This window comes from Oenanthe melanoleuca, chromosome Z, assembly GCF_029582105.1.
Source record: "Oenanthe melanoleuca isolate GR-GAL-2019-014 chromosome Z, OMel1.0, whole genome shotgun sequence".
NCBI classification, from domain to species: domain Eukaryota; kingdom Metazoa; phylum Chordata; class Aves; order Passeriformes; family Muscicapidae; genus Oenanthe; species Oenanthe melanoleuca.
Window position 1 is genome coordinate 30,149,296 of NC_079362.1, and position 122,703 is coordinate 30,271,998.

Here is a 122,703-nt window from a genome sequence, read left to right on the forward strand (position 1 = left end):
ATGCAGCTCTCACTGCAGCTGCACCCTGACTACTTGCACTGAATGTATTTCTCAACATGATTCAGGCTCAAACTGTACACCATTCCACTGGGAACAAGCTGGACACTGATAAACTCTCCGTGGCACTCAGTATGGGGGTGATGTAAAATATGTCCTCTAGGATGACCTCAGCTCTGATACTGTTCTTTAATATTGACGTCATGATATTGATCTTGGCCAGCTTGTAAGTAACAGCCTGTTTCTGCCAACAGCCAGGCCAATCTGCTTTCCCCCTGCCAAGAGAAATAATAGGAGGTCCCACTCCTATTGCACTGCCGCGAGGATGAGGATGCAGTCCTGTGTGTCGGGTGCTGTTCCGAGCAACACCCGTTCTCTTCCGGGCCCAGGCTTCACTGGCAGCACCTCTGGACGCCTCCGAAGCCTGAGCAAGCGCTCGGGCTGCGAGCACGTGGTGCAGTGACGGCCGGCATAAGGTACGTCACTGCCCACACCCTGCTGCCCATGTCACAATGCCCGTCTTTCCGATGATTCTGTCCGCAGCAGATCTGGCCTTGACCTCGGCACCACCACTCACAAAGCTCCCTCTCCTCCTCCTACATCCAGGGGAAGGGGCTGGCCGAGGAAAGCAGCGGCTCTTTGCGGGGAGGAAGGGAAAGCCGCCTGCCCGCCGCCCGGCTGGCCATCCTCTCGTCCGTCCTCCCTCCGTCCCTCCCTCCCTCCGTCCCTCCCTTCCCGCCTCCCGCTCGGGCGGCTGGCGGCCATCCCGCCGCTGCTCCGGCCTTGGGGCGCGGGGCGGAGCCCGCCCGCCACCGCCCCTTCCCTCTGCCTGCGCCCGGCGGCCCCTGACGGCGAGCGGCGATCTGTGTGCTCCTCGCTTCCCCGGTGAGTGCGGGCCCCCGCCGCCCCGCTTCTCCCCCGCCCGGCGCCGGCCGCTCGGGTGCCTCGGAGCCGCTTCCCGGCCGCGGCGTTCCCGTTCCCGGAGGCGGCGGGGGAAGGTGGCGGGGTGGAGGGGCGCCCCTCGGGGCACAGCCGGGACGGGTGCGGGCCCGGGCGGAGGGCGGAGATTGGCGGCGAGCAGGGCCCGGCGGCAGGACGGGGGATCCTGCCGTCTCCCGGCCCCGCTGTGGGGGCTGGAAGGGTCGTTGGGTGCTGCGGAGGGAAGGCTGCTCTGGCGGAGCCCCTGCGAGACACCATCTCGTAGCAGCGGCGGCGGCTGCAGCGGCGGCTCCGGGGCCTGGCCGGCGAAATCGGGTTCCTCCAACACCCGGCTTGGGGGCGGCTCACAGCGGGTACAGGGGGCGGCTTTTGCCGAGCGGAGAAAGAGGAATAGGTTTAGCTCGGGAAGAGCGGGTGTGGAAGTTGTGCTGCCCTGTTCTCATGTAGGTGAAGCTTTAACATTTATTTTCCTCCTGGAACTACTCGAGTCTTGTCTATTGGTATTTCAGTTGTATCTAAATAGTAGAAGATAATGCAAAGTATACATATCAAGCACACAGCAACTCCTCTGTGTTGCAAAAAACCTCAGTAGGTCTTTAAGTGGGACGGGGAAAGGATGGAAGAAAATAATTTGAAGGTGTTGCCTATGAAGTGTCAGGTTTTAATAATTTTGGGTGACAAAATAATCTGTTTCATGTTCGTGACAGAGACAGCAGGTGCAGGTGTTCTGTAACAGTCCTGGAGGTCATAGCACAGATGCAGGTATTTGTCCTCTAATTTAACTTGACTTAGGACTGTGGCTGTGGATATGCCCAGTTTCAGTAACTGGATCAGGTATATATTTGGATTGGTCCCTGTTTATGTTCCGTGTGTTTCCATGTTTCATAACATCACCACAGTTCCCATTTATTTTTTAACTGGAGTTTGTACTTTGATATCTAGTTTCCACCTCGAAAGCTAGTGAAGGTGGGGGGAGGGGGACAAAGGGGAAGATGGTGAGGTCTGGACTTTAATATTTTTTAGTATCAGCAGGAAACTTGGTCTAAAACAGAGGATTCTCTCTCCAAACAACTGGAATTGAATTAATATCTCTGAGCACTCAGTGCTGTTGCTATTGTTCAGACTGGCTTTATCAATCCACAAAACCGAAGTAAAGGAAGACCACCCTAGAGAAATATTAACACTGGAATGTTTATTTAATAATGCTTTGCTTAAAAGCAATTGTACTTCATCAGAATGTCCTAATGAACTTCTGGGGATTGTTACTGCTTCAAAGAAAGTAAGAGGAGTGTAATGGACATAGAATAGGAAGTACAGCTGAGTCTTGTGCCTTCCAAGATCTGTCGTGTATGTGAGGAGTTATTAGGAAAATTATCAATACTTAACTCATCTCAGACTTTGTAAGATAGAGGAGGTTCCTGGAGAAGCTTTCCACATCAAAAGAAGTCTGATCACTTAGCAGGGCTTTACAGAGTATGTCATGCAAACTATTGCTGAATTGAAAAGAGCAGGGCTTTCAAACTGGAGATTTTTGTCATACCACCTTTGTAATTTAGCACCTTTCTTTCTCTCTCGTTGTCTTTGGCTGGAGGATGATACACTCCAACTTTGATACTATTTGGTGAAGTTTTCGTAGTAATGGTGGAAGAGCCAAAATAATAAATGCAGAAAATTAAAGAAGAGATAAACATTTGAATAGTGAGAAATGGAGCAAATCTCTTTTGTTAGTATTGTCCAGCATAGACTCTCACTGTAGGATTGTAAGTGAGAGTGAAAGCTGGAAATTTGCTCCCTTCTTGGAGTAACAATCTATTTAAGCTAAGTGGAAAGATGTGAATTGAAGAATGGTCCTTTTGTGTGTCCCTTTGAAATATAGAGAAGGTAGAGAGGAGTCTTAATTGTGTGAAAACAGATAATTTTTTTTTCAGGGTTTTTGCCTTAGGGATTGATTAATTCAGAAGATTTCCTCTAGGTATTTGGCACTTCCTTGAAAGAACTAGGACATCTACAGCTGTAGGGTCAGGACTTCAGATTCTTGTGAAAGAAGGTGTTAATTTTGGTTGTTTGGGGTTTTTTTTTGCCTACCTTTTCTGTTATGAAAAACTTGATTTTTAAATGTTTAGTGAAATTTAATTTACCTCCCCAGGGAGCTTGGCCAGTAAACTCTGCTAACAGATAATTTGAGTTTGTGAAATTGTACCAGTCACACACTTGTTCACCTTACAGACTGAAGCTGTGGGTTGGAAAGCTGGATTCATCTACAGAAATAGTTGACTAGCTGCTGAGATTGCAGGTAGCAGCTTTTGGTGTGAGAAAATTATCTTTATTTCCAGACCATAAATTCAGAATTTGTCTTGAAATGGTGTAAAAAGTTAGGACCTCACAGCATCAGATTATTTCACAACAGAAGTAATCCTCTCATCAGTTCTTCATCCTGAAAGGAATCCTTCCACCTACATATCTTTGGTAGCTTGGAAACAGTTCAGATTTCAAATTTCAGAAAAGGAGTTTTCAAGGTGCAGAGAGAGCAGTTTATAGAGCTGGCATAATGGCATGAGTATAGAGCTGATTCACAATGCTCTCATTTTGTTTGCCTTTCCCATGCACCTCTGCTGCGTTTCTTCACCCTTCACGGGAGTCTTTTGAAACTAGCAGACCAATACTGAGATGCCTTTTAATCCTGCCTTTTAAAATGCAACCAAAATTTCAGACCAAATCTTTGTACACATGCTCTGTATTCCACACTTATTGCAGCACTTCCATGTTGGTTTTCTGTTTTTTCTAACTAACACTAAAAGCTAGTCCTTTGTTAAAACTGGTCCAAGCTGCATACTTGTTAATGAACAGTCTAAGAGTACTAGCATAGGGTAAAAAAGTACCAAGTTTGTACAGAGGTAGGAAGTAGGTTAAAGTTCAGAGTTGCTCTTTCAGGAGGTGGGAAAGAAATTTCAACACTTCATTTTTCAATGTTTGGTAGTCCCCAGATAAGCTTCCTTTTATTCTCGGGTGTAACGCTGCTCATTTTCCTGTAGCAAAAAAGGAAAATTAGTCTCTGCTTTTATCTGGGACACTCAGTGGTGAGTGTGCTGACAAAGCATTCCCTTAACACTTACACCGGCTTAATTATGATCTGGATTTTGTTAAGACTAGATTGCATTTCAGAGGCTGTCTGAGAGCACGTGGAGAGCACAATACCTATGTGTGCTTGCCTGGGTTACCAAAGGTTGGTGATATCTGTATGAGAGAGGTGTTTTGACTGTCCCTCTAAGCTGGAAGTGCACAATAACCTGTGTTGAGGTGAGGGAGGTGGTAGTGTTTGGCTTTCTGGAGGGGTGACTTGAAGGAGGTCAATATCTGCATTTTGGAATTGGGCATGCATTTAAACTTCCAGCTCTCTTGGAGCTGGAGTTACTTAAAGAGCTCAATGTTTGATTTCACAAACTTGGTCTCTGACCTAAACTTTCAGTTCCAGTATGTGTGATACAACCTTGCTAGCAAAGTGAAATGGTCAGAATACTTATCACAGCCTATGAAATACACAGATTGTGGGAATATGCAATTAGCAACCTATTCAGTGTATTGTAAGTTTAGCACTTTATGGGTCTGAGTAAGTATTTTAGCATTGCAGTCAAAAGTTTCAGGCAGCAGGAGAAAGCAGGAACATCTGCAATCCAAAGCTCTGTCTGTTCGAGTGCTCCTCTTGGACAATAAAGTTGAAAGGGGATCCCTGAAACTTTGACTAGAGATTGTTTAAGAAACCCTCCTTTTTGTATTAGTGCATTTTTTCCAGTGTGTAATACTGATATAGTTTATACCGGCGGAACAGTTGCTCAGTCATCGAATTGTTAAAGGACATCTCTTTAAGGATTTGTTTGTAATGACAGACTTTTCTGTGCAAGGAAGAAACACAAAGATTCTTTCTCTAGTCTCTCTAACCACTAAATTCTCCCCACTGTCCCTTAGCAGCAATGCAGCAGTGTATATTTGTTACATAGTGGCCTTATCTGCCACAGGTAGAGTAAGTGTTGAATAATAAGAGCTTCTCTAAATCAAAAGGAGAAACCTGTGTTATTGCAACAGTAATTGGACTCATCTGTTCTTTGTACATCCAGAAGTAATTATGGCATTTTATATTTTTATAAAACAAGACTATGCTTGTTCTACTTCGGGTGTTGAAGTCTATCCGAATGCTGGGGGCATGTGTGGGCTTGAGGTTTTTTTTGCTTATGGTTTGTTTGGTTGTGTTTTTGCCATTTTTTGTTGGGTTGGTGGGGTTTTTTTGTTGTGTTGTCATGTGCCTGGTCATCTCTATCTGTCTATCAATTTACCAGTGTAGCACAAACATTTTTCTTAGACAACTTGATTATTTAAACTAAAAATAATTCCTGTCATACGAATTAGGATTTTCTTTCTAAACTGACTTGAATTATGGATGAATTTACTAAGCGAAGTTTTACTGCTGATATCTGACTGATACTAAAGAGGTTGCCTTTCCATATCAAAAATGCAGACTTTTTGCCAACATGCTTAACATGGATATTCTCCCTCCTTGGTTTTCATGCAAAGTAGGCATGCACAGAACATGATGCAATTCCAATATGATGGAAAATACATGCCAGACCTGCTTAGAGATCTTTATTTATGGCCATGCCATCTATAACTTAAGTAAACTGGAATTAGTCATCAGCTTTTTTAATCGAGACCTGCTTCTGAGTAGAATGAGAAGAGCTGTGTAAGTTTTAGAGGCTCAGGGGATATGAGCAATAGCCCTTAATTAAAGAGGTGCTGTTCAGCTATATGTAACTGCTAGTACAAAGTGCATGCTCAATGTTGTGATGAAGAATTTATAACTCATTAGCCTGCTGCTCTGCTGCAGCTCCACTTTTGTTTTTAAAGTTGCTTGCTTTTGTTCTTTGGAGGTGGTTGTTGCAAACTTGGCAGCTGAGTACAGATGAGTATAGTGGCAGTCATCTGAGTGGACAAAACCAAGGAGAATAGCTTGTGGGTGTAGGAGTGATAATTGGAACAGAAGGTGGTAAGATCAGATTCAGTATGGATAAAAAATGTTGCATTTTTCAAGCAAGGCCATGGATGTTGCCTATGTCCTGCCTTATCACCAGGCAAGGACTTTTACCGTCCTGCTAGTTTGACCTCATTTTTTCCCAGTTTTTAGTTGGAATTTCTCACAGAAGCATCATATTTTGTCATGTTTCTTCACAAATTTCCTGCAAGTTCTAGCAAATCTGAGCCTTCCCCTTTTTCTTGATGACTGATAACATTGTGTCTTTGCTTTGCCTGAGTGTAATATTTTTTTAGCATTTCTAGAGTCTGGTAAAATGTTCAAATTAAACTGTGTTTTTCTGAGTGTGTGCTTCCCAGCAATGACCAGGAATTTACCCACATTTCAGGAAAAAGAGCATTTACTACTTTAAATCTGTTTTAGTTAAGATACGAGATGTTTCGTTTTATGAAGAGATGTCTAAAATTAACCTCTTGTCATTAATAACATAGACACCCTTTCATAACTGGAAAGGCAGCAACTAAGAAACCAAAGATGGAAAAAAAAAGCAATTGTGGAAACATGTTTCTCCAAGTGAGATTAAATATATGTCTGTACCAATATGCTGAATAACCATGGCTCTTCTGTTCCTACTTTATGGCCTGAAGCTTAGACAGAAGTTTTCTCATCCAGAGCCTTTTTTCCTTTCTGCAGGTCAAACAGTCTGTGTTTTTAGTTTGTCATCAGGTAGTTCTGTAATAAATTATTACTAATTATGAGGTTTTTGTAAACGTTTATGTTATGTAGTACAGAAAGAACATGGTTTACAGTCAGCATGTATGTAGAAAACTACTCTGTGTGCTATAGTTTTCTCTATTTCTGGATGGTGGGAGATGAGTGGGATGCTCTGATATCCCTAAAAACCCCAGAACAATGCATGTTGTTGATTGTATGGATCGAGTTACAGTCCATGAGTGTAAGTGCAGCTGTGCTTTTTAAAAATAATCTCTTTTTTTCCTGTGATGTGGGATTGTTGCTTTTACTCTGACTGTGTTCAGTTTCACCTTTAACTCTAAAGAGAGTAGAATAGTATGTTATAAAGTGATGTCTAGAACAATTTTCAGACATTTTCTCAAGTGTAGCAAGAGGCTAAATACAGTTTTCCCATTTCTATGATCTTCATGAGATAATTTCTGCAAGTGCAAAATTACCGGATATATTATGATGTTTTCTCAATTCCATTAATTTCAGTAAAATTTATTTGTTGTCATTGTTCCAAGTTACACAGCTGCTTTTAAAGGGATCTGAAGTAGAGTCAAGGAGTAATTATCAATCGAGAATATGCTTTAAACTGAACGAAATCCTTTTCCAATCAGTGTTGTTGTGATGTGACTAGTACTGTGTTTGTGTTAGACACTCAGGAAGGTACAATAGCTGAAGATTTGAAAGCACACATACAACATATGTTGAAGTCTCCCGTGAATGTTTTGTATTTTTTTTTTTTTAATATTTTAAGTTACTTACCAAATTTCTTTTATGGAGATCCAAATGAGACTTTAATATGCTTTGAATGTATCTGATGTAGTTGATTAACAAATAAGAAAAGACAAGAAAAGAGGATGGACAGACACCATTTTTTCTTCTGTCCACTTGGACTTGTGATGTTTCTCCATCATGATCATCAGAGGCTGTGTCCTTCAGGACACCATAGAGACCCCCCCCCCCAGACAGTACAGCCAGCAGGTATCTTTGCAATGATCTTTTGGTGCTGCTGAACTTCTGAGGTCTCATGGTAAAAGCTGAGTTTGCTGGGACATTCAATACAGATGAAGTGAGGAGTATTGTACTAAGATTTTGTTTGTTTAAAAGCTTTTTTAGAGTATCACAGTGTAAAACTTGTGTTTCCAGAGAAATTTGAATTGTTCTGTGTCATATATGGGGATACAAACAGGAAGAGACAGCTGTTGTGGCCAAGGGTTCATTTCTTAAAGGGCATTTGCAAAAAACCGCTTCATTTTTTTATATTTGGAAAGTTTTGGCCTTATCCAAATAAATTTGCCCCTCCTGGTATTCATGCTTACAATCTTTCTGCACTTCTGCTTCTCCAAGGGAGAGAGAAAAAACAGAAATCAGATTTTCTGTGGTGAGCTGATGCAGTCTTGGTGAGTTGAGGTGTATTCTAACAAGAGATTGAGTATGGTAGCACAGTAATAAGCTACTGCATTCATGTAATAAGGTGAGTGGAAAACAATATTGATTAGGGAGTTCAGATTCAAAGATGATCAGCATAAGTGTGGGCCAAATTGTGGCTATTCTCAGAATTTTAATAATAGTCAGCAAGGAAGGGCTAAAATAAGGCTGTTGTTTGTCTCGTACACTTCATACAAGTCGTGCAATCCTTTAATGAGGTTTCCAGTACCCTGAGGTTAGCTCTGTTGGTCAGAGCACGGCGCTAGTAATGCCAAGGTTGTGGATTAGAACACCATATGGGTCATTCACTTGGACATGGTGGCCCTTTGTGTCCCTTCCAACTCACAATATTCTGTGAGTCTGTGTCAGTAGTGAGATGCTCCGTTTTACATCCTATTCTGCATTTTCAGGTTTGAATAATCCTCTTTTTTTTTAATGTAACCGCCGCATAAACAGTTTTAAGATAGTTGGGCAGAAGATCAAGTGTTTGTTTTGGTATGTCTGAGCAGGTATTGATGTGGTCATGCGCTGGCCACGGTCAGTGTGACCCTACCTGCTGCACCAGTACCAGGCAGACATATATCTGCTCTCCCATGTTTGCATATTTACATTTCAGTGCCCGGAAAACATGAATAAATATTCTGTGCTGCAATCACAAGTTAACCTGTATCAAGTTAATAAAAAAGTTAAACCTGTATCTATTGCAAGGATGAGTTTAAAAGTTTTGGTATACTCAGTTTGAAGAGTATTGCCCTCAGACTTCTTTTTGGCAAATCACTAGTTTAGAGCTCTGTGCTGTGGCCACTTGATTTATAATGTACTGTGTGGAAATAATAGTTGGTATGACTGAGGCTTCCCTGGCTCTGTGAAATTTGCTACAGCAATGCTGCTGGCTGGTATTTTTACTAGAGATTTTTGCTCTTTTCAGGTATTTCTGAATGGCTTCCAGGTTTGTAACAGTGTTGCTTGCATCAGTATGACCAGGCAGATGAAAAGAACTTGTGATTAGGCCTTGGTCAGTCGACAGTTTGGCTTATTTGTGTAAGTCACTGATGAGAGGAGATTTATACTGGAGTATCTGTGAACTATCTGTATACTGTGAATTAAAAAACCTCTGTTCAGGTAAGAGGGTGGTGTTTGGTAAAGTAATGTTAACATGTAGATAATGTGTTCATAACATCTTGAACTTGCCAAGACATGGACTTGGATGGAAAACATTGAGCTGCAGTTTATACTTTGATTAGAGAATGTGAACTAAGTACAGTGGTCATATCAAATCGATGATCTGCTTTATCTGTCAGGGGATATCCGAATATTTTCTACCTACAGCTACTCTTAGACTTTCTCATGAGAAATTGATATGCATAAAATAAATTTCTCATAGTGAAACGCAAAAAAGTGAATCTTAACAAGAGGGTAGCTGGCAAGAAGAGGGAGGAAGAAATTAATTTTGATCATGCTCAGTTATAGAAGCACAGGGTTTGCTTAGTGGAAAACTAGTAGTTCATGCTGTTTAAAGATCATGACACCAAAAACTTTAGGGGTTTGTATACTGGGTGAGTATCTGCAAAGCTGGGAAAAGGAGTTTCAGATAATAACTTGTCAATTGAAATGTGAGAGGTGATACATTGAGGTTGTGTGTGTGTTTACAGTCTGTTCATTTGCCAGTCTTCCAGCTTCCCTGGCTATTCAGCTTTTTATCTAGAAACATCCACTGTTTTCTTTGAAAGAATTCTGGAAATTTTTTTTCCTCTTATGTTATCTTGCTGCTTTACACACTGGACATTCTTTTGTTACCATTTCTGCTTTTTCTCCTTGGTTGGATTTTAAATAGGTTAATTTTGAATTTTGAAAATACCAGAATACTTTAAAAATCCCCCGTAAATGTGTTCCTCATAGTAGTATTTCCTGAACATTCCGTTAAACCTGCAGATGAGATAAATAAATTAATTATTTGGCCTTGGTTTGTCTGTTTTTAACAAATACTGGAATTTGGGCATCCTTTTCCACTGGTCTCCAAGGCTTGCTATGTGTATCTCCTGCCTTGTTGTGAATTTTCTTTATTGAAAAACTGGGACAAGAGAAGATAATTTTACTTGAATGAACACAGGAACAGTACTCTGAGAAAACAACAACAGATCTGAAAATCAGGCCTGTGATTATCTCTCTTCTAAAAAATTTTAATCGTGACTGGGAATATTGCCAGGCACTGCAAGTGAATTGTTCTCACTGTTAAATTGTTAGCTTGATCCTTGGCTGTGCTGGCCTAAGCCAATGTTTCCAGAAGAGTTCAGGTCTTCAGTATGCCCCAGGAAGTGTTCCATTAATAGTTTGCATATGGTTAATATTTTCTGGACATTTAGAGATATTTCTGTAGTGAATTTGGGCCCCCTTCTGCTAGTTTGCCTTGGTATGGGGAATATCTCGGGATCCTTTAAGTTCTGTTTGTGAACCTAAAAGTCCTAGGTCCCAGAGGAATGCTTTATCCAGCAAACTATTAAGCCACAAATAACCAGTAAATCAGTAAGCAACAACAGCAATAAAAAGAATCTATCTCAAACTAAAATGATGTTTACAAGAGAGCCTATGTAAATTTTCTTTTTGGTGGTGACCCTAAAAATCTTTCTGAAATTAGGTGGGTTCTTTTTTGTCTCCGATAGCATTTGTAATCTTAGTCTTTAATACTTTCTGTCTCTATTTTCTGGTTTTGTTTAATTGTTTTGAATTTTGAATGCAAATGTCTGTCTGTTTAGCTTTAGATCAATGCCACTTCTGTTGGTTTTAGCTGTGATACAGTTAATTTTGTCCCTAATAGCTAGTACAGAGCTGTGTTTCTGGTTTGTGCTAGATGTAGGGTTGATAACACAGAGATGCTTTAGATCCTGCTGAGCTGGGCTTACACAGAGCTGAGGCCTTTGCTGCTCCTCACCCACCCCACCTGCAAGGAGGTTGGGCTGTGCAGGGAGCTGGGAGGGTCCACAGCTGGGACAGCTGACCCAAGTGGTATCCCACAGCATATGGCATCATGCTCAGCATATGGAGCTGTGAGGACAAAGAGGGAGATGTTAAGGGTTATGGCGTTTGTCTTCCCAAGTCACCATGAGGCCCTGCTGTTCTGGAGATGGCTGAACACCTGCCTACCTGTGAAAGAGGTGTTTTGCAGGTCTAGCTTTTGCTTTATCTATCAAACCATCTCTGTCTCAACCCATGAATTTTTTCAGTTTTCCTGCTCTGATTCTCTTCCCACCAGAAAGGAGTGATGGAGTTGGCTGTCGGTGCTTAATTGCTGCCTGGGATTAAACCACAGCACACTGAAGAAATGGGACTATGTTGTCATGGTGGTTTGTGAATCACAGAGTCACAAATTACTCTCAAGAAACAGCATAAAGAAGAGAATAAGGAGGGTGTTGAATTTCCAGAGAGGGGCAACAAAGATGGTTAAGGGTCTGGAGCACGGTTCTGTGAGGATTGGCTGAGGGAGCTGAGGTTGTTTATCCTGGAGAAAAGGAGGCTCAGGGATAACCTGATAAGGTCCACAACTCCCTGAAAGTAGAGTGTAGCCAAGTGGGGTCAGTTTCTTCTCCCAAGCAGGTAGAGACAGGATGAAACATGTTCTCAAGCTGCACCAGGGGAGGTTTATATTTGGTACTAGTAAAAATTTATTCCAGTTTTTGGAATAGGCTGCCCAGGTAAGTGATGGATTTATCATCAAAAGGTGTGTGGAGGTGCACTTGAAGGCATGGTTTAGTGGTGGATACGGTGGGACTCAGTTAACAGTTGGACTCAATGATCTTAGAGGTTGTTTCCAGCTTTTAAAATTCTTTGATTCTACACCATGTGGTGTATCCATATTTTTCACAATACTCCTATCTTCCTTCAGACCTTTTATCTCTAAGGATGTATTACAAGTAGGTTTGTGGTGGAAGGGAATGACTGACAGTACCTTTTTCTATGGTACGGGCCTTTGTGTGTAGGATAGATACATAGTAGGCTGTGGGATATGTACTTTGCATGCAGGACAGATGTCATGAAAATATTGTTGATTTTTCTTTTGTTTTAGGGACACTAACAGTCTTCAACAACCATGAGCAACCCTTTTGTACGGATTGTGGAGCCCCTGGACCCAAAACAGCCTCTGAAGAAATTCTTTAATCTGAGCAAATTGGAAGATGTGAGATACGGTATGTTGACAACATAAGAGGAGCGTTTTGTTAATACTCATGAACAGAACCTGAACAGACTTTGCCACATTGGATGATACTTGTTCTCTGGTGAGAACTATGAATTCAAAACACAAATCTTGAAAAATTTAATTCTTGAAGCTTAGAACGTCAGAAATATTGGGAAGATCACAGTAGTATTTTTTCAGCATACTGTGCACACAGCAGTCTAGTTTTTCCTGAGTGGGTGAGGTGAGCTAGGCAAGACTTAAGAGCACAAGTTTTCTTATACTGCTAAAGGCTGGAAGGGATCTAACACTGATATGTATGACTGAACCAATCAGAAAGATTTTTCAGCCTTGAAAACAGTAGGGACTAGAGAATTCTTTCTGAGGAGGCTTTCTCCTTAGATCCTCTGACATTTCCCAAATCTTTCAGTGGTATTGGTAAAAACCTTAGTTTCTATGCTATTGACTTGGAAAGTGAGTATCTACAGATTGGAGTTGACTATGGTGGGTGTTTGGTGTTTCAAAAGGAAACAGGTGATTAAGGAGAATTCAGGGAACAAGAGGAGGAATATTTTCTCTGAATGTTGGCAATGCATATCCGTTGCAGGCTCTGATAAGTGAGCAGTCAATTAATGTCAGTCTTGGTGGGTGGAAAGCAAGAGAAGAATAGACAAAGAAGACAATTAAGGAATAGACAAATATGCATATAATATCACCAGTTGACACGTTCCAGGATTCTGAGGGTAATAACCTCCAGATTCTTCAAAGAAAAAAGGATGCAATCCTCACTATCCAGCATAAAAAGGGAATATCTCAGCAGGTAAAGGGCAGGAGGAGACTCTAAAAGAATCCAAAACAACAACAGCAACAATAACTCCCAAAACTCCCAACTGTACAAAACCCCCAAGACAAAAACCCCAACAGCAACCAACCCAAATTGTTTTGATTTGCTCTGTCCCGAATAAAAGATGAAGATTTTTTTTGTAATAGCACTAATGAGGTCTCACTGTGATTAAGTGACTTTTATGTCTTGGGGCCCAGCCCTATGTAGAAAGTTGGAACAAACTTCTCAAAAGATTTTGAAATCAAACAACTATTATTAAAGTGGACCAGAGGAGGAAGGCCTATTCCTTATAGTAAAAAAAAAACTATGAGGACTGGTCCAATACTATTTTGTATTGCCTTTAAATATTTCTAATTTAAAGTAAAAGAAGATTAATAGATGCACAGTCTGACTTTCATTCAGTTTCATCTTCCATCTCTTGAGACTAAAAGACTGCATAAACCATTAAAGCTGTGCATTCTAGCACAGCAGGTAGAAAACTATGCTTTTCCTGGTCCATTTATATGTCTGTGTTCAGTGACAAGAGTGAGAGCAGACTGCAGAAAAACAAGGTGAGCACAGCATGCTTTTGGGTTAGCTGTGCTATGGAGGGTGGAAAAGTTCCTCAAAAAAGATGTCTACTGTGTCACGGGAGCTGAGATAATAAACCCGCTGAAAGCATCAAGTGGAACATGTCATTTAGTACTGACCTCCTGGCAAAGCTGGAGGCTGGAAAAGGGGTTTGGATAAAGCTTTGTGAGAATATGGCAACCTGTCTGCCCCAGGCATGGACCTTTGGGCTTGCTGGTATATGCCCTAAGGTAAAAACTGAATTTGTTTCTTTCCTCTTACCCATGCAGCTCGCCTGCCATTTTCCATTCGAGTCCTCCTGGAAGCAGCTATCCGTAACTGTGATGAATTCCTAGTGAAGAAAGGAGATGTTGAGAATATTCTCAACTGGAAAGTGATGCAACACAAGAATGTTGAAGTGCCATTTAAGCCTGCAAGAGTTATTCTGCAAGACTTCACGTGAGTCTGATGCTCTCCAAAGCAAGAAAAAGGGGCTTTTGAGTGTTCAGCAATGCTCACTTGGGGTGGAGGGGTGAGCTGAGGGGAAGAATAGCAGTGAGATATTTGGAAAAGCCTTTTTCAACTTTCCTGGGTGTCATGCTACAGACAACACATGAAGAGGCAAACACTCAGAATAGGAGCATTAAAAGAAACTCTTCTGAGATGGAGAAGTAAATATCTTTACAAAACTTCAAAACAGGGGAAGAAAATGGGATTTATAAATTGTATCCCATTGAGGAAGTTTGTGTTTGAAAAATTGTTCTTTGAAGAGGTGGTATTGTCTATTCCCTCTCTTGGTCACTGTTATTTTTTGTTTGTTTTTTTGTTTGTTTATTTGTTTTGGTTTTTTTTTTTGTTTTTGTTTTGTTTTGTTTTTGTTTGTTTGTTTTTGTTCCCCAGGGGCTGTTGCTTTCAGTTTTTCTACCTATTTGAGTTCTGATTTATAACGCACATCATTACTTAGTCTTCTAAATCAGTATTATTATATTTTTAAAGACTTCTCTGTTGTTGAAAAAATGAGCGTATTATTTTTCCCAGAAATGCAAATTGAGATTCCTACATAATGGTCTCTGAAAACTGGGCCTTGTTATTGTAGTGAGTCCCCAGCTGTCAGAAGTAATCATATAATAGTGCCTGTTCAATGTGGAAAGTCAATTTTCAGGTGAAACAATAGCATCTAATTGTTCTCGTACAGCATCTGACTTGGAAGTATACTCACTGTTCTTTGTATCTTTGTCCTCTGTCTGTATAAAATATTTTATAATTTAAATCCATGGTAAATTCAGTGCAGCTACGCTGCCAGTTGATTTTCTTCCTCAACAGTGAAGTGTCTTAGCTGTCATGCCCTCTGTTTTGCATTTTCATAGAGGTTGTCAAAGTGTTTCAGACCCAGTAAAGCTCACATTTAAAGACATAAAAAAAAATTGGCAAAACTTCAAATGAAAGAAGTGCTGATTTCCCAACTGTTTTTCATCCACTAGCTGTTGTTAATGTTTTGAAAAACTGGAGCAGAGAGGAAGCTGAACTTTCAAGCAAATATTGTTCCTTCCCTTTCTGCTCTTCTTTCTTGTCCTCTACTCCTGCTGAGCTTTAAAAATGTGCCTGTAAGTCTGCAGAGCAACTACATTCCTGAAAAATGAGCTCTTGGACAGGCCTCTGAGGTCCTCTTGAAAAAGACAGATTTGGCAACTTTCCAAAAGCCATACAAGAATTACATTCAGGTTGTTCTCTTTATAAGACAGTAGAAGGATATCATGTCAGTTCCATATCAATTGCATAAAATTTGTAAGTTGGCAAAATAACTCTTCTGCTACTTTCCTCCTACCCCCCTCCCTCAAATTTCCCTAGGTAACAGAATTTCCTATTTTTCTTAAAAAAACTTATCCCAGTATAAGTCAAACTGCTGAACAACATCAATTAATTGTGTCCAGGTTAGATAATGTGGATCCTTTTTCTTGTTTATATTTTGGTAATTATTAAGGATTTTCAGGGTAAAATTCGGTAGGAACTAAAAAGCTTTTTCCTCCTCTTGTTGCATAATAGCTTCCTTATGGTCAGATTTGAAAACATAAACCCTTATTGCTTTGGGCTGCTGTTACAGAAATGTAGTTTTTTCAGTGGGTTGCTCATTGATGCCAGATCTTTATGAGCACAACAGAGAACTCTTTTTGTTTTAGCAGTCAGCAAAATCAGATAGGCAAGTATGTAAGAGGGTTTTCCAAGCTGGTTGAAGGTATCATCGTAGAACATACCTCAGTAGAAGACTGAGCATGTGTGTTCAGAGAAGGATCAGAAGCTGTGTTAAAAGAAATATTGAAAAGATCTCTTAGATAGGTCAAGTGCTGAAATGCCAGAAGTTCTGGTTACTACTTATTATTTGCTTGCATTGAAAATGGAGGAGTGCAGTTTGCTTTGTATGTGACAGTGCTTTGTATCTCAAGTTTTTGGTGGGTTGTTTTTTTTTTCCCTCTTATCCAAATTGTTTCACCATGCCCATTTTGTTTCTCTTGTAGTGGGGTGCCTGCTGTGGTTGACTTTGCTGCAATGCGTGATGCTGTGAAGAAACTTGGTGGGGATCCTGAAAAAATCAATCCCATCTGTCCTGCTGATCTTGTGATAGATCACTCCATCCAGGTTGATTTCAACAGGCAGTAAGAATAAAAAAAAAATCACTCTTTACTTCTTCATGGTAGTACATAAACTGAATCCAGTTACTGTTTATCAAGGTAGTTCTACTGGTGATACTGTTAGCATTTGTACTACAACATTCCAGACATTAAGAAATTTTAAAGTTAGACTGTTGTATCAGCTGCAGTGAGTTAGGGGGAGAATTTTCTCTATCTGAGGTGCATCTCTAATCAGCAAAAGCCTCTACTAAATGTTGATGGAAACAGACTCATTCCAGGCCTGTGTTTATTGTACTTCTCTTTAATAGTGCTGCATTATTATTAATCGCTCAGAAATGGCTTTTATCCCCCCACATGCACTTTTTTTAATCCCATAAGGATTTTTAGAAAGGACAAATGAGAATATTTCCTTTCTTCCTCACTTCTCTAAGAATAGAGGTGATCTACACCAGGCTCAACTCTGAAGAACTGTCTTCTGCTTCAGTGCCTCCAAGCAGAAGAGCATGAGACACTGCTTACTGTGGCCCCTATGAGTCCTGAAGGAAACATAAGACTATTCAGTCCTCAGCATGCTAAGGATACAAAAATGCAAAGACTCACTAGGATTCATTAAACCCACAGTGAAATACAAGACCTCTGTATAGATGTCTTTCTACCCTTCAATAAAAATTGTGCATAAATATGGGCCTACTGAACTTTCAAATAGATCCTGCAATCACATTTTATGGTGGTTTCCTTCCATCTTCTTGAAGTTTTTAGATATGCAGTTACTAATTGTTATTTTTTATCACAGCTGTTTTATTTCTGTTAGGCCCATTAACATATTTAAGAAAATAGAGATTCTTCTCTCATATAGGCAGCTTTGGCCAGATTTATACTTCAGTTCTTTCAAACTCTGTAGACCTAAATTAGGCAGCTGATTAAAATAAATAATGTGTTCATGCTGTCTGCTTTTGAGCCACAGAGGCTTCAGACAGCGCTGTATCATAATGGCAACCTTTTTAAATAAAGTTGCAGGACAGTTGTGTTCCAGTTTCCTTTACTGCCTTGCTGATTGCTTCTGATTTAGGTGTTGGAAATGTCACATCTTGCTAACATGTAATGTTGCCTTTCTCAGGCTACAGCATTTAGGCCTGCCAACTTCAGATTAGTACTCACATCTGAAGCAGAGTTCAGGCATTATCTCTTAAGATTTCTTAAATCGTTTTCATTGGTTGCCTGTAGTGATATTAAAATCATGCAATGGGTCAACATTCACATTAGTTAATAAATCTTCTTTTCTTTCAACCTTCAAGTTTATTTGACTAGATATAAAATTCTGGTGGTACTTTTGGTTATGACACCTGATTACTTTCACTTGCAGGCCAGACAGCTTGCAAAAAAATCAGGACCTGGAATTTGAAAGGAACAAAGAAAGATTTGAATTTTTAAAGGTACTGACAAAAATAATCTTACTTGCATGGAGAAAAGTTCAGTAAATGAAAGCTCTTCTTCATGTTGAAGGTTTTTTTCACTCTTAATTTCTTTTGTTTCAGTGGGGCTCTCAAGCCTTTAAAAACTTCAGGATTATTCCACCAGGCTCTGGGATCATCCACCAGGTGAACCTGGAGTACTTGGCAAGAGTGGTGATGGATCAGGATGGCTACTACTATCCAGACAGTGTGGTGGGCACTGACTCACACACCACCATGATCGATGGCTTGGGAGTGCTTGGCTGGGGTATGTACAGCAGTGTATCATGAGCAGTCTCTTGGCTCAGGGAGCTGTGTTTTGGGCTCTGGTGAGTTGACCCAGGCTGACGGATCACTCCCACCCAGTCACTTCCTCACTCCTCCTGTTAGCACAATGGGGAAAGAGAATTTTTGGTCCAAATGCAAGATTAAACTAATGGGTAGTGACAAAGACAGTTTAAGTGAAGAGGGGTGAGTGCAGAGAAAGGAAATTAAAGAAGTGTTGCAAAGACAGTCACCAGGTCCTATCAGCACACCAAAGCTAAGCCAGTCCCTGGACAATGGCTACTTCAGAAAGCCCACCTCCCCAGTTGGTGCTGAGCCTGATGTTTTATGGCATGGAATATCTCATTGTTCAGCTCTGTTCAGCTGTCCTGGCTATGCCTCTCCCAATATTTTCCCCACCCCAGCTTACTTGCTTAGGGGCAGGATGAGAAACAAAATGCGTTGATACTGTGTAAGCACTCCTTAGCAATAGCTGAAACTTAGGTGTGCTATCAACACCAATTTGGTAACAAATTTAAAACATGGCACTATATGGGCCGCTGTGAAGAAAAGTGATCTCTGTGCCAGCTAGACACAGTTACATAGCCTAACCCCAAATGCAAGTAACCTGATAAGGTCTCTTACAGTGTTATATAAGACTTTGTAACTAAGCTCCCCTTTCTGATAACTGCCTCACATGATTATTACTACACGTTTTTGGCTTTGTCTGTTTCTTTTTTCTTCATATATTCTTTGCTATTCTGCATTTAAATCACAAGGAAGTAGATAAGGAAAAAATTATTAAATAAAAGAACAGAATTGAAGTATCACTGACCATCCAATTTTTCTTGTGTCACTTGGCTACTTAAAGAGTGTTGGATTATCCAAAAAGTACTGCAAATACTAATCTATTAGGTGGAAGGTGCTGAAAATTAAATCTGAGTGACTTAAATATGCTTGGAGAGAACATTATGTAAAGCAGAACTGTGATGCCCAGTTCTCTGCATAATATTTTTTACAAGAATAGGTATAAATAATTTATTTTTCCTTGTAGTGGTGAATTGAAGTGCTTGAATTATTGAATAAATAGGTAACTACAGAGTGGGAGTATTTGTAGTCATCCCACAGAGTAGCGAAGACTTCAGCTGAGCCTTTATTTTCCTGTGATATGGTGCTCTATTGAATAGGTGCTCTATTGAAACAACTGTTATACAAATATGGAACACATTGTGTTTTTAAAGAGTATTTGCTGATTTTCCATGAATGTGCTTGTGAAATTCTGGAGCACCACATGTGATAGGACTTTCTGTTTTTAATAACTCACCTATACGACTGCAGCAATATTGGTTGAGTGAGACTTTCTGAATCAAGGGTAAAAGAATTCCTGGCTTAGAATACAAAGGTAAACAAGTTCAATGTATCTAAAGCATGACATCTTTGGGATTAGACAGATTTCTTACTCTATATGCATGGACCCTTCATTTAGATGAAGCTGTAGCACTAAAAACTGCTTGGAAAAGTGACTCAGCCTCAATTTTTTTCCAGAATATGAAAAGTATGGCTGGATACAGTCTATACAGTACATGCTCAAAATGCATACTCTTGGATCCAACATTTTTCCCCAGAGGCTGGTGATGCTGAACTTGGTTCATGACTTTCAGTGGTAGTCAATCAGTGATGTCAATTTACTTGACTGTTTAAAAATTATTCAACACTCAGTGAAAGGAGCCGCATGATTTGATCTGTGACAGCATTATCTTTTAAATTATGAGAGGTATATCATTTTGAATAAAAGAAATTAAAAATTAGTTCTTAGACTAAGTGGGAAAAAGGATTGGAGTAGTGATTGGCATTCATAAGGCAGTTTTTTCTGGCTCAGTATTCATTAAGCTAAACAAAAGGTAGAAGTAGATTTTAGAGGAGACGATAAATATACGAGGGACTTTCTACAGGCAAAAAGTTATAAAACTGCTTAATGGTTTGGCTGCTTAATGCCAAATTGCTAGATAGTACATATCATGGCTTTGTTAGGTTTTGTATGACTATGACATCTTGATATGTTACCTTAATAAATTAGCAGTATTAAGTAGTAGCTGGAATTCGAATACTGAAGGTGTGCTTATGCAAAGATTCCCACCTACACATTCCCAAACCCTATTGAAACATAGTGGACATAAGGGAAGATATTCGTCTTAACAAGTACCTTTTCTGTTAGCTTTCCTTCGTAGTATTTCTTTCTTTCAAAATGACTTCTGAGTTTTCATTTGGTGACCAACAATCATGGTCTGCATATGTTTCACTCACAGCACATCATGTTCAGTGCTATGCCAGTGGTTCTTGGTTTGTTGTCTTGCATGTTTAAGATATTAAATAAAACTTTTGCATCTGTTATTATAAAAGCCAAGCATCCTTAGAGTATGTTACTTATATTCACCTAATATCACATCTAATGGCTTAGGAACAAGGATGAAAATATGAAACAAAATGAAATTAAAAAGCCCAGCCTTGCAGAAACAGCAGCAAGATGAGGTGCGCCTCCTAGCAGACTCAGGCTGTGTGCTTTCTCTCCCCTTTCACACCTTAGATGGAATACTCATCAGGCAGTTGACTGCAGGTGTTTATCTCTGACATGTTAGTATTCTTCTGAATAGCCGCATTGTATCCTTTTGTGTGCAGGCGTGGGTGGCATTGAAGCAGAAGCAGTGATGTTGGGACAGCCAATCAGCATGGTCCTTCCTGAGGTGGTTGGCTACAAGCTGGTAGGAAACCCTCAGCAGCTGGTAACATCCACTGACATTGTGCTCACCATTACCAAGGTAAATTACCAAGATTCGATATTTTTCCACTACTGCTGAGAGTTAAACACATTCTGTAGGACAGAACAACTGTACAGAATGCTTAAGAGCTCTGTGTGCACGTCCAGGTAGTAATTTTGAACTTTTAAAAAGCTTTATCACTGTCTTTGGATTGGAATCAGCTCATTAAGGACAATTTTCTAGGCAAATCTGTTTCCCAAAAACCGCACAAAATAATGTTGAGATAGTTTGGAATTCAGTAATGTTTTGAAGCAACAGCGCTTTTTCCTCTGCCTCAAAAAAATCCTGATGACTTGTTTTTGAAGTCACCGCTTAAATTAAGGCAATATAAAAGCTGGAAACCAAACAGTAACCGCAGTCTGATTTCTTTCATGTGCAGGTGTTTGACTCATGTCATATATTCATAATATGTTTACTCGCTCTGTGCATTGTCACTGAATTAAGAGCATTACTGGGTCAGTATTAGTGTTGTTGGAAGTCAGAAATCTGGTACAGAAGCTCATCACGGTATGCTGTCTACAGAGATACCTTCAGATGAGGAAAACCAACTTTTTTCATTATTTTATTCAGATGTTTTGTGTTCAGTGTGACTCGTGTACTTGTGCAGTTGGATCTCCCTGTTTTTCCGTTTTCCTGGGTTTGATGTCTGAAGACTCCCTACACAGATCCTCTCCTCTTAGAACATCATGTTGAGAAAAATGCATTTGTAAGAAAATCTAGTTTAAATGAAAGGAAAAGCAAGTTTTAGAAGAAATATTGTCCTATGTCGTACCTTGTTTATTGAAACTTTGCATCTCTGTGTCCTCATCTTCCTTATTTAGTTAAACAAAAGCTTCCTGGTTTCCTGCTGTAGAAATTTTCACAAGAAATTTCTCTGAGTCAAAAGCTGGATTTCATAACAGACATGCTCATGTCATTTGACACATAACAGTGATACAGGCACTGTATTTTTATAACAGCATCTTCGTCAAATTGGAGTCGTGGGTAAATTTGTGGAGTTTTTCGGTCCTGGTGTTGCCCATCTGTCCATTGCCGACCGAGCCACCATTGCCAATATGTGTCCAGAGTATGGAGCAACAGCTGCCTATTTCCCAGTGGATGATATTAGCATTGGGTACCTGATACAAACTGGTGAGTATAAGAGACCACAAGTTAAGGGGACCTGAAAGGACTCCAGGTCTATATGACATTAGCAGTGGGATTAAATCAGGTGAAGCCTTCTGAGTTTCAGTTCATTTTTTAAATTTATACTTGCTTATTGAGGCTGGTACTTGCACTTAGTTTGTATGTTTAAGGAGAGCTGAGTGTTAGACTTTTAGCAGCCTGCCAAAAATCTGAATTTAGATTGTCCAGATGACAGAAATAAGAACCTAAGATTTTGTTCTGCAAAATCCACTAAGTCTACTGAATTGGTTTGTTTTTAGTGGACCTCTAATATTTCTCATGAAAGGGTACTGTAGTGCTATTGACAGCATGCCTGTTATGCACTTTTTCTTATTCTGTCAGTTGGTGGTTCCTCCGTTTCACTTGCATTTTGATTTTGCTGTATCTGGCTTTCATTTTAGGCCGTGACAAAGAGAAGGTTATGTACACAAAAAGGTATCTTGAGGCTGTGGGAATGCTAAGAGATTTCCAGAATTCCTCTCAGGATCCGGACTTCACACAGGTTAGAAATTACTCTGTCTTTTGGCTACTTGCTTTATGCTCTGTCCTCTTCTGTTATAACAATTGTCTGCTTTTAACAGAAACTAAGGAATAGTCGAAGGATTTCTTGTCCTTTGGTTTGGTCTGCACAGCTGTCTTATTTTAGGGCCCAGTAGAATGAGTCAGCTGGCTCTTCAGGTGTGAATGCTTGGATATAGGTATAGATTGGCTCTCAACCCACCTCTAGCTGCAGTTTGCTAACTTGCAAACTGCTAGTCTACAGTTTGTTCTATGGAGCTTTGAGAAGTCCTTCCAGACTGAAGGACAATCTGAAGTGATGGAGATAATGTGGCTGTTATGTGTAAGCCTTGTTTGCAGTTTTACTCTTTCTTTGTTCAGTCAGTTATTTTACTGTGTGAATCAGGAGCCTTAGAATTCCTGTGTGGTAACCACAGAGCACACAAGTAATTTTCTGTGCAAGAAAATTAAGACCTTACTCTGTGTCCAGAAAACTCAAAAATATCCCTGGTTTTCTCTACTGTAAAATTTTTCATTGTAACTTGTTTCGGTATGCATGATTATTCAAAAATCTTAGTAGATTTGAAAGGATGTAGCACATTATTAAAGCAAAGTTGGAAAATGGGTGAGGAATAGATGAATAGTCTGCTTTTGATTTGTAGTCTGCTTTTGGTTTTTATCAGTACCAATATTTCTTCACATCATTTTTTAACCTGCTTCTAGCATGTGAAAAGACAAATTAAGAAATAACTTATAATGCTTAGATGCTTTATTTACATTGGGTTTTTTAGTAACTTTAGTACTTTTGATAGCCATAGCATTGAGCTGGCAGCATCTAAAATTAGAAGTGTTCCTTTTCTTCTGGTTTTCCCATTCTCATGTGTCTTCAATAATTTCTGCAAATAATGGTGTGCAGACTTAGCATTGATTCAACAGCAGAGGTAAGCATATCTGTGGCTTACCTGGCTACAACCTACCAGGCAGTGCCCAGCCACTCTCTGTTTATCTTACTTGAACAGGTTGTTGAGTTGGATCTCCATACTGTTGTACCTTGCTGCAGTGGACCAAAAAGACCTCAGGACAAAGTTGCTGTGTCAGATATGAAGCAGGACTTTGAGACTTGTCTGGGAGCAAAGGTAAGAACTGGGAACATTTGGGCAAACAAACTAATGCGTGCTTCTAAAAGCTATCTGGTGTACAGGAACTATGCTCTGGGGTTGTGTGTTGTTTGTTTGCCTGGTGAAAAATAAATGAGGATATTTGACTGCAAAGTTGACAGAAGCAATAGGTAGTTTAAAACTGGGGTGTTACTTCTCTTGCATGAAAGTGTCCTATTGGAGTGGTATTTCTTTCTGATCTTCGGCCTAAGATGGTTTTGACATAGAGATTTCTGAACTCTGCCACAATGGGGGGTTGTTAATTTAGGGGACAAAATACCTACTGCACTGAGTTCTGAGGTAACTACCCAGTTCTTCAGCTCTCCAAGCTGGTTATGCCCTGAATTCACAATGTAGTTTTGCACTAAGTATTGAGTCTGTTCAGCAGAGCAGAACATATGCATATGTCTCTGTGGCTCTTGATGTTGGTGGTAAAGACAGAAAACAATGACTGCATTCTGCACCATCCAATCAAAAATTGGATGAAAAAAGAGCTAAATTTATATTTTAATGAATATTCCTGGATACCTAAGTTTTCTACATCAGTTTGAATCCTTACCTGATGCAGTAACGATCCTTGTTAAAGGCATTACAGAACTCTAGTGATGTAAATCAAGAAACTTGATAAGTCTTAATTTGTTACATTTTTCAAACTCTGTTAGGTGATCTTATGCTTTCAGATCTCTAAACGTAATTTTTCGTGGCATGAACTGTACCTTCTTGCTCTTTGTTTTTTTTCCAACTACCAGACCTTTGCATTTCAAACCAGCTCCTGATATACATTCAAGCTTTTTGATAATCCTGGCTTAAAAATCTCATGTTAGGCTAAAATCTCAGGACTAGATTGTGTACTAGGACTAAGTGTGATAAGGAACCTATAACATACGTGCGTGAAAAGCATCTGAGAAATCCGAAGAAGGATATGTTCATGCAGGCAGAAAATACAAATCTGTTTTGCTGCAAAGACTGGCTGTTTTACCAGTAAACAGAGAGGAGGAGAAACTCCAGGAAAAATCTTTTTTGTTCCCCATTTTGATTAACCAGAGATGCAAACCTTCACCATTAGGCCTAAGGATTGACTAGCAGATGCTTCTCATTGGTGAAAAAACAGCCCATACTAATGTTCAGTCAAAATGTTTGTTAACCACTCCTTTTGATTCTTATTTTCTCCTCCTACAGCAAGGATTCAAGGGATTCCAAATTGCCCCAGACCGACACAACAACATAGTCAAATTTAATTTTGAGGGCCATGACTTCGAGCTTGCTCATGGTTCAGTGGTGATTGCTGCCATTACAAGCTGTACAAACACCAGTAACCCCTCAGTCATGTTGGGTGCAGGTAAGCTGATTTGCCTAATGTGCAGTGTTTTCTTCTGTGGCTCTGGATATGTGTCCTAAAGACAGCAACACTGATGTAATTCAATGTGTACAGTACTGGTTTTGTCATTTGGAGTGCTAAAACTGAGCTTAGTTTCTAAGGGTAGCAGAAGGACTTGTGGAAGTGGTAGCTAGAAATGTAGGTTAACCAAAATGTATTCTTTCCTGCTCTGTCTTTTCTACAAGGCAAGCTGGAACTTAATTAACCAACACTTTTGACACTTTTCCAAATGCGCAGAAGCTGGTATATAGAGCTAAGAAGAGGCTTTTGAAAGTCAAAGCCAGAAGAGAGACAGTGAAGAATAGTCTTTTAGGGCAAGTCTGAAGGTGCTCTGATCTGTCAGCAGAGTGAAAAACACGCATTTAGCTAGAGGTTGTTCTCTTAAGTTGTTACAAGAGTCTGGGGGCATGGTAAGTGTGAGTAGAGAAAGCAAATTACATTCTCAGGGATTGCCAGCTTTCAGAGCCTTTTCATTTGCATCTTAACTGCATCCAAGATGATGCCAGAGGTGAGCTTGGTATGCACCACTACAGAACAGATAGTCTTACTTGATTGTGTAAAATTTCAGGTCAGGAGATTGTTCGTTTTTAACATGACCAGTCTGGGCAGAAAATTTGTCATTCCTAATGTATGCTTCTGGCAACAAAATAGGAATGAAGAGTGTCAGCTCAAAGAGTTCAGTCTATACTGGACAAGTTTGGCCCAGTTTCCTAGGTGCTTGGCTGCATGTTTACATATTTCTTTCTCTCCTCTGCAAACATATACATAGATGGTATCTGTCACTGTAGGATCATCGCTACATAAAGGCTTAGTAGTCTGTCCGACTGTTCATGAAATGCAGACTTTATTCCTACAAAGGTCAGAATGGATATCCAACAGGCAATACAAAGACCCTTCACCAGAGACAATTACTTCTTGGTTAAAGAAATATAATTTGTCTTTGTTCCTGTCAACACTTATCACCTGTTTTTAAACTAGCATCTGTCTTTGCATACTTTACATCTGAGAGCAGTTCATCCCCCTCCCAGCTCAAAGGTCTTTTAAATTCTAGCAACAGGTTCAAAGTCCATCTAAACTAAGATGTGGGGCAAAAGGAAGGCAGAGGAGAGGCCTGCTTGTTTTCTTATCTCTTTGAGAGGAGCAGAATTTAACAAGGTGTCCCAATCCACTTACCTTTAACAGGACAGACAAAGCAGCATACCTCTTTCCTCAGGTCCATTCTGCATTATCACAGAAACAGAGCTGTATTTCTTTCTTCCAAGGATCAAGAAGTAGGTTTTCTCCAGGCAGACTCTGTTTGCCTTGTCTATTTCCTTAGTTCTAGGTGGGTATATCCCTCAGTTGTGCCTGTTAAGTATCATGTTCTCTAGTTTGTTTGGCTCCTGGGCTAATGACATGCATTTTTAACCTTCTCTGAGGCAGTAGGGATACTGATCTTTCAACTGTCTTGGCTTAATAGCTCTATGGGTTTAAAGTGTAGAACACTCTGCAGATAAAAATAAAGTTGGTACTTTGAGTGCAGTCACTATGAAATGCACAGCACCATGAAGAATGTGTTCCTAAGGCTCTTGGTGTATATGCTCAGATTTAGTGGCTACTCTCATCTTTGCCACCTTTATGTATAGCAGCATTTATGTTTTGACCTTGACAAGGAAGGAAGAAGTAATTCTGCCAATCTCTGATAATGTTTGGTAAACAGCAGTGTTGAGAACCTCTGAGATACCCACAAAAAACACAACAATTTGGCTTTCAGGATGACGTTTCAAATGAAAGTAAATAAACATACAGTGTTTCCAAGTAAGTAACCAGGCTAAAATAATCCAGGCTATGAACATTTGTTTGGAACTACTGTTATATATCCTGTGCATTAAGCAGGGACTGTGTGTCTGTGGGGCTAGTGAGTGTGTGCTGTAGGAACTTTGGCAGCCTAATCTGCCTTTACAAAGCTGTTGGATTAAGGTTGCTCAGAGGAGCTAAAGTTCTGGCATTTCCTTGCCATCTTTGAGAGTTTGACTGCGCTGTCTTTTCCAAACTGGTATGAGCAGCAAGACAGAAGCCAATGCTTTCAAACAGGCTGTCAAACTCTCAGTTCCTAGGATAACCTAGGATTTGTTCATGGGCTCATTTGCAGAAGTATCCAAGAGGTCCAGTTTCTGCACATTGCTCTAGTAGCTAAGGAACCTCAGCGATTTCAGGAATAGGACTGATTCTCTAAGTTCATGTGTGTAGGCCATTTCACACAACACTTAAAAGTGTCATGGTCCAGGACATGTCTAACAGAGCTGTTAGACAGCTGGCTAGGACTAAACAGTTTGATGACATCTTCATGTGGGAGATCATGGTGCATCAAAGTACAGCTCATGTCTGTTTCCATATCTAAATGAATGTCATGTGTGAGGGGGAAAATGCAGTAAGAGAATATGAAGTTTTGCATAATTTGCCTATCTGCTGCTTCTTTTATGTTCATCGTGGAAAAGAACTGGAGAGAACTAGTTTTCTGAACATTCATCTGTGTATGGTCAATTAATTTCAAAGGAAGGAGTTCAGGGTAAATGTGTGTCTAGTAACACATTGCACTGAAATATGTCTATGCATATTACAAATCCAGGAGTGGTAAAACAGCACTTGTGCAACAAGCTGTGGATTGTGAGAAGACTTGTTTGTGGCGAGGGCCAGCATTGGCTCTCATAGCCTTCTGCTCCTGAGGGCAGCAAGTCCTATGCTGGCAGTTCTTTCTTCTCTGAGTTACTGGCCCACAGTAAGTGGGAACTTAGCAGTTTTTCATTGCATTTTTCGTGAGATATTTGTCTTACAAATAGCACTCTGAATTTTGAATGTCTACTTGCGGCCCCAGTGAGTGCATCTTTCTGAATGCAACTTCTTCCATCAACTTTCTAGTTGTGGAACAGAAATTGCAGACTAGATCTACAGTTCAACAGAGCGCTTGTCCTCTAGCTAGTTATCATGAAATTGGTGCTGTTGGCTCAAAATTGTACCATTTTGTTGCTGGTACCTTTTCTGTTTCCATTTATTTAATGGTACTTCTCTTAACATGCTTATCCACCAAACTGTCTCACTTCCAGGAAAATCTGCAACTATCATCTGTATTTTTCAGGACTGCTTGCTAAGAAAGCTGTTGAAGCTGGTTTGACAGTGAAGCCATACATTAAAACTAGCCTGTCCCCAGGAAGTGGTGTCGTCACTTACTATCTGAGGGAGAGTGGAGTTATGCCTTACCTTTCTCAACTAGGGTAGGAGTGCTTTTCTTACTGTTGTACTATGTCTGCTTAACTAAAAGCATTGTCAGCAAGTGATACAATAGAATAACAATTTCTCTGTACAGCTTAAAAGATATTGCAGGTACCTTATGGTGCGATCTTGCGTGAGTGAACACATTGCTGCTGGGCTGGCTGGCTTTGTACCAGAGCTGAAGGCCTGCTGTAACTTCTTGAAGACTTATGTTCTTAAGCAGGAGAATTTTCAAGACTAATTGTTTTGAAACTCTGTAAATCACACTATATTGTCATTTCTCTTGCTTTCCATGCACACATTTCCCATTCTGTGTGCATGGATAGTCCCTGCAATGGTAAAAACAGAGCATTTCAAAAATGCTGTTCTCAGCAGCATTTATTTTGTTAAAGAAGTACTTCTCCTGAAAGTAACAGTTGCCAACTGCTGAATGGTTAAATGTCCTTCTCCAAGGTAGCTTTTTGTTCACTATTATTTTTGTGCTTTGTATAGGTTTGACGTGGTGGGTTATGGCTGTATGACATGTATTGGCAATAGTGGACCCCTACCAGAGTCTGTTGTTGAGGCCATTACACAGGTATGCAATTTTTCCTGGCCAGCTCATTTATGTAAGCTGTTCTCTGCTGTGTGCTGTTCTAAGCTGCATTATACAGTCTGTTGACTCTTCTCAGCTCTGTGCAAAGTAAATTCAGTCTGTATTGCCTTTCCTTTGGGGAATGTTTTGGGGTTGTTCAGAAGGAGACCGTTCTGTGACTGGTCATTGTTGTTGCAGTAAGGCTCTGCAGACTTGCTGTGTGTGTGGATTCTGCAAGCACCTGACATATCTTTGTCTCAAACTCCATCTTACAGGGAGACCTTGTGGCAGTGGGCGTGTTGTCTGGCAATAGGAATTTTGAAGGGCGTGTCCATCCCAACACCCGTGCTAACTACTTGGCCTCCCCGCCGCTGGTGATAGCCTATGCAATTGCAGGGACCATCCGGATCGACTTTGAGAAAGAGCCCTTAGGTAAGACGGTGTTAGGGTGCTCCTTTTCACAGCACTAAACTATTTGGAATTAAGCACTTCGGAAACATTCGTCCTAGGGAAGTGCTTTAAAGTATTGAGTACCTCTGGGAGACAAATTATACAATTCTGAAGAGTCAGAGCAACAAGGAGTCAGTATGATGGAGAAAGAATAATGCTCAGGCTTGACTTCCCCCTAATTGCACTGGGTCATATTTTTGGTTATATCTGGGTGATAGTCATTCAAGAGCCAGCCTGAGTTAGTAGATTTCTTAGCGCAGATGACCTTCAAATATGCTTTCCAACATAAATGGTTCTATAAATTATTCCAGAAGGTCATTGAAAGTCACAAAAGGAGGGTTATGTATAGATATTACCAACTTTGTGACACACTTTTCTGTCAGACTCTTGTAAGTGAAATGAAGCGTGTCTTGTAAGTGTTACAAGGAACACATAGCCAGAGAATACAGTGGTAAACTTTTCTTTCTTCGTAATGAAAAATTTATGCCATACAATTGACAATACCATTTTATGCAGGAATAAATGCTTCGGGGAAGAAGATTTTCCTGAAAGATATCTGGCCAACAAGAAATGAGATTCAGGCTGTTGAGCGTCAATTTGTTATTCCTGGGATGTTCAAGGAGGTCTATGAAAAAATAGAGGTGAATTAATACTCTTGGCAGTAGTTTGATTGATGTACTATGCTATTCTGAAGATATTAAATAAGATGATCATGATAATAAAATGAAACTTTTTCATCTCTAGGTTTTGCTTTTGTTCTGACAGATGAGATAATTCTGAATAATTAATTTATTTTTTCAGACAGTCATGTTTTGAAAACTGCTCTTTACAATATTTTTAATGTAGCATGTAGATGATGTGATTTCAACAGCCATCCCCAGCTGATACTAGAAGGTGGAATATTCCAGCTTCACAGATGTTTAATTTTTTTTCAGCTGATATAAAATTAATTTTACATTAACTTATAGGAATGGTGTCATAAAAAAGACATTACTTGCTAATGTCTTCCTGCAAATTTTTCTCAAGTGTTGAAACAAAATATTCATATGGTTTTTATGTTAGGGAAGTTTCTTAAGATTACTTACAAATACAATAGAGAATTATAAAGTGTTACATAATGTGTACATAATACAGGTTATTCTCAGAAAATAGTGAGGATTTTCCTAAATCTTTTAATAGAAAGAATTATTTTAAAAACACCTCCAACATAATGTTGATTGTTACGTCCATTTTCCAAAGTACTCTTAAGAAGCAATGAGGCTCTTGCTAAAGTCAAATTTGTAATTCTGCCTGGATTTTGAAGTAATTTATGTTGCTTCTGAAAACTTAGGAATCAATGAAAGGATTTTGTGTTTTTCAGACGGTAAACAAAGCTTGGAATGCTTTAGATGCTCCTTCAGATAAACTCTATACTTGGAATCCCAAATCTACTTATATCAAGTCTCCTCCTTTCTTTGATGGTCTGGTACGTATGTGCTTTCCCTTTGAATCAAGCCAAAGTGTGCAGTGATCTTGACTCATATTGAAGGTGAAGCAAAGCTACTTCAAGGGGCCTGAGAGGATTCATAAAAGCCTATTGAGGTCTTGGTTCTTAAATGTTAGAATTGCAGTATTGTGTTCATTTTAATACAAAGGCATGGGTGAAACTCAAAACTGTAAGGATTCCCTTTCACTTCAGGGCTCTTGAAAATTCTCCTTTTTCTTTTAAGTTGAAATACTTCTAAATAGTCACAAAGCAAATTAAATGCACTGTTCTGCCTGCATGCATGTTGCACCAAATAGTTCGGGGTTTGGTTCGCTAATTCAGTGTCATTTAGAAGTAAATGGAGATCTTAATGCATGCACATGTCTAGGAAACCTCGATTTTCATGCGTGTATCACAGAAAGCCCTGTATGGGTTTTTTTGTCTCCTCTATTTTCTTCATGCATGAACCTGCTGGCAGACAGCCAGGGCATCATATTTGTTCAAAAACATATACATTTTTAATAGTGTTAGGCTTTTTCTTTCTTATAAATTGTACAAAAAGGGAGACTTTATTTTGCAATTTGCACTTTTTTGAGAAAGGTAAAGGAATTATTTTTCATACGTTAATTGTTTTGTTTGTATTTATGATCGTTTAGACTTTGGCTCTTCAGACCCCAAAAACAATAGAAGATGCTTATGTCCTGTTGAGTTTTGGGGATTCTGTGACAACTGACCACATATCTCCAGCTGGGAACATAGCCAGAAATAGTCCTGCAGCCCGTTATTTGACCAGCAGAGGGTAAGCACTGCTTCTTGTTCTTGTCATACACTGGGAAGAGAAAACAAACCACAACTATTACACCATGGTACAGGCACACATACCTTCTGTCCACGTACACTTGTATACCTTTACAGCTGCTTGGACAACATAAAAATTAAGAAAGAAAAGTATTTCTCTTTCTGCTGCTTCAGCAGCTCTCACTAAGCTCACTATAGAGCTAAAGACCTTTTTATGTAAATAGGGAAAGAAGATGACTTGCTGCAAAAACTAGCCTATACATTTATTCTTAAATAAGAGAATCAAGGTTTGTCCCCTATCAAAGCAAAATGACCATTTTTGTTAGTGCCAAAAATTGATTTTATATTCATTTCTTCTAGCATGTGCAACTATTTCACATTCTGGGCTCTTAAGCACTACAGAACATCTAGAGATTTAGGTTTCAGTGCAGCTGCAATAACTGGTGAATCTACTGTGATGAGAGTCCAAACTCCTGTAAAATGTTCATATTTTTCTATGGCCAGTCTGTCAGTTTAGTAGTTAGGGCTCAGCTTAAGGCAAGACTAGGACTTACCAAGTTGACCTATTCAGACTTCACAGGTAATATAACGCTTTTATTCTCTATTTTAGCTCCTCTTACAACTTCAGTGGTGTTTTGAGCTGCAGCACTGACATAAAATAAAAAAGTCGTAATTCGCTAGACCTAATAATTTTGGAAAGAGAATGGATTTAAACTGTGTGATATACTGAAGACCAAATACTGTGGACTCTCTTGACCCCCAGCTGTCAGTTACTTGGAAATCTGAATAGTCCTACAAGCATTACAAAACAGATGTTGTATATCATAGCTGCAGTTTGGATGTAGTCCAATGGAAACAGTCTAATTTTCTGTCACATTCCAGTGCATGTTTTGTTTGCTGGTTAGGCTGGAGTGTCCCCTCATTCTCATATTTCTATTTGCAAGTGAAATTTTTCTTCTGTAGTTCTAACTTGCAGCAGAGATTCTTGCTGCCTTTTAGATATTTAGCACAGTGTTCTGCCTTTGTTCTAGATGTTACAGTAGTATAAATAATGAGGATATTCAGGCACCAACTGTTAAGAAAAAATTGTGTTGCATCTGCTGACTTAATGTGAATTATATCCTTGCATCACTGTCAGATACTATTTCTAGGGCAGGAGTTTATGGAAGCTGCTTTTTCTGACCAAATCGTAGGTATTTGTAAATTACTTTTCTTTTCCTTCAAAACCTATCAAAGGAGAAGTATTGGCAAACTGGATGCTAGTGCCAAGGTCGGAACTACATACATACCTGCCTCAGAAACACCAGTTTATTACTTTCTTTTTTTAGAGCAGAGTGCTTTTAGTCTAAAATCAACATGGTTTCCTTTCTTCTTTTCCTTAATAGCTTGACTCCTAGAGAGTTCAATTCTTATGGCTCCCGCAGAGGGAATGATGCTGTCATGGCCAGAGGGACATTTGCAAACATTCGCTTGGTCAACAAGTTTATTGATAAACAAGGGCCTCAGACAATCCATTTTCCTTCTGGAGAAACTGTAAGTACACATACAGCTCTAAACTGTGGCTCACTGACAACAGAGTGGATTAGTGCTGGCCTTACTTCTTAGCAGGTTAGGCAATTTACTTCAGTACCTTTTAAGTAAAGCTAATTGGGAGAGCAGGAACTGACTCAGGAAAGCAGTTGCATGTTCCTATGCAATGTGGTGCTTTCAGGCATATCAGTGCAGAGTGTAACCACTGTAAAAGCACAACAGGAAGGTGCAGGGGATTTTTTGGGAGTGAGATCAGACTCGAAGTGCTGTATGGTCAATTTCCTTAAAGTGTTGCTTAGTTGAAGTTGTGGGTTTCAATTGTTTATTGTTTACCTTTTTTCCCCTCCTTTCTTTGGAACTGTGTTTCCACTCACAAAAAGGTTTACAAAATGTTTGGCTTTTTTATTCCAGCTGGACGTGTTTGATGCTGCAGAAAGATATAAGCAGGCTGGTCATCCTCTGATTGTGCTGGCTGGGAAGGAATATGGTGCAGGAAGTTCCAGAGACTGGGCTGCTAAAGGACCATTCCTCTTGGTGAGTGGCTACAGTAAACTAGGAGGACAGTATTAACAGTGCATTAATTTGTCAGTAAGACTAGCTTATGACCAAATCCTGGGTGGCTCATTCTCACTTTTGGTAGCAAGAGCTATTTTGAAATCTCAGCTGTCTCCAAGAGCCACAGTAGAGCTGCAAAAGCTATTTAATATTAATAGGTCTTGTCCAAACTGAAGGCTTTTCATCTAGAAATCCACACTAGAAAGGCCAGTTTCTTTACTTCCACTTTCCATAACCCCATAAACCACAGGTCTGCTTTCAGCAGCATCCTTAAGCTCATTTAGCAGGGAAACTAGAAAGTGTAAGGGAAGAGTACCAGTGAAAACTAAATTAAACATGGCTTCACCATGGAAGCTAAATAGAATTCCACAGTGAAATACCTGTTTCTTTCTTTGTCTGTTCAGTCTTACACTGTTTACAGCAAGAACTCTGATCCATGTTTTCTTGCGTTATTAGGAGTTTCAAGAGTTGGTGTTTAAGTTCATCTAGGTTTTTGGAGTCTCTTTCTGGCAAAGTGTTTTTGTGTTAAATGTATTAACATGTAAAAATTTCAAAATTAATTAAACTGCATGCTGGTGCTTTTAGGAGGGCAGCACTGAATTAGGAAGGATTATGGAAATGATTAGTGGTGCTCTGAATAAGACATGTTAAAATAAATGCAGGATTCCTGAGAAAACACATTACTTCTTTGAGTCAGGCTTCTTTTAAAGAGATATGAAAGTTAATGTACACTCAAGTCATCCTGGACAATTTGCTGTCAGATGGACTTGCTGACTCTACCAGTAGCTGGTAAAGGAAATGGAAGGGACCAATTTTCTTCTCATGAATACAGAAAGACTGTTCTGACCTATGAAATAACTCAACTTGTTGTGTGTTTCCTAGGGTGTCAAGGCTGTGCTTGCTGAAAGCTATGAGAGAATTCATCGAAGCAACCTAGTAGGAATGGGAGTGATTCCTCTGCAGTATTTACCTGGAGAGGATGCAGGAACTTTAGGACTCACTGGACGGGAGCGTTACACTATTATCATTCCTGAAAAACTAAAACCACAGATGAATGTCCAGATTAAGGTGAGAGACACCTAAGAGATTTTCTGAATCACTGTGATTTTATTCAAAATTAATTGCCTCTTCAAAACATATGCTGACTGTCATATGGCAGTCAAATTCATTTAAAATAGGGAGAAGACTTGAGATGGTGAAGGAGATTAAAACAGTTATTCTAATAGGGATTAAACTGAAGGAGATAGAATTAGGTTAGATACAAGGAACTACTGCCCAGAGAAGCTGTGGATTTCTTCTCCCTGGAAGGGTTCACGTTCAGGGTGGACAAGGCTTTAAGCAACTTTCTCTAGTGGAATGCTCCCTGCCCATGGCAATGGGGGTTTGAACTAGGTGATCCTTTCAGCCCAAACGATTCTATGATTTACTATGACAGGATATAAAAGCAGGATGCTCAAACTGTTTTAATTAACACAAAGCCATCCTGTATTTTGGACCAGTCATTTAAAGTCCACTATAAATTTCTCAGTTATGAAAGAAGCAGTAAATGCAATGAGACTTCATACTGTTGGTTAATAAAACCTCTTTCCTCTCAGGCAGGAAAGGCTTGTATGTATAGAAGTACTGGTGCCTGTTCACTTTAGCTTTCTATCACAATTTTTTAAGATAGCAAAAACTATCCTAGTAGACCTTATTTTACTATGATGTCAAGTGAAATGTGCAAGGTTCTGCTGCTTGAATGACTTTCTTTGTCCTAACAGCTGGACACTGGGAAAACCTTCCATGCCATCATGAGATTTGACACTGATGTGGAGCTCACTTACTTCCACAATGGCGGCATTCTGAACTACATGATCCGGAAAATGGCATCCTAATAAAAAAAAAATTAAGCAAAAAGGTCCAGGTACAAGCCTGCTTCCTCTGAGCACAATGAAACCATAGTAATCATGCATTTCAAAGTGTGAACCATAAAGTGAACAATTTTTTTTCCCATGGATTGTATTAGAAGGCTTGTTTACAGTGATGAATTTTTCTGTGTACCAGGAAACTGGACACACCCATATAAAATAAACAGCATTTATTAACTGCTTTGTATGGCAGTTGGCTTGACTTACCTTAGAATACAGTGCAAAAGTCTGACAGCATTAAAATACTGCTGGCATCTGTAGAACCATTGAAGATCACGTACTGATTTCATGTATTTGGTCCACTTAGTTTGACTCTGAAGTTAAGTTCTATGCTCATATCAGTGATCTAGAAATTAACTGACAATATAAAAAAATTATTCCTTCCTGATTACCTGACACTGACTTGCTTTCTTCTTCAGTTCAACAAATCTGAATCTAATATTGAAATTATTTAGCTGTTTATTAATTTTAAAAAATGTGAACTCTGTTTAAAATCTAAGCCTTTGCAGAAAGGTGAACTTTTTGGGGATATTTCTAATAGATAAAATTAAATTTATTTTTAAAAAGTTTGGTGGTTCTGTCATTTTATTCTTAGTATTGGATTCTGCTTACACTCTTCCCTGTAGGAACACAGACTTACAGAATCATACGAGAATCACGATTTCCATGTTTTAATTCTGGTTTATTTGACAAGTTTGCATGAGATAGAATGAAGACACATACTGTGACACACTGGCAGTCTTCTGTAACCTAACAGAATAGTGGTGTGATACAATTCCCTGTTTTGTGCCCTCAAGAAGACAATCTCCACACTTTCAAGATCCTCGTCAGCAATTTCTGTGTCACTCAGCAACCCCTAATTAAATTCATGCACTCAGTGCAGTCAGTGACTGCCCAATCAATAATGCCATGAGAATGTATTTACAGGGATAACAAACTACTCCTACTCAGAGATAAACAAGGTTATAATACTAATTCTTGCCCTTAACTGTATTTACAGCAACTGCTGCAACAATTAACATAGTGGAGAAATTACTTCAAAGTAATTTCTTAATGTATTTTGCAGTCAGGTCTGGCTATTTCTGGATAAAAAGCAACTATTAAAATATTTATGAAAGAAGAGACTTCAGTGATTGCATTGTACCTGAAGCAGGCTATTGCTTGACTGTGACAGAGCACCTCTAGTAAATCCTTCAGAGGCCCACCATGATGTTGCAGGGTCTGAAGTGTCTCTCATGAGGAGAAGCTGAGATCCAGGACTATTTCGTCCAGTGAAGGCTCAGGGATATCTCTGCTGTTTGTGTACTAATATCTGAATGGAGGGCACAAAAATATGCAGCCAGGCTCTTTTTAGTGGTGCTTAATGACAGAGCAAGCAGTGGGCACAAACAGTGAGAAGCACAGGATGTTCCCTGTGAACAACAGGAAACACTTTTTCATTCTGAGGGACCAAGCACTGATGGGAGGGGATTGCCAAGAGGGGTTTTGGTGTCTCTGTCCTTGGAGATGTTCAGATGCTGTCAGGACATTTAGACATTGTCCTGGGCAATCCCTTTGGTCACAAGATGACATTTAGTGGTCCCTCCCAACCATAGCTGTTCTGTGATTCTGTGAACAGAGATTTGTTAATATGGTAGTAATCTTAGTAAGAAATATGCAATTTCAGCTTCAATTAAAAAAAAAAAATAATCAGATATTCTCAAAGGCCAAATAGGGTGTTGGTGTACTTCCCCACCCTCCCATCTCCACTGTGTACTGAAGGAAAGGCTTCTCGTATCATGCTGAAGTCTTATTAATGTGTTACTCCATCAACCTTTAGTATTCCTTTAGTTGCTGAATTGCAAAGTTGTTTCAGTCTAAAATCCTTGCGTTCTAAGAACAGGAAAATACCAAAACTTTTTAAGTTCAACTTCCCAGTAGTTACCACTATAAACTGGAATTTTGACTGATTATTTTTTATGCCAAGAGTCCCAAAGCAGATGATCCTTTCACTGTTTTAGGAACAGTGCAATGCTAAACCAGCCTTTTTTAAAAGTATTTTGTTTCTAGTATTTTTGGAGGGGAGGCATTATCTAAACATAAATCATCTTTATTAATTGTTCTGTTTCCTTTTAGGTAAAAACTAAGTACAGAGGAAGTTACTGTAGGACTGAGATTCAAGCTTCCTGTACAGTATATACCGCTTTCACAGTAAAAGCCATGGACTGGGCTGAAACATGAAGCAGTGCTTACAAAGTTCTTTTGCATTTAATGCCACACAACACTTTACAAGAACATCACAAGACTCACTGAGTAGGATTTAGGCAGTTTAAATTAATTTTTGAACTCATAAATTCAGGTTCATTTTTTTTAATTCTTAAATTAGGATTTGGGGGGCAGGAGGGGGAATTGTGCTTTCTTTTTTTTTTTTTTTAATTAATTCTGGTGTTTTGTAACATAATTCTTGCATGTACATACCTCACTACATTGTCAAATACACAAAGTGAACTTAAAATGCATTGGTTTTGGTTCCAGAAATACTGAATACTAGGCTCATTGAAGATGTGTAGAATCAGCAGGTGCTTTAAAATGTACAAGTACATTTCATAACTCTGTAGGAGTTTCTGTTTTTTTCCCAGAGAAGTCTGGGATCTAGGTAAAAAGGACAAATTTGAACACACTAATGCCTAGACTTTGTAAGAATGCTCAACCAGCTCTGACAGGAAGCTTACAGTATATCCAGTGTCTTGAGAGATTTTAGGTGTCAGTCCAGGTAAGTGCTAATCCCCATCAAAACTGAACCTTCCCCATGATTCAGGGCACTGTCTTGTCCCTTTTAGGGCTTGTTCAGTTCAGCAACACAGGAGGGTGCCCATTCTGCAACCTGAGCAACAGCAGCTTGATCAAGATGCAATGATATAAAAAAGTGCTATCATTTTAATCACAAGAATGAATCCCCAAGAGGGCTTTGCCCTACTGAATTTCTTACTGTTGCAGAAGCATTTCCTATTAAAGATAGATTTAAGAAATGTACTATCTTCCTTACAGAAAAGTTACTGGACATTTTTCTTTCAATTTTATACATCTAGGTCTAGAAGGTTAAAAGTAACTTTATAAAAAGTTTCTAAAGTAGCTAGAGTAGCACGTGAAGTGCTAGTAAGCCATGCTGTTCACAACAATGTGCAATCCAACAACACATTAGTAGTATGTAAGAAGATGCTGATTTGCAACTCAACTCTTGAAGGTGTAGCCTGCCATCTAAAGTTGGGTGTTTAGTTAGTCATTCAACTTGATCTTATTTTTTTTCAGACCAGGTTACTCATAGCCATAATGATGTGGATCTAGACGCCTAGATCCACACCGGTCACTAGAAGGACATGTATTTGTCCTTCTAGTGAAACTTCTGGTTAAGTATTTCATTATATAGCAAAGTACTGGGTTTAGTGGCTTTACCAGCCTTTTATAATCTAGCTAGAGGGGCCTAGCATAAAGAACAAAAGTTTTTATAGAAAACTGATCATCTGCTATTTCAGCATAGTGCACTAGAACAATAAATCCATTAAAATGTTGAGTTCAGCTGAATGTATCTTCATCAAAATTTTTCAAAGACATATTAATACTTTTCCATTTCTGAAAATCCATTTGTGTCCCAGTTTCAATGTCCTCTAGTACAAAGCTTTTGATTTTGATCACTGGTAGATTATCAAATGTCTTGTACTTCACTGTGATCCCCCAGTCGTGCTGGCACTCAGCATTTCGGCAATGCATCTTGCATTTTTTCACAAAATCATCAAACTTAACTGGTTTCCTGTGGGGCTTTGTTATGTAACGCTCCTTGAACGTGTCACCCAGGACAGTGTGATGAGATTCCTGAAACAACATATGCCAGAAACACCTAACATTAGAAACAACATTCCTAATTTTTTCTTGTCATTCCCCTTCCCTTCTCAAATTCATGTTCTCCGTGTTAAGGCACTTGCTATCATCCAGGATGCTCACATTCCAGCCTCTTTGGCTCATTGCTGGTTTTTTCACCCCATTCATGGAATACCGGGTACTAGAAGGACCCAGGCCTGGACTTATCAAAACAAAAAAAAAATTACTGTGTATCCCCAGTCATCAACTTAACATATTTGAACTTAGTAAACTTTTTAAAAACTGTTTGCAGTACTTGAGCCATGTGCATGAAACTAAGAGAGTAATTTAGACAATGGACAAGTTTGAGAGACTCTTGTTTCCCATGAGAGGTCATGCAATTACTTTGGAGTGGTAGAAAAAATAATCCTAACAAGGTGAAGGAATTTATATATAGTTTATATATAATAAAAGATTAAAGAAATTAACAGCCTTATTTGAAAGCATATGTACAATATGAATTGAATATTAAAATGGTAGATCCTCCTGGAAATGCAGTTTGTAGGGATTATTTTAAAAACTGAGGGGAAATTTGCAGAGTACTAAGTAAAACCACTTACTGAAGAGTTTTCTGAACTCTTGGATCTATTTGCACAGGTATAGGTGATAAGCCAGGAGCACAAAATAGAGTAAAAGTCAAAGGTACTTTAAATAGCCCTTGTTTTTTGTCAAAGAAATGTAACCAAGTTTTCACAAAGCTGAGCTGTTCCCAGCTCTTTGCATCAACTTTCCAAAAACAGTGGTAAAACCAAAAAAATCTGGCAGGGGCCTGAAGGCAGATGTGAGAATGCTCAATTGTGGCCTGAAGCCCCTTTACCACATTGCAACTGCACTTTTCAGAGCAGTACAAATAGAAGCAGCTTCAAAAGAACAAAAAGGAGAAATAAAGACTCAAAATGCTCAGAAAAGCCTCTCTTCCATGATCACCACATTCTGCGTGTAAGGAGTATTGCCTTCTTTTGTTTACAGAGAAAATGTTAATGTTCAGAAAAAGTACAAGCAAAATGTCCCTGGGTATACATAGAAGCAATGGGAACTACACCTACAGAATGGAAAACAAAGTAATATTGAAGAACTGTAGGGCTCTTCTTGTGAAATCATGGTTTACTTAGCTTTTCAAAACTCAACCTTTGAGTCAGTAAGCTGATCCCAGTACTTTGTTGTAGATAATTTTCAGTCAACAGAAATTGTGGGAGAAATTTCTCAACAGCAGAGAGACTTCCATCTAATGCTAATCAGTAAAGTAAATATCCAGCAGTAACTCTAGAAGTTTATGTAGTTGAAGATCAAGCAGTTTTCAACAAAATTTGTCAGCAGGGCTTCAGGAAAACTAAAGTGATTCCTACTGTATCCCATATTTGCACACTTTAGATAGCATCAACTCATATATCATACTGCAGAAGTAAGTCACAACTGTTCCTGTGGTTTACTGATTTTATCAAAATTTCCATTCTCTTCCGGTTTGCATAAAATAGCCCAATTCCACACTGATAAACAATACACTTAATTCAATAATGCTGACTTTTCTGGTGGTCATGGATGTAGCTCTTATACAGAAATATACCTTTATAATTCTGATGTCATCTGTACTGCAGACATACACTTTGCATTTTCCACACAAAAGTTTTTTTTTCCCTTTCATTGCTTCAGGTTTTGTTTCGTTCTTCTTAGAATCTCGTAGTCCCTTTTCCCTCCTTTGCAGGCGACATATCTTTAATAAATAAAAAAAAAATCAAGATCAATATGAAATGGAGTCATAAGGTCAGCCTAAACATGAATTTGGGCATGTAACATCTAGAAACTTATTACTCAAAGCACACAAAACAAAACACACCTTGTTCTGGCAACTAATACCAAGAAAAACATTTGTCCATTTAGAATGCAGGGCTAGAATGAGACAATGCTGCTGGCTCTGGGAATCTCACAGTTTGGAAAGAAAGCTACAGAGACCACAGAAACTGCAGGCAGAGAAAGAAGCAGCAAGGCACACTCTGAGAACCAAATGCAGAAATTGATTCCTCCAAGAAGCAGGAGCAACCGGCACCAGGCCTTGGAGATGGGAAAAGAAACGTTACAAAAGCCAGGGTGCCTTGGGTACCCTTTGTTGCACAATTCAATCTCTGAAAGCTTGTCTGGAAACACAGGATGAACTGTGAGTCCAATGGGGTATGGGAGAACTGCGTACAAAGCTTTTTTATTAGTAATGCCTGCCACTGGCTTATTCCAGGCTTCCCAGAGCTATGGGGAACACCACTGATACCAGCCACCAGCTGTACTCAACTCCAGTCAATCCCAGTCTCTGGGCCCAGCCATCCAGATATTTTTTCACCCATCAGAAAGTGCATCCAAGCCATGAACAGCCAGTTTCTCCAGGAGAATGCTGTGGGAAATGGTGTCAAGGTCCTACACTGAAGTTTAGAGAGACATCAGCCACAGCCTTCCCCATATCCACTAAAGCTAGTCACCCTGTCACAGAAGAAAATCAAGCAGCTGAGGCAGGACCTGCCTTTCATAAGCCCATCTCAGGTGGGCCTGATGTCTGATTGTCTGATTGTCCTGTATGTGATGGGTAATAGCACCCAAGATGATCTGATCCATAATGTTCCCTGTGGCACCAAGGTCAAGCTGACAGGGCTGTAGTTCTCCAGAAAAACCTCCTGGTTCTTCTTGTAGATTGGTGGTCACACTGACCAACCTCCAGTCACCTGGGATATCCTGGATTATCCAGGACTGCTGATAAAAGGAATGATGAGCTCTTCCATCAGCCCTCTCACTACCCTTTGGTGGATCCCATCTGCCCCCATAAACTTGTGTGTGGCACAGAGGTATGAGCAGGTCACTAACCAGTTTCTTTTGGATTATGGGGCCTTCATCCTGCTCTCTCTCTCTGTCTTCAGCTCAGAGGCCTGGATATACCAGTTTTACAGAGGCAGACAAGGCATTAAGCACCTTAGTCTCTTCTCTTCATCTTTGTCATTATGTTTCCCCCCATATCCAATAAAAAATGGATATTGGCCTTTGGTGGTGGTCTAAATCCACATCCAGGTGGGCTTTTGCCCTCCTGATCTTCAGCTGCAAAACATGACAATATCTTTGTACTCTGTCTCAAACTCACACATCACATGAGTCCTTCTCTTTTCATAAGCAACAGATCATAAATTCTACCTCACTCTCTTAAGTTTTTTGCAGTTACTGTACAATTGACATTCACAAACTGGCAGTACACACTATCCCTTCTCAGCTGACCTAGCCTTTGTCAGAAAACAAATACAGTGAACGCTTCCCTCAGTTTATCACTTGGCCCTACATAGAGGCTTAGTAGGTGAAGGGTGATACAGATTATGCCTTTAAAAATTGAATATGAAAACTGCACAAATCACAAACCGTTCTCGAGAATGTTGTTTCATCCCAGTTCTGTAGCTTTTCAATAGCTGCATTCATCATTTCTTCCTTGTAACGGTTTAGTTTTTCATTTTCAACCACTTCTGTTTTGCTTGTCACAAGGATGCACTTGCTGTCTCTTGCCCTTCCACGACCTGTAACAGCAACACATTTACACTCTTTAGTTACTCTTAACAACATGTGCAAAAGTGACGGGTCTGCCATAAGACTATAAAGGGCCTTCTGGGTGGCTGCTTTTGTTTGCAATGATCAGATTCAGATTATGCTGCTTCTGAAAAGCACTTCTCAATAACAAACCAGAACAAGATGCCCCCTTCCAGGTATCCCCATGGATATACCCAAGCCAATACTGTATTGCCTGCTTCTGTGTCCTCCCTGTTTTGAGTTCAGGCACCCTTTAAAATACAATTTTGTGTAGCATCTTGCTGTCTTCTTATTGTGAAAAAAAAAAAAAAAAAAAAAAAAGAAAGAAAAAGATGAAGGAGAAAAGTTTATCTCAGTCTTTATTACTAGTTTTCAGCTTTGCAAATTGGTGTCTAAAAAACCCCAAAAAACCTCTATATCCCAAAACCCTAAGGAACTTGAAATATAATGGTGACAAAAACACAGACAACAGCAAGTGCCTTCTGTTCCACCTGACTGTGCCTACAGCCTGTCTGTTTATTAAAGTTGTGACACAGGCAAACCCAGAACTACAGGGATCTCATACCAGTTTATCAGTATTTCAGATGCAAAAAGTGTTCACATTTTCTTTTGAGCCTCTACTTCACAAAAATCATTCTTTCGTGTGGTTTGACATAACCTCTTTTCTTTGCACCTGTAATGGCTTTTTAATAATAAAGACTATATTTTCATCCATAAAAGTCAATTCTGGGCCAATTATTTCATTACAGAAATAAGAAGGTCACAACACACTAACCCTGAAGGTAGAGTGCAGTGTGAATACAATGGAAATCACCTCACATTAAATTATTATATAAACTGCTTGGGAAATAAGACAAAATATTGCAGATGCACCCTTAAAAGATTAGGTAGCTATATGCAGTTCAGGCATGTGAAGCAGAAGTCAGTATTTACTGTGGTTTCTCCCCTCTACTGGCCATACTGTAAAATCAACAAATTTAAGGCCAGAGTCATGACAGACTTCTCTGGACCAGAAGGGAAGACAGAAATAGGATGTCTTTCTTTTGGTCTTAAATATTAGAGATCTGCACAGGCGAAAGCCTCATGTACCTGGGAGTAGCTGGGATGGTAATAAACCACCAGGCTGGGGAAGGCCTTCAGAAACCAAGGCAATACAAGAAATTCCATTGCAGCAGTCCTTTCTAAATTGTCACAGAATGATTTGCAATATTTCTGTCAATAGTTCTGCTTATATGTATGATTGTCTACTTGAGTTATCAGCCCTCAACAGTTCAATAACCTTGTGCAGCATTGCTAATTTTCCTGGCAAAAGAACAGACAACATCAAGGACTTGGCTCTGTGAACAAATTTACCATGTCCCATCATTCACTTGACTTTGCTCTAAGGCACAGAGGAACAACAGCAAGGCATGCACATATTACTACAGTATTCCAATGTGCCATTTAGAAGCATTTCATGTCCATTTCTAGGCCAAAACAGATTTATAAAGTAATATCTCTAAAATTCCATACCTCTGACTTGGATCATTTTGGTGACATTACCAAAGTATTCATAGAGCACCACAAGGTTGCACTCAGTAATATCAATGCCTTCATCAGCAACAGATGTAGCAATTAGCAGTCTGATGTCTTTGTCATTTCTGAATGCATCCAGTACACCCTTCTGCATCGGCAGGGTCATACCTACAGTACCAAGAAACTGTATCAGGAAAAAAACTGAAGAGCTCCATGAGCAAGATATCCACACTTGCTTTTACTTAAGTGATTAGAAATTACTACATCCTTCTGATCTGGAAAACTACTTCCAGTTTGATATGCAGCTGGGTGTATATTATACCCACTGCCCAGGGAATCCTCTTGATTTGTCACAGGAATTATCAACCAAGGAAACACCATTTTAGACACAACTCCCAGATGATCTTTATTGGAGACACCCATGCAGCTTAGTTAGTCAAAACCCAAGCTAACTCTTAAGCCATGGTAACTCATTTCAACTGTAGCTTCCATTCTATCTTAAAATGTCTTTCTGCCATCAAACACAAAATAAGAGCAGAATCTATAAAAGTAACAGAGATAATCAAGAACTAATCACAAGAAGCTATGATAGTGAAGTTTCTAAACTGCTTTTGAACCAGCAGAAAAGTATCATTGACAGTGTTACTGCTGCTTTTAACCAAATGTTCCGGACAGAAAAGGCAAGCATATCCTTAAGATCCATTCAAGATCTTCCAGATATGGCAGACTGCAAGTGCAAACCTACATGACCTTCCTCTGTTTCAGAGCACAGAAGATGAACACAAAAAAAAGCAGAACAGTTTTAGCAGCATAGCCACCAGTGGTTTAGCATATCTCAGTGCAAATCTGCAAACCTGTTTTATGGTCTCTTCTTGCTCTACCCATCAACACATCCGGCTTTATGTGGCTAAGTACAGGGTTTGCTTCAATCCACTTCTTCAAAGCCTGGAGAGCAAATCAGACAGTTAGATCCCCTGTGCAGATGAAGTGCTAGTTTGAGATAGGTAGACCCTTCCTGTGCTTGCCTAGTCAATGAATACTTCCAAAAGAAGACCCAAAAGTAGAAAATAAGGTGTAACTTGTGTGTCAGGAGGGATAATTTTTAATAGGTAAGAAAGCAAAGGCCATGCCATGATGCCAGATTAAACCACGCCAGACCAATTTCCCCTTTTCCTACTCCTGCAACTTAAAGGCTGGCCAGAGAGCAAGAAGCTTTTCAATACTAAAAAGTTTGCATTTTTCTCTTAGAAACTAGCAAGTCACTGAATGCTACACCTCTGATATCAGAAGAAAGTAGTTGCTATTTACAAACTGGATGTCCACTACACAGTGATAGCAGCACCTTCAAACTGCTCTTACAGAAGAACAAAATTCAGCCAAGCCACTGTAGGCTTTTAAATTTAAAATGGAAAGCTGCCAGAAGATGCTTGGTATTGTTAGTTTGGACTTCAGCTTGCTTTTAATTTTTCTGGTTTGCAATTCATCCACCTTGTCTGGGTGAAAAGGATAAAACAGGGAGCTGGGTCATTCAGGTGGTAAATCTGTTTGCAGTAGACAGAGGATATCTGCAGTAAATGTTTTAATCTGTGCATGCTAACGATTAGCAGCACATTAAGTTCAAGCATGAACCTTTTCTGGGAGCAAGGTATATAAGGGAAAAAAAGCATCATCCAACCTAGATCCTTGATCATCGGCAAGTATGAAATAGACCAGTGATAAGAAGAGTCCAGAGAACATCTGCTGCACAAAACTTTTCCTTTTTCTTGATCAAAAACAGGTCCTAGGGCACAGACCTTATTTACGTCTATAGGAATCCTCTGAGAAATGAATTAATACTTCCTGATGTGCAGTCAATGGAGTAATGGAGTGGAGCTGCTGATTCGTAACACCACTACCATAAGCCAAAACTGTTAAAACACATCTTGTTGTAACTGACTTTAGGCCTCAAATAAAAATCTGATGGCTTAATGATCAACTAGGACATGTGGTTAGATGTCATAAAGGACACCATAGCTGTACTGTAGTTTTTAGTAAAAGAAAAAAGCCTCACTCATCCTGCCTCAGAACATCAGGACCTAGGTAGACACAGTAAAATAGAAAGGTCAAATACATGCACATTTTTCCATTTCAGATCAAAATGGGAAAGGTAATAGATGAGGCATTTCATTTTCCCACTCCCCATTTTAGGAGTTTTAAAAACAAATGTCATACAGCTACTAAGGCTCTTGTCTTGGCAAAGAGAATAGTGCGAGTCTCCGGGTTATAGCGGTATGCTTCGTCCAGGATGCAAGCAAGCTCCTCCAACTTTGGATTCTCATTTGACTCATCTTTTGAAAGGGCAGTCAGCTCTGGCTCTTTCTCTGAAAGAAAAAAAAAAAGAAAGTTTCTTGAAAAATCTACCTTTTTTAATGCAGAAAGCAGAATTCCCACACAAACCTACTTTCAAACAGCACACACAATCTCTTTAGGTTCTTTAATTTTCCATTCTGTTCTTTCAGATGCAAACAAGGAAATCTGTTGGTTAAATGCAACAAAATCCCCATTAAAAAAAAAATAAAATTATGAATATCTCTCATTTTGTAGCAAACTGCCATGAGAACTTCTGCATTATATTGCAAACAGCAGCAAACAAACTGAGCTTTTGCACAATTTCTTCCTAGAAAACAACTGACACTCAAGGGCAGACAGCCCAGTAATTTAAAATTGCAATGAACACTGCAACACAACAGACCACAGGCTGGAATACAACCCACTGCTAACTAAATCAGAAATCAGAGAACAGTGACAACCCCTAATTTTTAATGAGAAGGGTACAAGGGCCACCTGCTTCTCCCCAGAAGACTGGGACTGGCCAGGCTAGGCAGTGCACTGAGCAGTGTATGTTGGTTTATCTAATGCTACCAGCATCCACGATTGTAGACCATCCCACTACTTGTGGGGCACACCCATAAGAGCACTGCTGGCTTATCTCCAAATCAGGCATGCAAAAACTTACTAGAGCATCCAGCTACAATTTTTACTATTTTATCAGCTTCTGCACTAGAAGCTTACAGTCCCAGAAATTTCATCCCCCCACGTGCCCTAACACTAAACTTGCACCTATGCAGTCACTACATCTTCTGGAAAGTGCAGTTTCTGGAAAAACAACTGCACTTCCTCTGAGGAAAACACCTGGACCATCCTACCATAAGCTCTCTTCTCTCCTGCAGCTGTCACAGGTGCTGTGGGAAATACCTTGAAATTTCTCCGTCAGTTTCTTCTCTAACTCTGTATATGGTCCATTTTTAACATTTGTGAAAAATTCATTCAGGTAGGCTAAAGCATCTTCGATGCGAGCATCTTCACCGATAATCAGAGAGTCGTTGAATTTCTGCTTGGAAAGAGAGACATGCCTTTAGGGCTCATTTTCCACAGGGTGGGATGAACACAATTTAGCTAATTAAGTGTTGCAAACTTGAGGTGTTCTTCCACTTCCGTGACAACACAAGCACTGCAAAGTCTCCCCTGCACTAATCTGTCCCTGGTGAGTATCACTGAGACGACTCTTACACGCCTTATGCTTTAGCCTCTGCCAACTTGCTGCAGCCTTCAACATCCTCACTTAGGGGAGAGGTAAGTATAAATCTCTTCACTGTGCAGGACTCATGGAAACAGCCTGAAGCTGAGTCAGGGGAGGCTTAGTTTGGATATCAGGAAAGATTTTTTACCCAGAGCATGGTTAGGCATTGGAATAGGCTCCCCAGGGAAGTGGTCACAGAACCAGCCTGACAGAGTTCAAAAAGTGCTTGAACAAAGCTCTTGGGCTCATAGTGAGGATATCCTCTCTAGGCAAAGGAGCTGACTAAATGATCCTCAGGGGTCCCTTCCAACTCTACATGTATTCTACAATTCTAAATAGAACATTGGTTAAAAATCTGCTTCTAGGTGAACACGTGTATCAGAAGGAACAGAATGACTCTGCCTCTGTATGGAAGGGAAGAGGATGCACACTTACCCGCAAGTGCTCAGTACAAATGAACAGGTCTCTACAAATACTGCTCTCCTTCTCCTTATCTTCCAGTTGCAACAGTCTGCATTTCTTCTGAGTGGAAACTATCCATTGTTCATATCTCTGTGTTCCAAGGTAATTCTTGTTGATTTGGGAGATGGTATCTATTAAAGGAGAGAACAAACTTGTTCACCTTAAATAACAAATAAAAAGAATTAGCTAGAGGATAACACATTTCCCACTAATACTGGCTTTAAAAAGTATATGCAAAAGAACCGTATTATGATACAATCACAGAACCACTGAGGGTGAAAAGCACCTGTTGAGGTCCTTGGTTCAACCCTCTGCTCAAAGCAAATCACCTAGAGCAGGTCCCTAAGTAAAAATGGGATTTGAGTACTTCCAAGGACAGAGAGTCCACAACTTCTTTGGGCAACCTGTTCCAGCAAAAAAGTCTTCTGTTACTTAAATATTTCTGTTTGTTCTGCACTGCCTCTTGTCCAGCCTCTGGGAACCACCTGTGAAGAGTCTGCCAGTCTTCTTCCCTCCCTGTGTTTCAATGTATACCCAGATATGAGCCTAAAATTAACTCAGTACAATTCAACTGAGGATCTGTGTACATACACACATCTTCAGGGATTTTAGTAATAAAATTAGAGCTCCCTTATCCTGAAGAAGCCTACAGTATTCAAAAAAATGCACATACATTGCTCCTTGATTTACAAGCTACTCAATAGTTTATATTAATTCATGAACTAGTCCAGAAGCATATTGTCCAAGGGGCTGTCCTTGAGGCACGACTAGTTGGCAGTACCTCTTTACTGCATGCATACTGTGCCTGAGTCCTACATGGGCTTCAGTAACCACAGGGTCCACAGAAGAGAAGCCACTGATATTCATACAAGAGGAACTGTAATGCAAAATAAGCTTCAGAAGTGTTCGCTTAATGTAATACACATTTTGAAAACCTCTTTGTTCTTTGATCAGGCTTCTTGGATTTTGGGCTGTTCTGTTGGGGTTTTTTTTTTGGTTGTGTGGGGGTTTTAATTCTCCCTTCCTGCCCCAGAATATAGTTCACTCTCAAATATCTGGGAAGTGGAGGGCAGGAGGGAAATCCATAACTGAGGTAAACAGGTTTAAGGCACAGCAGTCAGTGTGCTAAGCATAGACAACGTTCTTTAATCCAGAGCTGGAGAGACCAAGGCTGATCCTGAACATAACCATTCATGGGTCTCTGCTTTGTGCCCCATTCTGCTCTCCAATTTTTTACAAAAGCCACTCAGAGGACACCACTTAGGAACTCTGCAAAAGCAGAAAAGATTCATTTATTTCTGAAGAGTTATGGAATCAATCTCATGATCACAAGACTCATTTTCTTTTCCGACCATGCATCTCCTCTCTGCAAACTTCCACTCACACCAGAGTAGCCCTTGAACCTGGAACCTTACTGACAATTGTTTCCTTTCTTGGGCAGCCTTATCCTCTCTCCAGTGATATCCATGTTGCACAGATCCTACTCTGAAACATTACCTCAAAGACTTTTCAAAGGAAAATAATGGAGACCTGATAAAAAGTGGAAATAGGAGTACCCATAAGCAGGACAGAATGCTGACCAGAAAAAGTGGCCAGGGCAACCCCAGAAGTAACAATGAGTGCAGCTCAGAGACCAGAGAAAGCACAAGAAGTGTCAGAGCAATGTGAAAATTAACTTTTGCTGTAAGGAAAAAATTACAACATTCAGAGTAATACCACTGTGATGTTTCTTATTTTCCTAACAGAGACAGACTGGGTGTGAAGGATTCGGAGAAATGTTTAAATAAGAACATACAGTGTATCTCAGCAATGAAATCCAGCCCACTGCATTTTGAATGCAAGCCCTTTTGTTTCAGATTCTTTAAATTCAGAAGGATTTAACAGTGTCAAAAGCATACTGTTTTTAGTTGCATGTAACACAATGGAATTTAAGCAAAGATGTTTACGACTGTCAAACTAATCAGGTATAACAGGAAAATAGTTGAATCTCTTATCTGTAATCTCTTATTTAGGAAATATTGGTTAAATGTAACTAAAAATGAAGGAGAAAGGAAGTGAAAGAAGAGTGTCTGATCTTGCAGCTATAAGGATTCACAGATTTAATCAAATACTGAACTGCAATACAAGCATATTACAGCATCTTACCCACTGAATAAATCTTCCTCATCAACATCTCTGTCTCAGACATCAGACCTGAGATAATGTCTGCAAAGTGATTCTGAGCTCGCATTTTAACCCATCTGATATCTAGAGAAAAGAAATGTAAGTAAAAAAAAGTAAAACATTTCCTCAGGAAGCACAGAACAAATTATTGTCTAGAAGAATGCTACACATGGTGCTCCATGCAATCACAATCAAGTTTATTGTCAATGAGCACTGCAGGTGCACAGAAAAAGCAATCCCCAGTCCTCACTGGCAGAACTGAATAAAAACTAGAGATGGTGCATCAACAGAAAAGAGAAAACATGTCCAAGTGGGCACTGCCTTACTTCAAGAAAACAAGAAATTACAAGCCTAAACTTCTTTCAAGCTAGCAGGAAGCAAAACTCCAACTTAGTTTTAAACTTTTGTCTTAATCTAAAATACAGGGAAATTGGATAACTGCCATTATCATGGTGCTTTGCAACTCACAGGGAAATAAAAAGGAAGTGTGCTTACGTGTTTCAGGCTTGTTTCCAAACCTCTGCAGATCTTCTTTGTTCTCTCTGACAGTGGATATGGCCTGTATGTCAAGGTAGGAGCAGAGGGTGCAGATGTGCTCTACAGTTTCATTAGTGCTTTTGGCATTGCCAACTCCAACAGAAGCAGTTAAACCTACAATCTAAGCAAACACATGAAGAGCAGTTGTTTCTCCTTTGTCACAAATGTAATAAAACCAGGAGATATTGTTACCAGTCACCAAATTGCCACCATCTTCAAAAGCATGGAAACAAAACAGGCAGAAGAAGCAAACAAGAAACACGCACAAAATCTTAAGAACCAAAACCTGTTTGTACTCATGCCCTCTCCGAGGCACTCAGACTTTGAGTATTTAAATTTAAAATAAACTATCCAGCCATTTAAATCCATAACAAGCTGTATTTGCCAGTGCTTATCCTACAGAGGAAGAGCAAACCCACACCCAGACTCATTCTTTGCATTCATTCAGAGATGTCTTCTCAGCTGGATGAAAACCTCATGCCAGCAGAGGCAGTGTCCCCATTTTATTGGGCAGAAAACAGCAACAGAGAGGTAACAAGGAGGTTACTAAATTACATGCTTTCTCAGCTCTTCGCTTTGCTCTCAAGTACTCCAGTCTTTGCCGTGCTTGATCAGTCTTTCTTGGCAGCTGCAGGGAAGACGTAACATAGGAAAAAAGCCTGGAAGTGCCCAAGAAGGAAAAAATGATGCTACCATTTCCATTTTCAGCCGTTGTTAAATGGGAGCTTGAACTGGATCAGCACAAAAGGCAGGACTTTGCTGACTGCATTGCAAAACACTTTCACCTCTAATGTTTCCACCCCTGACGGGCTGGGCCTTACCTGAGGCAGCTGGTTTGCAGAGGAGTCAAATTTTTGGTCCAGGTATCTGGTCATCAGCACATTGTAAGGGTGGTTGCCTGTAGTGTTGTGGCACTCATCGAATATCATCAGAGTGAAGATGGAGAGGGAGCTAAGGATCCCTTTCTCCATGCTATTCACAAGAATCTGGGGAGTTAGCACAATGATGTCACTGTCCTGTATAACCTTTTCTACGGAGATATTTGCAACTGTTTCACCACAAATTCCTTGAACAGAGTATCTGGAAAGAAGATACAAAAAACGGGGTATGAAAAAGGATATTTTAGAGGACAAGAAAAGCTAGAAAAATGGGCTTCTCAGCAGGCTTGAAAGGCAGTTACTAAGTTTCAAATGTCAAAGAGTTGGAGCTGGCAGTTGGACCACAGAAGATGAGAAAGAAACAAAGCTGAGGGTAAATAACTGGATTTTCAACTGCCACTAACAAAAACATATCATATTTGAGGAGTGGTTAACTTGTGCATTTAAGCTGCATTTGCCAGTGTACATGTAACATCCCTTTCATGTACATTGAGGGACTGCTATAGAGGCTCTGAGAATGGCAAGAAGAATCCCAATGCTCCTGCCAGAAACCGCCTCTGCTTTGGAAGCAGGTGTGAAAGGAGTCTCAAGAGAGAACACACCTCACCCTTTAAGTACAGAAATATATTGTGCAGAAATACTTTCACCATTTCCACAGATGCACAACAGTGAGTGCTTAAACTCTCCAAAACCAGACTTCAGATTCTCCAAAAAAAGTCTGCCACAGCAATGCCATCCTTACAGCTACACATGATCCTGATGTTACTGTCAAACACTCTTGTTCACCCATTGAAGCCCATTAATAAACCCATTACACCTTGCCCTAGCCACAGCTGACACATAAGGCAGTTTATTTTCTGGAAGACACCAGGTAGAATTACACTTACCCACTCCTTTCAAAATGCCGCCTGAACACATTTTTCTGTTGCTCATACACTGGCACTTTGGTTGCAAGGAAGACAACCTTTGCCTTTTGTCCTGAGGGAATGTTTTGCAAATGATGTTCACAAATCAGAAGTGCCACAAAAGTTTTTCCAGATCCTTCAAACAAAAACCATGAAAGGTAAAGGAATAGTATGAAAAGGTGCATCTGTGAGCAGTAGCTTGTCTCATCTGAATGCCTTGTAACAAAGGGGAGCTGACAATGGGGTCACTACTCTTCCAGACTTGAACACATTTGGAACAGATTTGAACACAAGGATATTGCTTACTCAGGTGAGGAATCCTCCCTTTTTCTCTCAGAATCTCTGTCTGTAAAGGCTTTTAATCAGTCACTGGGGATTAAAATCAATTTTCAGTTGTATTTGAATTCTTTGAAATCATTGAATCTGTTTCCCACTCTTAGCATGTGCTCTCACATCAAATCAGACTATGTACAGACATCAGGCCTTTTCAGCTTCCATCCTTCCCCATGCAGCCTTGCTCCTCTCCCATTTGTTTTCCTTTGGGCCTCAGCTCAGGGTAGAGGTCTCCTCTACCCTGCCTCTGCTATCCCACTTGCCTCTCCAGGGCTCAGGGGAAAATTAGGCTGTCTGAATGTTGTAGGCATTGCAGTAGAGAAGAGAGGGGAGCCTCAGGCTAACTCATCCTAGTTTTCCTTCAACTTGCAAGACAAATTTCTTAAATATCTGCAAAGATTAGTGACTGGCTTTAACTGAAAAATTCACACTGAGGAGTGAGAAAGCAGAAGTCAGAACATGGAAATGAATGCTGAATGTGCTGAATACAAGCACTGACATGCCAACAGACATGTTGTCTTGCCAGCCTCTGTGCTGACCATGGTCATTAATTGCAGGGTAGATCTGGATCTCCTGCAAGGAAGACAGCTTTGAAATAAATAGTTGAAGAAGTCTGATTCAACCTTTACCATTCCTTATCCTTCACAGCCATATGCACCAAGAGAATTTTTCTGAGAAACATCTGTCTCCTTACCTGTGGGGGCACAAATCAATGTGTTTTTCCCATCAACAGCAGGCTGTGCAAGCTCAATCTGGTAGCTCCGGGCCTTCTTTGGTTTATAAACAGACGAAGACTCATACATACTTTCTAGGATAAAACAGTGCTTTTGTGAAGAGTGTTGCAATAAAAATGCAAAAAATGTGTTGTGCCTCATATAGTTGCAATCTAAAATGATAAAGGTAAAAGAGTCTTTGCACTCTACACAGAACATTCTCTGATAGACAAGCCTCTGAACAGGACAGATGCACCAAACAAGAATTTTGTGTGAGTTTGATGGCACAATTTTGTTACCCCTCGACTGTGATTCACAAAATGAACTCATGTCAAGGTCTTGGCTGACAACACTCACTCCAACTGGTCTTTTTTCAATCCAGAATGAAAACACAAGGGATTTTTTTTCCCCAAATACATGCACAGGATTTATTTTTGCTTTCTGCTCTACAGACCATTGAAGTTATTACTCTCTTAAACTGTAGTCTTGTCAGAGTGTTTGGACTGAAGGAATAGGAACTAGAAACTACTGGTGGAGCAAAATTTGCCATGACAGTCACTGCACAGACCCTTTGCACTCACATTCAGTTCTCTAAATGGGTTAATATCAGGTCATGTGGGAATTAATTATATCAGAGAAGAGGTGCATAAACAACAGGCTGGTTGGGGACATTTTTTGATCACGTGCTGACAGAACAACTTTTCACTAAAAATGTGATAAATGAGGGGCAACCCCTAACATTTGCAAAGCCCAGCATGAGATCCTTTAAAATTAAAACAGAGGACAGCTAAAACAAGTCAGAGATTTGTACTAACTGCTCAGTACCTTCATTGTGGCACACCACATCTGTGTCCTTTGGGAATCTCTAGGAAATGGAAAACACGAACCACAAACTTTTAAGTTCTTAAGACTTACCTGAAACTGAAGAGAGATTTTCACTGAGATTATCACATTCTGCTTCTTCAGAAAATGTCACCATGGTTTCAAAGTAATTCTCAGAAGCATCTGTCATTTCACCATCCACATCTTTGCCATTCTCTATATAAATGGAAAAAAAGGCACGTTATTGATCCTTATGATTTTAAAATGTATTTGCTGTGACGACAAGGTGAAGGAGTTGGTTGCTGGAAGAAAAAAACTACATAAAATGATGCTGCACACAGGCTCCTTTTCAAAGAAGATGGATAATACTGAGAATATTGGGTTTAGAAGAACCAAGTGCTCAATGCATGTCTAAAAATTTCCAAGAAACAAAGAAGACAATAGACTGGGAGGAAAATTTATCCTCTGTGTTTAGTGACAAGAAGTCACTGTGTAACATGGACATTAACCACAAGCATGAAAAATTCTTAGGAATTCAAAGAAGCTTTGTAAATTCAAGATTATGCTCTTCCTTTCTCCCCACATTTTGAAAGGACCCAGAAATTGTAAGAACATCTCTATTATTTATATTATAAAATGTCAAAAGAGAAATTTTCTTTGATGTTAAAATTAATACTTTCTCAAAGAACCCTCCCTGGGCCCAGCATGAAGAGTCTCTTTGCAAAAAGAACACAGGATCACAAAGCACTGCTTTTGGAGTGGGAGAAAGAACACATCTGCACATCAATCCAGCTCCAGAAAGCACATTGATATCTGCAATTAATTTCTGGTACTAACTCTTCTTAACTGCCAGCATAAAATGTTTCCAATATGGACAATGCTTCTTCAGTAAATTGACTTTGGCTTTGCTGAGTTGGATTTTAGAGGAAGCTGCCCCAAAAGATAGTGATAACATTAAAAATACAACTATCAACAAATAATATGTATAGCCACCATCTACATAAAATAATTATGTATTATTTTGCCTGTATTTCAATAAAATTATTAATTATGTGTACAATTTTATGCATATACAATAATTAATTCTCCAGATAAGAAATTACTCCCTTTGACTGGAGTAATAAAAAAACTTCAAAATAACAAATATAGTTTAAGAAGCCAGTTAAATATAGCTTACTCCTGTTGCTAACTAAAAAACCAATTCAAACAAGCACCTAGGGAGACAGCAAATGTAGATATGTAGATATATAGTCCAGTTTATCTAAAAATCACATTTTTAATAGCAAAATCATGTATTCTTCTCTAAATTCCCCTATGTTGTAAATTACTTAGACAAGTATTTTTCAAGGAGGGAAGGGTAAATTCAATGACAAAAGCAAAATCTTAGGAGAGACAATTCTGCAGTTTTACAAAATGTGAACATAAGGACTTGGTAAGGGATGCTTAGAGATTTCTCACACAAAAAGGTATATGATCTCCTCTGGGCATCATAGAAGCGTGTCAGGATCTAGACTATCACATTACAAATCATATTTTATTAGAAAATATTGCATCTATCACAACTCAAACAACCAAAGAGATGGCAAAAGTTGAATTAAGACGGGAAGGAAGAAAATAATTGGCTATTTTTATGCCTCAAGAGCCTGTGCTGCCTGATTCTTCTTACCAAAAAAGTACCATGCCTAACCATTTGGGAGGAAAAACTGTCAAAAACTAATTTCTGTCTGTTTATAGGATAGTACTTGTATTTAATTTTATATAAAAGGCTTTAAAATAAATCTTTAAAAGCTTTTTCTTTTTAGACTGCAAAGTAGTCCGACGGTATCCTTCTAAATTCATCTGATTCTCCTGAAAAAAAATTGCTGTCTGGTACAAGAACAGGAAAAGAGTATAACAAAAAAAAAAAAAAATCATGTTTTACCTTCTCTTATATTCCACAGTTCACTTGCATTGTAATATCCTGCATTATCCAGTGCCAGCTGAAGACTTTTGGGCCAGTTTTCCTTATCCGAGCGACAGAGGCACTCAATGAGTTTGGTTATCCCAGCTGCTTTGCTTCTGTATTCACTGATCTGTGCACACCACAAACAGAAACCGCTGAAGGTTCTGAGCAGCCAAACCCACTCTCTTTGCTTAGCAGGTGAATTTGTTATGTTTGATGTTCAACTGAAACTTGCATTTTTCCTCAATGAATAAGAGCTTTACAATAAGATTCAGCCATTTACCCACTACAGCTTCAATTCTGCCAGGGTAGTTACACACTAAACTTAACTGGACTATAAAAATAGGTATGCTATTTGTTTGAACGTTTGTAAATGGCATTAAATGTCACAGAGCTATTCTGTCAAAGTCCTTGCAATAAACTTTATCTACCATAAACCTCTGAGGCCTTCCAGTTCAGAATAGGAAAGGAAAAAACTATAAAAATTACTGCAGACCTGTGGCCAGCCATCCTTCTCACCCAGCCACCTGTCACACAGGCACTGATTCATCCCACATGAATCAGCATCCAGCACTTTCCCGAAACAAAACTAGGCAAATACCAGGATTTTACCATACCTGCAGGATCTCATCACAATCCCTCTCTATCAGGCACATGTTTATATATGGCATGATTGCTACAGGATCAACTTCTAGCATTGTTGCTTCTATCCTCTTCAACAGCTGCCTGTGCAGCTCCAGTTTTTCCAGCTTGCTGAAGTCCCAGTTTTCAATTGCTTCTGCCAGCCCAGTATAACCTTTCAGAAGAAGAGACAAATCATTACTGTGAATTCAATCTCTATGTGGAATAGGTAGGAACAAGCTGAAAAAACATTTTCTGAGCCACACTGGAGAAATTAAAATTATTTCATCCTGTAAATGATATAAAACTAGGTGAGCCACATAGAGTTTTTATCTAATAAATGACCATTTTCCTTTTTAGCACTTGTATGTCTAATACAAAAAACCCTATGCTAAAAGAGCACTAGCACCTGCAATAAAAGAGCCACACTCTGTCACAGGTCACATCACACAAGCTACTATATCCACTCTTGACTGTCAATCATACAATCCCTGGAATTCTTGCATTCCATGATGCTCTTCCACAGGATTCCCAGAGCATAGGACACTATGCAGAATCACAAGATGCTTCAGTGGCCTTTTGTTTTATTTACTAGCATTTTATCTTCTACTCTTGTGCTTGGCTCCATCCACCTTCAAAAATCCCTACTGTACTGGATTCAAGCCAGTCCCTGACTGAAATCAATACAGACACTTGCAACCTAGACACTCATCAAATAGCTGAAAATACTGTCCTAAAACAGACAGCGGCAGGGAAGCATATTTTAAGGACTTGTGGAAAAAGAAGATCAGGGTCCCAGGGGAACTTGTGGGCAAACAAAAGGAATTTGCCCAATTTTTACTTCCTTTTAGAAGACCAGGAAAGTGGTATGGATACTTACCACAATAATGTCTTTAGTGTATTACTTATCCCTGCATCTGCCAAAAAGAAGAGTGATCCTAAATTCTAGTATCTGGTCCGATTAAAAGTACTTGGGAGTGCACTTTGAATCAGAAGGCTAACAGTCTCAAATTTTTGCTGAGGATACACCAAACTGAACATTACTAGCAGGTTCAAAGTAGATAGTTTTGCAATTCAGAGATCAGGATTATCAGACTGGTAAAATGTTGCTCTGGGCCTAGTACTTGTTTTAAGGGATGAGTGGTCTACATCCAAGTGATAAGAAATTTTGTAATATTTGTTCACTGAGATAATTATTCATAATTGATGGTGAAGAAATTAAAAGTAGCTTACGACATGAGCTTGTGGGGTTGAACATATCCAGTAAATCATCAACAAGAACCTATGATACAATATACATGTATAGAGGAAAGCTGGCAGATGCTGCTAATTTTATATCTTCACAATCTCTTCTGTTCCATTTCGTAAAGGAAATTGGATTAGGAAGTTACACATTGAAGTAGTTATAGCTCCTGTGGAACAATCATTCTCATAAAGTACTAATGGGTACTTACTTATTGAAACAGACAACTTTCAATGTCACTGAGTAATTTTTAACAATTTTTAAGAGTCATCTAAGGCTCTGTCGTTGAGTGAAGTTACCCCACGCTACCAGACAATCCCCAGGCACCTCCTGAAACCCGTTTGGCTTTCGGTTTCAGAGGATTTAGCCTCCTTTCATTGTGGTTGCTGAGAACAATGTGTGTCTTGTTCAAATGCTCTGAGACAAACAAGTCCCGGGTCAATGAGGCTTTCTCCATCCTCAGAATTGTTCCAGCTGCTTCACTTCCCAGCAGGCTTATTTCCAGGCTCGCCTTTTCCTGCGGCATCGGCCGTGGAGCGGCGGCAGCGGAGCCGAGCCCCGGCCGTGCCGGCTGGGGAGCAGCGCACAATCCCCCGGGAGCGGCACCCACCTGCAGCCACCAGCGCATCCAGGAATCCCCGGAGCCAGCCATCCGCCTCCAGCAGCAGCACGGCATCCAGGAACAGCGCGGCGGCCGCCGTCACCCCCTTCTCCTCCTCCTTACGGACCCTCTCCTTCACCTCTGCGAGGAGCCGGCACAGGCAGTGAGGGCGGGGGCAGGGGACGGGGGATGGGGCAGGGGATGGAGACGGGGCAGGGGATGAGGCAGGGACAGAGGAGGGGGCAGGGGATGGGGCAGGGGATGGAGACGGGGCAGGGGATGAGGCAGGGACAGGGGAGGGGGCAGGGGATGGGGCAGGGGATGGGGCAGGGGAAGGGGATGGGACAGGTGCAGGGGGCAGGACAGGGAGCAGGGGCAGGATAGGGGAAAGGGCGAGGGGAAGGGGGCAGGGGCAGGGGTCAGCCTGCTGCCGGCTCTCACCGTCGGACAGCCAGTCCGTCATGTTGCTGAGGACGTACACGGGGTTCAGGCTCCTCTCGATGTACCGCCGGTAGCACCGCAGGTTCTGCTTCTCCTCCGCCGTCATGGCGAGGCCGGCTGCGCACCGCTGCCAGCGGTCCCGACCCCGATCCCGACCCCGATCCCGGTCCTAATCCCTGTGCCGGTGCCGGGGCCGAGCCCGCCCCAGCCGCGGTACGGACCGAGCTGGCAGGGGCTCAGTGGGAGCCGCCCCCAGGTAGGGAGCGACGGGAAAAAGAAACTTCGGCGCTGCCGGAGAATGGAAACCGAAAGCGTCTGGGAGGGAAACGCTGCTTTCCGCTCGCGTCCGTCCTTAGCTGAAGGAAAAGGGGACCGCTGCCACCACCCTGGCTAATCTTACGGATGTATACGGCTGGAAAGGCTGGAACCAGCCCGGTTTTGCGGCTGTCAGGATGAGAAAAAGCACAATAAACACCGGCCTACCTTCTCCTCCCTCTTGTCCCCAGAAGAGTTTTCACGGGCTGTATCCTGGGGGGTTTTAAAGAGATAGAAGCCCTTCTAAAAGCTTTTGGAAAGCAGGTCGGGCAGGTGAGCATTAAAGGAGAAGGCTTACCACAGGGGCTGTCCTGTTAAAGCACCCGCAGCTGGAAGTGCTGCTAAGCGTGACAACTCCACTTGGAAACCTCCCTCTCACCACGTGCTGAGTGGATGTGCCATACCCTAAAGACGGCTGGCAGGTGCTGGCCCAACACCAGGTTCCTGCTTTCTCTAAAGCCTGCCGACACAAGACCACTGAGTCATGGGCTGGTACTGGACAGACAGGGGGTAGCAGGGGCAGAAGGAGCGGCACTGAGGAAGGCATTGACATTTCATTTTCTACTCTAGAGTCCACTTTTACTCTCAAGTATTTAATATCCTTCCTTTCCTTCCCTTTCTCTGAAGACTTCTGTCTGTTGGAAGAGTGATGGGGGATTGGAATAGGCTGCCCAGGGAAGTGGTGGAATCACCATCCCTGGAGACGCAGTCCTGAAGGTGTTTAAGAAAAGACTGGGTGTGGCACTTAGTGCCGTGGTGTGGTTGACAAGGCGGGCAGAGGTTGGACTCAGTCATCTCAAAACCTAATTTTTTCTGTGATTCTGTGGTTTCACAGTATATAAGGAAAGTACTGTTCTTCTCAGAGGCTGTAAAGGTCATTAGTGAGCTTTGCAAAAGCCTTTGGTGTGGTTTGTTGTGTAAACCTGATGCCAGTCAGCATGAGACTGAGCAGCATGTGGATTGCTGCAATAGAGTAGGGAAGGGGCAGCAGGATTTCCATGGATAACTGCATTTTCACTCTGTAAATCAAGAGGATATTAATATATTCATTTCAAAGACCTTCTTTCCATCATTATGCAAGAAAGCTGCTTGTGGATTGATGCCTGTTTGAGGAGTAGATCACCTCCACTCTCAGCGGTGGGTCTGCTGAGGGCAAGGGGACCTGGCAGCAGGTAAGGTCCCTGAGGAAACCAGAGTGCTCCTTTCCCAGGATGGATCTTGGTATGCATCCTACCTCACTTCCCAGGGATCCTCTTTTCCTCACAATGTCCTTGATTGCAACGTGCACAGACTCCTGCTTCAGCTTTCCATGCCTACTGCTGAATAAAGTAAAATACACAAGAGCAAAGGGTGCTTTGGTATTGAGACCCAAAGTAGCTCTTTGATGTCCTGAGAGTATAATATTATATGTACAGTGAGCTGTTAAGACACAGTAAATATGAACATCAATACAAAATTAATTAGATTTGCTAAATCCCTCGATTTTTTGTGGAAGACAACTGACTGTACACTGGCCTGAGAAATGTGCTGATAAGTTGTGCTGTATCTCCCTCTGTTGACCAAGACTTGAATCACACGTGACTGAAAGTCAAGAGAATGGCGGCTGGGTGTAGTTTTATTTCTACAGGAGGATTCTAAGGTGGTCTTTAAAACTGCCCATCTCTGTAAGTTCCTCAATAATCATCCACCACTCAGAGAATAAAAAATTGGAAAAAATTAAGTATCATTATTAAATTGTAATTGGTGTCGTGTGAGACTGGGTGGTAGATTCTGTAGTGGAGGAAGAAATACGTAACATTTTTGATAGAAAACAGCAGACAAGGAGGGCTGCAATTCCTAATCCTTCCATTACTGCAGAACGCATTGGTATGCCTCAAAACAACATAAGGTGCTGGACTGGTTGTTCACTGCAGTATCTACTGCCTCTCTTGCAAAATCCTCACAAATCTCCAGCTCTAAACCAAGGGTGTGAAACACCTTTTGAACAAACACTGCCATTCTTATTCCATGGTGACTCCTCCATCTGATCCCACTGGACCTTCCCTTGGGTTAATCTGTAACAGCAGCGTCTTTTCACAATGATGTTTTGCATGACATTTTATGTTTCTTGGGAAAAAACACGATCTCTGTTTAAAATTATTTTCCCCACCTTAAAATGTGTTTTCTCTTTTCTGAAGACTTTTATATCCCGTTCACAAAGGCATGGGAAGGCACCCTGGTGACGGTATAGTTATGCTCGTTTACTTTTACTCTGTGCAAAGCAAAAGACAGGGAATAGAAGAAAAAATTATTTAAATTGCCTTTGCGTGTTCTGTGTCAGGAGGTCAGCATAGCACATAAGTAGCTTTGTAACAAAGAAATTATCCTTGTGAAGGACATTCTTATTTATCTTTGGCTTGAGGAAAATCCTCGAGATACTGTCTTCTTCAAATCTTCAAGATACTACTACATTTGAAGTAGGCTTGAATCTCCTGTAGTGCTTTCAGCCTTTCCTTGTGAAATGAACATCAGTTTTTATTCTAGTATGTTTTGTCTCAAGCACTTTAGGTCCTGATACAGCGAGACAGAAACTGAGCTGGAGCTCAAGAGCTGAACATGCAGAGAGACAGGAAAGAGCAGAGGGGGCTGACAATGTTTGCTAATGTTTTGTGTCTTATGAAGCAGACCTGGTGAGTGCTGCCAGCAGGGCTGTTCAGTGCTGCTCACTGGTAAACCTTGCCCATCTGGGAGCTAAATTTATTTTTCACAAGACTTCTGAAGTGTCTTTCTCAACCAACATGTATGATATTCCAGTCCTGGTTTTCAACAGGCATTTGGTACTGCACAGTCCTCTTCATATTGCAGGAGCTGTTGGCCCAAAGAAATTTTTGAAGTCTTAGAAACTAGTGGAATAGAATGATAAGACGCATTTATGACTGTCAGCAGCTGAAGATGCCCAAATCTTCATTATCTCAATTATTTTAATGTCTAATGTTTTGTTAGAAGGCTCCTACTGGAAAGTAAATCTCTGAAATGATCTTGTGCATTCCCCATAGTATTCAGCACACTAATGTCCCATAGGTAGCAAAAAGGAATTATGGTCCACTGACTTATGTGCATTCAAATCTTTACAGGTTTAACTGGTCCCATATGAGGTGATGAATAGGAAATAGTAATTATTATCAGCCAAGTCAAACGTCATGGAACTTACCTGTGGCCTTAGAAAAATGTAAAAATAGGTGTGTCATGTCTGATCTGCAAAGAAGAAATGAAACAAACTTCATGGGACACACTGGGTGGAATTTGTTTCTAACCTCATCATTATCTGCCATAGACTTTAGACAGAGAATGCTCTGTTTGCTGCTTTCTCAAAGTCATGTGCATGCACACAGTGGGACATACATCCCAGTAAGTGTCTTTGAGGAGAAGGTCTGCTGAAGAAAAATAAACACCATTTCTATCAGGTTCCACCTAGAAAAAGCATATTAACAGGAGCCACATGTAACATTCCCATGCTATGAGATTATCTTTTCTAATAAGAATTTGAATTAGTGTAAAAACTGTGAAACATTTTCAGTCTAAGGACATGAGCCCATTAAGAAACTTATAAATCTCCTGCTGCAGTGCAGACTGGCAGACAGATGTGAAGATGAACAGCCTGAACCCTGTGTCTTGATGGGTGCTCAATTTGTTTAGTAAATCCTGATACATGGTGATACATGGAGTGTCGTATTTTTACCTCTCAGTCTGGTGTCCCTTTGGCACAGTCTTGCTGACCACATAGGTGACTTGAGGCTGTTTTTTGCACAGTGTTTCCATGATATTGAAGTGCACCTGCACCCATGCAAATACTTGGTTGCTCCACCCCACAGGTAGAGCAGGTTCTCAGCTGGTGCACACAGACTTCAGGTGCACTGCAGTGCCACAGCATTGGAGTCATGTACAGCATGGCTTTGTTTGCACCAAACTCTTGTTCACATGATGATCCAGTTGGATTCAGGGGTAAAACCTGCTGCTGTGGAAGTCAGTGGGAGCTCTACCACCCTTCTCAAGCACAGCAACATGAACACAATAAGACTGTTCATGTCAGTAAGTTCCTCTGTGTGTATCAACATGACCATGTCTGATAGACCCTCCTTTGGCTTCACCTTCAGGTAAATGAATGAATGAATGAATGAATGAATGAATGAATGAATGAATGATTGCAAAATGCTTAAAATGAGCATGCATAATAGATGTTTACTCAAACACCAAAGGTTCCAGAAAATGTCCCAGCTGAGCTCCCCTGATGCAGCTCTTTCCTTAGGTCCTATTGCTGGTTGCCAGAGAGAGATCAACACTTCCCCCTCTGCTGTCCCCCTTGAGGAATGTGTAGACTTCCCTGGTGTCACCCCTCAGCCTTCTCCTCTCCAAACCAAGTGACCTCAGCCTCCCCTCCTAAGTCTTTTAACTCCTTAGCCAGTGGCCTACGCACAGGATGACTCACATGGGTCTCACAAGCCCTTTAACCCCTGTTTATCCTCTCAGGCTATGTTTCTGCTAATGCAACATCACTGACCTCAGAGGATGTATCCCTGTAATCAAGCAGCAAGTAGAGAAGCAATTCCAAAATCCCTCAGCAATGACCAGCTCTGTGGTGTTCCACTCTGAGAGCATACATTGGTATAATCCAATAAAATCTCTCATGTAAGCATGAGGCCATTGTTCTCATTGAATTAACAATACCCAGCAACTTCTGACATTTCCTGAATTCCCCCGTGGTCCTACTGCCCAGTCACTAAAAGGTGGCTTACAGAAGTGCCACAGCATGAAGGCTAGGTGGCTCTAAATGTTCTTCTGAAAAAATCACAAGGCCTAAACCAACAAGCTAATCATTTTAAGTATCACTAACCAGGTGATAAAGTACTGTGAAGAAAAATGGTTTCTGTCAGAGTGAACGTTGAATCAATTTATGCATGTTGGTACCACACCAAGCCATTAAAGCATGCCTGCAAAAAGTGCTCAATAGTTCAGGGTGGAGCTTCATCATAAAGCTCAATTTCCATGCAACTCCAGGAAAGCAGGAGTTTTGAAGTATGTTTTTTCAAAATAAGACAAATGATCAAGGACCAAAAAGCCAAATTTGCCAGTCCTTTCTTGCATCTCCCTATGGTATTCCCTTTCAAAGAAGAAATAGTTCACTCATTGTGAGCTATTTTAGCCCAGGTCCAGTGTTCTTAACTAAAAATAGTCCTGAATTGGGTTACCTCTACTTTTCAGAGTAACCCAGAGTAACTTTAGTAACCCAGGCTGTAGTCCCAGCCTTAGAGTTTACCTATTCAATTGGAAAGAAGGGCAACAGGGAAACAGGCAGTTGGATATAAATGAAATCTACTCTTCATTCTTGCCTTCTCCTTCCCTAAGGCAGCTGCCAGTCTTTACCAATTATTAGTGACCAGCATAGTCACCTCCTCTACAACATCAGCACCTTGTATTCCCAAATATATTGTGAGCAAATCACGTTGCTTTTGCAGTCTTAATCTGACTCCATCTTCTAAAACTAAAATAAATTACCCAGATTCACACTTCTTTTATTCCCAAAAACCTAACCCTAGAACTCACCATGTCCTTAACCAGAGAGACACAAACTGGTGGTATTTGTAATATCAGTAGTGGATGTTGCTGGGGGAAGCAGCTGCTCAGTTTGTCAGCATCCTCTCCTTGCAGCAGTTACTCTACCTCCCCTTGAGGTCCAGAACAATCCTCTCATTCATGATTGAAGTTAACCCCAGAGCACCAAGGGCAAGGCTGCATGACCAGCAGAGTTGAAATCAGATGGCACCAGCCCTGGCCTCAGCAGGGCTCCCCATTTGACCACAAGCAGAGGGGAATTAACCATGCCCTGAGCTCCTGGCACAGGCATGCAAAGGGCTTGTGTGGCCTGGCTGTGTGAGAAGGGGGAGGGAGTGGCAATGCCAGCCATGCACAGGGACAGAAACTGAACCAAAACACACCCAACCCAGCCACTGGCTGCTGTTTTTCTTGGGCACTGTAAGCACAATTCTGGCTTTCCCTCCAAGGCTGTCACCAGCCCCACCACTGCACTGTCAGCAGGATGCTCTGCGATTCACAGCACAACTACAGAGAAGCCTGAGAAGATGTGTCATCTGCTCTGTGTTGCTCATATAAGACACGGCTCAGGACCTATCCATGCTTTATTCTGTCACTCTCTTCCCATCAGTTCCTTCAGGGATCTGCAACCAGCAGGGAGTTCCCAGATGAATAAGTCAGACTAGCTGCAAGATCCAGCTTAGTTGAGGTGATCCAGCCTTGGGACAAGAGGTTGCAGGGTGCTGCAGGAGGCATTCATTATGTCTATTCCTCATTTAACCACACTGCAACCTGCATGTCTTTCTGCAATTTCCATGCTCCTTGTTGAAATCCAAAAACACCCAAAACCACCCAAAGCACTATAAAGCAAAGGTGAAAAGCCCTTCCTGTCTAAGTTTTCAGATTGTATTTTTATCTCACTCTATGGTTCTCTGAGAGAACAGAGTCAAGCCTTTAGTGCTTTAGATTCAACACTGTGTGTAGAAAACATATCAGAGAGATATTTGTGTGTGTGCAGTGTGGCAGAGACACATGCACACAAACACTCCATCAGAATTCAAGGTAACTTGCATTAGGAGAGCTGCCCCTTACACAGAGAGCATACACTTGACTGGGACCAGAACCACTAACATCTGTCCTGTCTCCTGGAATTATCATTAACATCCTCTAATTAACTGTCCTCCGGTTCCGTGTGGGTGTTTGTTGAAAACAGGAAAGGAAAAGCATGCATGCACTTAAAATAGTTATTACCAGAGACTAGCAGAGAAAATAGCTTCTTCACATGTTATTAACTAAGCACATAAATAGCATGTAAGGATTAAAGCACAGGGACATGCACACAATAATCACATCACATCACATCACATCACATCACATCGTATCACTCTACTGTTTTCACTGTTTCTGAGATTTCCAAGCCGAGGCAAGGCTGTGTCATCTTTTTGGGAAGTGTAGGGACACCATCTAGCGTTGTCACCTGGAAAAAGCACGTTGTGTCCCAGCCCCCACTGTAGGACAGAACAAAAGGTGACTGGAAAAATTGCTGGAATTGTAGCTACATCCTTCATCAGGATACAGTGTAAAGCGAACAAGCTGCATGACCACGAATGCAGCATATCAGAGCCCATCTTTCCAAGAAATGAGGCCCAATGCTGTAACAATTTTAGTGCTCACCTTTTACCAAATCAGGCAGCTGCTGGGTGTGGGCAGCTTTGCTTTCTTTATCTATGAATTACTGTCCCATCTGGCCACACTGAAGGGTTTGTCTTAGGGATAAGAGTTTTATCACCATTTCTGTTATCCAGAAGAAGTGAGGTTTGTTTTCATAATTTCTGAAATTGGTGAGTTAGAACGACATCTGAGTGCATATTTCACAGCTGAATCTGACATGAGTGGTGTATTTCCTGTGTTCATTTTTGGACAGAGCAACCACCATTAGAGCAAGAGAGAGTTTTTTCCCAGATTCAGTCTCCCTTACAGCAAATAAGTCTGGCAATATCACTGCTGTCCACTACAGTGGCCTGAGAGGGTGCCCCTGGGCAGGCAGCTCTGCATCCCCATTCCTTCCTCAGCACAGAGTGCTGAGAGTCCAGGTCACTCTGCTGGGACAGAGCAGAGACCCTCCTGCTCCTGAGGCACTTCTGGGTGCCAGGCATCTCTCCATACATAGCCTGGGAACATGCTGTACAGTAGGATTTCATAGGCAGCTCTGTCCCAAGCAGTCCAAGCCCTCAGATTCCCCAGATATATACAATTAGCTCCTTCCCACTAATTCTTTGGCACAGAACTGTAATCTTTTGGGATTTTTCATGTAAAACTCAGCAGAATCAAATTTAAGAGGAAAGTGGTCATCAAGGTTATTATTAACTCCACTAAAATCTCACTTACTGAGGTTTACTTAGCCCATTATTCTCAAAATATTTTTAAAATAATTATTTAATATTTGCTAATTTTATTCTTAAATATGACCATTGCTTTTCTGAAATTTCTTATTTGAAGTATACTGCAGCGAATTTCAGCCCTTATGATGACAGATTTCTGTATAGAGTAAAAGCTGTTACCTTTCTTCCATTTTCAAATTCCTCATATTTTAAAAAGCTAGGTGTGATTACAGGCATGTATGTGTTGATTGAGGACAAGCAAGGGAGGTTTTGCACATATTCAGATGGATTACAACCATCCCTATACTGCTGAAAAACTGAACAATAATTACTATGATCGGTAGTGTATGCACACTGGTTTCTTCTATTTTAACTTGACACCAAAATTTTATGAGATTCATTGAAAAAAAACTCCAAGCTTGAAATTAGCAGGGAGTAAAATCACCATATTGCTAGACAGAGATGTGGTCAGTCCTACTTACTTCAGACTTTGGTGGGAAATTAACATCTTTCATCATGATTTCACGTTTGTTCTAAACACATAAGCAGTAAGTTTTACACCTAAAAGGAGTTCCTATCTCCAGTGGACTGTAACAGTACCCATACATGTATTAATTTAAATATTTAAATATTTATTTACCCTAATTTTAACTAATACCTGTCTCAAATACAAAGTTCAACAGGTAAATGGAAATTCAGAGGTGTCACAGACTGATTAATGGTATGCAGGGTGTGTTCTGGCAAAGTTTGTGTCTGTTTCTTTTTTTGCTTGGCACATGTAGTGTCTTCAGGCAGTGACTGAAAGTCAGCATTTTCAACACAGTTGAAACAATCAGCCACTACCTGTGAAAATACCTTCTCTGAGTCCCACAATCTTTTCTACTGCATTTAAGAGAAGTGTGTGTTGCATTAAACATGGCACTCCCTTAACCAGCTTGGTGAGATGTATGAGGCTCCTAAAACCCAGAGCAATCCTGGGCTGTTCCCCTGCTGGATTTTACAAGCAACACAGGCAGAAATCCACACTGTAGCCCAATGCCCTGTCTGTTTGAACAATCTATGTTATGCCACTGAACAGGCTGATCACACAGACAGATCGCAAGGACTACACCCAGTCTCTAATTCATTTTGCTTTAAGACATCTTCCTAGCTTTGTTGTCTGTCTCCTACTTTCTTTGCTAATAAAAAAAAGTGCAGTTATAAAACCATAGATTTGTTTTTTTTTGCTCCCCGGTATTCCCTCTAGTATGAAAGAGACCCTCAAAACTTTAAGGTTAATTTGAATGTTGTTTTAGTAAAACAGTTCGTGAAATATGCTTGTGTTGCACCCACTTCTAGAGTTTCAAGAATTCTAATTATGGTCACTCACTTCCTAAGGCATTTAAGTGAGATGAAGAATCTGGAGACAATGAGACAGCGCATAAAACACTTTGATCCTTGTTTTTCTGCAGCAGACAGGGAAATCCCCATGAATAATAAGGAAGGAAATCTAGGGGTTTCCCTGAAGATCAACAAACAGCCTGAGCATCTTTTGAAGTACTGTGCAGCAGGAACACTAATAATTGAGCTGGGAATAGTACAAGTAAGAGTGTTTTGGTGGATATGCTTAAGCTACACTTTTGCAGGAAATTAATAGTAGCTAACACATAGCTCTTCAAGTAAGGTGTTTTCTCTTTTCTTGCTTTGCACCACGTCCAAGGAACAAAGCACCACAGATAATACTGAAGTGTCTTTCACTTTTGCATGTAACAAGCAAGTGGCTGGTACAGAGCTGGACTAAACAGTTAAATAAATTGTTACTGCATTGGAAAAAAGAAGTAGCACAGGGAGAAAAACTATTCCCAACTCACACACTAATTCATCGAAACTTGTCTAAGAAAAGAGCAGAGGAAGATTTTTAGGACTTCTCAACAGTGCTTTTTGGCATGTATTCCATTTAGAAATATTCTGCATTATTACCTCTTTTCTAAACAAACACTTTTAGTTTTGAAAATGAATTTGGGGTTTTATTTGTAATTTGAAAATGGGACTTTATTTAAGAAGGGGGGGGGGAAAAGTGGGTCCAAAAATCTAGAAATTTGTGTTAGTAAAAGTATGCAAAATATTTGGGTTTAGAAAGAACCCAAATAAGTCTGGGTTATTTCTTGGCTTACTTTGCAGAAAAAAGTTCTGTTTCAGTCAGATTTTTTTTAAATTTCTGTTCCTTGTTCAGTCAGCAGTCCTTCCCATGAAGTCAGCATAACAAAAGAGAATTAATCACCCAGCCCTAGCCTGGAGTAACTTTTCTGATTATGACTGAATTTTTTTTGCCACACCCAAACACAGGGATTCATGTCCTGAAGAGGTGATAATTGATTTTGCTATGTTTCCCTGACTTCAAGAGCCGTGAGTGTGCCACAAGTTCTGAAATGTACTTCAGGTTTCCACTGAAGTGTCACATAGCCACAGACATTGCACCTGCATTTCAAGCAAACATCGTCTTTTCCCTTGCTGAGCAGGTTAAATAAGGGGAAGGAATTTTGTTGCCTCACGTTTTTGCCAGGCAGACAGCATTTTGTTAGATCAGTAAAAAGTGGTATCAGTATGTTACAGACAAGCTGGCATTGAAAGCAAGAACAGATGAGAAAATAGTGCGGTATCAAACAAAAGACTGTTTGTTAAATGTCTGTTTGAGGATCTGTGTGAGTAAATACTGCCAACAGCAAAACCAATGTGATGGGTGAAAAAGAGTTCAGCTGGTTTTACCCAGCTTCAACAACACTAGCAGAGATCAAAGGCAGAGGACGCAACATTTCAGTTGTGAATAGAGGAATATTGAACAATATCTTATTTTTCTAGTGCCTTCACCACTTAAATGAAAATGCTGCCTCAGAACAGTTCTAGAAAATAAAGAGTACCTGGCTAGCCCAAAACATGTGCACATGTGCAGCAGCACGTGTTCCAGTGTGGCTTGAGTGAGGATCCCCCAGTAAAGTAGATAAGTCCCGTTTAGGGACTCAGGTGGAGTGTGAAATGCATGGAAAACAGCCACTTCTCACTGAGGTTGGTCTTGGGCAGCTCAGACTTGCAAACTCTGGTTAAGTGACCCCTCATTCCCACTTCAGCTACCAAAATAATTCTTCTCAATCTAACACCAACTTCCAACCACAAAGTCTTCCTTCTTTGCCTGGGGGAGTTGGTCACTGAAAATGAGAATCAATAGCAAAATTTGAGGCAAAAGAGATTCAAGAATATAGAAGGTTTAACATTTATTGAACGTTTAAGTAAGGCTTTCTTGTTAACACTGCAAAACTTAATGCTTCAGGGCACAACAGAAAGGATAAAGTTTTACAGTTTTTATATTAACACAAGAGAAAACAGCTAGTTGTTATTAATTGAACACTCTGCAAGTATCTTTCCTGTATTTCGTTATCTTATTTGTTGCACTACCCTCCTAAAATGTCTTTAGTGCACTATTTCTTTTATGTTATTTTCCCTTGAGTGTCTGCATGTCTGAAGTTATCCTGAGGGAAATCATCTGTATTTTACAAGTCTCTAGGTAACCCACTAATACCTAAATTAGTGACAAAATTTTAAACCTTCTAAAATGTACTCTGTCATCTGTTGCACCAATTAACACAGCATTAATAGAAATACTATGTTACTGTGAGTCTCAGAATTTCTTACATACATTATGGGGACATATTTTTAAACTGAGTGACTGATCTCACCAGAATCATTCTTATACACTTCAAATCCTTCTTGAAGATACCTTCCATGCTTGTTATTCACAAGAACTGTCTTCCACAAAAACCCACTGTTATTTACCAAGCAACACACAATAAGGGATTTCCACAGTTATCAGACTGTACCATAATTTCTCTGTGACCCATTTGCTCTCTCATACAGCCTTCCTGGTCCTATTTTACAGGGAATTTGCTCTGTGATCTCAAGGTATGTAGGTCTGTATGTGCAGAAATAAGCTTGCCCTGGTGCTGTTGTTTGGCTTCCTTGACGGGGAGGAATTCAGGGCTCAGAGTGTTGTTATCTTACACTACACACTGGGAATTTACAAACTAACCGCAACAGACTCTGATTCATCTTTCTATTGCTGAATTTCACATTCCTCTCACAGACACCTGAAAACAACATTCTTAATCATAAAGCAAACTGATTTCCACTCAGACACCCAGGGCGAAATTGGAAACTTAACTCCTTACTTTCCTTCATGTTAACTGTGCTGACTTTGCTCCTCACACTTTGCTGAATATCCTTGGTTCCTTTCTCCACTTTTACAGAGTGCATGTGGTGCTGCCTCTGCTCATCTTTCTGGACACTGCATGTCTCATGCCATTCTTAACTGCAAGTTCTGCCCTTGCTCTGCCCAACACACAAATTAACAAGTTGGAGTTTTACTGAGGAAGACTGGTGCTTTGGGAAAGCTGAGGAAAGCCTGGAGTTCTTTTGGAGGAAAGGAGGAATACGTTCTGCTGGTCAGACACTTAGGAAGAAGTGTGGGAAAAGAAAGGAAAAGGATTTAATGAACTCTTGAATTTGGTATGTCTAATGAAAAGAAAGAAGATTTGAAGGTTGTGAGGAGGACAGGAGATCCAAATCTAAGTCAGAGATATTCATGGCCCTGGCAGTAGAAGGACTTTCTCTATTTAACAAAAATGCAAGGTCCTGGGGTGGAGGGCTTTGAGAGAGGATCTTATAGGACCATGACGAAAGACAGATTAAAGATCACCCTATGAATGAAGCTGAATGACTGTAAGAAGGATTTCAGCAAAGACTGAAAAAAATTTTTCATTGAAGTTTTGCTTTGGTTATTGACAGAAACATCAGAAACTCTACAGGCAATCACATATATTACATATAACCTGTAGGAAATCCACCCTGGTTGGCCTTTTTTTAAAATGAGCAAGATTTTCTTGTTCCTACCTGCTGGAATTTTTAATTTTTAAAAACATAAGAAATTTTTATTTAAGCAAACTTATCATCTGCAAGACATGTTAGAAAAGCACCTTCATTGGTAGGAGGAATCTCACTATGAAGGAAATCCTCCAAAAGAAATGAGACATAGTTTGTTGTACATAAAAGTGAGTATATTATAACTGCCATAAAACCTAGTGTTTTGTGCTTCTAACCTCCTTCTAGACACAAAGCATCTCCACAAGGAGCTGTGCATCAGCTGGAAATTCGTACAACTGCTACCAATAAAAACCCTAAATGATGGGTTGCACCACTTTAACAGCAGAAGGCCTGTGTGATCATGCCATTCACTACAAATATCTTTCCTGTTTGTTACCTTGCTTGGAAGGAAGTAGAAAGCTTGGAGTCAAATCTCATTTGCCTGGTTTCAGCAATACATTTGGTGTCTGTAACTTGTGTTCTTTAACTTTCCACTTAGAGAAAACCTACAGAAGGCAAGTATATCCTCCATTAGTATTATTTCTAAGTGGAACAAGGAGTTGTAAAAATGTCAGTCAGGTAGGAACGTGGCAAAAAGCATCCCACCAACATATGTCAGCTGTTTGGGGCGGTCCAGAGGTTGAGCAGTTCTCATTAATCTTTGACACTGTCAACACCAAAGCCAGTTTTGATAAAACACCATGACTTACTGCAATATTTATTGAACCTGAAGCAAACATATCTGCACACTCATATCAGCAACAAGCAGGTTTTCTAATTCTTCTGAGGCGTTCTGTTATTTAATTTCCTTCAATGAAACAAATTCCATAAAGTGATGAAAGCTTCTCTCCTGACTTCAATCAATGCTGGAAAGAGAATGCTGGAGAGGAGAGGAAAATGCTTTATGCAAAATAGGAAGAAACTCTGTGATTTGTGATTTAGAATTAATTACATAGCAATAAAATATGACAAGATCAGACACTGTTGTTTATATACATATCCAAGGCCTTTATTTTCTGGAGCTGCCATTTAGCTTAGAATTTCAAATTACTCTAAAAACTGCAATAGCTTGCAGACCACTTAATGCCAAATTCCTCCCCAGTGTATGTGATGCAGGTGATTGACGTTGGCACAACATTTCCAAACAGTCTATAAGATTGCAAAAGAGAGTCTTACATGTTTGGAAGAACAATGAGCAGCTAAGCCACTGCAAATGTTGATGTACATTTTGAGTACATCAGTCTCTGTGTGGGAAGCCAGGTGTTGAGTTACATTTTCTAATGTTACTGAATTAGACTAATGGAGCACGTGACTGGTTTTCTGTGTATGTCTTGGGAGTTTTATGGAGATCCCCTATCAAATTTAAGAATGAATCAATATCCTGTAAATAAGTGTTCTGTTCTCTGTAATGGAATCCCAATTACACAAGGTCCTGGGTTAAACAGAGTTCATTTGCATTCTCCAGGGTAATACTTCATACAAATTTTTGCCTTTTTCCAGATCACCCATCTTTTAAATTTTGCTTCCCTAAATTGCTGGGTTTGGAATTAAACACTGCCCAGATGAAAATTAAAGGGTAGTCTGTCATTTTTACCTCATCTGAGAAGAATTTCACCAACTGTACCTAAATTTGTTATTACTAGTGTTTTACTGGCTACAATGCTCTTCTTCATGTAATTGTATTTAACCAAAGACTTTGGATGTCACCCAGATGTTCACATAAATTATATTTTACTTTGCTTGAGACTGACCTTGTTGATGTCCTGTAGCCATAAAAAGACTTGGTCCTTCATAACCTTGAATCTCTAATCATATTTTCTAGAAGTGATGCGCATTCTTATTGCTGTTGATAAAGTGGTTGTCAAGATAAAGATTGTGTGGAGAATAAGCTTGCTCCAAGGCACAAAACGCAAGGAAAAGCAGTTACTACTTCAAACTATAATACACTTTACCACATTGGGTTAACTATTGATTTTATTCATGTAGTTAGAGGCTCCTACTTAAATAATATGGCAGAGTGGCCATTTAAATGCTGTGGGCTTGGTTGCTTTTGTCTAAATACCTGCATAGCTGCAGTCCATACCACTGCGACACTGCTGTGGTCATCAGGTTATTCACACAGTTATAGTTGGTGGTGCTGAGCCTGTGTGCTGGGGCAGGAGATTGAGACGTGGCATGCACACATTCTTCAGTGGAACAGCAACTTGACTGCTCTTCATAAATGATCCTTTTCAATACAGAAAAATAATGCGAAGGGCATCAAGTTCAGCTTGCAGACTCTGTACATCATTCTTCAAATATTATACATGCCTTCCATGTGTTCCAGACACTTCCTAGAATTTGGATTTTCTCTAAGTTATTATTATTATTAGATCTCCTGTGGGATTAAAGATGTTTGGAAAGGTTATGAGACCTTTATTTTTCTAAGTAAACTGACATACCACAGCTCTCCTAATGTTGTTCAGCTTCACAAGCTTGCTGAACTAGTCAGCAATGATTAGTTCTGTAGGGCTGTTTTATGCCTCTTTTTTTCTGCTTCCAGGAAGGAAAGAGTTTTCTCAAGGGCACTCCTGTTGTTTCAGTGAGACTCTCAGGCAAATACATCCCAAACACGTCAATGAGGGCATTCTCTTAATGCTCTTTTGTTAAATAGTTTTGTAAAAGGTTGGAGATCCCACATAGTGACAACTTCACTCTGGGCACAACAGGAGATTGAGAAAGATCTAAATTTTGAATTCTTTATCCTATTTGAACATTTTGTTACTGTTTTCAGTCACAGCAATACAACACAGTGACAGGGCCCTCATTTTAGCAGGATATGAAAGACAAACAAAATTGCTGAGAACCACCTTGAGAAAGCATAACAAGAAATCCACATCACTTTGAGGAAACATATTTTGTTTAGTCTGTTATGTGTCACTGGGGCACTAACAGAGGTCATAACAATGGGCACCTTTCCCATCAGTATTGTGAGATAAGATGCACCTTGACAGCTACTGAAGGGTATTACACAGTGGCACACATCTGCACATCAGTTCAGGAATTAGAACACATTCAGGATGGTTCCCTTGTTTCAAGGAGTGTAACTTTCTAAATCTTAATTTCTTCATCTCATAAGCAGAGCCCCCTTCTGTCAATCAGTAGCACTTATGAAAGTGACACGTCTCTGAACCCAAGCTAGAGGGGACTGTGTACACTCACAACACCTTCACACGTGACAGTAAGCCAAGAGGAGAAATTAGGAAAAAAAGTCATTAGTAGACATTTCCTATGAAATAACAAACTTCCTTATCATTTTATTTCCAAATTGCTGCCTTTTCACAGTGTCTGATAGACAGAGAACTCTTCTCCTGTCAGGATACACAAACCACAGGATTCCGATGACTCACACCGAAAGAGCTCTCCAGCACATGGAGGACGGAAGGGCACGCTGTTTCTGCTTTAAAGCTTCCTGCCAAAGCCCCAGACTAAGCACACATTAATATATTTGGACAAAGTTTTAGCAACAATGGTAAGTTCACCTCACTGTAACTGTTCCGGTGAGACAATCTTGCCCATTTAATGAACTGTCTGATTGCATCCTGTTCTACACTTCCTTTTTGACAATCACAGCTAAAGCAAAAACATTTGTAAACTCTTGTTTGCACAGAAAGGTGCAATATTGACTTTTTGGTGCTAGGATATAATGCCTCTCTTCACTGATGGTCAGCAGAAAAGGTGATTGGGCTGAAATCTTGGGAGTTCTTTGGACTGGACCTGTAATGCATTATATCTTTATTTTACTTTTCTGTCAATAAGCTCCTTGCTGATCAAGTTCTTGATCAACAGTATACTGAAAATTAAAGTGAAGTTCTCTCTTCTTGGAACTGTAAAGATAAATCCTTCAGCTGAGGCAGCACCTCTCCTCCAAAGGAGAAATATTGTGCTCAATCCAGTGTAGAATATGGGAGTCCTTGTGGGAAAACTTCAAAGGAAAGGGGTCTGAAAGGGGAGACTGAATACACAGGTTGAAAGTGCAGTCTGCTGCTGATGCTGTCAGTAAAGCTATTTGGCCTTTCCACAGAGCTTCTCTGGAGACATGCCAAGGCATTCACCTGCTGTTTTTCATCTAACTTACACTGCAGGTGAATAATAACACCTTTCAGCCATATATTTCTCAAAGCAAAGGCTGAATACCTCTAAATATCACATTTAGCAGAACTTAGGTATCTTCTCAGACCACAGCTTGGACTTTGATAGAAAAGAAACCAGAGCAGGTCAGTGTGAACGGTTTGGAAAACAATAAATTTCAGATGGTGACAAACACCAGGGGCCAGTGAAAGATCTGCATTCTCAAATTCATAAACTAGTTGATGAGAGTGATTGCCTGCCTTGAAGGAAAAGTGTGACTGAACTATGCAAAACATTGAGATGCTGAGCTGGTCTCAGAAGTGCAAAGCAAGACCAATGGACTTAGAGAGCACCTCAAGTTCTGTTACCTGAATTTCATCCTCTGCAGTTGAAAGTGCAGAGCTTTCAGTAATTTGAAGTTAATTTATGTATTACTGTAGTCCCCAGATCCTAGGTACCAGCTCCTCACCAACTGCAGCTCCAAACAGAGGTAAATGTTGGAGCAATCAGACTGCACCCCTCATATTGATGGAATTATATAATAGAAATAGAGCATTTGGGATCCCAAGCAATGGGGATGGTTGAGTTGTGCAGGAGGATGATATGTGTTTGTTCAGAACCTCCATGTGACTGACAGGAAAACTGTGGGGATAGAATGGGAGTATTGCAAGGGTACAATGAGGACAAGGAGCAGGAGGTCCTACACTTTAAAGGATTATACCCATCTTTATCCACCCAATTCACAGCCCCATTATTCTTGTTGTGTGGAAAGCAGATAACAACAGTTTCCTTAGGGTGATGAGTGCTTCCCACAATTTATGCTTTTGCTGCTCCCAGAGGGAACTACTGTGCTCATTCTCCTCCTTCTGTCAGCTGCATTTGCAGCTAATGATACTGCTACTGATACAGATTGTTATTAGTAATCTCCCAATATATCAATGTGCAAATCAGGGAAATACCATTCATGAAGGATGTCAAGGAGTTTTCCTATTGCAATTCTCGCCTTTGCATCTTTCCACCCCGTTCAAGGTTATAATGGATCACTCTTTCCCCTTTATCCATTTAGGCATATTTAGGTACAATTACTATAGAAGATCTGTAGAGGGACTTGAAGAAAATTATTTTATAAATACATGGTATTATTACTAGCAGGCTGTGGGGTTTTTATGTTAAACTCCCATCCAAGCTATTTCGTTTATGAAAGTTTTCCTAAGAGACCAAGTTCATAACCTGGTTTTCATATAGATTATGAAAAACAATGGTTGCAGAGACAGCTGTTACTTTTCTCTTTTCTATGTCCCATTTGATAGTTAAAAATCTGCATCATTCTAGATGTTTGAAGGTAGCGTAAACTTAATACCAAAGCAAAAGTGACTATTTGCAGGAAATGAGGACATTAGGTCCTGGAAATAAGGGAAAGCATGCCAGGTGTACGCTGGTAAGCATTTCAATTTTTTAGAGGTCTGGATTTAAATTAGAATTTTTGAAGTACAATCCTATATTACATTTTTTAAAGTTAATATTGCTTGGATTATTATTACTTTATTATTACTACTATTATTACTGTTCTAGGATGGTTGCTAAGCATTTTTGGAAAGCACACTTCAAGCAGTGGTGACAAAAATGTCAAACAGGGTGTATGTACCAAGTAAATTTTCCTTGGGTCTACCCCATGCAGGTATTCAATGCTCTTGTTAACCACTTGGATGATGGAAGAGTGAATTTGTTTATTGTACCATCAGTATTGTATGAGCTGCAAGGTTAGATATGCTGGAAAGCAAGGTTAGAGTAGTTTTTGAACATCAAAGAAAAGGTCTAGAAAGGTTCAGTTTTGAGTGGTGAAAAATGCAAAATTCTGGAGATCAAATGGAGACCAAATAATGCAAATGCAGGTAGGAAGTGATGGGCTGTTGTAGCTCTGCAGAAGGGCATCAGGAGGGAGGTGTTTTTGAAACCAAAAAGGTCCCACTGGGATGAGGTGGCTAGCTTGAGATCCAGGGAGAAATTACTTGTGCTCTGCTGATTTATCTTCAAATAATTTTTGTGCTCAATTTTAGGCATCGTGTCTTAAGAAGGGTGAAATATACTACAATTACATACACTACAACTGGAGGTCTGTCAGAAAAGAGAGAGAATAAGGATGACCAGAAGGCTACAAAATAAAGCTGATAAAGAAAAACTGAGACATATGGCTTGAGAGTCAATAAAGGAGAGGCTAGGAAAACAGCAGGAGTGACAAGTTTAGGGAACTCGCACTGAGGGACGTGGAGATCAGACAAGTCTGGATGTCTCAGGTCACCCAGAGTGTCTGGAAAATCTCTCCAACAAATTGTCATTGTGAACACAGCCAACAAATAATCCTCACTTGTAGCTGCCACCATTGGAGTCTGAACCTTCTAGAACCTCCACAATGTCACATAGGCACCACACAATAGAGAAGCAGTATCAAAGTTTTTAATGCTTCTGGAAGGATTGAGGGGATTAAATAAACAAAGAAAAAGTGGAAGAGTATCTTAATTTGACCAGTCTTGAAGGCACTGTGTCTAGATCCTTGTCCAAAATTAGGGCCTTAAAAAAACCACCAAAAATCAGTTGTAGTGAGCTTAGTTTTAATTGAAATAAAATTAGAACAGTTCACTTTCTTAATTGGGAAAACTCTCAGCAACTAATTCAGACAGTCTGGAAATAGAAATGTTGATATGAATTTCTTCCCACTGTGTCTCTGCAGGCAGATCATCATGTCCATGGCTGGTTGTAGCCAACTCATTGATTTCTTGGGCAGCAGCAGCAGCAGCAGAGCTTTCCCAGTAGTCTTTAGGAAATTTGCCCTTCTTCTCCAACCCTCTGGAGCTTGCATGTCTGATCTCTCCCTAGGCAAGGGCAGCCTAAACTCCTTTCCTTTCTAGAGGGTTGAAACCAACCTCTTCACTTTTTAATGGAACACAATTTGTCACTGTAAGCACCCAAGTAGCACAAACACCATCCATCACACCTTCTTGATGCAAAGTATGCCAAATTAAGATGGTGGTAAACAAGGACCAAGAATTTCTAGAGTGTAAGGCCAAAAGGGATCACTCCTGACATCCAGATAGCCTCTTAAATAAATCGACAAATTCCTCTGAAATATTTTCTAGCTGACAAAAGTGTTTTTCTTTCTCTTTTAAATACCTAAATTCCAAATAAAAACTTTTTTGCAGAAAAACCTGTCCTATTTTCTGAAACATTCAATGGTTAGATTTGCTTCTGAAAATCTGTGATTTATTTCTAATCTTTCCTTGTCCTTCTCTGGTTCCTGTGATATTTTCATCTTCAAGGCTTAAGAGACATAGTCAAAGGCTTGCTTACTCTCTGAGTGCTGAGCCTCTGGGACCAGATCATCTCCTAACTTCCTCTTTGGTAAGCCAACTATTTTGACATGGGACATGTGGGACATGTTTTTGAAGTCATTACTCATCCCTGTGGCTCTGTCATGAACCCTTAGTACTTTACCAACATTTTTAATAACACTGCAGAAATAGTTGCATTGGTAGCACGTATTAAATAAGAGGGAAAAAAGAGCTTAATTTCAACTTAATACTTCCCCATACATTTCTTAGGCTATTTTAGTACTGGCAGTTCAGGGGAAACTTGCTTACACACCACCCACAAATATCTTGTCACTGGTTCCTATTTATTCTCTGTTGCCTACTTTCTCACCCTGAGCTAACATACACTATTGCACTTAACTAAATATTTAGATCTGATTGCAAAATCCACAATCCAATCTCTTCACAGCTCACCAACTCTCCAATATTTCTCTCATGAAGAATTTTTATTCTGGCAGGTTTTTTTTTTTCTTAAGTAGTTGGCAAAGTGTCAAATGTATTCAATTTAAGCTTAATGGAATGCAAACAGGAAAAGTATTTCAATACTTGCTTCAAAATGTCTAAAACTATGACAGCTTTCAATTTGCAAATTTATGTTTCTGAATTTTCATCTTCTGCTTCTGAGAAGTGTTTGTGTTTGCCAATCTCTGCATGTATGCAGCTGTATACAAAGAGATAGCCAAAAAGTATTTTGATTGATCCTTTTGACAGAAATAATAGGTTGGGTTTGTTTTGTTTTGTTTTGTTTTGTTTTGTTTTGTTTTGTTTTGTTTTGGTCTAAATCACACTTCAAAACAGGGCCCATATAGGTAGGATTTTCTAAGTGTTGTGTTTTGGTAGTGTCAAAACTTTCTAGTGACATTATAATGAAAGAAACTGATTTCTCAGTTCTAGCAATTTTCAATGTTTATTTAGGAAGAGTTTAGAAACCTTAAAACAACTTAAAGCAGAAGAAAAATATTTTAATACCAAAGAGGCCTCAAGATTTATTAAAAAGCCAGTCAACCAAAGGAGTTTCAAAATGTTTATTCCTGCAGGGTATTTAAATGCTTTCTATTTAATTTCATTCTTCTTTGAAACATTCTGTAATTGTCAGATTTCCTTGGACACAAAGAATACTGTGCCCAGCCAACTCTTACATTTGAACCTCAGTTTTCAGAGTGCTGTGGGCAGGTCACAAGGACAGCAATCCCCCGGACACTGCAAAACAGGAAGGAATTGTCAAACATGGCAGCAAAACAGTGAGTCATGCGGATGCCAGGCGCTCGGGGTGGTGTGATTCACAGGCCTGCTCACAGACAGCCCGGTCCCACCAGGGCAGAGGGGCTGCCAGCCGAGCCCTTCCCGCTGCACACAGAACATCCGCCGGCAGCGATCGCATCGGCTCCCGGGGGGAAAAGCTCCGTGGAAGGTGTCCTGTGACACCTGCCTCCCTGGGGAGCCTTCCTGGCACCTTGCAGAGACACCAGCCCTGCTGTGAAGGCCCCACCGGATCCTTTTCCTCTTTCCTGCCCGCTGTACAGCCCTTGACTAGCTCACATCAACCAAAGTACACTGGGCAGATTTTGTTCTCATCCCCAGGAACATCAACCTTTCCCTGCCACATTGGCAGCCAGCATTTTATATGGGTGAATGAGAAAGCCAGGGGGCACAGGATAGATGGGCAAATCCAAACTGCTCCCATAATTGTGTGTACTTTCTGTTATCTCCAGAATTACTGAAGGGAATTTTTTCTTTTTTCTCCTTTCTTATTTCAAGCTCCCTTTTCCACCCCACAGAGACACCACAATCATCTCTAAGTCTTCCCACATAGTCTCCCTTTCAGCAAAACAGGAGATCTGGGCTCCTTCCTGTTTCTCCTTGAGTTTTTCAGGACAGACACCAGGACTCCACAACAAGGACAATCGCTGCCAAGGAGCGGTGAGGCACGGGGAGGGTTGGTAAGACAATTCCTGGAGCAGAGCACATCTTCATAGGGTTTGCAGGGCTCAGTGCCTGGTGTGGAGTACATGCTGTTATCAGCAAGGGGCAGGGAAAACAGCAGAATTCTACAGAAGGTGTTATCAAGTTCAGTGCTGATCAGGAACTGTGTGGGTGTTGTGGGATAGCAAAAGTTCCTTTTTTCACAGTTGGTCAATCCCACCAGCCTCATGAGACATAACTACCCCACTGATTTCATATTTACCACAGAGGACCCACTTGGTACAGTACTGCTCAGTGCCAACACTTCTTGAAAGTTCTTCTCACCAGACCCCAAATGCTTTATCTGGAGGTTTTAAGTCCACAACACACCTAGGTAGCCAAATCTGCTTATTGTTTGTTTCTTTATTTTTTTTTTTTGTTTGTTTTTTTTTGTTTGTTTGTTTTTGTTTGTTTGTTGTTTGTTGTTTTTGTTTTTGTTTTTGTTTTGTTTTTGTTTTTGTGGGGTTTTTTTGTTCTTATTCTTGTTCTTGCTCTTGCTCTTGCTCTTGCTCTTGCGCTTGTTTGATTTTGGTGGTTTGATTTTGGTTTGTTGTGAGTGGCAATATGATTTCTTGTGTTTTCCACTGTCTTCAGACTGTGCCTCCTTCTCGTTCTTTCAGTGTTCCCACGTCCACAGAAATCTGTGAGGATGTGTCACATTAGTATTGTCACCTGCTATAAGTAATTTCAAAAAAATTACCCAACTGGCAGCTCCATGAACTATTACACTAGATAAAAACAACAGGCCTAGAGACTCACTTCTAAGCCCCTCTCCTGTGTATCACTGAAAACTGTTTGTCTTCTGATGTATGCTTTTTCAGCTCAAAGAAAAAAGTAATCCTGAAGTAAATAAATAAATAAAGCTCACTGCCACAGCCTACACATCTCTACACAAGCAAATGATTACTAAAAATTAACAATATTTGCTAAGTCACAAAAGAACAATCTTTTACATAATTATCTTACAGGTGACTTCAGGCACTCCGTCTTCATTTTTCTTCCTGTAGATTCTTTGCATTTTTTAGGAAGACAAAATTACTAATTCAGATGAATTTTGAAACAAGAGATTAGCTCAAGACTCCGACAACACATGCACAACCAACTTTTTGAATCTTCTAATATAACAAGAAAATAATGTAATTAAAGGTATTGAAATAAAATTAAGCGTATATCCATACTAACAATGCATTTTCATCACTTTAAATTTGACTGATCATCTGACTGTATGCATGTGTCTGAAGAGATCCCTAATTAGTTATAAGTGTTCTCAAAATAAGTGTTGTCATGCAGCTTCCTCTTCCATGAATAGATGAGCCCACGGGTAGTATTAAGTGATCACAGCCCATGTATTTCAGAGCACAGTTTCAGAAGCATTACAGATTAATTTGAGATTTACTCCTTGTGTCTCACTGTAAGACTCAGAGAAAAACCTTAATTATTCTGGCACAAAGGAAACCAAGGACAATGCCAAAAAAATCCTGTTAATTCACATAGTTTATGTTTAGAGATGGGTCTAGCTTCTTGTGGGCTTTTTTTTTAATCTTACAAATACGCCTCAGAGCAATAGGCATAGAAATATGTTGGATGTTTTGACAGCAAAAGTCAGCAAAATTTATTAAAAAGCATTATTCCTGAGATTGCCAGATGAAAATAAACATCTGTCTTTCTTGGCAATTTGTGCTGAGACATTTTCTTTATATAAGACTACTCAATGTTAAGTATTTGTAACCACTGTGTGCCTTCTAGAAAATGCAGGCATAAGAAACTCTTGGTGGGTTCAATTAATAGGTGCTTTGATTGGCACAAAACCAGTACAGCATCAAGATCTCTCCTAATTTGCATCAGGCTCAGTTCTGGACTGCATGGTATTTTACACTATCTCATGTGATCTTGTGATGAGACAAGGTTAGTATCTCCAAGAAATATTTTTAAACCTGAACATGGATGCAACATGGCAGCTCCTGACTCAAATTGTGCCTTTTCCTTACAAAATCAGGGTTTACTAGTAGTTGAGGATGAATGGGCTCGTCTAGAAAGAATTTAATTTTTTGTAGCAAACAAACTTAAAGAATCCCGCAATCTGGTAACTGGCTCATCATACTCTGCACCAGGCTTTCCAGATCCCCTAGCCTTCTGATTAGACATAATTTCTGCCTCAGAATTTGCACCCTGCATTCAGAGCAGGCTCACCTTCTTCTAACCAAGTCCCTGATCAATCTCCATCACTGTTTTGAAAATACAGTGTCTGCCCCAGCGTGGACAGGGGCAGGAGATGGAGATGTGGTGGGAGTCGTTCATCCAAGGGTAGTTGTCAATACCTGTGTGCCTGTTGCTGGTACAGTGATGGGTGTGCTGCCTTGTGGCCAAGAGTCACAGACACTCCCTTCCCCTTAACATCCACTTCACACTGCACCCAAGATTTTTTAAGCTCAGGTTTTCTGAATTTGTAAGGTTATCCTGCCTGAACTCAACTCCCAGAAATCAATCAGTATTCTAAGAGCCTGGTGTAAATGCCAGTCATAATTAGCAACCACAATAACCACTTCCCTGACTAACTATGCACAGAAAAGCATATTTATCAAACACCTGCCTGTTTCTAGCTGCTGAAATATATGCAGTGCTCTTCCCGCCACTGTTGATTCTCAGAAAGGTTGTTCAATGGTACTACAACACAAAGGGTGTGTCATCTCAAGCATCTGTGTTTGTGGAAAAAAAGGCACAGGTTGAGCTGAGTTCAGCTCTCCGCTGCCAACTGGCTTTTCTTGGGTGAAACTCTTAGTTAGATATTGACCTGGACAGACACAAAGCAGTCGAGAACAAGTCGAGAACATGACAGCAATACACAGAATTTCTGTGACTGGGGCACTTCTGTGAACAGACAGCAAGTACAGCAGGGAGGAAACTCAAGAAAGCACTAGTTAGCCAGTGCTCACACTGAATAGAGAGTATAACATGCCCTATTCAAATTTAATTCATTCAGACAAATGCATTGTTGCACTCAGTGTATCTCATGGGTGTAGTTTTTATTGCTTTAGGAAACAATATTGTACATGCTCTCTTCCTCTTCCTATGTTTTGGATTTACAACCTATTTTGGATTTAAAGAGTGTCCTGGGATTTTTCTGCCTGTTACTCTCTGTAATTAAATAGTGTTTATGTACTTCTGAGTGGAAAACTTTTCAAATGAATTTTTTCTTTTCATCATTAGTCATTAATTCTTTTGGTTTTTTTCTTTCAGGATTCAGTCCTTTCTTTTCAGAAATCTTTTTGCTCCTTCCTAACTTGAATGATAGGCTAAACTTTCACACCAAAACATTTGGCACTTGCTCTTTGTAGCTTGTTTTGTTTAGTTTTTCCTGTGCAAATGCCTTCTCCTTGGCCCATAAAATCAGTTCTGTCAGCCTGTAGATTCTACCCATAGGCACCTCTGGCCTCTGACTTACTCTCTGTTCCAGGCAGAAATTTTGTTTCCTTTCTCATCTTCTGAAATGTCTGACATACTTCTCAACTGCTGTTAGTATAATTACTCCCTTCCATATTATATATTATAGTTCTGGCTTATTCTGCTCTGAATTCATAAGCAATTGCTTCCTTTTTTCTCTTTTCATTTAGTCCATTAACCCACATGCCCTCTCAGTTGTTGGAGCCTGAAGCCTTAATTTGAGCACTGTTAATAAAGAGTAAATACTCTTAAAATATCTCAGATTACTTAACTCTTGAACTCAAGCCTGCATGCATTTTTCTTAGGCATCATTACACCCTATTAATTTTGAAAAGATTAATGTGACAAAACTTGTGGACGACCTCAGCAATAAAAAAAAATTTGCTTAGGTCATTCAGTCATTAAATATTTTGATTCCTAGATTTGTACAGTCTTCTTCATTCTCATGTGTTAAAAAAGAATGCAAGACTGGGGATCATGCTCCATGGATTCTTCCTGCTTATGTTGAATATTCCTGTTCCAAAAGGAAAACATTGTTTAGTTACTAGGAAAGGGAAAACTTTTTAAATGAAGAGCACACATTTTTTGTCTGTTTGTGGACATTCACAGAACTGTAAGTACAACACGTGGGAGAGAGGCTTCCTTGAGATTTCAGACAACAGGATCCCAGTGAAAAGTATGATGTCAGAACAGAATCTTCAGTCCTTCCTAAAAGATCATGCACCCAGAGACAGAATCAAGAAAACCCTGATCTGGCAATAAATAGCTTTCTGAAGTCAGAAGTAGACAAAATATCTGTGTATCATAAAGAAAAATGTATAGGAAAATTGTCTAAAAATAAATGTTTAATAAGCAAAATCACAGGATACTACTAAAAATCCCCAAACTATTCTCATTTCTTTTTATTGCCTGTTAGTAGGACCATTCCTTCACAATTTTTGAGGGTTTAGCAGATCTTTTGAATATATTGAATTTCCTCTCTCTTCCTGAGTCTTTTTTTCCACTGAAACCTCCGGACACTTGTCTCTCAATAATTATACAAACGGATGTAGCCACCCACACCCTTGTGGTCAGTCCTTCCGAGTCATTCTTGTCTCTCATGAATGCCTACATGTTATGATCCCTTTCCAATCCCATTTTCTAGTTGACTGCAAATGCCTGATTAGAGGAACAGTGCTAATATCAGCCAAGGAGAAATTATGAACATGCAAGCAGAAGAAAAACTGCAGTTGATAATAAGAAAGATAAAATGAAAATAAGAAGTTGAGATGTTGATAGCTGAAGTGCTAACAGAAGGAAAAATTTTGCCTACAGATTTTCTGAAAGCAAATGTTTATCTTGCTTGGCCTTACATATCTCAGCTTCACATTGCTCAGAAATTTGTTTATGCAGTATCAGCTATCAGTGGAAGATTTCATTAGTTCATCTAGTGAATGAAATCCAATCATTAATGAATGATTAAAAATTTACTCAATCCCACCAATACACATGGGAGCAGGAAGCTAAGCTTTTAGTGCCTTCAAAAGAGAGGCACATCCACTTAAAACTAATAAATACATAAAGATTGATAAATAAATCATGGTCTCTAACTATCTGCTGATTAATTTTGTATTTACTTCATTAATTGAAGATCATAAAGAGCTAGAAGTGTCTGGGGGAAATGCACAGAGGCTGTCTTCCAAAACCCAGTAGTCTTTGATGAAGGCTGAGCATGGGCAGGCTGTGGTAGCACATGCTGCCCACACTGGGGTGAGACCTCAAAAAGTAGTGGTGAGAGTGCCATGAGCTGTTTGCTGCCTCACTGAGCCACAGCACTCTTCACCTTAACATGATCTTCACCTACACTTGTGCCACCATAACAGCAGAGTGCAGGTTCTCCCCTCCAGAGGTTTCTCTTGAAAATTCCCAAATCTCTGCAAAAGAGAGGTCTCAGTTGCAGATATGAAAGCTGAAAGCCTTGTGCATGTAGACAAAACAAGAATATTAGGTCAGGAAATTTCTTACTGTACAGTGTTTACCTCAAATTCTTAAAGATGCAAAATTCCCCAGACCACACAATGGATCCTCCTTTTGAACAAACAGGCTCTGCTTCAGCCCCTTGAGCCTCTGCCAGGTGAAACACAGTTGAAGGAAAACACAAATGTTCTGCATTTCCCAGTTCACCAAGGTCTGAACAAACTGGGTGCTTTGTGATATGTTCACACCTTTCATGATTCAGAATGTGCACAAAGATATCTATTGTGGAAATTCCCCTTTCTTTGCAGGGATCACACCACAGCATTGCAAGTCTAGAGGATGAAATGTGTGCTGAGGTAATGTGGAAAATCATTGGAAAACATTGCCTCCTACCCAAAGGCAGTATGGCAGTGAGATGGCAGAGGGAAGGGTCAGGGCTGTGGGTGAGGGATTGGTGTCTCTGCACGAGCAGCAGCAGTAGGTAACTCTGCAGCATCCTCAAAAGACTGTCTGTTCTGGAGAAACAAACTTACTGGAGTGAAGACAGTGTTCTCAATGTTGAGAAAGCTGAGGAACAGCTAAGGTGTGGTTCATGGGAATTCATGAGAGAGCATTTGAGCAGGCACTTGCTTACAAAGGTACAGATGAAAGAGAGCTGGCAGGAATTCAGGCTGTGCATGGTTGAAGCATAACCCCTGATGCAGAGTGACCATATTGCTTGTTGTAAAAAACCATGCAGCAGTCATGGCTGTCATTATCTTACCATTGCTCTGCGTGTTACTATGTATTGTCTGGATACTACAAAAGAAGATGTTATTACTGTTAATATATTCTTGTTGGCTGATCAAACACTTGCAAAAACCAAAGTGAACACCAGAAGTGTTTATTCAAATAAACTGCGTAGTTTCACGTGTGCCATTCCTAACATCGGCAAGTTTCTAATTGAAACTCTCAGGGGAGGGATTTCCTTTTTCTGTGTGAGACTACCAAACCCAAAATGAAGGTCTGCAGATGCATTATAAATGCAGATTTAGATGGCTCACAACTATATTTTATGTATAATCTATTCGAGCAGAATGTCTGCAAATGCCTGGGACATTTCAAAGTATCGTAAATAGTGTAATTGTCATGTTAATTATTCTTCATAAATAATCAGTAAAGACTTAATTTAACACAGTCAGTTTTTTGTATAATTTATTGCGTGCTGTATGGAGCACTAGTGCTAAAATCAGAGAAGACAACTGAAGCTGAATAGATGCATATCATTCTATTTATAATTTTTTATCTACATGCCATGTGGCAAAATTAACGCCATGTTTTGGTTGCATTTTCTGAGGTATCCTACTTCTTCATCTCCTTCCTCAGTGTTGATGTGCCAGTAGAATTCTGTGTGAATGGCTGTGTCCATAACTTCCATTATTTTACTTTGATTTTATAGAAAGAAAGAGAATAGCTGCCTTAAAGACTGTGTTTGTACCTGAAACACCTGAGGTGGTAAAGACTCAACATACTTTGAAAAGCTAAGATGGGGTGTCCTGTTATGCAAGAATGAGTACTACTTTTGTTTTGAACCTTTCTAATTTGTTCCTCATACCTTTAAAAATTATCTTTTCACTTTGGCATTCTGAAGTCCAATAATCTGTTTCTAGTCAAAAAACTTGAAATTCTGGGTTATTCACACATGTTGCAGCTTAGCTTCTTGATAATTTCAAGTCACTTGAACTATTAATTCCTCCAAGTACTCCAGATGAGCTCCAACTTTCTGAAAAAGAACTCTTACTTCTAAAAGGGTTTCTTGATTTACTTTTTAAATTTTCAAGCTAAAAGATTCATCTATAAAAGAAGGGGTGCTCATTTTGCAACGTGTTATCTTCTGTTTCCCCACTGGCAGACAGGAGTTTAACCACAGTTACTCATCCTGTGACTCTCCCCGCTCTGGTTTGGAAATAATTGCTGCAAATATGCTCCAACTCGCCTTTCAAGAGACCAAATTATGCACCTGAGCAGGTGTGGGAATATCACACCTCCTCCAGGAGCAGCCTCCCTATCCCATGCCCTGTGCACAAAACCCAAGTCCTACCCTTGTGCAGCCTTGGCTCTGGAGTGGCCACTGCATTCCACAGCCCCATTGTCCTTCAAGAGGGGACAGCTGGGATTTATGACAGTCAGAGACCGCTGCCACTACTCTTGGAGAAACCATAATGGCACCAAAGGTGCACCTTGCTTCCATGGGCAGTTCTAAGAGGCTTAAAATTCCCGCGTCATTTGGAAAGAGTTGGTCTTTCCAAGAACGAGTTATCTTGGTTCTCCTGAATTCCTTTTAGTTTATGTAAAACAGGGCAACTCTCCAGAAGAAAAGGATTGAGGTCTTGGAAGAAACTCAGGATCTGCAAGATGTTCTGTGGCCCTTTTCCAATTGCTTGTTCCTGCTCTGTGTTTGTGTCTGTTTGTGCACTTACCAAGCAAATACTCCTTTTTTAAACTGGAAATCTCAAGAGGGAAATAGTTCCTGCCTCAGAATCAAGCTTTCAACATGGAATACAAAGTCCCAAACCTAGTTAGGTCGAAAGGTCCTAAAAGTAAGAAAAACATTTAAAAGCAAAAAGTTTTGAAAATCCAAATGTCATAATGAATTTTGGTTTAATGCTGACCATCAAGTTACACTCAATAGTAATATCTAAATGATTGACCATAGACTTAATTCTAAATGATCTTTGAATTAAAATACTTTCAGAGATAAAAGTTAGATGTTTTAAAATTTTCAACTAACAAGAAAATTAAATAGTCTTGACAGGAAATACTTTCATATAAGTAATTTTTTTCATATGGAAAGCTTTAATTAGAACATAGATTTTTACAAAGGATTAGTCTCCTCTGAAAACACCAACCAGATCAATTTAGCAATAAAATTAGACTTGAGAAAAGGCACAGTGCAGACTTTCACACTTCATAAGTATTGTGAGACACCTTCTGACACAAATTTGTACTCTTGATGTAGAACTGGGACGTTTTCTTTATAGTGACTCAACATAAAATTGTGGTCAAACAGGGAGAGCAGTATCAACCATTTTGTTCTCAATATTGGTGTCATTTACTCGAAAGTTTTATAAAAATCCCTTAGTGAGAGAGGGGTGAGGAGACAGGGAGGTAACTGTGGCTAACATGTGGATAACATGCTAACTGTGGAAGTCTGAAGAATTTCCATGGCATTTTGTTGTGAGAAAACACATCAGAGCAGCACACCTTCAGTGGAATATATACAGACCTGTTTTCCAGGACATGTCTGAATTTAGTGTTGTTTTATATAAAATCAGGTATATCCCCTTTAAAACTCTTACTTGCTTGTTTCTTGCTTATAGTTATAAGTGAGAAACTCTGTCACTGAGGTCATCTTATATAATCCACAATTAATCAGATGGAGAAATATTAGGTAAACACTTATATTTTTTATAGTAACCTTGCACTGAACTCTATGACAGATTAAATAACAAAAGACTCTCACATTTGTCCTTAAACTTATCAAATTAGAGACTAGTTTTAAACCTACAACTAGTGTTTCCTGGAGAAACTTCTGCACACCAAGCCCTGGCTGTTGGACCTCGGCGCTGTGCTTCCAGCAGCGCTGGTGCCTGGCACAAATGCACACCCTGGATAGGGAGTGGGGAGCTGTCTGGGGCTGACATTCCCAACCCCACTGCTGAGGACAAGCCAGAGCATCTGGGGATAAATCTGCCAGAGCAGGGCAGGGCACAAGGAAGTTTCAGGGAGAGAAGGGAAATTCCCAGAGTCAGGTCATCTGGCACTGAGTGTCCTTACACTCTGCTGGCCCCAGCCCAGCATCGCTGGCCCGTGGGCTGTTTGCTCACACACAAGCAGGCTGCTGGGAGCAAGCTGTCACAGTGTGCACGGGCAGGGTGGAGACAGCTCTGCTACACAGCACACAGGGGCTCAGGGGACTTACGGAGCCGGCTGGCCACCTGACATAGGATAACATAACATGTTAGCACTGTTTACAGAAGCCAAAGAACTTCTCTGCTTTTGTCATTTGCTACAAAGTGGTAGAGGGCAAGGACACTGGGGAACTTTGATGTTTATTTAAAGGTGTGTGCTAGGTTTCCTACGGCTGAGAGACATTCAGCTTAGCTTCTGTGGCCCCTTAGTTCTTGTGCTTCGGTATTTGATTAAGTAGGAGAGAAGAGAGGAAATCTAAGAATCATTTTTCCCCCAGATCTTTGATTTATAAAACTTCAATTCCTGGTCTTCAAAGAGAGAATTAGTCAGGTCAAGCAGAAGCACACTGCCATCCACCCACACAGACTTCTTTTGGTAGTTTTGGGTTTGTTTGGGGTTTTTTGCATGCACAGCAGTTACTGTGCAGAGGAAAGAAAAGAGCAAAGCAAACAGGCTGAGTAAAAGTTTATAAGAAAATGTCAGAAGGATTTGAAAGGTTCAAATCCCAAATAATCCACTCCCTTATCTTTGAGATTAAACAATTCATATAACTTACAGTAGCTCTTCTTTTACTATTAAAATGATGCAGTACGATTAACACTCCATAATAAACATTGAAGTCCTCTGCTTGATTTCTGTGGAAGACTTAGAACTCCTGATAAACAAGTATCTATTTTCAATGAGTCTTGAGTTCAGACTCGCTAGGAAGCAAAATTTCCCCTAAAACAGGACGAAATAAGGAAATCATCAGTTACCTTAGCAACCCTTTAAAAAAAGCATGTGCTGCTATCCAAAGGGCAACTAATCTAATTATAAATTATTGTAAAAGTTACATGGACGACAGTAGCAAGAGGAAGGCATGATTCATTATTTTAGTCTATGGGAAACAGTATTGCCATTGTGCTCCTGCACAGGCTGTTTTACTGCTGTGCTCTGCAGACCATCTGCCAAGTGCTCCCACTTAACTCCCAGGACTGACCAAAATGCATCTACTGAAATTCTGGCCTAGGCTCACTGGCAGTCCAGCCCTGTACCTGGTTCACAGATTTCTCACACCAGGGAGACTGGACTCCAAAGCAGTCATTTTCTTGTTGAACTCTATATATTGCTCATGGCACGAAATTTTCAAGAGCACTCGAGCATTTTTCAGGGCTGCCTACCTTGTAAAATCACCACCTGCCTTTTGAACATCCACATAGGTGATGGGCAGCAATATGTATTACTGCCATAGCTACCATTTAATTGCACTTAAATTACAGGGTGGTCCTAGCTAGCACTTTGTGGCAGGTTGGGTGTGTCAGACCGAGGAAAGTCTCCTGCCCACCAGTACTTTTCTGAAACCTCTTACACTCCTCCTGAGCAATTTTACCCTCAATATACCCCAAAGGCAGTGTGTGCACTTTGGAGTTTGTGTCTCCTGGAGCAGAAGAGGCCGTACCACAAACTCCAGCTTTCATCTTTGCTACATGTTTTACCAGAAAGGCAAAGGCTTCACAAATGCCACTGTCTGAGTGGCAGAGTAGATATGGTGAAACTGGGGTTAATGGCAAGGGGTGAGAATGCCAGGTTTCATGGAAAAATTCTGCAGCACAAGAAGTGATCTGTACCCTTTGGCAGGAACACAGTTTAAAAAAGGTGAATCAGAACTTCAGTCTCATTGTTTTTAAGCATGATCCTTACTTAAGAGGAAGAAACACAGGAACTTAAAGGTTGCATCTTTCTTAAACTACTTCCTGCACTCATAAATTAATGCAAAAAACCCTTCCCATGCCAGGTTTTTTAAACCAGCTAAAAGTCACTGTGAAATGAGCTGGACATCTTCACTCAGTTCTTCAGCCTGATATTCCTAAAAAGTCTTGAACAAAAACTGTGACCCTAATAGAGGGCTGGTGGGCTTGAATGATGGCTTAGATTTTATTTATACTGCCATGACCATCTGTTTTTCTGGGATGGCGTGGGTTCTGTGAATCACCCTTACTTTCCAAGGTGCAGAGAGAGAGCCTGACACTTCCTAAATCAAACTGCAGCTGCGCACACCCCTCAGCCTGGGGAACTCCACAGGGACCTGCACTCTGCTGAGCAGGGGGAGCATCCCTGCCACATCCCAGTGGGATGCAGAATGTGCTCACCAGCCTCCACACACCCTGCTGCTCTCTAGAAGGAAATCCCAGAGGCTAGGAGAGTCAATGCCTTTCCCATGTTTAAATCCCTCCCCCTGTGTGCTGGCTGTGGGTTTCCAATTTTGAGTGTCACTTGAAATCTGCCCTTGTATTGTCTTTGGCACATATACCACAGGTTGTCAGACTTGCTTCAGGAGATTCTGTCTGGGCTCAGGGTGGGAACAAATTTTCTGGGAAGTCCCTGGAATCCCACCAGGTCTTCTGTATTGCATAAGAATAGCCATGTGCAGTGTTTGGTTGGAAGCTGTGGGATTATCTGTTGAGATGGAGAAGCTGAGAGGATGCCTTTCCATTTCTTTCACCTGGAAGTGAAATGTTTTCACCTGAGCAAAATGAAGGCTTTTCTGATAATGTAGAATTTTGTGCTGATATAGTAGAATTTCGCACTGGTTTTCACAAGTGTGCATGGACAGCAAGAAATTATCCCTTAAAATGCACTTCAGAGGAATGAAACTGAACAAGACATAAAGGTAGTATGTTCATCTGTCTCCAGAAAAAGGCAGAAAAGTGTGTTGGTAAGAACCTAAGGCCTGGATTGTGAAGGATTTGGTAATTATCAGTTTCAGTGGCTTGTACTTCTTTCATTCACCTCCCGCTCCCACAAGGCAATCCTGCTCCCAACTTTGGGTTTCTGTAGCACCCAAAAGAGCCATGAAGGCCACACTTCTCCTCAAGCAGCCTCCTAAATGTCACTAAAAAAGAGAGTGAAAAGCTCCTTGCGCAGTACAGGCAAAGACCTCCTTGCCATTACTCCTAGTCTCATTAAGGCATTAAAGGAAACTTTAGACTTTTCTGGCACAATGTGAATAAAGAGCTGAAAATAGTTTCTGTGAGCAGAGTATCAGCCTGGCTTTGCCAAGATATTTAATATGCAACATAAAAAATGGGAAACGGAGGTAGGGGGGTGTTGCAAGGTCACACAGGAAATGTGCAGCCCAGTTGGAAATAAAAACAAGGGTCTCCTGACTACTGTGACTAACAAGCCCTATCTTTTATGCAACCACAAAGGCTACTCTGAAAAATGTCTTTCATTTCTCTAACAACACAAGAGCATATTATATGCAGAAACTTAAATGATTTACAGTTGTTATGATCACCATCACTATTCTGTTCTTTTAAGGAAGTTGTTCAGAAAGTGCTCAAAAATGGAAAATTTTAGTTCTAGGTCATTTTCTTTCTGCCTTAATCTTCTCTGCAGATAAGTTGTTGGAGGTATTTTCAGTATTACTCAGTTGTACTTCGAACGGTCAGATCTCCTCCGAATTTATTTTAATCCTGTGCTGTGGTCTCTCAACGTCAGCAGTAATTTAACTGATGGCCAGCAGGAGGAGAAGCAGACCAATGTGTGATCCTCCACACACTAAACACAGGTAAAATCGTTTATGTGAGAAGATGGGGTTAATAGAAGCTCAAGGTGGAGTCACTCCTGCCAGCATCCAAGTGCTGACTTCGGGGGACTGCTGGTATGTGCACCAGCTCTTCAAAGCATGACCTGGTCTGCTCTCTGTGGCTGTTGACCTGTTAGGCTGCACACACACCCTCCACTTGACCTGTCTGGGTTTGAAATGTATATGTCAAGAAGCAAATGTATGACAGTCACCACACCTCGATGCACAAGTTTTATCTTGCCCTTCTTTAAACCCATTGCAGGTGCTGCCATGCCCCAGGCATCGCTCCTGTTCCCCTTCTGCCCAAGTAGGGTGAGAAAAAAGGACCTGGGGGAGGAGAGCTGCAGGAAACTGTGCACCTTTTCAAGGGCACAAAAGCCCCTTAGGAGCTGAAAGTCATGAGATTTTGCTGGGACTGGCACCCTTGGTTTTGCGTAGGTTGCTGTGATTCAACAGTCAATGCCACAACCTGCTGCTGTACAGGAGCATGTACCACAAATTCCTTTAAAGGAGTGCAGTCAGGACACAGGGATGGAGGTTGCTTGTTGGTCTTGTCAGCCTTGAAGCCATCTAGGGCCAGGTAAGGCCCTGCAGAGGCACAGAGAGCCCTCCCCTCTTCCAACATCTGGCAAGCATGGTTGGGGTGGAAAACCTGACAGGTGTGGTGACAGCGAGAGATCCCATCGAGAGGGAGCTGGCAGTGAGTCAACAGCACCACAGGTCTCATTCAAGATCTTCCCAAAACCTCAAATGTGCACAATGCAACGCATTCTTTAGCAGAAATAGGACCTTTTTCATCAGTGACAACAATGTCCTGTCCACATGGACTTAAGAATAGGTGTTTCTTATAGGGTTACCAGTTTCCTTCAACATAGGGTTAGAGAGGCTTTTTCAGTTGTTTCACACTGGGTTATCTTTCTATGTTAAGAAGGAAATCTAATAGGATCACAGTAAAATCAGTCTGGAGAGTCCAGCACAGGCCATAGAAGTACACCCTGAAACTGCTATATAGAAGCAAAGTAAGAACAGGAACTGAGATGAAAAGTCAGATATTCACTTGTGAACCTAGCAGTAGTATTTTGAGTGGTAATAAAGAAGATGGGATACTAAGATGAGAAAACAAATCTGTACTGGTGTTCCCAGCTCCTTGTGTGACTCACTGACATTCTCCTCAAACAAGAGTTTTTGCTGTAGAAGTGTATTTATACTAACATAATATTGAGAGTGATGTGACTTTCCCACTATGCAGTAATACACAGCATTATGCCAATAAATTACTTTTAAAGACAAGAATAATGGAGCAATGTCATGTGAAAGGAAATGAGAAAAAGCATACGCCCTGATCCACATTTAAAGGCTTTTCTGCAAGACAGACTTAGACTTGCATGTTTAGCTGTGTGCTTCTCACTTCTGAGGTTCTAGTTCTGCACCCAGCAGTGCTTCTCAGCCACTGCTGAGCTTCTCAGGGGGATATCACAAAGTGCCAGTCTTTAAACTACAGTCCCTTTGATACAAGCACCCTGAAAGTCTCAACTCTTCTGCTGTATCATGCATATTCATAGCAGAAAATAAGACCTGCAACCATTATGACTCAAAAACAAGGAAGAAATGACAAACCAGTGTAACTTCTAATGTGCACCAATGGTCACAGCCATCACACAGGCAGATGTAATTTCAAGTTTATCTTTAGGAGACAGTCAACCATCCTTTCCTTTTGCCATAAGGAGAGACAAAGCACAGCTGATCCCTGCTTCATTGCCACTGACCCCTGGGTTGACAGAGTCACAGAAGAGGTCCCCTCTCTGTGGGCTCTTTCAGTGATAACTTTTAACTTATTTTTCCTTCATGCCACTCTCAGCATCATAATCACTTAAAATTTTTTCTTTCCCCTTACAAGGAAAGCAGTGATAATGCCAATCCTTCTTAGCTGTGGGCATTTTCCAAAGCCTCTTTTCTGCCTGTCCAGTCCTTTTTGCTTCCCCTTGAGTCTAAGCAAAGCAGAATGAACCTTCATGGAGCTTCATCAGCATCATTTATATTACCTTGCTACCACGGGGACATCACCTTAGATGTCTAAAAGAGATTGGTACAATCTTTTTACGAAGGTGAATTTCAGATAATCTCTAAACATTGATAAGGAAATTGTTCATTGTTCCTTCTTCTGTAGCTGGACAATATTCAGTATGTGGTTTGAAATATTTATTGGATAAATGCTGATGGAACTCAGCACAAATTATTGTTTTCTTCTAATGAAGTCTGACATTTTCCATTTGTTTAGGCAGGTGAATCTGCTTTTGTTGAGTATAATTTATGTTAAAAGCAAAAGTCCAGCATGTAACCATATAAACAGATTAAACATATGCCTTCATCTGTCTACCTGGCTGCATTATCAAAGAGTACTTTGATTCTCTGACTGTCTGTGAGGTACAGATCCTAGGACAACAGTGGCTAGCTGAAGAGAAAACCAACCTACTAGCAAAAGGCATTATTCCAACAGCAAAGCTAATTTCTTTACCAGTAAATTTAATCAAATTAATTTGGCATTGTATATATTTAAAACAGTTCTGCCAAAACATTTGTAGTCTTATCAACAAATGTATTCTTATCAGTTAAATCTTGCACAAAAGAATTTATTTTCCTCGAAACTTGTTTTCCAAAGAAGTTGAGTTGTTTTAGTAGAAGTAATTCACCATTAAAAAGTAATCACAGGATAATTTAGATTGGATTACTTTATAGGCAGTCTGCTCCAACTCCCACTTTGAAACAGCTCCAGTTAGATCAGGTTGTGCCAGGACTTCTTGGACTTCTTTCATTTAAGGTTTGAATATCTCCATGGACTACCCTGAACTTTCTTCCAAAGTTGTTAACATCATCGTGTTACAGAAGTCCTTCCTCATACCTAATGGGGTTTTCCCACATTCCAGCATATACCTGTTACCCCTGAACCTGCTGCTGGGCATCCCTGAGCAGAACTTGTACCTTCCCACCAGGCAGTAACCACAGCCCAGTCTCCCCTTTCCCTGCTATTCACAAGGCTGAAGGAGCTCATTGAACTCCATCCTGTGTTCCAACCATCACAGGGGACCTCCCACTGGACTCCTTCCTGCTTGTCAGCACCTGTTCTCTGCTGTGAGCCCAGGACAGCACACCAGGAGGCATTCACCACTGCTGAGACCTGTGAAGGATCCCCTCCCCTTGCAGGTGCACTGTTTTGCTGCATGGCTGCACTTCTGCCTCCTGGCCAAATTGCTTCTCACCAGGACCCCTGGGAATTTTCTGCAGAGCTGGTTGGCACCAGCCTGTCCTAGTGCAGGGTTTGTCAATTCCAGAGGACCACATTTACACCAGTATTTGTTCAACAAACCTGTTCTGTTTGAACAGCAACCCTACCTTTCAGCACATTTTTGCACAACCTCAGATTGGATGTCATCTGCAAATACACCAAGAGTGCTGCAGTTCAACACATCATCCAGGTCATTAATAAAAGCAATAAACTTTACTGGTTCCACTGCTAGTCTTGGAAAAATACTACTTCTCACTGGGCCTCCTGCTGCCATCATTGCCTTTTGAACTCAGCAGTCCAACCAGTTTTCCATGAATTTTATGGTGTACATACCCTGTATCTCACTAGTTTGGCTACAAGGAGTCTCTGGAAGACCATGTCAAAGGCCTTGGTTAAATGTAGAACTCCCTTCCCCTTACATCACTGTAGAAAGCAATCAAGTTGGTTGAGCATCATTTGTCTCTGGTACATCTCTCTGACTATTCCCAATCACCTTCTTGTCCTTTCCATGGGTGGAAGTGGCTTCCAGGAGGAATTTTTCTATCACTTTTCAAGGAACTGAGCTGTGGCTGACCAGCATGTGGATTCCTGCATCCTGTCTTGCCCCTCTTGAAAATCCACATAACTTTTGTCTTTTTGTTGTCATAATCAGAAATCTAAGTAATCTAAGAGGGCAGAGATGAGGCTGGTAGAGGTGAAGATGGTGGAGAATACACTCCAGTATAATTTTAATTGCTTCATGCTTCACTCACAGGGGTTGGGCTGATGCACTCGGGGCTGCCTGACCTGACAAACACTTCAGGAGAAAAGTGAGCCTAATCCTCCTGGGAGGAATAACCCATGATGGATGAGTCATTCTGAAACTGTTACTGTTTGGCCAAGTAACTGATTAACAAGCTCCTCTAATGGGAGCTTAATTGCTGAGCAGGGTTAAGCACCCATGTACAGCTGAGACCTTTTTTTCCTTTTGGAGATTGCTCAAACTTGATATTTGCAAGAATTAATAAGGGTAAGGCCTATTGAAATCAATATGTTTGTAGCAATGTGATCTGTGTACACATTATTTGATTTATCACTTCATCTAGCAAATTCCTGTGAAAGAAATTATAAGCTTGGCTTGTGAAACCTTTTTTTCTTTTTTTTTCTTCTTTTTTTTTTTTTTTTTCAATAAGTCTGTGAGAAAGCACCTTGGCTTAGCCTAGAAATGATAATTGCGTTGTCCATAATGGGATCCAATCTTTTTCTGGTGGGATGTCTTCTATTTTAGAGCTACTCTTTCAAACTGTTCTGAAGTTTGAAAGAATAGCAGTGGGAAAACCTTAGTGTATTGGCAATGTTGTTCCCATACACTTGTGATGGGAGCAAATGAGTCCTACAAGCACACATGCCTACAAGCAATGTACAAGAGATCAATAAAAGGGCATATGAGTCACACCTGAATAATTGTCTTTTAAATCAGCTAAAGGCCATCTCAAGTTGAACACTAAAAATTCATGTGGTTTTCTGCCTTCTGTAATGTTATCAAGATGAGCTTTTACATGTTGTGGTTTATTTTTAGCTTATGATGTGCTATGGAGAAGACTGAAGTCTTGCTATCCCAGGCAACAAAACAGAAAAAAGGATTTTTCTTATTGCAAATGCTTCACAGATTCCTGAAATTTCACCCCTGCTTATCGCAGTGTTTTATTTGGCATCTGTAAAATATGAAAATAATTATTATAAAGCCATTGTTTGTCAATAGGGCAGCCAATGGATCTTATTAAATGTCTTTAAAACATATCTTAAATTCTAAATGTAGAATACTAACAAATAAATAAGGTTTACAAGGTTAACAAAACTGATCAAATACTGCCAGTAATTTTAAACTAAAGGGGAATAATTTCAATGGATCAATGTAAAAAGAAATTTATAATACAGCTTTCATTTGGAAAAGAGGAAAAATTTTAGTCATAAAACTAGCTTGCTGTAAGGTGCAGCTGAATTCTATTGAAATATGAGTACATTTCTGTTCTCATATTACAGGAGACCAATGTCATCTGGTTTGTTTGTCTTCAGACTAGCAGTCAAAACAAGGATATAATATGATCCCCACCCTGACTTCACATCTCTTAGATGTAGGGAGTATGTGTTGAAGCTGACAAGACTATCTGAAGCAAAGTGCAAGACTGAATCTTATTGTTGCAATTCCTGAAATGCTACTTTAAATGATCTTTCCCAGTACAAGGCAGAGGGGATATACCCACCAGGAAGAAGGCTAATTTTAAAATGAATGTGAACACTGAATGCCTATGACAAAGCAAGACTTAACGTGTGTTTTAAAACACCTTCCTGTACATAAACCTATACCATTTTCTCATTTATCAGAGACAAATCACTGGTAAACTCAGGGCAGAGTCAATATCCAAAAGCTCATTAACTATTGACTCACTCTGCCCTACCTCTCTCCTTGGCCATTATCGAACAGTTTTATTGTTCTATTCAAAATTCATTTAAATCATCAAGATTAAATCTGAATTATTGCCCTGTACACTTAGGTATAAAGCTTGGATGATCCCTGTGGACCCCTTCCAAATCAAGTTATTCTAAGATCTCTAGACAGCACAGTTGTTTTCACTCAGTCATCCTGCAGATCAAACCCACATACAGCTGTCTCTATCTCATGTGAGAACATGCAAAACACAGTTCTGCAGAACAAGGATGGGAGTTTAACAGCCACAATCACTCCTTAACTCAATCATGAGCTCCCTTTGATAAGAGTGGGTTAGAATAGGGAAAATTTCCAAAATTTTCAGGACATGAATTTACTTTGCCTTCTTGTACTCAGCTGTTTACTGTCTTCGGAGGCGCACACTTATTGCAAAACAAACTTTTGGACAGCTTGATTAATAGCTGCAATTCTGGAGTTGAACATGTTTCTGCATATAGATGAAAGAATCTGTCTTGACTCACCTGTCTCATGGTTCAATCACAGAGGAATTACCCTTAGAAATATTTTGGTGAGGCAAGTTTAGTCTGTAAAGTAATTGCCAAAGCAGTAAGTACTGGGCTGTATAATTAGATCATTTTCTAAACAGTTAGTTTAGATATGGAGAACTTCAGGTTCTGAGTAAAATGTTAAGGGATTACTGCCCATCTCATTTCCATACATACTGTGCTTTATGTGGACCCTCTTGTGTCTTCTATGCTGGCAAAGTGTAATGAAACATTTATTTGGTTTTAATAATGGAACTTCACAAGAATGTGTAAGAATTCATAAGACCTGATGCATTAATGATTTTTAAAGGGGGCATACAAAAAATTGTGGACTATATCTTAAAATATGATGTAAACAAAATTTTGTTTCAAATTTTCAAATTTGGTCTTGAACCAGAAGACATTTTTATGAATCAAAACTGGGGGAATAGGGAGAGGGTGGAAGGAAGAGATAAGCTGAGATTCTTTAAAAAAAAAGTTATTTATTCTTTTAAAACTTTAACTGGTAACTCTGCAGCCTTTATAGTACTGCATTCAGGAAATCAAAGAGAATAAACTGTTTTAAAATTAAGTATGTAAAGTGTACTGCCAGAAATGGTTAACTAATCTTGACAAAATCCTCATAGTTTTACTACAGTGCTGAGGTTTTCATGAGATTCTAATTCTCTATTCTGAGTCACCTCACAGTTTTCTTGAGGTACAGGATGATTGTGTTATTATGTGTTAATCTGAATGCTTTCAAAAAATGTCACTTCCTCAAGAATTTTCTTAACAGGCTTGTCTACTGAAAACTTTTGAAAACTTCAGGTGTTCCTCTTGTGCTTCCAGACATAAGGCACTAGAATATCAGGTGTTATGAGAATAACTCTAACACATTAAGATCCAGTACATGCTGTCTTCCTGAAGGTAGTCATCACATTGCAGGACACAGTCTAAAAGTGAGGGCAAGCAAGCTTTTGCCTTTGCAAGAGTCCCTGATTTCTCAACATGGAGCATGAAGTGGAGCACTGCCCTCTCTCTCGTACATCACTAGGCTACTGTCTTGCAGTCAGAACATCACTGCCCTCCCTCCTCATGTCTACACATACACCCATTCTGACCACATCTAGTTCAGTTTTCATCTGTCTCCCCCTTTTGTTGTTTTCCTTAATCCATAGCATCTTACTCTGCCTCCGCAGTTCCTCCTTGTCTGGGGGAAAGTCTTGTTCTCCTCTCTGTCCACATGAAGAGAATCCGGTTTAAACTTTTATTCCATCTGACACCTGGAGAAAAGTGGTGAGAAAACCTTACCCACTTAAGTGACAGAGTGTTAAACCACAAGGTATTTTAGACTTCAGAAGTGCACCCACCCATCTTCAGAGAACCAACAGGAAAAATTTGGACTTTGTTACTATCAAATATACGGTAATGTCCTGTCTGAGATTAGGGGCAGCGTGTAACTGAGTAGCAAGTGCAGTCCCCAGCTTCACATTGCTGCCCCATGCTCTTACCAACTTTAGCCAGCTGCAGGTGCTGAGGTTAAGCAGCGCTCATGCTGCTAAGAGCTGGGCTGCTACTGCTCCTGGTTGACTCAGCTCTCAAACAGCTCAGCTTTGGAGAAGGTGTCATTGGACACACTGAGTCTCAGGTCCTCTGTGTTTATTGGCAAGGAAGACAACCTCACATGAAGTAACATATGGACATGGCTCTGTCCTGAACAGCTTCAGGAGAGCCACAGCCTTCCTGCTTCCAGCTTTATATGAGACACCCCTGGAACCTGTGGCTCTGATCAAGGGAGGCTGTGGGACACACATTTCTTTGCTGCAAATACACGAGGAAGTGGCTCTGAACAGCTGAGCTGTGCTGCTCTTCCTAACGTTGGGGGTATATTCTCTGCTATTTCATACATTACAGTACAGAAAATAAATAAATATGCTCTACAGTTTATTACTACAACCTACCAGACTGTTCATGACAGTAAATTTCCAGTGTCTGTAGGCTGGGTAGAAGTTACCTCTTTTTGGCAGGGCTTTCATTTGATCAGCCAGGTTGGTCTCTGATTTCTGGCCTAATGGCCAACATTTTGATTTTCTATTAAAAGTCATTTACTAAGCTGTTTTCTTCCTTCCACCTTGTGACAAAGTGTCACATTCATATATTAACTTCACCTGTTCATAAATCACAAATCAAAACAACTCTAAGCTGGTTAACTTTAAAAGCTTAACTACAGCCTTCAGGCACTGCCTTTCTTTAGCTGATTATCACTGCTCCTTGAAATCAGCTTCTTCATGTCAAGTTATTTCCCATTTGAACTCTGCCTTTAGACATTGATGAATCAACTTCTGTTCTGAAGTCTTTTTCTCCTCCAAGACACTGCTGAGACCCTTGAGAATTCTGTGTTCACAGCCACCATGACCTACATGAGAACAAGCTCATCTTTGCAATTTCAACAAAACACAGCCATAACCCTCTGCCTTCAAAAAGAATTGGCCAATGATGTTTGCTGGGATATAGGATTCCAGCCTTTCCCTTGCCCCTGTGGAAAATAGTTGTGGGGACCCTTCAAATTGCATACCAACTTGGTGCATGCTCCCAAGACCTCACTCAAGATCCCTTTACAGCCCTGGACAGAACAAAATAATAAAGGTAGGCAGAGGTTGGATGTGTTCCAAAAATGAATGACAGGGAAAAAAGGGGATCTTGTAGTGTATATCAAAATTATGTGGAAAATAGGCCTATGACTGTTGAAGTCTAGTACCTACAAGCTATTTTTCTTAAATAAGTTTAGACTTCAAGTCTTTATATCTTGAAATGGATTGTTCTAGTGTCATACAAATGAATCTGTCTTACAGCTTTACTGCAGACAGTGAGTAAACTGTCTGCCTGGTCAGGACACAACAAGGAGGGTTCCCCAACAGTTTCTGGTAGAACATGCCCAGAAGTATTTCAGAAAATTCTGAAAGGAGATGTGCAGTCCATGGGGCATTGAGAGACTGAAATTTTTCATTAGGTCACTGGACATATCCAACAACATGTGATTAATGTTCTTTCTGAATAAATTTGGAGTAACTTGTCTTGGTTTGAAAGTCAGGCATTTGTTAAGAAAGACAGGAGCCTCTCTTGTAATGGACAATGTAAACCTCCTTCCTCCAAATTATTATAATTTTGAAATTAAGGGGCTCTCAGACAAAGATATGGGAACAGGAATAACAGTTCTTTACTAGAAAAAAATAAAATAAAAATACAGTAATTAAAAAAATAAATACTACCAGAACCACTGACAGAGTCAGATTACAACCTGACACCCTGTCAGTCAGGGTGTTGGTATCAGTCCCATTAAATGGTGGCTGCAGTGCCCCTGCACTGGCAGATGTGGTTCAGCTGAAGCAGTGCTCCTGGAGAGGGTGCAGTTTTCCTCTGAAGGTCCAGGGATGATGTAAAAGATTTGGTTTTCCTCTGAAATCCAGTGGAAAAAGACTGCCCTGATGTTCCAAATAATTCCAAATAAAAATCATTCAAATAAAATTCCAAATTTTATCTAGGTAGGAAATGCCTGGCTCCTCTCCCTGAGTGGAAAATCTCACAACGGATGGGATGATTTGATTTTATCAGTCATGCAGTGGGAGTCAATGGGCCTTTAACAGAAGAGATCTCCCTGAAGGAAGGATAGGTTGTGGAAAAGACAAAGAACACTGCCCCACCTGGTTTCAACAGATGGTGATAGAATACATACTTTTGGTTACATCCTGCTTTACAAGCCAAGATACAACTAGAAGACTTGTAAAATAGGAAAATATGACAGGTTGCAACAACACATCTCCTATTAATCTCTTTGACTTCTTTTTTTTTTTTTTTTTAATATACCGACTTGTAATCCTATTACATATGTTGTAAATGAAATTCTGAGCCATAATGTGCTAAATATGTGATTTAGAGACAAACCACTTAGCTTTCCTGATATTCTTCTCTATTTAAATTTTGTGAGGTTGGAAGAACACAGCATCTTTTTTCTTTACTGCTTTCTGAGAAGTTACCCTCCAGACTGTATGCTTCTGAAGAAATACTGGTATGTATATTTTTCTGATTTTATTGTACCATTAAATCCATCAATGTATGTTTAGGCATTAGGACATTACTGTACAATGTAATTCAACAAGCTAGAATCAGTTAACATTTCCTTGCTAACAATTTCTTCTTCACGTTATTTATTTGTAGAAAAAGACATGTAGACATTTTTCTGTCTATTTAAAAAAAACTCTGCCTCTTTGGGAAAATATCATTTGAGACTGTAACAATGTGCAAGGAGAAGGAATCTGTTAAGGTCGATGCAGCCTGTTCAAGTGGTCTGTTTTTGTGTTGTCATTCGTCACTGTGAATAAAATGGAAAATAACCCCAGGAATGCCATTAACAGTGTGTGTGCAGGCAGGGTAGTGCTGAAGAAGGATAGTGGCAGGATTGATGCTGAAACTGTGCCAGTTTTGCCAGCAGTGAATGACTCAAAAAAAATATGGTGTTCTCACTATAATCATCTTTTTAGACCTTGTACTAATGACCAAAACATTGCTCTGGTCCCAAGGCTAAGTAGAACAGATTTTATCACAGGGCTGTTTCATTGTATGATAAAAATTTTGCCTTTCAGAGATGAAACAGTTTCCAATTATTTCTGCAGTATGTGTGCTGCTTAAAAGGTTAAGACTGTGATTGACTGCAGAGGTTGAAGGGTATAAATGAGATGGAAGTGTGCCAAGAGTTTGCAAACCAAGATAACATTCATGCTGCCTCACATTTTTGCTTGGAAATATGTTTTCTTTGAACTTCCCCCTACATAGATTGCTTATATGTATGCAATTACTTCACTTCCATAGACACTCAATTTGTCATCTCTTTGTGTGACCAGTTTCTGACTTCCACTTTTAAAGAAATGTCTAAATATATGGCTGATAACATCCTGAGAGGGGGAGCCCAGCTACAAAAACTCTAGAGATCATTGATACTACAGGTGTAGGATTTGTAATTGGACTGCCAGAGATAACAAAAAAAATTATTTTAATTATACTTCAAATGAAAAATGAACCGGTTTAAGGCAAACAAAATGTTGGGTAGAATGTGTGTGTAGCTGCATTTTTTACTTGTTCTAATAGGAGTCATGGTAAATGCACTTGTGTGCTGGTTTTGGCTCGGTAGAGTTAACTTTCTAACTTTGTAACTAGAGTTAACTTTCTAGCCACTAACAGTGGCTTAAATGGGCCAGTGTCTTGTATCTGGGCTGAACACAGGGTTGAGAATACAGAGATGTTTTTGTTATTACTGGGCAGGGCTTACACAGAACCAAGGCCCTTTCTACTTTTTGTACAGCAAGCTGGTGAGAAAGTTGGGGGTGCATGCAAGGCTGGGAGGAGACACAGCCAGGGCAGGTGACCCAAAGTGGCCGAGGAGCTGTTCCAGACCCTCTGACATCCTGCTCAGTATTTCAAGCTGGGCACAAGAGGGAGGAAGGAGGGCACATTTGGAATGATGGCATTTGTCTTTCCAAGTCACTGTGAGGCTTGAGGGGGCCCTGCTGTCCTGGAGATGTGAAACATCTGCCTATCCATGAGAAGCAGGGAATGACTTCTTTGCTTTTCTTTGCTTGTGCATGCAGCTTTTGCATTCCATATGCAACTGAATTGATCTCAACCCATGAGTTTTCCAGCTTTTATCCTTTCTCTGATCCCACTGGTAGGGCAGGTAGCAAGTGGCTGTGTCTGGTGCTTGGTTGCTGGCTGGAGAGAAACCATGACAACTTGAAAATCCTTGTCTTCTGGTCCTGCCTTCCACTTTTAAACCCTTTCACCATTTGTTACCTAGTTAACTGTAGATGGAGAGTTTTCAGGCAACCGGAGAAAGCCAGGTCACAGAAACCACCTGCTGAAAATCATATACCGCCTCTTCCTTCAGGCAAGGGGCAAGAACAATGCATCCTGATGAGCCAGAAATCAGGAAAAGGAGACAAGAACCCACCATGGATGAATAAAGAGCTTCTGTCATTCCTCAAGTGTAAATAGGAAATATACAGGCGATAGAAGTAAGGTCAGGCCCCTCGGAATGAACACAGAGAGGTTGTCAGAGTAAGCAGGATTAAGACAAGGAAGGCCAAAGTCTTATATCTGGCCAAGGATGTCAAGGATAACAAGAAGACCTTCTTCAGGTACATCAGTAACAAAAGGAAAACTAGGGATAGTGTGGATTTGTTACTGCATGGATGAGGCACCCTGGTAACAGAGGATACAGAGAAGGCAGAGTTACTGAGCACCTTCACTACATTAGTGTTCACTATGACCAGGCACCAGGAGTGTCTGACCCAGCAGACCAGGGTAAAGGAATGTTGAAGGGAAGATTTGGTCAAGGAGGATTGGGTAAGAGAACACGTAGGCAAACTTGATATCCAGGTCCATGGGCCTTAATAGAATGCACCTCCACTCCTGGGAAAGCTGGTGCCCCATTCATCTCTACCCACATGGATGGCAAGAAGATGATCAGGAATAATCAACATGGATTCAATAAAGATAAATCATGCTTTACCAATCTGATTGTCTTCTGCAATGAGACTGAATGGATAAGGACTATCTGAATGGATGAGGGGAAAGCAGTGGATATTGTCTACCTTGACTTCATCAAGGCTTTTGACATTGTCTCTCACAGAATCCTTATGCATCTTAAAAGAAAAACTGGCTGAATGAGGGTCACAGTCAGTGGCACAGGGTCAGGTTGGAGCTCTGTCACTGGTATTGTCCCCCAGGGTTCCATACTGGGCCCAGCATTGTTTGCCCTATCCATCAATGACTTGGGTGGAGGGCAGACACTCCTCAGCAAGTTCACTGATGGCTCAAAGCTGGGAGCAGTGGCTGATACCCCAGAGGGCTGGGCAGCCCTTCAGGAGGACCTCAACAGGATGGAGAGAAGGGCAGAGAGGAACCTTCTGAAACTCAGCAAAGGCAGATGCAGGGTCCTGCACCTGGGGAGGAACAACACCAGGAACCAGCACAGGCTGGGAAAGCAGCTCTGTGGAGAAGGAGCTGGGGGTCCTGGTGGACAACAAGCTGTCAACGAGCCAGCAGAGTGCCCTGGGGGACAGTGGGATCATGGGAGCATTGGGATCCTATCCCTCTGCTCAGCCCTGGCAAGGCTGCATTTGGAGTTCTGTGTCCCATTTCGGGCTCTCTAGCTCAAGACAGACAGGGAGCTCCTGTAGCAGGTCCATTGGAGGGCCACAAAGATGGTTAAGGGATAGGAGGATCTCTTATGAGAAAAGGCTGGGCAAGCTGGGTCTGTCTCAAGGAGAGACAGCTGCAAGAGGACCTTATCAATGTCTATCAGTATCTGAAGGGACAGTGTCAAGAAGACAGAGTCAGGCAGCAAGCAACGACAAGAGGCAACGGGCAAAAAATTATGTACAGAAGTTCAACCTGAACATCAGGAAGAATTTCTTTACTGTGTGGGTACTGAGCACCCAGAGAGGGTGTGGAGTGTCCCTCGCTGGAGATATTCAAGAACCATCTGGAATGCAATCCTGTGCCAAGTGCTCTGGGGTGACTCTGAGAAGGTTGGACCAGATGACCCACTGTGAGCACTTCCAATTTTATTCTTTCTGTGATTCTGTGATTCTGCAAAGATAAGCCACTCCTTCAGGTCCAAATTGGGCTCCTGCTTCTGCACAAAAAGGCCTGGAGTATTTGACGGAGGGGAAATTAAATTGTAAAATTTTGACACAGGGAAAAAAGTCTTTCCTCAAGATGCCTAACCAGAGTGTGCCTGCCTTGCAACTTAACTTTTGCCAGTATTGAAGTTATTTAGGCTTCCCTGACCTGACGGACTGAAAAGAAATGACATGTCTAAACAGACCACAAATATTGTGACTGGAGAAAACAAAGAAAAATCTCATTTGCAGCACCTTGTATTAAATACACTTTCATCACATTAAGTTTAAGAGGTGAATTGTACCTCTTGATGTTTTCAGATCAGAGGAGGCCAAATGTATATCTTTTCATGCAGCTTTATCCTCAGACAGCACTGATGACAGGAGTCTGACACCCCCGAGTCACTCTAGTGCTCATTCACACCATCAAGCCACATCTTTAGTACATGTTCTCTGTTGATTTCAGCCCACAGGATGGGCATGCCAGACACCTGCACAGCTCTGGAAGGAACCAGACTTACAGCTTCATACACAAAGCCCATCTGAGCATTTTCTCAAGCTAATTCCCTTGAGAGATCTCCACTGGCCAAGAAGTGCTACTGCTGCTTCCTGTTCCCAGTAGCCAGTTTGTATATATCTTGGATCAGAATAAATTATCTTTACAGAAGAACCCAGTCACTGTACCACTTAGATAGAGTTTACTAAGTCTGTTTTCACTGGGAGAAAGATTCTAAGAGCAGGCCCACCAAGAACACAGTATCACAGTGTGCAAGAGAAGACCCCACCCCTCCATGAAGTGCTTAATGTCCTGGTCAGAAATCATGTCCTCTTCCCCATCATCCATGTTTAACCAATTCCTCTTTGTGGGATGGGAATCCTCTCAGAGTAACATAACCTCTTGAAAATCACCTAGTTTAATGGACCAGAACCAAGTCAAATTCTACACACTTCCCACAGATTTCAAGTTAATAGAATTTAGTAGATGATGAGTTTTGTTAAAGACTGTTGCATTAGAGGTAGTGACTTAGAGGACTTAGAGGACTGTAGCTTAGAGGGCTCTAACTAGTTATTGAATTTGGTGGAACGGGTACATATAACAACTGAAAGTCTCTTTCTGATTGCATGCAATAGGAATTTTCCATCAGGTACTGAGCCACTGTATAAGGAAAGGAAGTATTATAGACAGCTAGAACAGCTGGCTGTCTGGTTAATCCCTTTTTTTCCATGCCCTTTCAGGAATGAACAGGAAGTAAATTCATGCTGTGTTCAGACTCATCATTTATTAGAGACTAAAGGTAAAATAATCTAATCTTCCATTAATATCAAACATGCCTAAAAATGATGCTTTTGAGCTCTTCAGGGCCAGGAGAGCAGGGCACAGATTTATCTTATAAAGGCTAGTCATTTAGGGATAGACTTCATATTTTAAGGAAAAAGACAACATGGTGCCTCACTCATTGCATCCTATTATTTTCAGCAGAATGTTTTCCCTCCAAGCAATTCTGCCCTGAAAGGTGGTGAGCTGACTCATACTGTCTGACCAGACAGGGACACAATGCTATCAAGCAGTGGGTGGAGAGAGGAAAATTAAAAACTACGTGTTTTAATGGACATTTCCCGGTATCGCTATTGTACCTGACTCAAGGAGAAACATCGAGTACAAACTTAACTAATAGCTTGCCTGGACCAAATGCAATTCTCAAACACTGTCCTCCAATGCCAGGGGATAGAATTGTAAATCTGGTTTCCACTCAAATACATAAAATATCTCCTTCCTAGTGGCTGAGCAAACAACTCTTTCTATTTATACACCCACTAACACAGACAGTTGGAAGGGGTTGCTGCAGGCAAATGAAATACCTGGCCTATGATACACAAAATCCACAGCTGAGTTGTGTAACCTTTCCTATTCCAGAATGGAAAAACCTCAGATTTTAGCTCCATTTTAGAGGTCTTGCACTTTGTGCTGACAGCAGCTCTTTAGTCCAGCCAGCTTATCACTGAAAAGCTAGTCATAAAACCAGCACAACTGCAATGGAATTTACCAGAAATCACATGTATGATACAAGGGCATAAGCAAACACAAAATAAATGTTTGTCTTTTATATTATATTCATCCATGTTGTTCTTTTTCCTTCATCAGTTTGCAGAATTCTAAACTATTTGTCTGGAGCAGCTTCATTACTAAGAACATCTTCTAAGATAATTAGTGATAAACCTCTTTGGCTATAAAACTAATGAGAAAATATTTTTAAAAACCTAAACCCACCTTTTTTCCATTTGCCTGAAATTTAAAAAAAATAATAAATAAATAGAAAAATCAGAGCAAAGCAATAGAACAAGTTTTCAAGGAACAAGTATGCCTGGACACCATTGTACACCAATCACACGTGCCTTAGGTGTCCTCTAACCACAAATTCATCTCTGTTCTACTTGTACTTAGGACATCCAAGTTACAATATGGCAGCAAACACAAAAGAAATGTCTGCATGGTGTAAGTAACTCCATCAACAAATATGAGAGCTCCCTCCGGATGGTAACTTCTCATGGAAATATACAAAAGTTAATGTGATGGCAGCTCTCTGTTTCATTTATTTCTATTACTACATTTCTACTACTCCATACTCTGTATCCACCCAGGCGAAGGACAAGGAAGGCGGGAGTCCTTTTTCTTCTTGCATTAAGTTGCCTTAGATGCTATAAACACTGTGCAACTTTGTAAAAATTTCAGGAATTATCTGCTATGGCCGCACACACAACCACTACACCAAATACTCTGTAGCCTTTCAGCTGTTACTTCACTTTTCTGTAATTGTGACAATCACATTAGCAGGACTGAAGTTGTTCAGTTGAAGTCAACACTGGAAAATATTCTCTAGCCCACATACAGAAAACACCAAGTCTTTGGGATATTTAAACCATTTTAGATATTCAACACGTCAACAGGAGTTGAAGTATTGAATCCCAAGATTTATAAAATCCCAAGATTTGTAAAAGAATCTTTCAGAGTACAGGCCTTGACTTCCTTGACTTTTAAGAAAATGGAAGGGGAAGCATGGGGGAGAGAGAGTAAGAAACAAAACTTGAAATGTTCTTACTTAGCTTCAAAATGACCCAACTGGGAGTACAAGAGCCAGATGCTGTTTTCTGCTCACACAGCTCCTTCCCTAAGCCTTTGAGATATATCACCTAACTAATCAGAACAGCTTTTATGAAGCAGTAATGTGCAGAAGTGCCCCATGAAAGACACTGTAATTTACAATCAAATGTGCTCTTGCTGGGGAATGAAGGAAAGATTTCAAGGGAAGATCAGCTTGGTTTGTTAAGTGTTTTGGCAAGTTTTCTGCATCTGTTTTTCATCAGCGCTTTGCCACTGAACTGTAAGAAAAAAATTATCATACATCCACTCCCTTTTTGCTCTGCGACATGGGGAGTCCAGTTACAGAAAGAAGGAGAACCAGTTTTTTGGAAAGGTGAATCACTTCACCTGTGTGAGTGGGGTAAAGCTAAGGTACGAGGCAACCTCGGGCTGCACACAAAATGGTAAAAAATCAACCTTGTAAGTCACTATGTGTGTCTTCGTGGTGAATGGAAATTAAAAGGTGGTGGGGAAAGGTGCTTTAAAGTGAGTGACAGGCAGCAGAGGTCAGGCTTAGGTAGGGGTATTTACTGTAAAGCCCCCATGACTTCCCTTGTTTTAGAGAAAGTATGGAAGAAAGTAGATTGAGAAAAAGCTAGACACAGTTAGTGAAAAAGTTAAAGGCTTACCAGACTAGATAATGCCTGGGTGTGGTCATTTTTGAATTATGGGAGTAGTATTTCTTCCATTACTTTGAAATCCCCTGTAGTCTTTTATGACACAATAAGCGTATATAATCCGAAATTTTCATAATTACTTTCTGACCTCTCTTACTGAAGAAGTCTTTCTAACAGTTCCCATAATTTTCCCTCTTGCTTGTTTGCCCCAAACTTCTGTTAAAAAACAAAGCAAAAACCCCAAACAAACAAAAACCAACAAAACCAAAAACCAACCAACCAAAACAACAACAACAACAAACCACTTGAAAATCTTCAAGAAAGTGAGTACATTTGTTCTACTGAACTCAAAATCTCCCTGTGGTATGGATTATCTTTTTGGACCTGAATTCTGCAGCTCCTTGCACTGTCACATTCTAAGGATCCTAAATATGATAATTAAAATGTAACTAGTGCATGATAATTTAAATGAAAATTGTCACTGAATTTAAGAATATATAATGATAACAGTCCAAAGCACAATAATAATAAACTCCCACCAATTTATTTTATATATGTGCATAATTAAGAAAACTTGCAAAAATGGGATAGTAACATTTGGACTTCTAAAAGTACATAAAAATGCATTCAGTGTTGTGTACTGAACAAATGGGAAGTGAATTAGTCAATTTTAAAGTATAACTATTTTTAATTCCAAATCATTTTTATGAAATCATAGAATAGTCAGGGTTGGAAGGGACCTCTGGAATTAATTTATGTCACTTCTTGAAGAAGGTCCAGTTAGATCAGGCTGCTCAGAGATTTGTCAAGTCAAATGTTAGTTTCTCCAGGGTCAGTGACTTCATACAATCTCTTGGCCCTGTTCAGTGCCTGATCTCTCACATGATTTTTCCTAATATCTAATGGGATTTCCCCTGTTCCAGTTCACGTTCAGTGCATGTCATCCTGTTGGTGTTCATCCCTGGGAAGTGTTTGGGTCCATTTCCTCTGTTTCCTCACACCAGGCATTTGTACACAGGAAAAAGTTCTCTCAGTCTCCTCCTTTTTCCCAGGCTGAACCATCCCAGTGAGTCTCATGTGCCCTCAAATGCCCTGTGCTCCATACCTGACCCAAACAGTGATCCTTCTCCAGACTTATCCAGAAAGAAATTCTTCACTGTGGGGGTGATGAGTCACTGGCTCAAGTTACCCAGATAAGCTGTGGATGCTCCATGTCTGGAAGTTTTCAAGACCTGACTGGCTGGAGTTCTGAAGTACTTGGTCTAGAGGGAGGTGTCCCTGTCCATGTCAGGGGATTAGAACTAGATGATCTTTGAGTTCCTTCCAATCCAAACCATTCTGGTTTGTCTTCACAGCAGTCTTTGTGCATTGACTGCCTCACCCAGCCTGGTATTACTGCCATATTTCCAAGACTGCCATTCATCTCATGATCTGCATCACCAAGACACACATTGATCAATGCTGTGACACTTCCTCCTTGCCTCCCAGATTTTTGTTCAGTAGTTACAGGCCTGGGAATGAATAGTCTGCCTGCTGCTGACACAGAGCACAAAGTTTCAGCCACTCCCATCCCACTCTCCAAAATACTCCACATGCCCTCATGTCCTCACTTCTCCCTTTACTCTGTGGCTTGGCCTCAGTGAGGCCTCTCAGCCTCACTGAGATCCTGTTCCTCCTTCCTAATGTTACACCATCTGCTCATCTACTCTGACACTCTTGAAATTACTTTTTCAAACATGGAACATGACTAAAATTCAGAAGAGTCATATCTTCCTCATCACCTTTACCACATGAACCTGAGTCAGTGGACTCAAGAAAATATTTGTATCATTTGGCAGTTTGACCTTGTCCATGTATGAACATTTTAATATGTCTATGTGTGACACACAAATCCTGTGAGTGCCTTCTAGAGAAAAATCTCCCCAAATCCACAGCAAGTGCCATGTGTCACTGTAGGCATTTCAAATAAAGATTGATGTTCACATCACAAATATTTCTAAAGAACATCTGCCTTCACATTCATATGAAGAGAACAGTATTATGGTCTCTCCAAGATGCTTGAGGTTTTTGTTGAGTGCAAATCCTATCAAGAGATGCTTCAATACTATTAAGCTTCCCACCTTAGACAAAAAGCAATAAATAATGCATGAAATAAGCCATCATAGATATAAATCAAATTACTTTTTTAATGCCCTTCTGAAATGCAAACATCTGCTTGCTGCAGGGGTGGCTGTAACTCATTGTTTGGCTATTAGTAATCAGGCTGTGTTTGCTTGACTCTGAAGAACTCAAATAAAAGGGCAGTTCCTACACACCCTGGCAGAGTTATTGGCAGGATTATCTTCCATGGCTCTGTAGATGGGACTCAGCCATTCAGACACTTGAGTGTAAGGGCTACTCCTAAAACATCATGCCTGCATGCAGAAAAGATCCCTCTCCAGTCTGTAGCTTAGGGGCAGGAGAAAATGTTCCAACAATTACCAGGAGATTATTCAATGTAATAAAACCAAAGCTCACAGTTCAAGCTCCATCCTGTGCTCATAGTCTAAGCTGACACAGATAAGTAACTGTTATGGAACCAAGAAATGTTTTATCAGCTAGTAACTCAGATATGGATTTTAATTCCAGTGTTTATCTTTATGATGAGTATACTGACTGACTGCAATAAATTTTGAATATTTAGATGAAGGCAGGACCACGCTCTTTAGAACCTGAAAAGATGAAGGTCCAGCTACATCTCTCCAGAACTCAAACAAGGTGTTTTTAAAGAATAATCCCTGTCCCTTCAGTTTCATTCAGAGTGAAGCAGACAAGGAAAATTTGTTCATCTGCTGTCATTGAGTATCAGTTTCCAGAACCATTGTTCACTGAGAGTTTGCAGGCCTGGGCCCAGTCTCTGCCATCCATCTCTGACCTGGAGACAAACAAAATTTCCCCATGCCTCAAGAGAAGGCTGCAAACAGTGGCTGATCGTTTTCATTATCTCCTGCCAAAGTACACAGAAAAACGGAGACCTACAGTTCTGAGAGCAGATATGCCAAAAGATTTAACATTTCCTCTTCTGCCTCAGTAACCAAGTAACAAGTAACCTCAGCAACAAGTAACCAAGGCAAACATCTGACCTGAGCGTTCCCCACTCATCTCTAGCCATCAGGTTATCTTCTTTGCACAGCCGCTTTCACTCTGGCCCTCTGTGCCTGTAGAGATGTAAAGTTCTCCCTGAACAAAGAACACCTGACTGAGATGGCAAGTATGATCAGGTCTGTGATAAATGAGACAAGGATGCTGCAGGCCTGGGCTGGGAGGAGAGTCTGGGGAAGGGTGAGCTGAAACAACCACGGATTTATGCAGAGAACAGCATGCTTGGCTTTGTAGAACCTGTTCACATGCTGGCTATTGACAGGACTCCAAGTGAAGGTGGTCGAAGGGCAGTTTAAGATACAGCTGCTTTCACCACCGTTGGGTCAAGGATTGTCACCTTCTCTATTTGGAAGAGTTGTGTTGCATTCTATTTTTTTTTTTCTCTCCCCTTTTGCCATAACATTTAGAGTCAGGGTGATAAAATGTGTGGTTTCTGTGGGCTATATTACAAAGGTCAAGAGTTAAAATTAATGGGCTTGAGGAGGTGATTTGAAAATACCGTGAAAAACCTTCTAGATTTTCTTTTTCACTCCCCACCCACAGTGACCTGCTTTTACAAACAGGCTGCCAGTGGTAACAGACTACTTCACATTTCTGAAGTGTATGTCATTAAAAACAACAAAAAAATCCTTCCTTGTATATTTAAGTGCAAGTTCCATGGTTTAGTTTATTCACTGCCAGAATGATGTAACAGCTCATCTCCTATGTCAAGAGCCATAACCTACTACAGCACTGACTTTCTCTGAGCACAGGGAGAATTCGGGACAAATTAAATTAATCTCCTCCAGAAACACAGTTAAAAACACACTTTTAAGATTTTTACTCTCATCCTTGACGTAAGAGGGATATTGTCCCTTCCTCAAACTAGCAGGGGCAATGAAAAATAGAACTCTCTGAAGAAGAGGGTAGCAGAAGAGGTAAAAATCTCTTCTAATAGCTTCAAGTCCAGTAAATCAGCTTCAGGTTGCCCTGAGTAGCCTTCTTAGTGAGATAGTCTTCTGCTCAAAAAAATTACCTGTACATACATTTCTGAGCAACCATTTCTATGTCCATTTTACCAGTCCTAGGTCCCATGTAAAAAGTTTGTCCAGTGACAATGAAACTGAGATTTCAATATTATGCAAAATCCATCCCCCATTTTCATTAAATTTAGTAATTTTCAATTCCTGTTATCAAGGTATGAGAGTATGGAAGAGATAGAGTTAAAATGCTACCTTACCTGTCTTAAAAAATCTCTTCAGAGCTAAATAAATAGCTATGTTTTATATACTCAATCAAGCACTTTATTGTCATATGAATATTAAACAGAAGACAAAATTTTGTCTTTATGAAAGCTTGAAAAATACTAAGAAAACAAGTTGAAGATAACAGGGAAATGGCATTAAAAATAAATCAGTGTTTCAAGAGAACCCCTAATATAACTGAAGCAAATTTCTGTCTTAATGTAAAGAATTCGTTTGTTCTCCCAAGAAGCTGAACTCTGTCTGTGCCTCTTATTTTTGTGAGTATGAACTATGCTGCATATTTATTTGATGTTGTCTTCTGCCATCTTCCTCTATATATCCTACCTTATGGGAAAAGGCCAGGGGCAAGTGGGGACTGTCAGATTTTTTCAGGTACTTGCTGATGAGTTAGATGGAGCATTGTTTTCACCTTTCATTCAGTATTGGTGAAAAACTAAGTGGAAGTTCTGTGAAAGGAAAGGAGCTTGCTCTTATTCCATGCTTGCAAAAACCCAGGCTTCTGAACATGGGAGATTTTGGCTCAGTAACTTCAGACATGCTACTCAAGGCTGGATAATTTAAACCTAACTTCTAGTCAGATGCTGATTTACCTAATGCTCCAGTGTCTGCTCCTTAGAGTGAAATCCAAAAGGCCAGCAACAGCAAAAGGTCCCTGCATGTTGAAGCAGAAGAGTGAATACTCATGGGAGGAGGTACGATAAAACCAGCTGCTGTGCAAGAAACCACCTTCAGCTTGGCAAACATGGTAGAGAAAGATGTGACTGAAATCTCACTCCTTTCTCAAAAGCAACCTTCAGGCTCCCAGCAACGACTAGGCATCCTTGAAGACACAGGGCCTGGGGTCTTCCTCTGCAGGTGAGCACTGGTCTTCAAAAAGAACTGACCCAAGCAGAAGTGGTCCCTGCAGTGAGCCTTTAGGCAAGGTGCTCTAGGGCTGATCCAGCTTTCCTCATTTCCTCACAGGAATCATTTGTGGCAAAGGTTTGTGGTAAAGCTAAGGATTTACCTGAAGTGTTCAGCCCTCCTGTCTCTTTCAACAGGATGCTGACACAGCTACCTGAAGAAATTAACTGAAGTATCCCAAAGCTCTGCATTAAACAGCACCAATTGACAGGAGATTTTTGCCTCTGGTCTCCTGCCTTGACCACTGAAACCCATTGGTTTTGTGGTAGAAATTAGGTTAAAGTTTAACTGGCATTCCAGTAGTTTGTATTAACATTGCAGCAGTATTGCCCTGAGATTCTTGCACTTGGAAGAAGTTCTTCCCTTGCTCAACAGATATTCAGTATTTAACAAGGGGGTAATGTAGTTCAAAAAACAGAGGTGAACATTCGTATTTAGCAGCAACAGGACTTCCCCACACATTATTTCCAGGCCACAGAAGTAAGCATGTGATTTATGTGTAGGCAGAATAGTTAATGGTTAGACTGGATGGCAGCTACTTATGATACTACACTGGAAAATTACAGGATATGAATATTTTTCTCTGGGTTTTGTTTGTTTGTTTCTTTGTTTGTTTTGGTTTGTTTTGGTTTTTGGTTTTTTGGTGGGGGTTTTTTTTTTTTGGTTTTTTTTGGTTTGTTGGTTGGGTTTTTTTGGGTTTTTTTGGGTTTTTTTTTAGTAGGTTTCTAGTTTTTTTCCCCCACCAACTCCTGGGAACACCAGCTTACCCTTTTTAGAGTCCTCAAATTTTTTAGACCTGATAAAGCTATAAAATTCTCAAATAGGTGTTTGTTCAGTCATTGTTTTTCTTTTTTGTTTGCCTACTTAATGTATTTATTACTATCTGTTTTTTGGTATTACTCACACTTAATAGGATGGAGTAGGATTTTGCCAGTAATAACAAACTTCCCATGTTTTTCCCAACATTTCTGCCAAATGTGCACAGAAGTCTGTCTGATGGATGTCCAATGAATGCTGGTGGTCTATAACCACAATTTCTCAAACAGTACAGAAAGAAGACTACACTGGAATACCTTTGATGTGGTAGCAAATAAAGTATTTATTTTCTAGGATGAAATAATAGGCATTCTTCTAATCATGAACACAAACTTTCTGAAGAGTAAACAAAGATATCTGCTACTCGGTGCAGTGGGACCACATGAGTACCCCAAAATCTGATAATACCTTCTAAGTCTAGTCAGCAATGGTACTTCTATTTTTGTCTCTGTGATGCAATGAATTTGTTGTATGCAGGAGGATTCCTATGGCTAATGCAGCTGGCACTATATGCATCCCCAACTTCCTGATGCTGCAGGCAACATAGGCTGGAAATGCACCTGCCTTTGCAGGTGAGTTTTCAGGTGTTTGATACTGCAGTGGTAGGAAGGAGTGGGCTGTGTCTCTGTTCCATGCATCCTGCCCACCCAAGAGTGACCTTCCTGCCTATTCCCTGATAGCACAAAATTCACCAAGAAGTTGCCTACAGCAGTAATGGTAGGGTTTGCTTTCACTAAATTCACAGTTCATTTTGAAAATCGCCTGTTTTGGGTTTGTTTGGAGGGTTTTTTTACCTATGCCACCTTTCTTGTAAGAAAAAGTTTTAATTCCATTGCTAAATCTGAAAAGCAAACACATTTTTCACACATGATTTACTCCTAACTGCTTCTCTCATGTTGAGATTCAACAGCCTTGTAGAGAAAAGTCCCAAAGGAATCAAATCTTGACTGTATGCTTCCAAATAGTTCTTTCTCCACCTTTCAAATTCTGGTGGGGTTTATTTTAGTGCAGAATAACTTTCTAAAATTCAGCGGGTATGAAGACCACCCGACTTTCATTACAACTCACCTTAGAGACAGAAATGTCTCAAGCAGCCTGGAACTGGCACACTGAAGAAAGCAAGGTACAGAGGCAAATTTCCAGAGATTTCAACATCCCTGATCCCCTTCTGATACCCACACAGCTGCCTGGGACACACCTGTGTGTCCTTGCCCTGGAGCAGTAACCGTCCTGGGGAGCTGCAGGGATGCACCTCTGCCAAGAGCCCGTTCAGGCTTATCTGCAGAATGACTGGGCAGAATTGCTCATAACTTGAAAGTCCAAGGCTGTGTGAAAGTTTGAAAGAGCTGAGTGAGCCAGGAGGTTATGTGCAGAAGGGAAAATTAGATGGTTGTTATAAAACAGCACACAACAGCAAGATCTTTTAGGATAATGCCATGCTCTAACCTCCTTTCCTTCCTGTTCATTCAGCAGAAGTCATCCTCCCTGCACACTATTAGGATGAAAGTGAAATAAAAATAGCCTGTTCCCAGAAATTCCGTGGACAGCCTTCAGCTGAGCAGGTTTTTTTGTTTTGTTTTGTTTTATTTTGTTCGGGTTTTTTGGGTTTTTTTGGTTTTTTTTTGGTTGGTTGGTGGGTTGGTTGGTTTTGGGTTTTTTGTTTGGCTTTTTTTCAGGAAAAGGGGAGAGGCTGAGCAGAAGAAGGATTTTTCTGAGAAATCCCTTTGCAAGCCTTGCCACCTCAGGAAAAGGTAGCTGCCTGGCTATCTAACATCAGGGTGCTCCATGCTCACAGCTTGCATGCTTTGCCAGCTGCTGAAAGAGTCTCAGTTTCTCTTGTTTGCACACCAGTCCCTGACAGCAGTTCACCAGAGAAACACCACCATTACATGTAAAGCTATGATCCTATTCAAATCACAAAACAGAGATCAGTAAAATTATTTGGGAACTTTCTTACCTTTAGCCATCTAAAAATCAGGAAATAAGGCTACCACAGCTGTTTTGGGTTCCTCTGCATTCAGAGACAGTCACTCTCAGGAAGTAACTCTTCCCATTTGTCTTGAACATTCATTTGAGGGCAATTCTAATATTTTTTAAGACTAGAACAACGTGCTTCCCAGTAACTGTCAATTCCCACGTGTAAGTCCCACTCAATTTAAAGTAGGTGTTTGAGGAACTTGCTAAGAACTAGACACATAACATTCATAAAGCAATAATCACACAAAAATAGTGGTGTCAATTCTTACTACTAATAAAAATACATCTGAAATATATTTTTACTTCAGAAAATGAATATTCAGGCTGTAGAGCCCAGACATCACAAAAAGTTTGTCAGACCTGTTGGCAAGGGTTAGAGCTCTATGTTACTTCTGCAATTATTACAGCAGTTGCAGACTGACTCTGGAAATCTCTGTCCAGTCCTGACATCCATGTTTCAGAGCACATTCTGGCAAAATAAAGCCACAATGACAATCCTTAATCGTGAAGATCTTCCTTTCAATGAGAGTTAAATAAGAGATTTCACCAACTACGACAACAAAAGCTTAAAGACTGATTTGGTAACAGCCTGTCAGCCCCTACATTTGGGGCATGTTTCTGATAGTGTCTGCTTCTTTCAATCAAACAAGTACAGAGACATGATGTCATTTAATTGCTGAAAGTTAAAACTGAACAGAATCAAGCCTACAATAATGATGTACAGTTTTTAAAAATGAAGATGACTGGGTACTAAGATGAGGGTTGGTTGTCTGCCAGTGAAAGTTTCTGATAAATAAAACGGACTTTTCCACATATGCTTCCTTACTGAAGCACAACTGTGGGATTAATGCAGAAATTACTAAGGAAACCTGACAGTCCATCCTGTTTGGAGGTGGTTTTTTTACCCACTTTTCTCCCCATATGCACAACAGTCTCTTTGCCTTAATCTTGAAGGCTCACTGCAGGAGTTCTTCATGCATTTCAGAGGATGGAAAGGAAGATAAAGGAACATGGGGGAAGTATTATAGAATATGTGAGACACTGAAAAGTAACAAATGAATGAGTAATTCTCTAATTGGTTTGCAGCAGAAAACAACACAGTGTTTGAAGCAAGCCACAGTAAAGAGATGTTCTACTTGCTTGATATGACCCTCTTTGATATATGCAATTATTATGATATGTCAGTATTTTTTTTTTCCCTACTAGTAAAATCTGAAGTGAATAAGAGAACAGATGCACAGAAACAACAAAAATTTAGATGGCATCTCAGGACCTCTAGCAGACAGCACTAAAAGATAAGCAAGAAACCTTTCTAGACTTCAAACCACAAAGGAGATACAAAAATTTACTTTTTACCCATTTTCTCTGAATTTCTGGTTCTCCTATCAGCAAAGAAATTGAGAACTATATCCAGACTGTCCAAAAGAGAAGCGTGCCAGGTGCGTTGTTCCCACCATTACACTTCATGTTGAAAGAGGGCTGCAGTGCTTTGGGCATGATTATGGTCACATGGCTCACCAGTCAAAAAAAGATATTCCTGTCCCAATCCGAGGTTACAGCCAAGAAAGAGTTGGAGGTTTATTAGTGGATGGCAGGAACAGCACATATTTCCTCCCTCCAAGTGATTGGAGGATCAGACTCGCATGATCTCTTCTGTGCTGACTCACCAGAGGGCAGCAGCTTTCCAGATGTGATGTTAGCCCA

The 122,703-nt window shown here is 40.4% G+C and overlaps 2 protein-coding genes and 1 long non-coding RNA gene across 7 annotated transcripts; 1 reads left to right on the forward strand and 2 right to left on the reverse strand.

Moving 5' to 3' along the window:
* The first annotated feature begins 258 nt into the window (after positions 1-258).
* Positions 259-36,136, forward strand: ACO1 (aconitase 1). Of its 4 annotated transcripts, none has more exons than XM_056514700.1 (21): positions 259-473; positions 12,186-12,306; positions 13,977-14,145; positions 16,200-16,337; positions 17,677-17,746; positions 17,849-18,032; positions 20,705-20,844; positions 21,804-21,975; positions 22,410-22,510; positions 23,526-23,642; positions 24,843-25,002; positions 28,157-28,292; positions 28,783-28,867; positions 29,140-29,296; positions 29,831-29,955; positions 30,675-30,779; positions 31,436-31,578; positions 32,963-33,110; positions 33,519-33,641; positions 34,545-34,730; positions 35,423-36,136. In XM_056514700.1, the coding sequence occupies exons 2-21, from the start codon at positions 12,210-12,212 to the stop codon at positions 35,534-35,536; spliced, it is 2,670 nt and encodes an 889-aa protein (XP_056370675.1). In that variant the 5' UTR covers positions 259-473; positions 12,186-12,209; the 3' UTR covers positions 35,537-36,136. The 4 variants fall into 4 exon arrangements, with proteins under 4 accessions (XP_056370675.1, XP_056370677.1, XP_056370678.1 ...); XM_056514702.1 differs by lacking the exon at positions 259-473 and adding an exon at positions 523-882; XM_056514703.1 differs by lacking the exon at positions 259-473 and adding an exon at positions 874-995.
* Positions 36,137-36,230: 94 nt separating this feature from the next.
* On the reverse strand, positions 36,231-62,146 carry RIGI (RNA sensor RIG-I). Its single transcript, XM_056514699.1, has 18 exons — positions 59,745-62,146; positions 59,313-59,444; positions 57,456-57,634; positions 56,818-56,968; positions 54,990-55,112; positions 54,056-54,169; positions 53,011-53,164; positions 52,067-52,325; positions 51,204-51,366; positions 50,691-50,792; positions 48,519-48,676; positions 47,759-47,894; positions 46,736-46,884; positions 45,379-45,469; positions 44,522-44,692; positions 42,848-42,999; positions 41,028-41,174; positions 36,231-39,418 (listed from the first exon to the last, which is right to left on the reverse strand). Exons 1-18 carry the CDS (start codon positions 59,848-59,850, stop codon positions 39,122-39,124), a joined length of 2,784 nt encoding a protein of 927 aa, XP_056370674.1. The 5' UTR covers positions 59,851-62,146; the 3' UTR covers positions 36,231-39,121.
* A 19,655-nt stretch (positions 62,147-81,801) lies between these two features.
* On the reverse strand, positions 81,802-122,461 carry LOC130265079 (uncharacterized). 2 transcript variants are annotated; one of them, XR_008842549.1, is made up of 3 exons: positions 122,356-122,461; positions 102,673-102,769; positions 81,802-82,976 (listed from the first exon to the last, which is right to left on the reverse strand). It is a non-coding gene; the product is annotated as an uncharacterized LOC130265079 (long non-coding RNA). The 2 variants fall into 2 exon arrangements; XR_008842548.1 differs by lacking the exon at positions 122,356-122,461 and adding an exon at positions 102,857-102,957.
* Positions 122,462-122,703: the final 242 nt, after the last annotated feature.

Coding starts and splice junctions, on each gene's coding strand:
- ACO1 (XM_056514700.1), top strand. CDS start 12,210: ATGAGCAACCCTTTTGTACGGATTGTGGAGCCCCTGGACCCAAAACAG. Junction 18,033..20,704: donor CTTGGGAGTGCTTGGCTGGG/GTATGTACAGCA, acceptor TTTTGTGTGCAG/GCGTGGGTGGCATTGAAGCA. Junction 20,845..21,803: donor TTGTGCTCACCATTACCAAG/GTAAATTACCAA, acceptor TTTTTATAACAG/CATCTTCGTCAAATTGGAGT.
- RIGI (XM_056514699.1), bottom strand. CDS start 59,850: ATGACGGCGGAGGAGAAGCAGAACCTGCGGTGCTACCGGCGGTACATC. Junction 56,969..57,455: donor ATTGTGATGAGATCCTGCAG/GTATGGTAAAAT, acceptor TGGTGTGCACAG/ATCAGTGAATACAGAAGCAA. Junction 52,326..53,010: donor CGGCATTTTGAAAGGAGTGG/GTAAGTGTAATT, acceptor TCTTCTTTCCAG/ATACTCTGTTCAAGGAATTT.